Below are 144,179 nucleotides of genomic sequence, written 5' to 3'. Positions count from 1 at the left end.
GGCCTCTTTTCTCTTCTTTTTTTTATTTGGGCTTCCTTGGCCTCTTTTATTTATTTATTTTCGTCCGGAGTCTCATCCCGACTTGTGGGGGAATCATAGTATCCGTTATCCTTTCCTCACTGGGACATTGCTCTAATAATGATGATCATCACACTTTTATTTACTTACAACTCAGGAATTACAACTCGATACTTAGAACAAGATATGACTCTATATGAATGCCTTCGGCGGTGTACCAGGATGTGCAATGACTCATGAGTGACATGTATGAAAGAATTATGAACGGTGGCTTTGCCACAAATACAATGTCAACTACATGATCATGCAAAGCAATACGACAATGATGGAGCGTGTCATAATAAATGGAACAGTGGTAAGTTGCATGGCAATATATCTCGAAATGGCTATGGAAATGCCATGATAGGTAGGTAGGGTGGCTGTTTTGAGGAAGGTATATGGTGGGTTTATGGTACCGACGAAAGTTGCACGGTACTAGAGAGGCTAGCAATGGTGGAAGGGTGAGAGTGCGTATAATCCATGGACTCAACATTATTCATAAAGAACTCACATACTTATTGCAAAAATCTATTAGTTATCGAAATAAAGTACTACGCGCATGCTCCTAGGGGGATAGATTGGTAGGAAAATACCATCTCTCGTCCCCGACCGCCACTCATAAGGAAGACAATCAATAAATAAATCATGCTCCGACTTCATCACATAACGGTTCACCATACGTGCATGCTACGGGAATCACAAACTTCAACACAAGTATTTCTCAAATTCACAACTACTCAACTAGCATGACTCTAATATCACCATCTCCATATCTCAAAACAATTATCAAGTATCAAACTTCTCTTAGTATTCAATGCACTTATATGAAAGTTTTTATTATATCCCTCTTGGATGCCCATCATATTAGGACTAGTTTCATAACCAAAGCAAACTACCATGCTGTTTTAAACGACTCTCAAAATAATATAAGTGAAGCATGAGAGATCAATTATTTCTATAAAATAAAACCACGACCGTGCTCTAAAAAGATATAAGTGAAGAACTAGAGCAACAACAAACTACTCCGAAAGATATAAGTGAAGATCAATGAGTAGTTGAATAATTATGCAACTATATGAAGACTCTCTAACATTTAATAATTTCATATCTTGGTATTTTATTCAAACAACAATCAAAACAAAATGAAATGAAATGACACTCCAAGCAAAACACATATCATGCGGTGAATAAAAATATAGCTCCAAGTAAAGTTACCGATGAACGAAGACGAAAGAGGGGATGCCTTCCGGTGCATCCCCAAGCTTAGGATGTTGGTTGTCCTTGAATATTACCTTGGGGTGCCTTGGGCATTCCCAACCTTAGGCTCTTTCCACTCCTTATTCCATAGTCCATCGAATCTTTACCCAAAACATGAAAACTTCACAACACAAAACTTAAAGTAGAAAACTCGTAAGCTCCGTTAGCATAAGAAAGTAAATCACCACTTCAAGGTACTGTAATGAACTCATTATTTATTTATATTGGTGTTAAACCTACTTTATTCCAACTTCTCTATGGTTTATAAACTCTTTTACTAGCCATATATTCATCAAAATAAGTAAACAACACATGAAGAACAGAATCTGTCAAAAACAGAACAGTCTGTAGTAATCTGTAGCTAGCGCAAGATCTGGAAGCCAAACAATTATAAAATAAATTGCTGAACCTGAGTAATTTATCTATTAATCATCTTAAAAAAGAATTAACTAAATAGCACTTTCCAAATAAAAATGGCAGAAATTCTCGTGAGTGCTAAAGTTTCTGTTTTTTACAGCATGATGAACAAGACTTTCCCCAAGTCTTCCCAACGGTTCTACTTGTCACAAACACTAACTAAAACATAAAAAACTCAATCATAATAGGGTCTAGATAGATTATTTATTACTAAACAGGAGAAAAAAGCAAGGAACAAAAATAAAGTTGGGTTGCCTCCCAACAAGCGCTATCGTTTAACGCCCCTAGCTAGGCATCATGATTTCAATGATGCTCACATAAAAGATAAGAATTGAAACATAAAGAGAGCATCATGAAGAATATGACTAGAAAATTTAAGCCTAACCCACTTCCTATGAATAGGGATTTTGTGATCAAACAACTTATGGGAACAATAATCAACTAGCATAGGAAGGCAAAACAAGCATAACTTCAAAACTTTAAGCACATAGAGAAGAAACTTGATATTATTGCAATTCCTACAAGCATATATTCCTCCCTCATAATAATTTTCAGTAGCATCATGAATGAATTCAACAATATAACCATCACCTAAAGCATTCTTTTCATGATCAACAAGCATAGAATTTTTATTACTCTCCACATAAGCAAATTTCTTCTCATGAATAGTAGTGGGAGCAAACTCAACAAAATAATTACCATGTGAAGCATAATCCAATTGAAAACTCAAATCATGATGACAAGTTTCATGGATATCATTATTCTTTATAGCATACAAGTCATCACAATAATCATCATAGATAGCAGCTTTGTTCTCATAATCAATTGAAACCTCTTCCGAAATGGTGGATTCATCACAAAATAAAGTCATGACCTCTCCAAATCCACTTTCATGAATATAATCATCATAAATAGGAGGCATTATTTCATCATAATAAATTTGCTCATCAAAACTTACGGGACAAAAAATATCATTTTCATCAAACATAGCTTCCCCAAGCTTGTGGCTTTGCATATCATTAGCATCATAGATATTCAAGTAATTCATACTAACAACATTGCAATCATGCTCATCATTCAAAGATTTACTACCAAACATTCTAATGCATTCTTCCTCTAGCACTTGAGCACAATTATCGGAATCCTTATTTTCATGATAGATATTAAAAAGATGAAGCATATGGGTACCCTTAATTCCTTTTTTTGTAATTTTCTTTTATAAACTAAACTAGTGATAAAACAAGAAACTAAAAGACTCGATTGCAAGATCTAAATATATACCTTCAAGCGCTAACCTCACCGGCAACGGCACCAGAAAAGAGCTTGATGTCTACTACACAACCTTCTTCTTGTAGATGTTGTTGGGCCTCCAAGTGCAGAGGTTTGTAGGACAGTAGAAAATTTCCCTCAAGTGGATGACCTAAGGTTTATCAATCCGTAGGAGACGTAGGATGAAGATGGTCTGTCTCAAGCAACCCTGCAACCAAATAACAAAGAGTCTCTTGTGTCCCCAACACACCCAATACAATGGTAAATTGTATAGGTGCACTAGTTCGGCGAAGAGATGGTGAAATAAGTGGTATATGGATGATAGATAATGGTTTTTGTAATATGAATATATAAAAACAGCAAGGTAACTAATGATAAAAGTGAGCACAAACGGTATTGCAATGCATTGAAACAAGGCTTAGGGTTCATACTTTCGCTACTGCAAGTTCCCTCAACAATATAGCATAATTAGATCACATAACTATCCCTCAACATGCAACAAAGAGTCACTCCAAAGTCACTAATAGCGGAGAACAAACGAAGAGAATTTGGTAGGGTACGAAACCACCTCAAAGTTAATCTTTCCAATCAATCCGTTGGGCTATTCCTATAAGTGTCACAAACAACCCTAGAGTTCGTACTAGAATAACACCTTAAGACACAAATCAACCAAAACCCTAATGTCACCTAGATACTCCAATGTCACCTCAAGTATCCGTGGGCATGATTATACGATATGCATCACACAATCTCAGATTCATCTATTCAACCAACACATAGGACCTCAAAGAGTGCCCCAAAGTTCCTACCGGAGAATCATGACAAAAACATGTGCCAACTCCTATGCATAGGTTCATGGGAGGAACCCGCAAGTTGATCACCAAAACATACATCAAGTGAATCACGTGATATCCCATTGTCACCACAGATACGCACAACAAGACATACATCAAGTGTTCTAAAATCTTTAAAGACTCAATCCGATAAGGTAACTTCAAAGGGGAAACTCAATCTATTACAAGACAGTAGAGGGGGAGAAAACATCATAAGCTCCAACTATAATAGCAAAGCTTGTGATACATCAAGATCATGCCACCTCAAGAACATGAGAGAGAGAGAGATCAAACACATAGCTACTGGTACATACCCTCAGCCCCGAGGGAGAACTACTCCCTCCTCGTCATGGAGAGCACCGGGATGATGAAGATGACAATAGGAGAGGAATTCCCCCTCCGGTACGGTGCCGGAACGGGTCTAGATTGGTTTTCGGTGGCTACGGAGGCCTCTGGCGGTGGAACTCCCGATCTATTGTGCTCCCCGATCATCTTAGGGTATATGGAGATATATAGGAGGAAGAAATACGTCAGGGGAGCCACGAGGGGCCCAGAAGGGTGGAGGGCGTGCCCAGGGGGTGGGCGCGCCCCCCTGCCTCGTGGCTTCCTCGTTGCTTCCCTTACGTGGACTCCAAGTCTCCCGGGTTGCTTTCCTTACAAAAATAAGTTCCGTGAAGTTTCAGGTCATTTGGACTCAGTTTGATTTTCCTTTTCTGCGATACTCTAAAACAAGGAAAAACAGAAACTGGCACTGGGCTCTAGGTTAATAGGTTAGTCCCAAAAATGATATAAAAGTGTATAATAAAGCCCATAAATATCCAAAACACATAATATAATAGCATGGAACAATCAACAATTATAGATACATTGAAGACGTATCAGGCCACTTCTCCCATTTACTTCTCCATCGGGAACCTATTTTCCTCGGCTTCTTCACTACTGCTTCATCTTCATTTGCATCCAAACCACACTGCATTCACATTGTTTTAACCTCTTCACATCCTCCTGGAGTAATTCCGAAGCCCCTTTAAATAATCATCTTCTTTAGTTAGACTAGCCATCTAATCCTAATTCTCCAAACCATAGCCCTCCGGTCCAGAGGTTCCAAATGGCGAAAGAGATCGAGATGCAGGTTTTTAGCATCCAACATATCCTCGTCGAAGGCTCGTAGACCATAGTTTCCACAGTCACCGACCACCCAAGGGTTGTTCGGAAGTGGACCAACAATGTATCGAACTCCCTCCAGAAGGTGGAGATGAAGGTCATCGGTCTCAACACAGAGTACACGGAGCATGCCACTAGGAAGATCCAACGTGCCGCTGTCCTTCAGGTGTGCCTCGAAGATGATGTTTTGGTATACCACATCATACACGTGCCCTCCATACCAGGTGAGCTTCATGATTTCTTGTCTTGAGAGGACATATACTTCTGTGGGGCAGCCATCGCAGGGGACAAACAAAAGTTGAAGCCGTACAACCTTGATTCGAAAAGCATCGTTGACGTACAAACCAAAAGAAAGATTCCTGTAGAAGATTGTGATAAACCGACACCATCCTGATGTCTACTACGCAACCTTCTTCTTGTAGACGTTGTTGGGCCTCCAAGTGCAGAGGTTTCTAGGACAGTAGCAAATTTCCCTCAAGTGGATGACCTAAGGTTTATCAATCCATGGGAGGTGTAGGATGAATATGGTCTCTCTCAAACAACCTTGCAACCAAATAACAAAGAGACTCTTGTGTCCCCAACACACCCAATACAATGGTAATATAGGTGCACTAGTTCGGCGAAGAGATGGTGATACAAGTGCAATATGGATGATAGATATAAGTATTTATAATCTGAAAATATAAAAACAGCAAGGTAACTATTGATAAAAGTGAGCACAAACGGTATTGCAATGCGTTGAAACAAGGCCTAGGGTTCATACTTTCACTAGTGCAAGTTCTCTCAACAATAATAACATAATTGCATTGTTGAGGAAATCGTTAACTGGTAGCTGCTCGGTCGGCTGGTGATTAGGGTATCAATAGGCTAATTGGCAAGTTAATCGGCCATTTAATCAATTAATTGGCCGATTTATCGGGTAATCGACTACTCGGGGACCCTATGAGTAGGGATTAATCGGCAAGTTAACTGGTTAATCGGATGAATTCTTGAACATGGCATAATTGGATCATATAACTATCCCTCAACATGCAACAAAGAGTCACTCCAAAGTCACTAACACTAGTAGAAAAAGGGCCTTTTATCCCGGTTCTAGAGGGCCTTTAGTCCCGGTTCTGGTAGATTAGTACGTTTTGATATATTATATGTTTTTTTTCTGACATCATATGCAAAAGTTATAGCTATTTTACATTTTCCCTACACTTTTTGAAAAACATGTCCAAATTTAAGTTTTTAAATTTTCCTAACTAGTAGATTTAGTAACATAACTACATCTCAAAGGATTTTAACTTTTGAAGTTTTTATCATTTTCTTTTGTTTTTTACAAAACTGAAAAAGGCGATACATAGGGGGGGGGGGGTAGGATTTGAAAATTGCGTACCGGTTCGTGGCACGAACCGGTACTAAAGGGGTCTAACCTTTAATACCGGTTGGTGCCACGAACTGGTACTAATGCCTCAACACCATTAGTAACGGTTCATGGCACGAACCAGTACTAAAGGTTAGACCTTTAGTACCGGTTCATGCGACGAACCAGTACTAATGGGAATCACACCCTTTAGTCCCGGTTCGTGGCACTAACTGGGACTAAAGGTCCCATTTGAACCGGGAGTAATGCCTGTACGGTGCCCTAGCCGCTCGAACCGGGACTAACGCTCACACTAGTCCCGGTTCGTAATGCAACCGGGATTAATGCTCTTTTCTGGCCGAACCAAAGCCCCTGTTTTCTACTAGTGTAATAGCGGAGAACAAACAAAGAGATTATTGTAGGGTACAAAACCACCTCAAAGTTATTCTTTCTAATCGATCTATTCAAGAGTCCATAGTAAAATAACACGAAGCTATTCTTTCTGTTCGATCTATCATAGAGTTCGTACTAGAATGACACCTTAAGACACAAATCAACCAAAACCCTAATGTCACCTAGATACTCCAATGTCACCACAAGTATCCGTGGGTATGATTATACGATATGCATCAAACAATCTCAGATTCATCTATTCAACCAACACATAGAACTTCAAAGAGTGCCGCAAAGTTTCTACCGGACAGTCAAGACGAAAACGTGTGCCAACCCCTATGCATAAGTTCACAAACGGAACCCGCAAGTTGATCACCAAAACATACATCAAGTGGATCACGTGAATATCCCATTGTCACCATAGATAAGCACATGCAAGACATACATCAAGTGTTCTCAAATCCTTAAAATCCTATAAGATAACCTCAAAGGGAAAACTCAATCCATTACAAGAGAGTCGAGGGGGAGAAACATCATAAGATCCAACTATAATAGCAAAACTCGCGATACATCAAGATCGTACCATCTCAAGAACACGAGAGAGAGAGAGAGAGATCAAACACATAGCTACTGGTACATACCCTTAGCCCCGAGGGTAAATGAGGGAGTCCTGGATTAGGGGGTCTCCGGACAGCCGAACTATATCCTTTGGCCGGACTGTTGGACTATGAAGATACAAGATTGAAGACTTCGTCTCGTGTTCGGATGGGACTTTACTTGGCGTGGAAGGCAAGCTAGGCAATATGGATATGTATATCTCCTCCTTTGTAACCGACCTTGTGTAACCCTAGGCCCCTCCGGTGTCTATATAAATCGGAGGGTTTTAGTCCATAGGACAACAGATAATCATACCATATGCTAGCTTCTAGGGTTTAGCCTCTTTGATCTCGTGGTAGACCAACTCTTGTAATACTCATATCATCAAGAACAATCAAGTAGGACGTAGGGTATTACCTCCATCAAGAGGGCCCGAACCTGGGTAAACATCGTGTCCCCTGCCTCCTGTTACCATCCGCCTTAGACGCACAGTTTGGGACCCCCTACCCGAGATCTGCCGGTTTTGACACCGACATTGGTGCTTTCATTGAGAGTTCCACTGTGTCATCATCATAAGGAGGATGGATCGCCTCGTTGTCAAGGACATCATCTCTGGGGGAGCCCTGGCTATAGGCCAAACTCTCCGACTAGGCGGCTTCATCATGACCGCCTGCTCGGCCGCGGCGTGGACGATGACCTCTCGGGTCATCGAAAATAGCCTCCACATCGGCTCAAAATTTGCCGAGCAGATGGATCCAATGGAGCTCTCCTCTTTGAACGAGCTCTTGGATCGCATTGCCGCTCTGGGAGTCACTATGGACTACGATCGGATCGGGCTTAAACCCGACCAAAGGGAGATTAACTCTCCGCCGGTCACCCATCAGATAGCGGTGGTGGAGGAGCAATGCGGAGATTCTCCCTCTATCCTGAGGACGAATTATGTCCGTATTCCCGAGCTCTCTGAACAGGATACTCGCTCACGGGAGGACACTGCCCTAACCCTGAATCCAGAATCAGGCCGCATACCGAACCCACAGGACAACATCCCGGAGCCCGAACTTCCAAGATCGGAAACTCCCCTGCCCCGGGATCATAGATTGGGTCAAGGTCTGGACTTAAATCCTGCCACCCACCCAGATACAAACGATCTTTCCCACATTAGGCAAGCGCCCCAAGAGACAGTACATCAATATTTGGCCAGATTCCTCCTTGTAATGAACAAGGTCAAGGACTGTCGCGAGAAAGATGCAATTTCGTTCTTTTGCAACAATTGCACGGACAAGGGAGTCCTCAACGCCATAAGTCGCCGTGACGTAGCACACTTCGCTGACTTGGCGGCCGTAGTACGGAAATACTATGCGATGGAAAGTGCCTGGAAAACCCAAACATGATTTTGGGATAATCCGGCTCTGACAAAACCCCCAGTCCGAACTAAAAGGGCGCACTCTCATAAGTCGCCTGACTCAATTACAAAGAAGCAAAATCCCACTACAGGGCGTGGAACCGTATTGGAGGGATGGCTTAACGGGCCCTGCAAAATCCATAGTAAAGCGGATACCATATCAACACACAGCCTTAGAGCATGTTGGGTACTCCGGCAGGTGGCCAAAAGCGGTGAGGATCTTCTCACCCAAAATACCTCAGAGCACCCTCCCACAGATAACAATACAGTATTAATGGTCTTCGAGACCTTCGCCTCAAATAATAAGTGTAAGCGAGCACTCCGCAGCCTTGCCGAAGTCTACCACATGGCAACAATAAATCCATGGAGCGACACGGCTATCACCTTCAATGCTAGTGACGAACCTAAATTCCGAATAGCCCGAGCACCAGCCGCTTTTGTAGCGCCCCGAGACCGATGTGCTAGGTGTCTTCCAGTTATTCACTGTTGTTGCCTTGTCATTGCTTGCATGTCATGCATTTCATATCATGTCATCATGTGCGTCGCATTTTCATACATGTTCATCTCATGCATCCGAGCATTTTCCCCGTTGTCCGTTTTGCAATCCGGCGCTCCTATGTCCTCCGGTGCCCCTTTCTACCTCTTTTCGTGTGCGGGTGTTAAACGTTTTCCGATTGAACCTAGAATTTTCATGCGGCCTTGGTTTACTACCGGTAGACCGCTTGTCAAGTTTCGTGCAATTTGGACTTCGTTTGATACTCCAACGGTTAACCGAGGGACCGAAAAGGCCTCGTGTGTGTTGCAGCCCAACACCCCTCCAAAGTGGCCCAAAACCCACCTAAGCCTCCTCCATTATCTCGGTCGTTCGATCACGATCGCGTGGCCTAAAACCGCACCTCATTTGGACTCTCCTAGCTCCCTCTACCTATAAATATGTGCTCTCCTCCGAAATCTCGCGCAGATGAAATCCTAAAAATTTCCCCGCACGCCACAAGACATGTCCGCGCCCGCTGGATGCGTCCAGCCGCCACCTCACTTCGGCGAATCACGTCGCGACACATCATCACTGCCGCCTCCCACCTCCAATCACGCCTCGCCACCTCAGCGCCTCCTCCCTCTCTCTCCTCCCGCGCCTCGCCAGGCCGCCGTCCATCGCCGGGCACTGACGCCGCCACTCGCCCGGTGCCCGCCGCCCTCTCGCCGTTGACCTGCTGCCCGGAGGGCGCCTCCGCCGCCAGACCCTGCCGCGGCCGCACCCTAGCCGCCGCCGCGGGCTGCCTTCACCGCCGCGCCTCCGCACCTCTCGACCAGCGCCGCCCCGCGCTGCTCGCTGGAGCCCGTGCCGTCCTCGCCGGATCCAGCTCCGGCTGCCTCTCCCTCATCTTCTCCGGCGACTCCGCCGCGATTCCGGTAATCCTCAGACTCCGTTCTGCTACAGTAACCCTAGATCCAGATCCAGATTCAGTTCGGGTTGACTTTTTGACCTAATTCCAAATATTTTTTGCATACTTTAACATGCCATAACTCTGCATCCGTGGCTGCGATTCGTGTGTGTAGCATATCAAAATGTTCGTCTCAACGAGTACATCATTTCATCCCATTGGATTGTTTTCATTTGAGCTCATCTTGATGCCTAAATGTCGTTGGAAGAGGGGTATGTGATGTTTATGTCAGATCTGTTTCAGCAAATGGCCTTTTGTCATTTTTGCCATGATTAATGTGTGCATGCTATGCTCTTGAGCTCTACATGTGTTTTGTAGAATGCCATGCCATCTTTACAGGGGTGTATGCCATGTATTTTTGTGATCTTTGTGGTGACTAGCAAAAGCATGCAAAGTAGCTTACTCAATGATGCTGATTTCAGGGACTTAGAATTACACTAAATCCTTGGCCTGCTTTTGTTTTCATGCCATATGTTCATGTTGTCTCCTAGTGATCCGTGCCTCATTTGAGGATGATCAGTAAGGATGTTTTGTTAATATTGTGGTGCTCTATCCATCCATGTCTTTGTTTGCAATTATGGAGAACCCTAGCTTGAGTCAATCGAGCTCTACTTTTGCTATAAAATGATCCTGGCAGATTGTTGACATGTTTAGCAATTTTGCCGAGGATGTTTCTATTGATCCGTGCATGCTATGTTGTTGTTCTTGCCATGCCTACCTTCAATGACATGTCTATTTGCTGGGTGTATGCTTAGTTGGTCATGCAATGCCTCGTAGTGAGTGCATCAAGCTCGTAAACATGCCTACTTGTTAACTGTTTTGCATGCTCCAGTTTTTCACTAAGTCTGAATCTGTTTATGTTTTTGCTATTTTCACATGCTTGCAATTGTACTTTCTGATCCCTTTTGGCTCAAGGTCACTAAGGGACTTTTGTTATGTGCTTAGAGTAGCTTCATGCCATGCCTTTATTTGACATGTTATACTCCTGTAGCATGTAAATATCGTGCTCTAAACATTGCTTCCTGCTGATAAATTCCTGTCTTGTTGTTATTTCACTAAGTCTGAAACCTGTTATCATTTGCACTTTTGCCATGCTTGTTTGAACCTGCTATTGAGTGAATTAGCCGTAGCTCAGTGTTCATATTTTGTCAAGAATCATGAGTGAATCCCTGCCATGTATTTTGTTGCCATGTTTGAGTGTTGTAGCATGTTGTTCTTGATGCATTTAGATGGCTACTTGCTGTTAATCGCAGACCGGTGCCATATTTGTTTTGCTTGCCATTTCCAAACCGTGCATCCGATTCCAGTGATCTTTATATCGATTTCAACCGAAATGAACTCACCTTTCCAGTGGCACTCTTGGATTTACATGTTGAGGCCAGGTTCAATCATTCCTTTGCAAATTATGCATATGCATCACATGCCGCATCCCGCATATCATGCCATGTTCATGTGTTGGTTGTTTACTATGTTTTGTGCTTCTTTCCGGTGTTGCTTCTTCGGGTTGGTTCCGATAACGTCGCGTTTGTGAGGAACCATTTGACTACGTCCATTTGCCTTCTTCATGGACTCGTTCTTCTTGCTTGCGGGATCTCAGGCAAGATGACCATACCCTCGAAATCACTTCTATCTTTGCTTGCTAGTTACTCGCTCTTTTGCTATGCCTATGCTGCGATACCTACCACTTGCTTATCATGCCTCCCATATTGTTTAAGCCAAGCCTCTAACCCACCTTGTCCTAGCAAACCGTTGTTTGGCTATGTTACCGCTTTGCTCAGCCCCTCTTATAGCGTTGTTAGTTGCAGGTGAAGATTGGAGTTTGTTCCTTGTTGGACCATGGATATTTTGTTGGGATATCACAATATCTCTTATTTAATTAATGCATCTATATACTTGGTAAAGTGTGGAAGGCTCGGCCTTATGCCTGGTGTTTTGTTCCACTCTTGCCGCCCTAGTTTCCGTCATATCGGTGTTATGTTCCCGGATTTTGCGTTCCTTACACGGTTGGGTTATAATGGCAACCCCTTGACAGTTCGCCTTGAATAAAACTCCTCCAGCAAGGCCCAACATTGGGTTTACCATTCGCCACCTAGCCTTTTCCCTTGGGAGTCGCGCATCCCGAGGGTCATCTTTATTTTAAACCCCCGGGCCAGTGCTTGTCTAAGTGTTGGTCCAAACTGAGCGATGTTCGGGGCTACCAGGGGAAACTCTGGGCTGGCCTACCCGACGTCTTGCTCATCCGATGTGCCCTGAGAATGAGATATGTGCAGCTCCTATCGGGATTTGTCGGCACATCTGGGTGGCTTTGCTGGTCTTGTTTTACCATTGTCGAAATGTCTTGTAACCGGGATGCCGAGTCTGATCGGATTGTCTTGGGAGAAGGAATATCCTTCGTTGACCGTGAGAGCTTGTGATGGGCTAAGTTGGGACACCCTGCAGGGATTTGAACTTTCAAAAGCCGTGCCCGCGGTTATGGGCATATGGGAATTTGTTAATGTCCGGTTGTAGAAAACCTGAAGTTGATCTTAATTAAAATACATCAACCGCGTGTGTAGCTGTGATGGTCTCTTCTCAGCGGGGTCCAAGAAGTGAACACGGCGTTGGAGTTATGTTTGGTGTAGGATGTTCTAGGATCACATCTTGATCATAGTTTCTCGACCGTGCTTTGCCTTCTCTTCTCGCTCTCATTTGCGTATGCTAGCCACCATATATGCTAGTCGCTTGCTGCAGCTCCACCTCATACCTTTTACCCTTCCTATAAGCTTAAATAGTCTTGATCGCGAGGGTGTGAGATTGCTGAGTCCCCGTGACTCACAGATACTTCCAAAACCAGTTTGCAGGTGCCGATGTTACCAAGCAGGTGATGCAACCGAGCTCAAGGAGGAGCTCGATGAAGATCTTGTCCTTTGTGTTGTTTCATTCTAGTTGATCAGTAGTGGAGCCCAGTTGGGGTCGATCGGGGATCTGTGTAGCTTTTGGGGTAGTCTTCTTTTATTTTGGTTCCGTAGTCGGACCTTGATTGTATCTGGACGATGTAATGCTTTATTCATGTAATTATGTGAAGTGGCGATTGTAAGCCAACTATGTATCTCTTTCCCTTATGTATTACATGGGTTGTGTGAAGATTACCTCACTTGCGACATTGCTTTCAATGCGGTTATGCCTCTTAGTCGTGCCTCGACACGTGGGAGAGATAGCCGCATCGAGGGCGTTACAAGTTGGTATTCAGAGCCTTCCCCGACCTCAGGAGCCCCCTGCTTGATCGAATCGTTGGCGTTGTTGAGTCTAGAAAAAAATGTTTTGAGTCATTTAGGATTATATATATCGGAGAGTTAGGAATTCTTTTTACTCCTCAGTCCCTTCGTTGCTCTGGTGAGGCATCCTGACATAGAGTTTTGACTCTTCTCTTCTCAAATTTCACTAAAAAAATTTAGGATCACGCGGGTATCTTGGAATCGTTCCGATCGATTTGTGACGAGAACATTGTTCTTGGTGCCTCCTCACATTTAGGGGTTGTGGCAGTGTCCCGGGGAGTTGAGCTCCGAGGTGTTGTCATCACAATTTTATCGTTGCAGTTCTGGAATACCTGAGTTTCGCCGACATCGAAAATCTCTTTTATGCAGTTGTTGGTGAGATAACCTCGATGCCACCTAGTACTGGGGTGGGAGTTCAGGAGCATTGCCATAACTCGTATAACGGATGCTTTTCGAAGGTTGAGGTAAATGATTTCCGTAGGTTTCTTGGTTATGTGTTGAAGGATCAATACAGCTGGATGTAGGATTTGCTAGTTTTGGGTGAGATATTATGCTTCCCCTGTATCCCCAACACCTGATTGCATAACCGGAAAATTTCGGGAGTTTATAAGTGGGAATTCAAGTAGCTCTTAGGATATCTTTCCGACAAATGTATGATATGAAATTGGGGTTTGACGTCTAGTGGTCCGCCTATCCACGGTTGGTTTTAGAGTGGTCTCGTTGTGTCTTAAAGAGTCCTTGGCTATGCTGACTCGGGGACGCTTCGTATGTCATGTGCACTGCCTTGTACATGATGGTGATGTACGATCGAGCCTGTGTAGGCCCCACCACGAAAACTTCGGACGAAATCTCTATCATATGTTTGTTCAGGCTTATTCTGCAAACCAATCCTTTGTTTTGATTTCAGTTGTGGTATTCTGGTTGCTTCAATGTCAAGTGTTGATTCCATACCTTCACTAAGCGGTGTTCTCATATTTCTATGTGAATACTAATCCTTCTTGATAATCGAGATTGTCATGTCAATCCCTTTTCAACCCGTGTGTCTTTCTTCAAGTGGATCCGATCATTTCAACATTAGCAAGATCAATTATCAGTTCTTCTCAACGGTGTTTCCTTCATTCGTACCAAGTTGCCTTTGTTTTCCCACCCACCCACCCATTTTTTTCAAGGACTCGGATTTCTTAGTTCGTTATCCATTTTATGGATATGAAGTCTCTCCATTCTTTTCAGGCAATGTTCTTATCCGGTGATTCTCATGAAGATTCTAATAGAGCCTCAAGTTCATCATCATTCATTCTTTTTCTTCTTTGGTGGATTCAAATCAAGCTTTTGGTATTGATCATATTCCTTTTCCTCGTTTCAAATACCTTCTCATACCGGTGCACATCATAATCATTCACTTTTCGCTATTCTTTGTTCTGGAGTGCTCAAGATATCTTGAAGATTCGTGTTTGCACTCTGCATTCATTCAAGCTCTTTCGAGGATGTTATCTCATTCAAGTCATTTAATTCAACTGGTGCAACCTCTCTTTTAAATCATTTCGACGGTGTTTCTTTGAGTGGACCCTAACCCTTAGGTCTTTTCCCAGGATCTTACCTGACTCTTCTTATTTTCACGGAGCTTTTCTCAATCTTCTAAAGTTTGACGTAAGAATGATTTGTCATCAATCAATTGTTTTTCCCCAAGTTCTTTCAAATTCTTTTCATCGGAGGTTCATCATTTCTAATTTTCATTTTGGAGTGTCTCAACAATTCATGATGGTGTTTCTCGTCATCATTCTCAACATTTGAAGACCGACGAAGAGTTTCTCTTCAATCATATCCGTTCTCGTGAAGATTCCCAGTTCTAGCTTGATGCCATCCTCTCATAATTGTTTTCAATTGCGAGAATCCTTTTTCACCCATCCAGAGTAATTCAGAGTATTTTCAGTTTGATTCTGCGAAGCCCATCATCTCATAATTATTCATTCCCAGCTTTCAGTTATCGTTTTCCTAATCATACCGGTGCATCGATCAAATATCCTATAACCAGTTCTTGATCTCTTCGTTCTCATGTGTCTAAATCCCCCTTAAGCTTCTTCGTTGATTCGCTAATTCTTCCCGGCATTTCTTTATCTTTTCTTCATTCATTTTCAATTCTTACGGTGGTTCATTCAAGATTTCTCTTCCTTCGTTTATCATATCAATTTATTCGTTGCTTCAATCATACCGGTGGTTCATTGAAGACCTTCCCAAGTTTGCGATATATCTATCTTAATCCTTTCTACGAGAATAAGTAGCATGCCAAATCCAATATGGGTCATCATTTAATTGGTGAAGGATACGCATAACATAATTCTTATTATTGTTTCATCAAAGTGACCTAATTTCCTGCTTTTCGGAGTGGTTCATCATATCACATTCTCGGTTCGAGATGCTTTATCTTTTCTTCCGGAGTTCCAAGTTTTCACTTTATCTCAACGCAAAAGTTCCATCCAATCATCACAAGGTTTCACCTTGTGTTTTTAACTTCTTTTTCCTTTCGTCTTCATCATCCTTTTGTTACCGGAGTTCTTCATGGATGTTCTACATGATGGTTCATCAAGGACTTAATCCGTTCTCGAAACTTTCATCAAGATTCTTTTCTGAGGAGTTCAAGCATTCTCCATCTTGCAATCCGGAGTGCAATTCTTTCTTCCGTATCATTGGAGGTGGTATTACGTCATTCTTGATAATTTGAGTTCATGCTTCATGATTCACATATTGTTAAGAATGAGGTATTTTAAATCCATCAATCTCTTCATTGGAGTTATATTGGGTTATATTTCACCTAAAGCCTTCCCTAAGGATTGTCGCTATCATGGTGTTTATAATTGACCCAAGTTTCTTCTTTTATCCTTCCGGTGAAATAAGTTCTCGTCTCGTTGTTGATATCAATCCAATTCTTTTTCCCGTGAGTGGCACGTTGTCACCTCATAATTTGAGATGTATTCCATAAGACCATATCAAGTTTATCCTTTTGTTGTTGGATTTCCAACAACTTCGTTCGACCCTACTCTTAAAGATGCCTTTTCAAGCTTTTTTGTGGTAGAAGTTGGCTTTTCCTTCTCCATTCTCCTATTTCAATTATCTATCTTCTATTCTTTTGTTCCGGAGGTATTGTGTTGTTGCTCTCTTCACTCATCATCTCGTTTTGCCAAAGATCATGCTCTTTTCATGCCTATCCATTTAACCGGAGTGTGTGCCCGCTTCTCAAGTTCTTCATTTTATCAAGCCTTGCATATCTTCCCAACCGAAGTGTTGTTCGAATTTGTTCTTCCTTGTTCCTTTTACTAACGGGGTGCTTTCAACTTCGCTCTTTCTCGTTGCATTCTTTCTTTCAATTTGTTCAGCCTCTCAAGGCCCGTGGTTTCACTCATTTGTCAAAGAAGCAACTTAGTTTTACCTCTTCTCTTTCTCTTCCGTTTTCCCTCCGGTGCCATTCTAGATCTCGGGACGAGATCCTCTCGTAGTGGTGGAGTGTTGTAGCACCCCGAGACCGATGTGCCAGGTGTCTTCCAGTTATTCGCTATTGTTGCCTTGTCATTGCTTGCGTGTCATGCATTTCATATCATGTCATCATGTGCATCGCATTTGCATACATGTTCGTCTCATGCCTCCGAGCATTTTCCCCGTTGCCCGTTTTGCAATCCGGCGCTCCTATGTCCTCCGGTTCCCCTTTCTACCTCTTTTCGTGTGCGGGTGTTAAACGTTTTCGGATTGGACCGAGACTTGTCATGCGGCCTTGGTTTACTACCGGTAGACCGCCTCTCAAGTTTCGTGCCATTTGGACTTTGTTTGATACTCCAACGGTTAACCGAGGGACCGAAAAGGCCTCGTGTGTGTTGCAGCCCAAAACCTCTCCAAAGTGGCCCAAACCCCACCTAAGTCTCCTCCATCATCTCGGTCGTTCGATCACGATCGCGTGGCCGAAAACCGCACCTCATTTGGACTCTCCTAGCTCCCTCTACCTATAAATATGTGCTCTCCTCCGAAATCTCGCGCAGATGAAATACTAAAAATTTCCCCGCACGCCGCCGGACATGTCCGCGCCCGCCGGACGCGTCCAGCCGCCACCTCACTCCGGCGAATCACGTCGCGACACGTCATCACCGCCGCCTCCCACCTCCAATCATGCCTCGCCACCTCAGCAACTCCTCCCTCTCTCTCCTCCCGCGCCTCGCCAGGCCGCCGTCCATCGCTGGGCACCGGCGCCGCCGCTCGCCCGGTGCCCGCCACCCTGTCGCCGTTGACCCGCTGCCCAGAGGGCGCCTCCGCCGCCAGACCCCGCCGCGGCCGCGCCCTAGCTGCCGCCGCGGGCTGCCTTCACTGCCGTGCCTCCGCACCTCTCGACCGGCGCTGCCCCGCGCTGCTCGCCGGAGCCCGCGCCGTCCTCGCCGTATCCAGCTCTGGCCGCCTCTCCCTCATCTTCTCCGGTGACTCCGCCGCGATTCCGGTGATCCTAGGACTCCGTTCCGCTACAGTAACCCCAGATCCAGATCCAGATTCAGTTCGGGTTGACTTTTTGACCTAATTCCAGATATTTTTTTGCATATTTTAACATGCCATAACTCTGCATCCGTGGCTGCGGTTCGTCCGTGTAGCATATCAAAATGTTCGTCTCGACGAGTACATCATTTCATCCCATTGCATCATTTTCATTTGAGCTCATCTTGATGCCCTAAATGTTGTTGGAAGAGGGCTATGTGATGTTTATGTCAGATCTGTTTCAGCAAATGGCCTTTTGTCATTTTTGCCATTACTAATGTGTGCATGCTATGATCTTGAGCTCTACATGTGTTTTGTAGAATGCCATGCCATCTTTACAGGGGTGTATGCCATGTATTTTTGTGATCTTTGTGGTGACTAGCATGATTTCAGGGACTTAGAATTTCACTAAGTCCTTGGCCTGCTTTTGTTTTTATACCATATGTTCATGTTGTTTCCTAGTGATCCGGGCCTCTTTTGAGGATGATCAGTAATGATGTTTTGTTAATATTGTGGTGCTCTATCCATCCATGTCTTTGTTTGCAATTACGGAGCACCCTAGCTTGAGTCAATCGAGCTCTACTTTTGCTACAAAATGATCCTGGCAGATTGTTGACATTTTAGCGATTTTGCCGAGGATGTTGCTATTGATCCGTGCATGCTATGTTGTTGTTCTTGCCATGACTAGCTTCTATGCCATGTCTATTTGTGGGTGTATGCTTAGTTGGTCACGCAATGCCTCATAGTGAGTGCATCGAGCTCGTAAACATGCCTACTTGTTAACTGTTTTGCATGCTCCAGTTTTTCACAAAGTCTGAATCTGTTTATGTTTGTGCTATGTTCACATGCTTGCAATTGTACTTTCTGACCCCTTTTGGCTCAAGGTCACTAAGGGAATTTTGTTATGTGCTTAGAGTAGATTCATGCCATGCCTTGCTTTGCCATGATATATTCCTGTAGCATGTACTTATCATGCTCTAAACATTGCTTCCTGCTGATAAATTCCTGTCTTGTTATTTCACTAAGTCTGAAACCTGTTATCATTTGTACTTTTGCCATGCTTGTTTGAACCTGCTATTGACTGAGTTAGCCGTAGCTCAGTGTTCATCTTTTGTCAAGCATCATGAGTGGATCCCTGCCATATATTTTTTTGCCATGTTTGAGTGTTGTAGCATGTTGTTCTTGATGCATTTAGATGGCTTCTTGCTGTTAATCGCAGGCCGGTGCCATATTTGTTTTGCTTGCCCTTTCCAAACCGTGCATCCGATTACAGTGATCTTTCCAGTGGCACTATTGGATTTCCATGTTGAGGCCAGGTTCAATCATTCCTTTGCAAATCATGCATATGCATCACATACCGCAGCCCGCATATCATGCCATGTTCATATGTTGGTTGTTTACTATGTTGTGTGCTTCTTTCCGGTGTTGCTTCTTCGGGTTGGTTCCGATAATGTCGCGTTTGTGAGGACCCGTTCGACTATGTGCATTTGTCTTCTTCATGGACTCGTTCTTCTTCCTTGCGAGATCTCAGGCAAGATGACCATACCCTTGAAATCACTTCTATCTTTGCTTGCTAGTTGCTTGCTCTTTTGCTATGCCTATGCTGCGATACCTACCACTTGCTTATCATGCCTCCCATATTGTTTAAGCCAAGCCTCTAACCACCTTGTCCTAGCAAACCGTTGTTTGGCTATGTTACCGCTTTTCTCAGCCCCTCTTATAGCGTTGTTAGTTGCAGGTGAAGATTGGAGTTTGTTCCTTGTTGGAACATGGATATTTTGTTAGGATATCACAATATCTCTTATTTAATTAATGCATCTATATACTTGGTAAAGGGTGGAAGGCTCGGCCTTATGCCTGGTGTTTTGTTCCACTCTTGCAGCCCTAGTTTCCGTCATATCGGTGTTATGTTCCCGGATTTTGCGTTCCTTACACGTTTGGGTTATAATGGGAACCCCTTGACAGTTCGCCTTGAATAAAACTCCTCCAGCAAAGCCCAACATTGGTTTTATCATTCGCCACCTAGCCTTTTTCCCTTGGGAGTCACGCATCCCGAGGGTCATCTTTATTTTAAACCCCCGGGGCAGTGCTTGTCTAAGTGTTTTTGGTCCAAACTGAGCGATGTCTGGGGCTACCAGGGGTAACTCTGGGCTGGCCTACCCGATGTCTTGCTCATCCGGTGTGCCCTGAGAATGAGATATGTGTAGCTCCTATCGGCATTTGTCGGCACATCTGGGTGGCTTTGCTGGTCTTGTTTTACCATTGTCGAAATGTCTTGTAACCGGGATGCCGAGTCTGATCGGATTGTCTTGGGAGAAGGAATATCCTTCGTTGACCGTTGCAGCTTGTGATGGGCTAAGTTGGGACAACCCTGCAGGGATTTGAACTTTCGAAAGACGTGCCCGCGGTTATGGGCAGATGGGAATTTGTTAATGTCCGGTTGTAGAAAACCTGAAGTTGATCTTAATTAAAATACATCAACCGCGTGTGTAGCCATGATGGTCTCTTCTCGGCGGGGTCCGGGAAGTGAACACTGCGTTGGAGTTATGTTTGGCGTAGGTTGTTCTAGGATCATTTCTTGATCATAGTTTCTCGACCGTGCTTTGCCTTCTCTTCTCGCTCTCATTTGCGTACGCTAGCCACCATATATGCTAGTCGCTTGCTGCAGCTCCACCTCATACCTTTTACCCTTCCTATAAGCTTAAATAGTCTTGATCGCGAGGGTGTGAGATTGCTGAGTCCCCGTGACTCACAGATACTTCCAAAACCAGTTTGCAGGTGCCGATGTTACCAAGCAGGTGACGCAACCGAGCTCAAGGAGGAGCTCGATGAAGATCTTGTCCTTTGTGTTGTTTCGTTCTAGTTGATCAGTAGTGGAGCCCAGTTGGGGTCGATCGGGGATCTGTATAGCTTTTGGGTAGTCTTCTTTTATTTTGGTTCCGTAGTCGGACCTTGATTGTATCTGGACGATGTAATGCTTTATTCATGTAATTGTGTGAAGTGGCGATTGTAAGCCAACTATGTATCTCTTTCCCTTATGTATTACATGGGTTGTGTGAAGATTACCTCACTTGCGACATTGCTTTCAATGCGGTTATGCCTCTATGTTGTGCCTCGACACGTGGGAGATATAGCCGCTTCGAGGGCGTTACAGCTTTGGTCCTCAGTCCAATTATGGACGGCTTTCGGCTCACTAAGGTGCTCATGGACAGCGGCAGCGGATTAAACCTCATTTATGAGGAAACTCTCCAAAAAATGGAATTAGACAGCAACCATATTGAGCAAAGCAGTACGACCTTCCGAGGAATCATCCCTAGTCGGGAGGTACGTTGCGCTGGGAAAATCACACTTGATGTGGTATTCGGCACTCCGGAGAATTACAGGTCCGAAGAAATTACATTCCAAGTGGCCCCGTTCAGTAGTGGATACCATGCCTTTCTAGGGCGGGAGGCATTCACGATTTTTCAAGCCATACCCCATTACGGGTACATGAAGCTCAAAATTCCCGGACCCAAGGGAATTATCACTCTAGCTAGTGATCCGGACATAGCACTCCGCGCCGAGAACAAAACAGCCACACTAGCCCTCGAGGCATTATCCGAAGCCCTTGTGGCGGAGGAGTTAACTGCGCTGCGCTCCATGATGGACAGGGACGACGTGATACTAGACAAAAGATCCAAGTCCACATCCTTTAAACCAGCGGACGAAATAGTTAAATTCCAAGTCCATCCAATGGACCCTACAAAAACAGCATCCATTGGGGCACAATTAGACCCCGCTGTAGACGCCGCACTATGGGAGTTTCTGTGCGAGAATTGGGATATATTCGCCTGGCATCCTTCAGACATGCCAGGAATCCCACGCAGATTTACCGAGCATAGCCTTAATATTCTAAAAGGATTCAAGCCGGTTAAGCAGACTCTTCGGCGTTTCTCTGAACCTAAGCGACAAGCCATGGGAGAGGAGCTGGCCAAGCTGCTGGAAGCCGGATTCATTAAAGAAATAAAACATTCGAATTGGCTAGCAAACCTGGTGATGGTACCAAAGAAGGACAAATCCTGGCGCCTATTTGTCAACTTCAAAGACCTTAATAAGGCTTGCCCAAAGGATCCCTTCCCACTCCCACGCATCGATCAAATCATCGACGCTACCGCAGGACATGAATCATTGTGCTTCCTTGATGCATACTCCGGTTACCACCAGATTAAGATGACGGAGTCTGATCAAGACGCAACGGCATTTATCATGCCATACGGCCCCTTCTGTTTTAACACAATGCCCTTCGGGCTCAAAAATGCCGGCGCAACATATCAGCGCATGATCCAGACATGTCTGGAAAAGCAGATCGGTAAGACTATGGAGGCATATGTAGACGATGTGGTCATTAAAACCAGACACATCGACTCTTTAATAGACGACTTGAGGCTCACGTTCACCAATCTCTGAACATACGACATTAAGCTCAATCCGGAAAAATGCGTTTTCGGCATTCCCGCCGGAAAGCTCCTGGGCTTCATCGTCTCCTGTAGAGGAATCGAAGCAAATCCGGCTAAAATCCAAGCTCTGTCGCAGTTGGCTATCCCAACTGACCTCAAGCAAATCCAGAAATTGACTGGATGTGTGGCGGCTTTAAGCCGCTTTATCTCCCGATTAGGAGAAAAGGCACTTCCCCTTTATCGCCTTCTTCGGCGCACCGAACACTTCGAGTGGACGGACGCAGCCACGGCCGGACTGGAAGAAATAAAAGCCATCCTTCCACCAACCCAATCCTAGCCACGCCAACTATTAGCGAACCAATGCTATTATATATAGTGGCAACTCACCAAGTTGTAAGCGCAGTGCTCGTCGTCGAACGAGAGATGGACGGACATAAATTCCCACTTCAAAAGCCGGTATATTATGTATCCACCATCCTCACTCCATGCAAATCACAGTACCCTCATTACCAAAAGATAGCATAGGCGGTATTTATGGCATCCCGGAAATTACGACACTACTTTCAGGAGTGTTCGATTACGGTGGCCTCCGAAGTACCACTCAATGACATAATAAACAACCGCGATGCCACGGGCCGGATTGCCAAATGGGCCATCGAGCTCCTCCCGTTCGACATAACATATAAGCCACGACGAGCCATTAAGTTGCAAGTACTGGCCGATTTTGTTGCCAAATGGATAGAATCCGAACTCCCTAAAGAGTATGGCGCATACTCCAATTGGATCATGCACTTAGACGGCTCTAAAATGCTGGCTGGTCTGGGGGTTGGTGTCGTCTTGACGTCCCCCACCAGAGATACGGTGCAATACGTGCTCCAAATACTATATACAGACTCCAATAACGCAGCCGAATATGAGGCCCTATTACACGGCCTCCGGATGGCAGTCTCCATGGGCATCCAACGCCTAGAGGTGCGTGGGGACTCGAACCTCGCAATATCCCAAATAAATGGAGACTTCGATGCTAAGGATCCGAAAATGGCGGCATATCGCAACACCGTCCTCAAAATGTCAGCTCGGTTCGAGGGGCTTGAATTCCACCATGTGGCTCAGGAAAACAACCAGTCGGCGGACATCCTAGCCCGTATCGGCGCTAAACGCGACCCTGTCCCACCGAACATCTTCCTGGAAAGATATTTAAAGCAAAAATAGTCCGGACCCGACCACAACCCTAGATACCGAATACTCTGACACAATCGGAGGCTCTGCCACCGAAATAACACCTTCAGCCCATGTGATAATGGCCGTCATCGCCCCGTGGACAGAACCATTCCTGGCCTACCTAACTAGACCGGAATTACCCAAGGACCAAAATGAGGCCCGCTGCATAGTGCGTCGATCTAAAGCCTACAAGGTCCATGAGGGAAAGCTTTATAAGAAAAGCACAACCGGAGTCCTTCAAAGGTGCATCTCCGAAGTGGAAGGGTGGAAGCTTTTGGCAGAAATTCATGCCGGACTCGGCGGCCACCACGCCGCAGCCCGGGCCCTTGTAAGCAAGGCCTTCCGTACAGGTTTTTATTGGCCGACGGCCCAGGCAGATGCACAACATCTGGTACAACATTGTGTTGGTTGCCAGCTTTTCGCAAACCAAAGCCACATGCCACCTACCGCCCTCCAAACAATCCCCATTACTTGGCCCTTTGCGGTCTGGGGGCTCGATATGGTCGGACCCCTCAAAGGGGGAACCCATAAGAAAACATACTTACTGGTCATGGTCGATAAATTCACCAAATGGATAGAAGCCAAACCTGTCAAAACGGCTGAATCCAGATTGGTGATAGAGTTCATATCCGGGGTTGTACACCGTTATGGCGTCCCCCACAGCATCATCACTGAAAACGGCAAGAACTTTACAGCCGACGAGGTGAAACTTTGGTGCAGCAACATGGGCATCAAGCTCGATTATGCTTCTGTCTATCATCCACAAACTAATGGTCAAGTTGAATGATCGAATGGTCTTATCATGAGCGGCATTAAACCCAGATTAGTCCGATCTTTAAAGAATCAGACACTCATTGGGTAGAGGAGCTCGACTGCGTAGTTTGGGGGCCGTGGACCACGCCGAATCGCACTACCGGATACACACCGTTTTTTATGGTGTACGGCGCCGAGGCGGTGCTGCCTTGCGACATAATTCATGACTCACCTAGAATGCACATGTACGAAGAAAGAGAGGCCGAGCTCGATCAGCAGGACAGTTTGGATGCCCTGGAGGAGGAGCGCGATGTGGCAAAAGCCCGTTCCGCATTCTATCAGCAACATGCTCGAAGGTATCAAAGCAGAGAAGTGCGGGCCAAAACCTATAACGTTGGCGAACTAGTTCTACGCCTGCCGGAGAAGAAAAAGAACAAGCTCAAGCCCAAATGGGAAGGTCCCTTGATTATCGACCAGGTTTTGACTGGTGGAGCGTACCGTCTGCGGGATGCATCGAATAATCGACTCGAGCCAACCCATGGAACGCAGCCAGACTCCGAAGATTCTACGCCTAGCACCGGACTCTATGTTCGTCTCCTTACCTCCATGAATTTTTCGCACATCTGTTTCTTTCTCTCTTTCTTTCTCTCTTTTCTCTTCAAGGCCCTAAAGGGCTACACTTATGTCTTGGTTACACAATCTTGATGCGCTAACCGCGCTCAATATACCTGGGGGCTTCCTATACAGAAGCTTAACATAATTACCTTTCCGGGCTTTATGCCTTGCACATGTGTTATTCTTCCGCATGTACCGTTTTTCGCCATTATATGCATCGATATGACTTAAGTTTTGGCCAAGCTGGGTTGCCTGGCTCTTATATCTATGCCCTACGTTCCCGTTAATTCGGCTAGGGCATAAGGGGAGCACCTCTGCGATTGTTACTGCCGGTTCAGACGGATGTGTACCTCAGACTAGGTGAAGAAGAAAGCTAGTGTTCTTAAAGGAATATTCGGTCGGCGAATAAAATATGACTTTCATTTCAATTATTACACGCCCCCAGATGTTTTTAGCCTGCGTCTCGCAGTTCAGACATGCACATTAGGGCATGCGTACCCAGGGAAAGGAACCCTTAACGGAACTATTCTCCCTAGAAGATGTTTCTTACTATCCATGTAATATAACATAGCTAGTTGGATACTTGTCTGTTCAAGCACTTATGACCCCTTCGCCTGGTTTCCATGCATACCCCGGTTTTTATATAACCGAGTGGGTATTAGGATACACTCCGGACTATCGGGTCCAGAGGTTGAAGTGAAAAGGTCCGCCATGACAAATGATTTACAATCCGGCTAGGGACATTACATATGTCACTTGAAGTACACAGTCACTAAGACTGATTAAATTCTTCTTCTATACCATCTAATAGGCTGTCTAGCCTACAATCTTGTTGGGAATACTTTGCGGCTAATTCTACTTGATCATACACTAAACTGGCGGGGATCTCTTTCCCATCGGGCCCCATAGGTCCGACCTTGGCCATGTGGTTTGGGTCAGCCTTGGTATATCGTGTCTTCACCATAGCCCAGGCTTCCCTCGCACCTTGTCCGCAGGCTGATATCTTCCATAATTGGAAGCGCCGCCGCGCTCCCTTGAGCTTCTCTATAAGCTCCCCCATGCCTCCTGGCGGGGACGCGGATGGCCACAAGGCTTGAGCAATACTCCGCATCACCTGCCGAACTTGTTCGTGCAGTTATGAGAGCTCTGGTAGAAGATCACCCGAAGACCCGAGAATCTTGAGCAACTCCGGCAACACCACTAACATCATCTGGATCGGATTCTTCTTGAGCAACCATTGCTTTCCCATCTCTCTTTTTGAGCTTGGAGTTCAAAGGATTTGGCAGCTTCTTCTTGGGAAAGGTCTTGGGAAACCTTGGTTTATCTTCTCTCTTCTCATAAGGGCACTCGTTGGAGAAGTGGTTGGTTTCTTCATAGTTGTAGCATTTTCTTACTTTCTTCTTTTGAAACCTACCCTTGAATTTTCCCGCGCTAAACTTCTTGACAAAGAGAGCCATGTCTTCATATGAAGAGCCCTCATCGGATTCAACCTCATCACCATCTTCTTCATCATCATCATCATCTTCTTCACTTTGCTCATCTTCACATACATGCTTGGCCTTCAATGCAAGATTGATCTTCGATGATGGAGTACCATGCATGGCAAGATGCTTTGTAGCATTTGCCTTTGACTCTTCAAATAGTTGGAAAGTGGATATGATGTCATCTGTAGTCATTTCCTTGAAGGCATGGTGTTGTCTGATGTCCCATACCATCTGATGGTGATATGGAGCAAGAGCATGGAGAAACTTGTCCACAAAGAATCACTTAGTCATGTTAAATCCATCTTGTGTCTTGTCACACTCACACGACTCAATATCAGCAGTGAGAGTCATGAGACGCTCAAGGAGTTGATTTGGAGTTTCCCCTTTCTCCATACAAAAGTTTTGCAATTGTCCCTTAGCAATTTCATATTGAGCACTCCGGAGGGTGGAGGTACCGGTCTTGGATCTTATAATACTTACCCATAATTCCTTGGCACTTGTGATGTGTATGAAAGGTCTCCTTTGCTTTTCAACCATACCTCTCCTTATACACATGATTGCAGTGTCATTGAGATTCTTGTCATAAATTTCTCTTGGTGTAGGATTCTTTGGATCAACCACATGGTAACCATACTCCAAGATCTCTAGCATCTCATCGTTTCCATATCAAAGATGATCCTGCATAGCAACTCTCCACAAAGCAAAATTGGAAGTGGCATCAAGTAAAGGAGGTTTGCCCTGAGAGTTATATTTTGGTTTCTCAACTTGGGGTATTGCATAAAGCCAAGGAACACTAGAGTGTTCATTGCTAGGAGGTTGTTGACCAAGTGACGGAGTAGGCACAGTTGGCCTCGAGGCCGCACCACCCAAAAGTGGTGCAAGCACCGTGGACAATGTGGCTATCCTCATTTGGACCAAGGCCTCGACAGAAGCATCATGCTCCTCCTTTTGCTTAGCAAGGGCCCGTTCTAGATCCTCAGAAGTAAAGGTCTTGACTTCAGAAGAAGCCTCGCTTTTATCCTTCGGATCTACAACAAGGGGAGTCCCATCGGGGTTCATCTCGCTCTAGGGTGGTTAAGCCACAAGAATAGAGCACGAGGCTCTGATACCAATTGAAAGGATCGAGATGGACCTAGAGGGGGGTGAATAGGTACAACTACAAATTTTAATTGTTACTTAACAATTATTAGGCAATAATGCGGAATGTGAAAGTGAGCCTAACAATTGCAAGTGAAGTACTAAGTACTAAGCAGGTAACACAAGTAGTAACTAGGCAAATACAAAGTGATGAAGTAAGTGCCAAGAGACAGGTAACCACAAGTAGAGAGTTAGGGTTAGGGATAACCGCAACTCTAGGAGACGAGGATGTATGCCGATGTTCACTTCCTTGGAGGGAAGCTATGTCATCGTTAGAGAGGTGGATGTTACCATGAAGGCACACCAACACCACGAAGGCTCACCCTATTCTCCCTTTGAGACAACACCACGAAGGCGTTTCTCAACCACTAGTGGTAGACCTTGGGGTGGTCTCCAAACCCTCACAAACTTTTCGGGGGTAATCACAAAGATCGCTTCCTCTCCGAAAGACTCCTACCGCCTAGGAGTCTCCAACCTCCAAGAGTAACAAGATCGATGGGGAAAAGCTCAAGACTTGCTCAAATCACAAATTCCTTTGGTGCAAAGATGGAGTAGGGGTGGATCTATCACTTGATTGGACAACTTCTCTCGAATGCTCTCAAATCCCTTGGGGATCTAAGATTTGGTGTGGAGGTGTAAGAGAGAGAGTGAGATGTGTTCTATGGTTTGTTCAAGAGTGAATGGTCAACCCTCTCCCGTGGAGAAGAGGGGATATATATAGTGTGAGCTTGAATATGGCCGTTGCAGTGCAAGTGAGTGAGTAGGCCGGACATCCGGGCTAGGGGCCGGATATCTGGCATGGTATGCTGCGAGAACAGAACAAAAACAGAAGAAGAGAACAGAGGGGCCAGACATCCGGGGCCCAAGCCCGGACATCTGGCATAACAGGAAGGCCCGGACATCCGGCAGGTGGCCAGACATCCGGCGCGCAGCCCAGCATAAACACGTCCTCTGGACAGCTATGCCCGGATATCCGGCCGAGAAGCCCGAACATCCGGGGAGCACTGGGAGCCCGGACATCCGGCGTAGAGGGCCGGACATCCGGCAGCAGCATAACACAAAACTGCATACTGGAATGGCTAGGCCCGGATATCTGGCGTGAGGCCAGGACATCCGGCCTTAAGCCCGGACATCCGGCATCCCAGAAACAGAACCATGCAGATTTTATCATGAGCAAATATGGCAAGGATATTTTGTGGCAAGAGCAAGCTTTTTAACTATCCCAATTGATCCCCTCTTAATAGTGCGGGATCCTATACTCAAGAAAACAAAATATGTATTCCACTTTTATGCTTCATCCTTGAGTAAAATCACTCTGTATGCTCTTGATCCACACACTTCGATGAACCGGGGGCTAACACCTGAGATTTACTTGACAACCATTGTTAGACCCACTACATGTACATTTTCATCAACATCAAAACATAATATAAGGACATGATTGCTCTTTTAATGTCCCCCTTTTTGTTTGTTGATGACAATCACACATGTAGTATCATAGATGTAATAAATAATCTTAGCATTTGACAAACATGAGAGTAAAAAAGGTACAAAACATGTAGATGTTTCTATTTACTTTTAGCTCCCCCTCAATACAAAACATGTAGATGTTTATGTTAGGGTACTCAATATAATACTTCGTATGGTAGCATATGTAGGTTCAAGAGATATACATGTGAGAAATATGCACATATGAAACCATAATAACTCATAGACTAAAAACATTTCATAATCACAAGATAATTCATAGCCACACGATAATAACATAGTACCAGAGGTAGCACATTAACACAAATAGCTAACACATAACATAGTTTCACATGATCAAGGTAGCACATTAACACAAATAGCATGGCCATACTAAGATACTACTTCTCCCCCTTTGACATCAACAAGGAAAAAGGGGTGAAAAAACAAACGGGCTGGGTCACTCTTGGCGGATGTCATCATCAGTAGCAAAGAACTCGGGGTAGTCAGCGTGAGACGGGAATCCGAAAGTGTAAGTGGATGGAGCCGCGGGAATGGGATCATCCTCACACATGGGGCTCCCATGGTCACGGAGACGCTGCTTGAGCTGATTCTTGGAGATGATGAGGCGCTTCTGAACATCATGGTTCTGTTGACAGCTGAAGGTGATTGCCCTCATGATAGCAGACTGAGCCTTGCCGAAGAACGAGGCAAGGCATCCATGAGGGGCAGACGAAGAAGATGGAATGGACAAACCAGTGGGCTGAGTAGGAGCAGCTGTCTTCACACCAGCAGACCTCCTAGGCTGAGTAGAAGCAGCAGCCACTGCACGCATATGAGGAGGAGGTTTCCAAATGGAGTGCACAACTGCCTTAACCACCTCAAAGGGAGCAGTGTGATCAATTAAAGCCTGAATAAATGGAGCATGAGGGAACTGGCGAGTCTGGGATCTCATGCCAAATGAAATTTGCTATCTCCAGAGGCTTAGTGGGTTTGTCATGCATACGAACCATCAAGTCAATGCAATAGTTGCGAGCCCTCGACCGATCTCCCTTTTTAGGGTAGGGAGTGCGAAGCACACACTGATAGAGGATGTAGAAGGGAGCACGGAAGATGGAGACCTCATTGACTGGATATTCTTTTTCTTCGTTAGTGAGCTGAGAGGTAGGTTTGACAAGTGGCAAGCAAGCATCAATCCCTTTAGGCTTGTACTCTAGATCCATACTGTGGATGCAGTGGCCAACCCCGGAGAGACCTAAAATCTGAACAAACTTGTCATAGGTAATGCTCAGTGTAGTGTCATCGGTCATCCAAGTGAGAGTGTTGTCCGGACCAAAGAAACAGGTGGCATAGAACTGTAGAATGGCAGCTTCACTCCAATCACACTTGAAAGTCATTGCGGAAGCATGAGTCATATCCTCAATGATCTTGACCGGATTGTTAGGGAACATGGCAGGGTTATCACGCAGAAAGTTGAGATCCACATATGAGTGAGGAGCAAGACCACGCCCATGGGCAAAACTGGAATAGAGGTCCTGCTGCATACGAGTTCGGAACCGAGGATCTTCGGCATCAGCCACCATCTCATATTGATTGACATCCCGACGGAACAGAAGATATGGCCTCGCCCCCACAGTTGTGAAGTCGTGAGTGGACGACCTCTACTGTTAGGAAGCTCCATGGAGATGCGACGACCATGGACAATGGGCATTGCAGAACCACGAACTTGAGGCACCGGTGCCCTCCTAGTACCGGGCTTGGACTGTCCAATAGACTGTCTTGGTGCACGGTCATCTTCTTCCTCGCCAACATAGTCCACATCATCTGGATCCGAGGCCGGCGGACTTGTGGATGGTGCCCGCTTCTTCTTCTTGGTGGCGGTCTTCTTCTTCTTAGGTCGAGCATGCTCATCGGAGTCGGTTGAGCCTTGTCGGCGATCAATTGGAATGGATAATGAATAGGTTCCGATGAGAAGAAGCCAACAAGTAGGAACACGGATAAAACAATTTAAACAATGGGATGAGCATTTTTGATCATGATCATAGGATAAGTCCAGTGATAGAGCAAAAATTGCGACATATCCATGATTTAAAATGATTAGCTGAGTACATAGGAAGATTTCTAGGCTGAGGCAAGAGACACCACAACACTAGCAAGATATAGATGACAGGATTTGCACAAGAGAATGAAACCCTAAGATTTTTCGGTCACCAATCAAGTAGGCTAGAGTAGAGATAGCATCCATACCCCGGGAAGAATGTGCGGGGCGCTGGGGACCGCAGTTCTTGGTTCGTGCCATGAGGAACTCCGGCGGTGAATCCCATGATACACCGGTCCCTCCCGAAATATTCACTCAACAACCCAAGAAATGGATTGGATAGGATCGTATATCGGGAGGAGAGGAGTCCGTGAGCAGGAGATCGGGGCCAGAGGTCGGTGGAGATGGCCGGGGCAGCACCGGAGTGATGACCCGCCGGCGGCGACTATGAGGAGAGATGAGGGGAGGAACGAGAGAAGTGAGGAACTGCCCCCAAATCCCACACTCCTCCCCAGGGATATGCGACTGCGGGCGATGGGCCAGACATCCAGGGCGAGGCCCGGATATCCGGCGAGTGGAAAACACAAAACAGAAGAAATAGCACCAATGGGCCGGACATCCGAGAGTATCCCCGGATATCCGGCGTGAGGAAATCAGCAGCATGGGTACAGGGCCCGGATGTCCGGCTGAGGCCCGGATGTCCGGCCACTGTAAGTGGTTCATGATCGTTTTGAGTGGCAAGGGGTTTTTTCCCAGGGCCCAGATGTCTGGCTGAAGCCCGGATGTCCGTCCACTGAATAAAGAGGGGGCCAACAAGTATAAGTTGATATAGACTCCGCCAAGGAGTTTACATGAGACTAATAAGAGAGAGAACCAGAGACATCTAAGGCCATACTAAGATGCATTAACAAACCACACATTATTTAAGAAAGAAAGGTCCATACAAGCATTGTACAAGCGGTGACCGAGGTCACCATGTTTGAGCATATGGAACATAGTACCGCAAAGATGTAAACTTTGAGCACATGGTCACGACTCCATCATGTTAAAGTACCCTAGTTTGAAAACTATGATAACTTTGAGAGTGTTTGTTCTATTTATGCATTATGTAAGGTGAGAGTACTCATGAATTGAGTGTCTCCCCCTAAATATATGCCTACATCAAGACAAGACATTAAGTTTAAGTATGAATGGGCACTAGATTTCAAATAATGTTGTCAAGCTCCAAGATACCAAGTTCACGCCTAAGTTGACAAAACCTTGCTTCATCCAATGGCTTGGTGAAAATATCTGCAAGTTGCATATCTGTACCAACATGAGCAATGTCAATATCACCCTTCTCCACATGATCTCTCAAGAAGTGGTACCTAATGTCAATGTGCTTGGTGCGGGTATGATCTTTGGGGTTCTCAGCAATATTAATGGCACTTTCATTATCGCATAGAAGGGGCACATGTCTATAGGTGATACCGTAATCCTTCAAAGTTTGCCTCATCCATAATAACTGAGTTGCACAACTGGTGGTTGCAATATATTTAGCTTTGGCTGTGGAGAGGGCAACATAATTTTGCTTCTTCGAGGACCAACTTACCAAGGAGCGTCCAAGAAATTGACATGCACCGGAGGTGGACTTACGATCCACTTTGTCTACAGCCCAATCCGCATCCGTGTACCCAATGAGATCAAACTTAGCATCCTTGGGGTACCATAGACCCAACTTTGGGGTGTGAACAAGGTATCTAAGAATATGCTTAACCGCCTTATGATGGCTTTCCCTAGGGGAAGCTTGAAATCTAGCACACATGCATACACTAAACATGATGTCTGGTCTATATGCACAAAGATAAAGCAATGAACCAATCATAGAGCGGTATTTAGATGGGTCAAAGGGGATACCGTTTGAGTCTTCAGTGAGTACAATTTTGGTTGGCATGGGTGTCTTACATGGGCTAGCATCAGTCATGCCAAATTTTGCTAGGATATCCTTGAGGTATTTCGCTTGAGACAAGAAAATTCCTTCTTGAAATTCTTGAATTTGAAAGCCGAGGAAGAACTTCAAATCCGCATTGAGTGAAATTTCAAAATTCTTGGTCATTGATGCCTCAAACTTCTTGCATAAATGAATGTTAGGAGAACCAAAAATGATATCATCTACATAGATTTGGCATAAGATCAAATCACCTTTGTCCCTCTTAGTAAAAAGAGTGGGATCGATCACCCCTCTCACAAAACCATCATCGAGTAGAAACTTCTTAAGATGATCATACCAAGCATGAGGTGCTTGTCTGAGGCCATACAAAGCCTTATGAAGTTTATACACATAGTCTTTGTGTTTAGGGTCAATGAACCCAGGTGGTTGTGATACATATACTTCTTCTTGTAGAGGACCGTTAAGGAAAGCACTCTTCACATCCATTTGATGTAATGTAAATCCATTGAAAGCAGCATAAGCAAGTAAGATGTGAATGGATTCAAGACGGGCAACGGGGGCAAAGGTCTCACCAAAGTCCAAACATTCAACTTGTGAGTACCCTTGTGCCACTAACCTTGCCTTGTTGCGGATGATTACGCCATTCTCATCTTGCTTGTTCTTGAAAATCCACTTTGTTCCAATGACGTTGTGTTCCGTAGTTGGCCTCTTGACTAATGACCACACTTGATTGCGCTCAAAACTATTCAACTCTTCTTGCATAGCAATGAGCCAATCGTTGTCTATCAACGCATCTTGTACCTTGAGAGGCTCAACACTAGACACAAAAGAGAAGTGAGCACAAAAGTTTGTCAATTGTTTACGAGTGACTCTACCTTCCGATATGCCGGTGAGGATTTTATCAACATCAACATGACCATTTCGGAGCACCTTTGTGTTTCACACTTGAGGGAGAAGATTAGATGTACTAGATAGTGGTATTTCCGATACTTTCTTCATTTTGTTGAAATCATGTTGCAATCGGATAGTTATGGTCAATTGGTTTGGCTAGAATAGTTTCACGTATCTCGAATGGGGACTCGGGTAATTGGTTTCTAGTTTCTACTACATCCTGCAAAGTAAATGGAAGTTTCTAGCGTTTTGCTCGCTTTATTTTTCTATTTTTTTTGGAGAGGCAAATTGGGTTAGCCTTATTTTCTGGACGTCCTTTTGAAATGATTCAATTTTACTAGTTTGGAAAAGAAGCGGGGAAAGGCATGATGGAGGTTAAGGTTTCGCGAGGTTCAACTTCATGTCCATCATCCACGTCCTCAACATATGGATCATTAATGTGTGGTGGAAAATCTTCTTATTCTTCTTGCATTTGTTGAGGTTCATGGTCAATGATTGCACTTTCTTGTTCTTGCTCTTGAGGATGATCTTGTTCTTGATGATTATCATGAAGAGGAACTTGATCATCATCTTGTACTTGGACTATGGGCATTGATTGAGTGGTAGGGGCTTGTGGTGGTATGGGTGTGGAAGAAGTTTGATGGTGTGTGAGGCCTTCATCTTCTTCTTCATCATCATGAGGGTCTTGTTCCATTGGAAGAAGTGCACGAACACCCATCGTCAAGATATCTTGAGAAGAACCTTCTTCACCTACATCACTTAGATCAACTTGCTCCCCATGGGAGCCATTAAATTCATCAAACACCACATCACAAGTTTCTACAACACATCCATTGGATTTGTTGTAGACTCTATATGCGTGAGAGTTTGATCCATAGCCAACAAATATGCCCTCAATAGTTTTAGATTGAAATTTTCCTAACCGCTCTCTTTTGTTGAGGATGAAGCATTTACACCCAAATACACGAAAGTACTTGACATTTGGCTTGTTCCTGGTTAGGAGCTCATATGGAGTCTTTTCCAATATCGTGCGGAGGAAGAGCCGATTTGATGCATGACATGCAGTGTTGACGGCCTCGGCCCAAAAACTATGTGGCGACTTGTATTCATCCAACATGGACCTTGCCATCTCCACAAGGGTGTGGTTCTTCCTTTCTGCAACACCATTTTGTTGGGGAGTGTATGGAGCTGAATATTGATGCTCAATCCCTTCATCACTAAGAAATCCTTCCAAGGTGTAATTCTTGAACTAAGAATCATTATCACTTCTTATTGCCATGATTTCTTTGTCCAACTTGCGTTGTGCTTTCTTGGCAAAATCAATGAAGGTGATCTTCGTCTCGTCTTTGGACTTGAGGAAAAACACCCATGTGTATCTGAGTAATCATCCACAATTACAAGTCCATACTTTTTCCCACCAAGACTATCCCACGAAGGAGGCCCAAAGAGATCCAAATGAAGGAGCTCCAATGGCCTTGAAGTAGACACAATATTCTTGGGTGGGTGCTTTGATTGATGTTGCTTCCCGGCTATGCACGCACTACACACACGATCTTTCTCAAATGAGACATGTTTTAGTCCAAGGATGTGATTACCCTTTAAGAGATCTTGAAGATTTCTCATGCCGACATGGGCTAGCCGGCGATGCCATAGCCACCCCTTGTCAGCCTTGGCCATTAGACAAGTTGCATGGAATGTGCTCTCTTTCGAGAAATCAACCGTGTAAAGGTTTCCATCCAACTCTCCAACAAAGGCCACTTCAATAGTATCTCTCTTAAATACTTGCACATCCGTTAGTCCAAAAAGTGTATCATAACCAACAGAAGCCAATTGGCGAACAGAAAGAAAATGGTATTTGAGGGATTGGACAAGCATCACATTTGCAAGAGACATGTCATTTGTGATGGCCACTTTGCCCAATCCGAGTACCTGTCCTTTTGAACCTCCACCAAACATAATGCTCATAAATGGTTGAATAGCTTTTATGAAATCGTAGAGCAACTTGCTATCTCCGGTCATATGATTGGTACATCCACTGTCAATCACCCATTTTACTCCACCGGAGAAAGCGACCTACACACAATTATGGCTTGGTTAGAGGCACCCATTTTGCAATGGGACCTCTCAGGTTAGTCACAAGGGTCTTAGGGACCCAAATAGCATAAAACCGAAATGCATTTCGAGGACCAACAAACTTAGCAAACACTTCTCCATCCTTAGTCTTATGAAGTACATAGGATGGAGGCATGAACACTTTTGGCTTGTTGAGAGTAGGCATGCCCCTTGTGGCCTTCCCACTAACAACCTTACCTTTCTCCTTGTGCCCTTCACGTACAAAAATTTCTTTTAAAGGAGTGGTGCACTTTTGAGAGGACGTCTTCTTCTTGCTTGTGCTTGGGTCAAACTCGAGTCCCTCTTTGGCAAACACCTCATTGTGTTGGCTCAACACCTCATTAAGGTTCTTTTCCCCTTGAGAACATGTCATGAGTCCTTTCTCAATTTGAGCTTTGAGAAAGCGATTCTCCTCAAGAATAGACACTAGATCACTACTAGAGTTAGTAGTACAAGCATCAACATTGATAATAGGAGAAGAGTAAGCCTTGGCTAGAGTTTCAAGATAAGTAAGCTTGCGTGTCTCAAAACTCTTTGTAAGGAGGGTGAGCTCTTCTTCCTTGGTCTTGAGGGACACGGATAGGAGCTCACAATCCTTAGAGAGAGAAGCATTAGACTTTACAAGCTTACTTTTGTCATTCATCAACTCTTCGCAAGAGTTGATAGCCTTTTTCAAGGAGGCAAGATCCCTAGTATGAACATTAATGTTTGCACCAATTTTTAAGCATAGTCCATCATTGCGTGCTTCCTCATATTGGACTTTCCGCTCAAGGATTTCATATTTTTCCTTTTCCTCGGTGACGAGGGTTTCGAGTTCCTTAATGGAAATGGTGTGCTTACTCACCATCTCCATAAGCATACGAAACATAGTGAGCTTCTTTCCTTTAAGGGAGCACATGAACTTATTTAATTTAGCAAGCATAGGATCATTTATATCATCATCCTCATAACTATCCTCCACATCAATATACTCATCACTAGAAGTAGGAGGAGTGAAAAGAGGAGGGTTTGATCGTGGAGTTACCTTGACCTTGTCAGGAGAGTGTTGGTCCTCTCCATCTTCTACCACGGCCTTCACCATGAGGCACTTGTGAGTGTTGCCCTTGTGATATTTCATGTAGTTGTAGGTGACAACTTCACCACTCTTGTTGACTAGCCTCAATGTGTTTTGAGAATCTTGAGCAACTCCGACAACACCACTAACATCATCTGGATCGGATTCTTCTTGAGCAACCATTGCTTTCCCATCTCTCTTTTTGAGCTTGGAGTTCAAAGGATTTGGCAGCTTCTTCTTAGGAAAGGTCTTGGGAAACCTTGGTTTATCTTCTCTCTTCTCATAAGGGCACTCGTTGGAGAAGTGGTTGGTTTCTTCACAGTTGTAGCATTTTCTTACTTTCTTCTTTTGAAACCTACCCTTGAATTTTCCCGTGCTAAACTTCTTGACAAAGAGAGCCATGTCTTCATATGAAGGGCCCTCATCGGATTCAACCTCATCACCATCTTCTTCTTCTTCATCATCATCTTCTTCTTCACTTTGCTCATCTTCACATACATGCTTGGCCTTCAATGCAAGATAGATCTTCGACGATGGAGTACCATGCATGGCAAGATGTTTTGTAGCATTTGCCTTTGAATCTTCAAATAGTTGAAAAGTGGATATGATGTCATCTGTAGTCATTTCCTTGAAGGCATGGTGTTGTCTGATTTCCCATACCATCTGATGGTGATATGGAGCAAGAGCATGGAGCAACTTGTCCACAAGGACTCGCTTAGTCATGTTAAATCCATCTTGTGTCTTGTCACACTCACACGACTCAATATCAGCGGTGAGAGTCATGAGACGCTCAAGGAGTTGATTTGGAGTTTCCCCTTTCTCCATACAAAAGTTTTGCAATTGTCCCTTGGCAATTTCATATTGAGCACTCCGGAGGGTGGAGGTACCGGTCTTGGATCTTATAATACTTTCCCATAATTCCTTGGCACTTGTGATGTGTATGAAAGGTCTCCTTTGCTTTTCAACCATACCTCTCCTTATACACATGATTGCAGTATCATTGAAATTCTTGTCATAAATTTCTCTTGGTGTAGGATTCTTTGGATCAACCACATGGTAACCATACTCCAAGATCTCTAGCATCTCATCGTTTCCATATCGAAGATGATCCTGCATAGCAACTCTCCACAAAGCAAAATCGGAAGTGGCATCAAGTAAAGGAGGTTTGCCTTGAGATTTATCATTTGGTTTCTCAACTTGGGGTCTTGCATGAAGCCAAGGAACACTAGAGTGTTCATTGCTAGGAGGTTGTTGACCAAGTGACGGAGTAGGCACAGTTGGCCTCGAGGCCGCACCACCCGAAAGTGGTGCAAGCACCATGGACAATGTGGCTATCCTCATTTGGACCAAGGCCTCGACAGAAGCATCATGCTCCTCCTTTTGCTTAGCAAGGGCCCGTTCTAGATGCTCAGAAGTAAAGGTCTTGACTTCAGAAGAAGCCTCGCCTTTATCCTTCGGATCTACAATAAGGGGAGTCCCATCGGGGTTCATCTCGCTCTAGGGCGGTTAAGCCACAAGAATAGAGCACGAGGCTCTGATACCAATTGAAAGGATCGAGATGGACCTAGAGGGGGGGTGAAGAGGTACAAATACAAATTTTAATTGTTACTTAACAATTTTTAGGCCATAATGCGGAATGTGAAAGTGAGCCTAACAATTGCAAGTGAAGTAATAAGTACTAAGCAGGTAACACAAGTAGTAACTAGGCAAATACAAAGTGATGAAGTAAGTGCTAAGAGACAAGTAACCACAAGTAGAGAGTTAGGGTTAGGGATAACCGCAACTCCGGGAGACGAGGATGTATGTCGATGTTCACTTCCTTGGAGGGAAGCTACGTCAGCGTTAGAGAGGTGGATGTTACCACAAAGGCACACCAATGCCACGAAGGCTCACCCTATTATCCCTTTGAGACAACACCACGAAGGCGTTTCTCAACCACTAGTGGTAGACCTTGGGGTGGTCTCCAAACCGTCACAAACTTTTCGGGGGTAATCACAAAGATCGATTCCTCTCTGAAAGACTCCTACCGCCTAGGAGTCTCCAACCTCCAAGAGTAACAAGATCAATGGGGAAAAGCTCAAGACTTGCTCAAATCACAAATTCCTTTGGTGCAAAGATGGAGTAGGGGTGGATCTATCACTTGATTGGACAACTACTCTCGAATGCTCTCAAATCCCTTGGGGATCTAAGATTTGGTGTGCAGGTTTAAGAGAGAGAGTGAAATGTGTTCTAGGGTTTGTTCAAGAGTGAATGGTCAACCCTCTCCGGTGGAGAAGAGGGGATATATATAGTGTGAGCTTGAATATGGCCGTTGCAGTGTAAGTGAGTGAGCAGGCCGGACATCCGGGCTAGGGGCCGGATATCCGGCATGGTAAGCTGCGAGAACAGAACAAAAACAGAAGAAGAGAACAGAGGGGCCGGACATCCGGGGCCCAAGCCCGGACATCCGGCATAACAGGAAGGCCCGGACATCCGGCAGGTGGCCGGACATCCGGCGCGCAGCCCAGCATAAACACGTCCTCTGGACAGCTATGCCCGGATATCCGGCTGAGAAGCCCAGACATCCGGGGAGCACCGGGAGCCCGGACATCCGGCGTAGAGGGCCGGACATCCGGCAGCAGCACAACACAAAACTGCATACTGGAATGGCTAGGCCCGGATATCTGGCGTGAGGCCTGGACATCCGGCGTGATGCCCGGACATCCGTCCTTAAGCCCGGACATCCGGCAGCCCAGAAACAGAACCATGAAGATTTTATCATGAGCAACTATGGCAAGGATATTTTGTGGACAGAGCAAGCTTTTTAACTATCCCAATCAATCCCCTCTTAATAATGCGGGATCCTATACTCAAAACAAAAGATGTATACAACTTTTATGTTTCATCCTTGAGTAAAATCACTCTGTATGCTCTTGATCCACACACTTCGATGAACCGCGGGCTAACACCTGAGATTTACTTGACAACAATTGTTAGACCCCCTACATGTACATTGTCATCAACATCAAAACATAATATAAGGACAAGATTGCTCTTTCAATTGCATTTTGAGAAAGACGACAACCATGGAGCGAGGTTTTGTGTCATACCTCTGCACCGGTGCCTCCATCCTGACTGCCTTCCTTTTTGGCCTACCCGGCTTCGGTGCCTCTTGTTGGCGAGTTGCTGCGGGTTCGGCACGGCATCCTGAATGCCTTCCCTGTAAAACACCATATGTGTACGGTAGGTGAAGTGTCTAAAAGGGGATCCTATTTTTGGAATTGGGATTTTGGTTTTTCTTATGTGCGACGCAGGGAGCAGTCCGGGATAATCGACTGTTATGGCCACCATGGCGTCATCGCAGCTCAATTGATAGAAGTGCTTGTCTATCAGCTCCACGAATATGTCCGGATCCTCTTCGAGTCTGGGACCGAGGGCCCGACCAGGGTCCTCTGGTTGTGGAGATGGGCTGTTGACCTCCCTTACAACTTTTCGCAGTTCCTACCGTAAAATGGCAAGGTGAGTACCTACGACGAAGAATGCGGGAAGAATGGGAGTAAAGAGGTATAACTAACCCAGCTTGGAGGGTTGTACAAGGATAATCCATCCCATGGCTTGATATGGACGAACTCCTCTTCCTCTCCCTTAAACAACTCAGACAGAATTTTTGCTAAAGCAGCAGCAGAGTCCGGTCCCTTACGCCCGCAATGGGTGGCATCATCTTCCCCGTTAAAACACCACAGGGGGTGCCCTTGATATTGAAGTGGCTGCACTCCCCGCATTATGCATATTGACATAACCTTGATTATAGTCAATCCTGATTGAGCCAGCGCTTTAATCTGGTTCATCAGGTAAAGGACTTCTCCGTTGTCTTCCTCATGGGGGCTCCGTGGGCGCCAACTTCGGCATTTCTTCAGAGGAGCATTGTTGAACTCAGGAAGACCCCGCTGAACAGGGTCTGGAAGGGGGACGTCCTCTATATAAAACCTCTCCGAAGGCCAGTCTTCGGATGTCTTCTTCAGAGTATCGGACAGGTATCCGGTTTCGGCGATGCGCCATATTTCGGCTCCGCCCACTTGATAAAGTGACCCCTTCTGTGTGCGGGGCACAAGACAAAATAACCTTTTCCATAGCTCGAAATGAGCCTCGCAGCCCAGAAATAGCTCGCAAAGGGCAACGTAGCCGGCGATGTGTAACATGGAAGTAGGGGTGAAATTATGAAGTTGGAGGCCGTAAAACTCTAGGAGCCCGCGGAGGAACAGATGAATTGGAAATCCGAGTCCCCTTAGTAAGTAAGGAACAAGGCACACCCGCTCCCCCTTAGAGGGGCTGGGGAAGCTCTCCGCTTGCTCCCTGGCATTATAGGTGGCGAGCCCGGCTCGGACGGGGACCATATACGCTGGAGGGAGAAATCCCTGAGTCTGCAGCTCTACTAATCAACTGTGTGGGACGGAACACCTCTCCCAATCACCGGGATTAGGGCTACGACGGCGGGAGGAGGAGCTGCGGTGGTCGGCCATGTTGGAGTGGATTTTTCCGAAGCGCGCTCCGAGGGATTCTCGCCGTGGGAGGATGGTATGGATTGGATCTAAGAATCCCCATCCCTTTAATAGACAATTTATTTACCTGGCTAGGGGGGCGAATGTAAAAACACCCTGGCTCCTCATATTCGTTCGACGCGTGGAAGATAGACCTTATTGAGCACAGAAGCCAAGAAGTCCAGCATTTATGGGGCCGGACACTACTTAACAGACATTCAAGATTTGGAGAAGAACCCTCCATGCAATGCCGAAGACAATATTGCGCGCCGGACTCAACGTCATTGAAGCCTGGTTCAGGGGCTACTGAGGGAGTCCTGGATTAGGGGGTCTCCGGATAGCCGGACTATATCCTTTGGGTGGACTATTGGACTATGAAGATATAAGATTGAAGACTTTGTCTCGTGTCCGGATGGGACTTTACTTGGCGTGGACGGCAAGCTAGGCAATACGGATATGTATATCTCCTCCTTTGTAACCAACTTTGTGTAACCCTAGCCCCCTCCGGTGTCTATAACTGATAACCCACAAGTATAGGGGATCAATTGTAGCCTCTTTCGATAAGTAAGAGTGTCGAACCCAACGAGGAGCTAAAGGTAGAACAAATATTCCCTCAAGTTCTATCGTCCACCGATACAACTCTACACACACTTGACGTTTGCTTTACCGGAAACAAGTATGAAACTAGAAGTACTTTGTAGGTTTTTTTGGGTAAGCTTGCAAGAAAGTAAAGAGCACGTAAATAAAAGCTAGGGGCTGTTTAGATAAAGACACAACTAAATTAGTTTTAGTAAATAGCTTTTGTCAACAAGAAAGTTATTTGTCCCTAGGCAATCGATAACTAGACCGGTAATCATTATTGCAATTTTATTTGAGGGAGAGGCATAAGCTAACATACTTTCTCTACTTGGATCATATGCACTTATGATTGGAACTCTAGCAAGCATCCGCAACTACTAAAGATTCATTAAGGTAAAACCCAACCATAGCATTAAAGCATCAAGTGCCCTTTATCCCATATGCAAACAGCCTACTCACTCGGGTCTGTGCTTCTGTCACTCACGCCACCCACCATAAGAAAATCATAAGCATATTGCAAACCCTAGAACGGGAATCCCTCACGCTTGCGCGACATGGAGAGCACCATAGGATAGCACCAATAATAAAACATAGAACTCAAACCAATGACGATCATCAAATAGCCATTAGGACAAAACAGATCTATTGAAACATCATAAGATAGCCATACATCATTGGGAAATAATATACAGCGTTGAGCACCATGTTTAAGTAGAGATTACAGCGGGTAAGAGAGAGGTTACACCACTCCATAGAGGGGGGAAGAGTTGGTGATGATGGCGGTGAAGTTTTTGGTGAAGATGGCGGTGATGATGATGGCCCTGGCAGCGCTCTGGCGCCACCGGAAGCAAGGGGGAGAGGGCCCCCCTTTCTTCTTCTTCTTCTTCCTTGACCTCCTCCCTAGATGGGAGAAGGGTTTCCCCTCTGGTCCTTGGCTCCCATGGCGTGGGAGGGGCGAGAGCCCCTCCGAGATTGGATCTATCTCTCTTTCTCTCTCAGGTTGTGCGTTCTCTTCTCGCTCTATTTCACTGTTTCGTGTATATATGGAGATCCGTAACTCCGATTGGCCGGAAACCTTCACCGTGATATTTTTTCCGAATATTATCTTTCTTGCGGAAAAAGAAGAGCGTCAACCGCCTTACGGTGGGCTCACGAGGGTAGGGGGCGCGCCCTAAGGGGGGGCACGCCACTGCCTCGTGACCACCTCGGGCACTGGTTCGGGTTGATTTTCCTTTAAAATTTTCCATATTTTCCAATAAGCTCCGTCCGTTTTTATCCCGTTTGGACTCTATTTTATATGGATATTCTGCGAAACCAAAAACATGCAACAGATAGGAACTGGCACTGGGCACTGGACCAATATGTTAGTCCCAAAAATAATATAAAAAGTTGCCAAAAAGTATATGAAAGTTGAATAATATTGGCATGGAACAATCAAAAATTATATACACGACGGAGACGTATCAATAATAACCAGAGGGTTTTAGTCCGTAGGACAACAGACAATCATACCATAGGCTAGCTTCTAGGGTTTAGCCTCTTTGATCTCGTGGTAGATCAACTCTTGTAATACTCATATCATCAAGAACAATCAAGCAGGACGTAGGGTATTACCTCCATCAAGAGGGCCCGAACCTGGGTAAACATCGTGTCCCCTGCCTCCTGTTACCATCCGCCGTAGACGCACAGTTCGGGACCCCCTACCCGAGATCTGCCGGTTTTGACACCGATAGTAAACTACTCCCTCCTTGTCATGGAGAGCGCCGGGATGATGGAGATGGCCACCGGTGAGGGATTCCTCCTCCAGCGGGGTGTCGGAACGAGTCAAGATTGATTTTCGGTGGATACATAGGCTTGCGACGGTGGAACTCCCGATCTATTGTGTTCCCGATGTTTTTAGGGTATACGGACATATATAGGCGAAAGAAGTCGGTCAAGGGAGCCACGAGGGGCCCACGAGGGTGGGGGTGCACCTCCCTGCCTCGTGGATTTCTCGAAGCTTCGCTGGCGTCTACTCCAAGTCTCTTGGATTGCTTCCATTCCAAAAATAACTCTCTCGAAGGTTTCATTCCATTTGGACTCCGTTTGATATTCCTTTTCTCCGAAACACTGAAATAGGAAAGAAAATAGCAATTTGGGCTGGGCCTCCGGTTAATAGGTTAGTCCCAAAAATCATGTAAAATAGCATATAAATGCATATAAAACATCCTAGAAGGATAATATAATAGCATGGAACAATCAAAAATTATAGATACGTTGGAGATGTATCAAGCATCCCGAAGCTTAATTCCTGCTCGTCCTCGAGTAGGTAAATGATAAAAACAGAATTTTTGATGTGGAATGCTACCTAACATATTCGTCAATGTAATTTTCTTTATTGTGGCATGAATATTTAGATCCGAAAGATTCAAAATAAAAGTTTAATATTGACATAAGAACAATAATACTTCAAGCATACTAACAAAGCAATCATGTCTTCTCCAAATAACATGGCCAAAGAAAGTTATCCCTACAAAATCATATAATCTGGCTATGCTCTACCTTCACCACACAAAATATTTAAATCATGCACATCCTCGATAACAAGCCAAGCAATTGTTTCATACTTTTTATGTTCTCAAACTTTTTCAATCTTCACGCAATACATGAGCGTGAGCCATGGATATAGCACTATAGGTGGAATAGAATGGTGGTTGTGGAGAAGACAAAAAAGGGGAAGATAGTCTCACATCAACTAGGCGTATTAACGGGCTATGGAGATGCAACGGATGCACTAGAGCTATAAGTGTATGAAAACTCAAAAAGAAACTAAGTGGGTGTGCATCCAACTCGCTTGCTCACGAAGACCTAGGACATTTTGAGGAAGCCTATCATTGGAATATACAAGCCAAGTTATATAATGAAAGATTCCCACTAGTATATTAAAGTGACAACATAGGAGACTCTCTATCATGAAGATCATGGTGCTACTTTGAAGCACAAGTGTGGTAAAAGGATAGTAGCATTGCCCCTTCACTCTTTTTCTCTCATTTTTTGTTTTTTGGGCCTTCTCCTTTTTTATGGCCTCTTTTTTATTTTTTTATTTGGGCTTCTTTGGCCTCTTTTATTTATTTATTTTTGTCCGGAGTCTCATCCCGACTTGTGGGGGAATCATGGTCTCCATCATCCTTTCCTCACATGGGACAATGCTCTAATAATGATGATCATCACACATTTATTTACTTACAACTCAAGAATTACAACTCAATACTTAGAACAAAATATGACTCTATATGAATGCCTCCAGCGGTGTACCGGGATGTGCAATGAATCAAGAGTGACATGTATGGAAGAATTATGAACGGTGGCTTTGCCACAAATACGATGTCAACTACATTATCATGCAAAGCAATATGACAATGATGAAGCGTGTCATAATAAACGGAACGGTGGAAAGTTGCATGGCAATATATCTCGAAATGGCTATGGAAATGCCATAATAGGTAGGTATGGTGGCTGTTTTGAGGAAGGCATATGGTGGGTGTATGATACCGGTGAAAGGTGCGCGGTATTAGAGAGGCTAGCAATGGTGGAAGGGTGAGAGTGCGTATAATCCATGGACTCAACATTAGTCATAAAGAACTCACATACTTATTGCAAAAATCTATTAGTTATCGAAACAAAGTACTACGCGCATGCTCCTAGGGGGATAGATTGGTAGGAAAAGACCATCGCTCGTTCCCGACCGCCACTCATAAGGAAGACAACCAATAAATAAATCATGCTCCGACTTCATCACATAACGGTTGATACGTCCATTTTGCATCATGCTTTTATATCGATATTTATTGCATTATGGGTTGTTATTACACATTATGTCACAATACTTATGCCTATTATCTCTTATTTTACAAGGTTTACATAAAGAGGGAGAATGCCGGCAGCTGGGATTCTGGGCAGGAAAAGGAGCAAATATTAGAGACCTATTCTGCACAATTCCAAAAGTCCTGAAACTTCACGGAAGTAAATTTTAGAATATATAATAAATATTGAGCGCAAGAAGTTCCCCAGTGGGCCACACCCTGCCCACGAGGGTGGGGGGCGCACCCTACCCCCTGGGCGCGCCCCCTATCTCGTGGGCCCCCTGGTGGCCCTCTGATGACCATCTTCTGCTATATGAAGTCTTTCGATGGGAAAAAAATCAGAAGCCATTTTCTCGGACGAAACTCCGCCGCCACGAGGCGAAACCTTGGCGGAACCAATCTAGTGCTCTGGCGGAGCTGTTCTGCGGGGGAAACTTCCCTCCGGGAGGGGGAAATCATCGCCATCGTCATTACCAATGCTCCTCTCATCGGGAGAGGGCAATCTCCATCAACATCTTCACCGACACTATCTCCTCTCAAAACCCTAGTTCATCTCTTGTATCCAATTCTTGTCTTCAAGTCCGGGATTGGTACCTGTGGGTTGCTAGTAGTGTTAATTACTCCTTGTAGTTGATGCTAGTTGGTTTAATTGGTGGAAGATCATATGTTCAGATCCTATATGCATATTAATACTCCTCTGATTATGAACATGAATATGCTTTCTGAGTAATTACATTTGTTCCTGAGGACATGGGAGAAGTCTTGCTATTAGTAGTCATGTGAATTTGGTATTCGTTCGATATTTTGATGAGATGTATGTTGTCTCTCCTCTAGTGGTGTTATGTGAATGTCGACTACATAACACTTCACCATTATTTGGACCTAGAGGAAGGCATTGGGAAGTAATAAGTAGATGATGGGTTGCTAGAGTGACAGAAGCTTAAACCCTAGTTTATGCGTTGCTTCGTAAGGGGCTGATTTGGATCCATATGTTTCATGCTATGGTTAGGTTTACCTTAATACTTTTGTTATAGTTGCGTATGCTTGCAATAGAGGTTAATCATAAGTGGGATGCTTGTCCAAGTAAGGACAGTACCCAAGCACCGGTCCACCCACATATCAGATTATCAAAGTACCGAACACGAATCATATGAGCGTGATGAAAACTAGCTTGACGATATTCCCATGTGACCCCGGGAGCGCTTTTCTCTATATAAGAGTTTGTCCAGGCTTGTCCTTTGCTACAAAAAGGATTGGGCCACCTTGCTGCACTTTATTTACTTTTGTTACTTGTTGCTCATTAAAAAGTATCCTATCACAAAACTATCTGTTACCACTTATTTCAGTACTTGCAGAGAATACCTTGCTGGAAACCGCTTATCATTTCCTTCTTCTCCTTGTTGGGTTTGACACTCTTACTTATCGAAAGGACTACGATAGATCCCCTATAATTGTGGGTCATCAAGACTCTTTTCTGGCGCCGTTGCCGAGGAGTGAAGCACCTTTGGTAGGTGGAATTTGGTAAGGAAAATTTTTTAATAGTGTGCTGAAATTTACTGTTACTTGTTATTATGGAAAGTAATCCTCTGAGGGCCTTGTTCGGGGTATCTTCACTCCGACCAGTAGAGCAAAGAGTTGCTCCTCAACCTACTGAACCTACTGAAAATGAAAATGAAAATGTCTGCTTTGAATTTCCTTCGGGTATGTTAGAAAAACTGCTAGCTAATCCTTTTGCAGGAGATGGAACAATGCGTCCTGATGAGCACCTAATATATGTTGATGAAGTTTGTGGATTATTTAAGCTTGCAGGTGTGCCCGGAGTAGTTGTTAGAAGAAGGTCTTCCCTTTATCTTTGAGGGAAGATGCATTGACATGGTATAGGCTATGTGATGATACGGGGTCATGGAACTACAAACGATTGAAATTGGAATTTCATCAGAAGTTTTATCCTATGGATCTTGTTCATCGTGATCACAATTATATATATAATTTTTTGCCTCGCGAAGGAGAAAGCATTGCTCAAGCTTGGGGGAGGCTTAAATCAATGTTATATTCATGCCCCAATCATGAGCTCTCAAGAGAGATGATTATTCAAAATTTATATGCTCGACTTTCTGATAACAATCGCACCATGCTCGATACTTCTTGTGCTGGCTCTTTTATGATGAAGACTATTGAATTCAAATGGGATTTATTGGAAAGAATTAAACACAACTCTAAAGATTGGGACCTCGACGAAGGTAAGGAGTCGGGTATGACACCTAAGTTTGATTGCGTTAAATCTTTTATGGATACCGATGTTTTCTGTAAATTTAGCACTAAATATGGACTTGACTCTGAGATAGTAGCTTCTTTCTGTGAATCTTTTGCTACTTATGTTTATCTCCCCAAGGAGAAGTGGTTTAAATATTGAGGGAGTCCTGGATTAGGGGGGCTCCAGACAGCTGGACTATCTCCATTGGCCGGATTGTTAGACTATGAAGATACAAGATTGAAGACTTCGTCTCGTGCTCGGATGGGACTCTACTTGGCGTGGAAGGCAAGCTAGGCAATACGAATATGGATATCTCCTCCTTTGTAACCGACCTTGTGTAACCCTAACCCTCTTCGATGTCTATATAAACCGAAGGGTTTTAGTCCGTAGGACAACAATCACAACATACAATCATACCATAGGCTAGCTTCTAGGGTTTAGACTTTCTGATCTCGTGGTAGATCTACTCTTGTACTACCCATATCATCAATATTAATCAAGTAGGACATAGGGTTTTACCTCCATCGAGAGGGCCCGAACCTGGGTAAAACTTCGTGTCCCTTGCCTCCTGTTACCATCCGGCCTAGACGCACAGTTCAGGACCCCCTACCCGAGATCCGCCGGTTTTGACACCGACATTGGTGCTTTCATTGAGAGTTCCGTTGTGCCGTCGCCACCAGGAAGGATGTCTCATCTCGTCTTTAAAGACGGCACTATCGCCGAGGGAGCTTTGGCTATCGGCCAAACTCTCTGTCTAGGTGGTTTTCTTATGACCGCCTGTTCGGCCGCTGCGCCGACGATGACTTCTCGGGTCATCGAAAGTAATCTTCGCGTCAACTCGGAACTCGCCGAGCAGTTAGATCCAATGGAGCTCTCTTCCCTGAACGAGCTCTTGGATCGCATCGCCGCCCTGGGAGTCGCTACAGACTATGATCAGATTGGGCCTAAACCCGATCTGAGAGAGATTAACTCTCTCCAGGTCACCCATCACGTTGCAGTGGTGGAGGAATAATGCGGAAACCCTTCATCTATCTTAAGGACTAGCTATGTCCGGATTCCCGATCCCTCCAAGCCGGATACCCGCGGAGGGGAGGACATCACTCAAGGCCTGAACCTAGAATCAGGTAGCGGGCTAGATTTATCGGAAACATCCAAGAATCCAAACTTTCGAGTTCGGAAACTCCTTGGCCCCTGAGTCTCAGATCGGGTGAGGATTCGGATTCAATTCCACCCACCCACCCAAACATACGCGATCTATCCCAAATTAGGCAAGAGCCCGAAGAAACAGTACACCATTACTGGGCCAGATTCCTCCTAGTCATGAACAGGTAAAGGACTTCCGCGAGGAAGACGCAATTTCATTCTTTTGCAATAATTGCACGGACAAGGGAATCCTCAATGCCATAAGTCGCCGCGAAATTACACGCTTTGCCGACTCGGTGTCCATAGTACGAAAGTACTATGCGATGGAAAGCGCCTGGAAAACAGAAATAAAATTTTGGGATAATCCGGCCCCGAATTCAAACCCAGTCCGAAATAAAAGGGTGCATTATCACAATACACCTGGGTTAACTACCAAAAAGAAAAAGCCCTTTACGGGGCAAGGAACCATACTGGAGGGATGGCTCAACGGACCCTACAAAATTCATAGTACAGCGGATGCAATACCAACGCACAGCCTTAGAGCATGTTGGATACTCCGGCAGGTGGCCAAAAGTGGTGAGGATCTACTGCTCCCAAAAACCACAGAGAACCATCCCGCGGACAACAATACGGTGTCAACGGTCTTTGAGACCTTCGCATCAAATAATAGACGCAAGCGAACACTCCGCAGCATGGCCGACATCTGCCACATAGCAGAAATAAATCCTTGGAGTGACACGGCTATTACCTTCAATGCCAGTGACAAACCCAAATTCCGAACAGCCCGAGCACCAGCCACACTGCTCCTCAGTCCAATCGTGGACAGCTTTCGACTCACCAAGGTACTCATGGACGGCGGCATCGGATTAAACCTCATCTATGAGGGAACTCTTCAAAAGATGGAAATAGACTGGAGCCACATTGAGCACAGTAGCACAACCTTTAGAGGAATCATCCCCAGTCGGGAAGCACGCTGCGCTGGGAAAATCACACTAGATGTGGTATTCGGCACGCCGGATAATCACAGGTCCGAAGAAATTACATTCCAAGTGGCCCCGTTCAGCAGCGGATACCACGCTCTACTAGGGCGGGAGGCGTTTACAATCTTCCAAGCCATACCCCATTACGGGTACATGAAGCTCAAAATGCCCGGTCCCAACGGAATCATCACTCTTGCTAGTGATCCGGACATAGCACTCCGTGCCGAAAATAAGACAGCCGCACTGGCCCTCGAGGCACTATCCGAAGCCCTAGCGGCCGAGGAACTAACTGTGCTGCGCTCCACGGTGAACAGGGACGATGTGATACTCGAAAAAAGATCCAAGTCCACCTCCTTTAAACCGGCGGATGAAATAGTCAAATTCCAAGTCCATCCAACGGACCCTACAAAAACAGCTTCCATCGGGGCACAATTAAACCCTGATGTCGACGCTGCACTGCGAGAGTTCCTATGCGAGAACTGGGACATTTTCGCCTGGCACCCTTCAGACATGCCAGGAATCTCACGCAGGCTGGCTGAGCACAGCTTAAATATCCTAGAAGGAATCAAGCCAGTCAAGCAGGCTCTTCGACGTTTCTCCGAGCCTAAGAGACAAGCCATGGGAGAGGACTAGCCAGGCTATTGGAGGCCGGATTCATCAGAGACATAAAACATCCGGACTGGCTAGAAAACCTGGTGATGGTACCAAAGAAGGACAAATCCTGGCGCTTGTGCGTCGATTTTAAGGACCTTAACAAGGCCTGCCCAAAGGATCCCTTCCCCCTCCCCCGCATCGATCAAATCATCGATGCTACCGCAGGACACGATTCATTGTGTTTCCTCGACTCGTACTCCGGCTACCATCAAATTAAAATGGCGGAGCCAGACCAAGCCGCAACGGCATTCATCACACCATACGGCCCATTCTGCTTCAACACAATGCCCTTCGGGCTCAAAAACGCCGGCGCAACATATCAGCGCATGATTCAGACATGTATGGCAAACCAGATCGGCAAAACAGTGGAGGCATACATGGATGACGTGGTCGTTAAAACCAAGCATGTCGACACTCTAGTAGACGACTTGAGGCTCACATTCGACAACCTGCGAACATATGACATCAAGCTCAATCCGGAAAAATGCATTTTCGGTGTACCAGCCGGAAAGCTCCTGGGATTCATTCTCTCCAGTAGAGGTATTGAAGTTAATCCGGCCAAAATCCGAGCGCTGTCACAGTTGGCTACCCCAACAGACCTCAAACAGATACAAAAATTGACTGGATGCATGGTGGCTCTAAGCCGCTTTATCTCCCGCATGGGAGAAAAGGCATTACCCCTTTATCGCCTCCTCCGGCGCACCGAACACTTCGAGTGGACGGATGCCGCCTCGGCCAGACTCAACAAAATAAAAGCCATATTGGCAACAAACCCAGTCCTGGCCGCGCCAAACATTGGCGAACCAATGCTATTATACATTGCGGCAACTCATCAAGTAGTAAGCGCAGTACTCGTCGTCGAGCGAGAAGCGGACGGACACAAATTCCCCCTTCAAAAGCCGGTTTACTATGTGTCCACTGTCCTTACTCCATGCAAATCATGGTACCCGCATTATCAAAAGATAGCGTACGCGGTATTTATGGCATCCCGGAAGCTGCGACACTACTTTCAAGAGTGTTCGATAATGGTAGCCTCGGAAGTACCACTTAATGATATTATAAACAACCGCGACGCGACGGGCCGGATTGCCAAATGGGCCATTGAGATCCTCCCTAAAGAGTGGCCACTGAGTGGACGGAAGCCGAACTATCAAGTCACAAGTTTTGGCTGACTTCGTCACTGAGTGGACGGAAGCCGAACTCCCTAAAGAGTAAGTCACATATTCAAACTGGATCATGCACTTCGACGGCTCCAAAATGTTGGCTGGTCTAGGGGCTGGCGTCGTTTTAACGTCCCCAACAGGAGATACCGTCCAATACGTACTACAGATAATGTACACGGATTCCAACAACGCGGCCGAATACGAGGCCCTTCTACATGGTCTCCGGATGGCAGTATCTATGGGCATTCAATGCCTGGAGGTGCGCGGGGATTCGAACCTCGCGATATCTCAAATAAATGGAGACTTCAATGACAAGGATCCGAAAATGGCAGCTTATCGCAATGCCGTCCTAAAAATGTCAGCTCGGTTCGAGGGGCTCGGATTTCACCATGTGGCTCGGGAAAACAATCAGGCGGTGGATATCCTCGCCCGGATCGGCGCAAAACGCGTCGCGGTCCCTCCCAACATATTTCTGGAACGGCTCTTCAAGCCATCCGTAGCCTGGCAAGGGGACACTAGTAACAAAAGTCCGGACCCGGCCAAAATACCCGATACCGAACTCTCTGACACAATCGGAGGCCCCGCCACCGAAATAACACAATCAGCCCACGAAATAATGGCCATTATTGCCCCATGGACAGAACCATTCCTGGCCTACCTAACTAGACAGGAACTTCCGGAGGACCAAAATGAGGCACGCTGCATAGTGCGGTGATCCAAGGCCTACAGGGTCCATGAGGGAGAATTGTACAAAAAAGCGCTACTCGAGTCCTTCAAAGGTGCATCTCCGAAGAGGAAGGGCGGAATCTTTTGGCAGAAATTCACGCCGGACTCTGCGGACATCACGCCGCAGCCCGGGCTCTTGTAAGCAAGGCCTTCCGTATAGGATTTTATTGGCCAACGGCCCGAGCAGATGCATAGGACTTGGTCCAATGTTGCGCCGGTTGCCATCTCTTTGCAAATCAAAGCCACATGCCACCCACCGCCCTTAGACAATCCCCATTACATGGCCCTTCGCGGTATGGGGGCTTGACATGGTTGGACCCCTTAAAGGGGGAACCCACAAGAAAAAAATACTTACTAGTCATGGTGGATAAATTCACCAAATGGATAGAGGCTAAACCTGTGACAACAGCCGAATCCAGACTGGTGATAGATTTCATATCCGGGGTTGTACACCGTTATGGCGTCCCCCATAGCATCATCACTAATAACGGCACGAACTTCACGGTCGATGAGGTAAAACTCTGGTGTAGCAAAATGGGCATCAAGCTCGATTATGCTTCAGTCTATCACCCACAAACCAACGGTCAAGTCGAACGAGCAAACGGTCTTATAATGAGTGGCATTAAACCCAGATTAGTGTGCTCCTTAACGGAGTCTGACACACACTGGGTAGAGGAGCTCGACTTCGTACTCTGGGGGCTGCGGACCACGCCGAATCGTAGTACCGGATATACACTGTTTTTATGGTGTTTGGCGCAGAAGCAGTTCTGCCCTGTGACATAATTCATGACTCACCTCGAGTGCGCATGTACGAAGAAAGAGAAGTCGAGCTCGATTGGCAGGACAGTCTGGACACCTTGGAGGAAGAGCGCGACGTAGCCAAAGCCCGTTCCGCATTTTACCAGCAACAGGCTTGCAGATACCAAAGCAGAGAAGTACGGGCCAAAACTTATAATGTTGGTGAACTAGTTCTACGGCTGCCGGATAAGAAAAAGAACAAGCTCGAGCCCAAATGGGAAGGTCCCTTCATTATCGACCAAGTTCTGACCGGTGGAGCGTACCGACTGCGGGATGCATCGACTAGTCGACTCGAGCCGAACCCATGGAACGCAGCAAGGCTTCGAGGATTCTACGCCTAGCACCGGACTTTATGTTAGTCTCCTCCCTTTGTCCATTTTCCGCATATGCATCACCTGTCTTGTTTCCCTTTCCTTCTTTTATTTCTCTTGGCCTTCAAGGGTCACCTTTTGCCTCACTCATACATAACAGATGCACTAGCCGCACTCTTCATACCTGGGGGCTTCTTTCACAGAAGCTTAAATTATTTACCTGGGCCTCACGCCCAACACATGTGTTACCTTTTTTCACCATTATATGCATCGATATGACTTAAGTTTTGGCCAAGCTGGGTTGCCTGGCTCTTGTATTTATGCCCTACGTTCCCGTTAATTCAGCTAGGGCATAAGGGGAGCACCTCTGTGATTGTTACCGCTGGATCAGCCGGACGTGTACCTCAGACTAGGTGAAGCCGAAAGCTAGCGTTCTTAAGAGAATATTCAGTCGGTGAACACGAGATGGCTTTTATTTATTATCCATATCAGCCCCCAGATGTTTTATCTGCGCTTCTTGTCGCAGTCCAGACATGCACTTTAGGGCATGCCTAACCAGGGAAAGGAACCCTTAACGGAACTATTCTCTCTGGAAGATGTTTCTTACTACCCATGTAATATAACATAACTAGTTGGCACTTGTCTTATAAAGAACTAATGACCCCTACGTCTGGTCTCCACTCATGCCCCGGTTACAACAAAACCGAGAGGGTATTCAAATACACTCTGGACTGTCGGGTCCTAAGGTTGAAGCGAAAAGGTCCGCCACGACAAATGATCTACAATCCGGCTAGAAGGCATCATACATGTCACTTTAAAATTACATAGTCAATTTGACTGGTTGAATTCCTCTTCAATACCATCCAATAGGTTGTCTAGTCTACAGTCCTGTTGGGAATACTTTGCGGCCAATTCTACTTGGCCGTACACTAAACTCACAGGGATCTCCTTGCCATCAGGCCCCACAGGGCCAACTTTGGCCATGTGGTTCAGGTCAGCCTTCGTGTACCGTGTCTTCACCATTGCCCAGGCTTCCCTGGCGCCCTGACGGCAGGCCGATATCTTCCATAATCGGAAGCGCCGCCGTGCTCCCTTCAGCTTTTCTGCAAGCTCTCCAAGGCCTTCGGGTATGGAGACGGACGGCCACAAGGTCTGGGCGACGCCTTGCATCACCTGCCGAACTCGTTCGTGCAACTGTGCGAGCTCGGGAAGAAGATCACCCGTGGAACCAGGCATCTCCTCGGCAGGACGACATGTTAGCATACCTACAGACATAACTCTGTCAGCCAGCTTCCTCGCCGAACTCTTTTTCAAAGTTCGTTCAAGCACTTACTAAATATGTCGCGTCGAAGCCGCCGATTCTCCTTAACAGAGTCTGATAGTTGGGCACGAACATCTTTTAGTTCAACGCCCAGCTTGGTGTTGGCATCTTGGAGATCATTCTTCTCCTGACTCACCCTCGTAAGCATGCTCTCACCAGCCTTCAGCTGGCGTACGAGCTGTTGCTTATCCGGATTTACTCCAGCATCATCTGCAATTTTATCGTCAGATCTGCATATACGCCGCATTCTAATATGATACTTATCATTCAAAGGATATGTTACCAGAGGGGGTCTCTTTGGGCTCCCCTGCTGCGGCCAGTGTGGCCTGAAGTTGGGCTTTGCACTCTTCCAGCTCCTGGGACAGTTGTGTATTCTTTTCTGTAAGAACCTGCATAACGAATGATCCTTAAATCAGTTATCCTAACTGTTTCAAGTCTCAGGGGCTACTGATATATATAATCATCAAATTTTCTCACCCGTATGTCTTTTACATACTGCTCCGTGGCTCTGGCTAGACCATTTTGAGTGGCACGGAGGTGCGCGTCTCCCGATTTGAAGGCATCCAATGCCTCTTGGGAGAAACAAGCGTCACGAAGAACAGTCCGGCGACGCCTGTGGTTCATGGCACTTTCCACCTCGGAATGGGTGGTGGACAGTTTATCCGCATCCTTTCTCGGAGGAGCACCCGGCGCACGCCTTGTATTCGTTCCCGCCTTTGAATCCGGCCTTGGAGCCTGGCTTGTGGAGGCGCGATTGGTAGCCTCTCCGGGTATAGTCCGGCGAGCGCTCTTTTTCCTGGAAAGAAGGCATGGGCGTTAATATGCCTCTGAAAATTATATCTTGCAATAAAGACGGCGTGTCGTACTGCTGCGCCGGTGTCGGTCCGGACTGCGGATCTTTTCAGCCTGCCTGACCTCGCGGCCCCTTGTTGGCTAGTTGCCACAGGCTCGGCCTTCTACCCCGAGGACCTCCCCTGCAAAACACGACTGTTATACGGCAATCAAAAAAGCGCAAGGAGAAATCCCTTTTTAAGTGTTGGGTCTTCAGTCTCAGTCACCTGTGAGGCTGGAACTAGTCCGGGGTAATCGGCCGTAGTGGCCACCAAAGCGTTGTCATTACTCGGTTGGTTGAATACCCCGTCGATCAGCTCCACAGATATGTCCGGATCCTCCTGGGAGACCGGGTCAAGGGACCATCCACGGTCCTCGGGTTGTGGAGGAGGGCTGTTTATCTCCTTTACTGCCTGGCGCAGCTCCTACGATAAAATCGCTAGAATGAATACTTAACTACGAGAATGCGAAATGGATGGACGATAAAAAGTCTTCGCTTACCCAGCTCGGAGGATTGTACATAGAAAATCCGCCCTGTGGGTTGACACGAAGGAATTCCTCCTCTTCTCCCTTGTACAATTTGGATAAGATCTTTATTGGATCATCAGCCGATCCCGGCCCTTTGCGGCCGTGGCGGGTGGCGTCATCCTCCCCGTTGAAATCCCACATGGGGTGGCCTCTATACTGAAGCGGCTGCACCCCCCCCCCCCCCGCATAATGCATATGGCCATAACCTCGAGCATGGTCAATCAGGATCGAGCTAAAAAACTTATCCGGCTCATCAGGTAAAGAATGTCCCTATCATCTTCCTCCAGGGAGCTCTGTGGACGCCAGCTCTAGCGCTTCTCAAAGGGGCGTTGACGAACTCTAGAAGGCTGATCCGAATAGGATCCTGGAGGGGGACGTCTTCTATATAAAACCATTCTGAAGGCCAGTGTTCGAACGTCTTCTTCGGGGTCCCGGACAAGTATCCGGTCCCTGCAATACGCCACACTTCGGCTCTGCCCACTTGATATATTGACCCCTTCTGAGAACGGGGCACAAGGCAGAACAGCTTCTTCCACAGAGCGAAATGAGCCTCACAGCCCAAAAACAACTCGCAAAGGGCCACGAATCCCGCGATATGCAGTGGGGAGGCAGGCGTAAGGTTGTGCAACTGGAGGCCGTAGAACACCAGAAGCCCCCGGAGAAACAGATGAATTGGGAATCCAAGACCTCTTACCAAATAAGGGACAAGGCATACCCGTTCTCCCTTGGAGGGATTGGGATGGCTCTCCGCTTGCTCTCCGCCATTGTAGGTGGCAAGCCCGGCTCGAATCGGGACCAGGTATGCTGGGGGAAGAAACCCTTGGACTGAAGCATCACCAATTTGCTGTGCGGGATGGAACATCTCTCCCAATCTCCAGGCTTGGAGCTAGGGGTGCGAGAAGAGGAGCTGCGTCGACCGGCCATGATGGAATGGATCTTTGTCAGGTGCGCTCCGATGAAGGCTCGCCAAGGGGGGATGGTGTGATTTGGATCTGAATCCTCGTCTTTTTAAATAGGCAGCTCATTCACACAGCTAGGGGGGTAAAGGTGAAAACACCCTGGCTCTTCACATTCGCTCGACACGTGGAAAGTGTCCATTATTGGGTGTGGAAGCCGAGAAGTACAAACATTCACAAGAAACCGGACATTATTTCGATAGGTACACAGAATTTGGAGAGGAACCCGCCTTGGAATGCCGAAGATAATACTGCGCGCCGGACTCATCGTCATTGAAGCCTTGTTCGGGGGCTACTGAGGGAGTCCTGGATTAGGGGGTCTTCAGAAAGCCGTACTATCTCCATTGCCGGACTGTTAGACTATGAAGATACAAGATTGAAGACTTCGTCTCGTGTCCGGATGGGACTCTACTTGGCGTGGAAGGCAAGCTAGGCAATACGAATATGGATATCTCCTCCTTTGTAACTGACCTTGTGTAACCCTAACCCTCTCCGGTGTCTATATAAACCGAAGGGTTTTAGTCCGTAGGACAACAATCACAACATACAATCATACCATAAGCTAGCTTCTAGGGTTTAGCCTCTCTGATCTCGTGGTAGATCTACTCTTGTACTACCCATATCATCAATATTAATCAAGCAGGACATAGGGTTTTACCTCCATCGAGAGGGCCCGAACCTGGGTAAAACTTCGTGTCCCCTGCCTCCTGTTACCATCCGGCCTAGACGCATAGTTCGGGACCCCCTACCCGAGATCCGCTGATTTTGACACCGACAAATATCATCCTCCCATAGAAGTAAAAGTAGCTGCACCTATTAAAGTTGAAGAAAAGATTGTCACTTATAATGATCCTGTTGTTCCTACTTCTTATGTTGAGAAACCACCTTTCCTTGCTAGGATAAAGGATCATGCTAGAGCTTCGACTATGGTTTGGAAAAGCAATTTTAGAACATATACACCTCCTGAGCAAGTTAAAGTTGAACCTAATATTGCTATTGTTAAAGATCTCTTGTCTGATAATATTGATGGGCATGTTATTTATTTCTGTGATGAAACTGCTAGAATTGCTAAACCTTGTGCTAAAGATAAACCTAGACCTGTGGTAGGCATGCATGTTATTTTTGTTAAAATAGGAGATCATTGTTATCATGGCTTATGTGATATGGGTGCCAGTGCCAGTGCAATACCTATTGGCATGTATAGAGAAATTATGCATGATATTGCACCTGTTGAGTTAGAAGATATTGATGTCACAATTAAACTTGCCAATAGAGATACTATTTCACCAATGGGAATTGTTAGAGATGTTGAAGTCTTGTGTGGGAAAACTAAATATCCTGCTGATTTTCTTGTTCTTGGTTCCCCACAAGATAGCTTTTGTCCCATTATATTTGGTAGACCCTTCTTAAACACTGTTAATGCTAAGATAGATTGCAAAAAGGATTTTGTTACTATCGGTTTAGCTGATATGTCTCATGAATTTAATTTCTCTAAATTTAGTAGACAACACCGTGAAGAAGAATTACCAAGTAAGGATGAAATTATTGCCCTTGCTTCTATTGCCGTACCTCCTAATGATCCTTTAGAACAATATTTGCTAGACCATGAAAATGATATGTTTACGAATGAAAGAAGGGAAATAGATGAAGTATTCTTTAAACAGGAACCTATTTTGAAAAACAATTTACCTATTGAAATCCAAGGGGATCCTCCTCCACCCAAGGGTGATCCCGTGTTTGAGCTTAAACCGTTGCCTGATACTCTTAAATATGCTTATCTTGATGAGAAAAAGATATATCTTGTTATTATTAGTGCTAACCTTTCAGAGCATGAGGAAGAGAGATTATTGAAAACTCAGAATAAGCACCGTGCTGCTATTGGGTATACTCTTGATGATCTTAAGGGCATTAGTCCCACTCTATGTCAACATAAAATAAATTTGGAAGAAGATGCTAAACCAGTTCATGATCATCAACGATGGCTGAATCCTATAATGAAAGAGGTGGTAAGAAAGGAAATACTAAAGCTCCTTGAGGCAGGTATAATCTATCCCGTTGCTGATAGTCAGTGGGTAAGTCCTATCCATTGTGTCCCTAAGAAGGGAGGTATTACTGTTGTTCCTAATGATAAAGATGAATTGATTCCTCAAAGAATTATTACAGGTTATAGGATGGTAATTGATTTCCGCAAATTAAATAAGGCCACTAAAAAGGATCATTACCCCTTACCTTTTATTGATCAAATGCTAGAAAGATTATCCAAACATACACATTTTTGCTTTCTAGATGGTTATTCTGGTTTCTCTCAAATACCTGTGTCAGCCAAGGATCAATCAAAGACTACTTTTACTTGTCCTTTTGGTACTTTTGCTTATAGACGTATGCCTTTTGGTTTATGTAATGCACCTACTACCTTTCAAAGATGCATGATGGCTATATTCTCTGACTTTTGTGAAAAGATTTTTGAGGTTTTCATGGATGATTTCTCCGTCTATGGATCTTCTTTTGATGATTGCTTGAGAAACCTTGATCGAGTTTTGCAAAGATGTGAAGAAACTAATCTTGTCTTGAATTGGGAAAAGTGCCACTTTATGGTTAATGAAGGTATTGTCTTGGGGCATAAAGTTTCTGAAAGAGGTATTGAGGTTGATAAAGCCAAGGTTGATGCTATTGAAAAGATGCCATGTCCCAAGGACATCAAAGGTATAAGAAGTTTCCTTGGTCATGCCGGTTTTTATAGGAGGTTCATTAAGGACTTCTCAAAAATTTCTCGGCCTCTGACTAATTTATTACAAAAAGATATACCATTTGTCTTTGATGATGATTGTGTAGAAGCATTTGAAATACTTAAGAAAGCATTGATCTCTGCACCTATTGTTCAGCCACCTGATTGGAATTTACCCTTTGAAATTATGTGTGATGCTAGTTATTATGCTGTAGGTGCTGTTCTAGGGCAAAGAGTTGATAAGAAATTAAACGTTATTCATTATGCTAGTAAAAGCCTAGACAATGCTGAAAGAAATTATGCTACTACTGAAAAAGAATTCTTAGCAGTTGTATTTGCTTGTGATAAGTTCAGACCTTATATTGTTGATTCTAAAGTAACTATTCACACTAATCATGCTGCTATTAAATATCTTATGGAAAAGAAAGATGCTAAACCTAGACTTATTAGATGGGTTCTCTTGCTACAAGAATTTGATTTACATATTGTTGATGGAAAGGGAGGTGAGAACCCCGTTGTTGACAACTTGTCTAGGTTGGAAAATGTGTTTGATGACCCAGTACCTATTGATGATAGTTTTCCTGATGAGCAATTAAATGTCATAAATGCTTCTCATACTGCTCCATGGTATGCTGATTATATTAATTACATTGTTGCCAAATTCATACCACCTAGTTTCACATACCAACAAAAGAGAAAGTTCTTCTATGATTTGAGGCATTTCTGTTGGGATGACCCACATCTTTATAAAGAAGGAGTAGATGGTGTTATTAGACGTTGTGTACCTGAGCATGAACAGGAACAGATTCTACGCAAGTGTCACTCCGAAGCTTATGGAGGACACCATGCTGGAGATAGAACTGCACATAAGGTATTGCAATCTGGTTTTTATTGGCCTACTCTCTTCAAAGATGCCCGTAAGTTTGTCTTATCTTGTGATGAATGTCAAAGAATTGGTAATATAAGTAGGCGTCAAGAAATGCCTATGAACTATTCACTCGTTATTGAACCACTTGATGTTTGGGGCTTTGATTATATGGGACCTTTTCCTGCCTCTAATGGGTATACACATATTTTAGTTGATGTTGATTACGTTACTAAGTGGGTAGAAGCTATTCCAACTATTATTGCTGATCATAACACTTCTATTAAAATGCTTAAAGAAGTTATTTTTCCAAGATTTGGAGTCCCTAGATATTTAATGACTGATGGTGGTTCACATTTTATTCATGGTGCTTTCCGTAAAATGCTTGCTAAGTATGATGTTAATCATAGAATTGCATCTCCTTATCACACTCAGTCTAGTGGTCAAGTAGAATTGAGTAATAGAGAACTCAAATTAATTTTGCAAAAGACTGTTAATAGATCTAGAAAGAATTGGTCCAAGAAACTTGATGATGCATTATGGGCCTATAGAACTGCATATAAGAATCCTATGGGTATGTCTCCGTATAAAATGGTCTACGAAAAAGCAAGTCACTTACCTCTCGAACTAGAACATAAGGCTTATTGGGCTATTAAAGAGCTCAACTATGATTTTAAACTTGCCAGTGAGAAGAGGTTATTTGATATTAGCTCACTCGATGAATGGAGAACCCAAGCCTATGAAAATGCCAAGTTGTTTAAAGAAAAAGTTAAAAGATGGCATGACAAAAGAATACAAAATCCTGAGTTTAATGTAGGTGATTATGTATTGCTATACAACTCTCGTTCAAGATTTTTTGCAGGAAAACTTCTCTCTAAATGGGAAGGTCCTTACGTTATCGAGGAGGTCTATCGTTCCAGTGCCATAAAAATCAACAACTTCGAAGGTACAAATCCGAAGGTGGTGAACGGTCAAAGAATCAAACATTATATCTCAGGTAATCCCATAAATGTTGAAACCAATGTTACTGAAACCGTAACCCCGGAGGAATACATAAGGGACACTTTCTGGAACGTTTCAAACTCCGAAAAGGAATAGGTATGTGGTACAGTAAGTAAACCGACTCCAAAAGAGTTTTTAAGGCAATATTTCTCCGTTTTGGAATATTTAGAAAAATAGAAAAATAAGTAGCAGTCCGGGAAGGACACGAGGCCTCCACGAGGGTGGAGGGCGCGCCCTACCCCCCTGGGCGCGCCCCATACCTCGTGGGCACCTTGTGCGCTTTCCGGACTCTGTTTTCTTACATGACACGTATTTTGGTCGGTAAAAATGCATTATATAATCTCCCGGAGATTTTGACTCCCGTATCACACAAAAAACTCCTGTCTTTGTTTCGAGCTGTTTTTCTGACAGATCCAGGTCATCATGTCATCTTCAAGTCCCCCAAGGACCAGTTCTTCGAGAAGGTCATCAACCCCTACGTCGCGGAGGTGCTGCAACACCCTCAAACCATTGAGATGCGTGAGGGGTTGTTGCACATCCGCGATGTTGAGGGACCAAGGAAGACCGGAAGCACGGAGGAAAGGCTCGAGGCATTGGAGCAAGAAGTTTTCAAGTGTCAGGAGATGGTGGAGCGTGGACTCGATTCCAATCACATTATGATCACGGAGTTCACCAACAACCACAAGCTAGACGTCAAGGACATTGGGGAGGCCATCTTCAAGCTTCATGAGAAAAACGAGCACCTCCAAGCCCAGATCTATGACCTGCAAAATCAAAACTGTGAGTATGAATATAGATTCAAGAGGATGAGTTCAGCTGCAGATTTTAGGTTTTAGGAGACTCGATCATCCTTCTATGATGGTGAGCCTATGCCTTGGAAGAAGGATGACAAGCCTACGCCATCAACAAAACCATCACCTTCTCCACCAACAAATAAGAATTGAGTATATGGTATGGGCACTCCCCTTGGCAACTTCCAAGCTTGGGGGAGTGCCCCGGTATCGTATCACCATCACTTTTATCTTACCGTTTTTCTTAGTTCGATCCTTTTGGTAATATCTTGATCTAGTAGAATAAAAGTTCTTAGTATGATCTAGTTGTGAGTTTTGCTTTTATGATCGTTCTATGTAATCGAGTCTGTGAGCTATATAATAAAGATTAGTATTGAGTCAAGGGCTTGATTCTTTTGCCATGATCCTAAGTGAATAAGAGAAAAGAGAAAGAAATAGAAAGAAACAAAAGAGATCATATGGATCTTTGTAGAGAGTAATGAGCTCACCTAGAAAAAGGTATGATGAATAAAAGTTGTCGAGAGTTGACAAACATAGTTTTGGTCATCGTTGCAATTAATAGGAATGAATAAAGAAAGAGAGGTCTTCACATATAGATATACTATCTTGGACATCTTTTATGATTGTGAGCACTCATTAAAATATGACATGCTAAAGAATTGACATTGGACAAGGAAGACAACATAATGGGTTAACATCTGAGATAAATTATATTGTCATGGATCATCCAACATGGTCGAGCTTGCCTTTCCCTCTCATGCTAGCCAAATTCATCGCACCAAGTAGAGATACTACTTGTGCTTCCAAATACCCTTAAAATAGTTTTGCCATGAGAGTCCACCATACCTACCTATGGATTGAGTAAGATCCTCCAAGTAAGTTTTCATCGGTGCAAAGCAATAAAAATTGCTATTTAAATATCTATGACTTATTAGTGTGGGAGAAAATAAACTTTATACGATCGTGTGATATGGAAGAAATAAAAGCGACAGACTGCATAATAAAGGTCCATATCACAAGTGGCAATATAAAGTGACGTTCTTTCGCATTAAGATTTTGTGCATCCAACCATAAAAGCGCATGACAACCTCTGCTTCCTTCTACAAAGGGCCTATCTTTTACTTTTATCTCCTACCTTGCATAAGAGTCATGGTGATCTTCACCCTTCCTTTTTACATTTTATCTTTTGGAAGCACAACATGTTGGGAAGATCCGGGCACATATGGCTAATTGGATGTAAGTTTTCATGAACTATTATTGTTGACATTACCCTTGAGGTAAAACATTGGGAGGCAAAAGTATAAGCCCCTATCTTTCTCTGTGTCCGATTAAAATTCCATACCCATAAGTATTGCATGAGTGTTAGCAATTGTGAAAGACTATATGATAGTTGAGTATGTGGACTTGCTGAAAAGCTCTTATATATTGACTCTTTCCTATGTTATGATAAATTGCAATTGCTCCAATGACTGAGATTACAGTTTGTTAGTTGTCAATGAAGTTCACGATTCATACTTGAAATTGTGATTGAATTATTAGTCTAGCATAAGAAATCATATGACAAGAATTATATAAGTTGTTGTTCTAAGAATGATCATGATGCCCTCATGTCCGTATTTTATTTTTATCGACACCTCTATCTCTAAACATGTGGACATATTTTTCGATTTCGTCTTTCGCTTGAGGACAAGCGAGGTCTAAGCTTGCGGTAGTTGATACGTCCATTTTTCATTATGCTTTTATATCGATATTTATTGCATTATGGGCTGTTATTACACATTATGTCACAATACTTATGCCTATTCTCTCTTATTTTACAAGGTTTACATAAAGAGGGAGAATGCCGGCAGCTGGGATTCTGGGCTGGAAAAGGAGCAAATATTAGAAACCTATTCTACACAACTCCAAAAGTCCTGAAACTTCACGGAAGTCAATTTAAGAATATATAATAAATATTGAGCGCAAGAAGTTCACCAGGGGGGCACACCCTGCGCACTAGGGTGGGGGGCTCGCCCCCTACCTCGTGGGCCCCCTGGTGGCCCTCCGATGACCATCTTCTGCTATATGAAGTCTTTCGATGGGAAAAAATAAAAAGCCATCTTCTCGGATGAAACTCTGCTGCCACGAGGCGAAAGCTTGGCAGAACCAATCTAGGGCTCTAGCGGAGCTGTTCTGCTGGGGAAACTTCCCTCCGGGAGGGGGAAATCATCGCTATCGTCATTACCAACGCTCCTCTCATCGGGAGAGGGCAATCTCCATCAACATCTTCACCAGCACCATCTCCTCTCAAAACCCTAGTTCATCTCTTGTATCCAATTATTGTCTCCAAGTCCAGGATTGGTACGTGTGGGTTGCTAGTAGTGTTAATTACTCCTTGTAGTTGATGCTAGTTGGTTTAATTGATGGAAGATCATATGTTGAGATCCTATATGCATATTAATACTCCTCTGATTATGATCATGAATATGCTTTGTGAGTAGTTACGTTTGTTCCTGAGGACATGGGATAAGTCTTGCTATTAGTAGTGATGTGAATTTGGTATTCGTTCGATATTTTGATGAGATGTATGTTGTCTCTCCTCTAGTGGTGTTATGTGAACGTCGACTACATAACACTTCACCATTATTTGGGCCTAGAGGAAGGCATTGGGAAGTAATAAGTAGATGATGGGTTGCTAGAGTGACATAAGCTTAAACCCTAGTTTATGCGTTGCTTCATAAGGGTCTGATTTGGATCCATATGTTTCATGCTATGGTTAGGTTTACCTTAATAATTTTGTTGTAGTTGCGGATGCTTTCAATAGAGGTTAATCATAAGTGGGATGCTTGTCCAAGTAAGGATAGTACCCAAGCACCGGTCCACCCACATATCAGATTATCAAAGTACCGAACGCGAATCATACGAGCGTGATGAAAACTAGCTTGACGATATTCCCATGTGTCCTCGGGAGCGCTTTTCTCTATATAAGAGTTTCTCCAGGCTTGTCCTTTGCTACAAAAAGGATTGGGCCACCTTGCTGCACTTTATTTACTTTTGTTACTTGTTGCTCATTACAAATTATCCTATCACAAAACTATCTGTTACCACTTATTTCAGTACTTGCAGAGAATACCTTGCTGGAAACCGCTTATCATTTCCTTCTGTTCCTCGTTGGGTTCGACACTCTTACTTATCGAAAGGACTGCAATAGATCCCCTATACTTGTGGGTCATCAACGGTTCTCCATACGTGCATGGGGATCACAAACTTTAACACAAGTATTTATCAAATTCACAACTACTCAACTAGCATGACTCTAATATCACCATCTTCATATCTCAAAACAATCATAAGGAATCAAACTTCTCACAGTATTCAATGCACTTTATATGAAAGTTTTTATTATATCCCTCTTGGATGCCCATCATATTAGGACTAATTTCATAACCAAAGAAAATTACCATGCTGTTTAGGACTCTCAAAATAATATAAGTGAAGCATGAGAGTTCATCTATTTCTATGAAATAAAACTACCGCCGTGCTCTAAAAGGATATAAGTGAAGCACTAGAGCAAATGACAAATTACTCCGAAAGATATAAGTGAAGATCAACGAGTAGTCGAATAATTGTGCAACTATGTGAAGACTCTCTAACATTTAATAATTTCAGATCTTGGTACTTTATTCAAACATCAAGCAAAACAAAAGAAAATAAAATGACGCTCCAAGCAAAACACATATCATGTGGTGAATAAAAATATAGCTCCAAGTAAAGTTACCGATGAACGAAGACGAAAGAGGGGATGCCTTCCGGGGCATCCCCAAGCTTAGGCTCTTGCTTGTCCTTGAATATTACCTTGGGGTGCCTTGGGCATCCCCAAGCTTAGGCTCTTGCCACTCCTTATTCCATAGTCCATAGAATCTTTACCCAAAACTTGAAAACTTCACAACACAAAACTCAACAGAAAACTCGCAAGCTCCATTAGTATAAGAACATAAATCACCTCTTAGGTTCTATTGTGAACTCATTATAAATTCGTATTGGTGTAATATCTACTATATTCAAGCTTCTCTATGGTTCATACCCTTCGATACTACTCATAGGTTCACCAAAATAAGCAAACAACACAATGAAAACATAATCTATCAAAAACAGAACAGTCTATAATAATTTGTATCAAACGTATACTTCTGTAACTGCATAAATTCTGATAAAACATGAAGCCCTAGGTAATTTGTTTATTGATCTTCTGCAAAAAGAATCAGTATTTTATCACGTTCTGGTGATTTCTAACAATTCTGGGACCGAGCGCAAAGTTTCTGACTTTTTCTGCAAGATCAAATAATTAGTATCCAAGAAGATCCTATTGGTTTTACTTGGCACAAACACTAATTAAAATATAAAACCACATCTAACCAGAGGCTAGATGAATTATTTATTACTAAACAAGAGAAAAAAATCAAAGGACAAAAATAAAATTGGGTTGCCTCCCAACAAGCTCTAATGTTTAACGCCCCTAGCTAGGCATGATGATTTCAATGATGCTCACATAAAAGATAAGAATTGAAACATAAAAAAAGCATCATGAAGAATATTACTAGCACATTTAAGTTTAACCCGCTTCCTATGCATAGGGATTTTGTGAGCAAACAACTTATGGGAACAAGAATCAACCAGCATAGGAAGGCAAAACAAGCATGACTTCAAAAATTTCAACACATAGAGAGGAAACTTGATATTATTGCAGTTCCTACAGGCATATGTTCCCCCCTCATAATAATTTTCCGTAACATCATGAATGACTTGAACCATATAACCAGCACATAAAGCATTATTTTCATTATCTACTTGCATAGAAATTTTATTACTCTCCACATAAGCAAAATTCTTCTATTTTGGAATAGTGGGAGTATCATAAGAGACTCGAATACTATAAATTGTTTCCACCTTAAAAGGGTAGTGTTCAGAAAAAGGGTAATCATAATCATGACAAGTTTTATAAATATAATCATCACTACTTTTTATAGCATAAGTATCATCACATTAATCATCATAAATAGGAGGCATGCTATCATCATAATAAATTTGCTCATCAAAACTTGGGACGCTAAAAATATCATCTTCATTAAACATAGCATCCCCAAGCTTGGGAAAAACATTAATTGCAGCAAATATATTCTCAAAAATGTCATTCTCATCAAACATAGCATCCCCAAGCTTGGGCATTTTCATATCATAAGCATAATCACTCTCATCATTAATACTATGGATAGCACCAATAGTATAGCAATTATCATCATCACAATGAGTAATAGGAGCAACATCATTTGGGAGGGATACATTTCTACCTTTGCTTCTCCGTCTTTTCTTTTTCTTTTTCTTCACACCATGCGTGGGTTTAACCCTCTATTTTGAGCTCCTTATTAATGATATTGGTTGAATAGAAGGCTCCTCCTCGTTACCTGATTCATCATAAGAAATAATAGGAGGATATTGGGAAGTCTCTTCCCTTTCATTACTATTCTCTTCATACTCTACTTGTTTTTTTTCTTTATGTAATTGGCAATATAAGGATTTTCAATGCAATTCACCGCACAATACATAAAAATTTCTTCTAGATCAATATCGAGGAATTTCTCAAGGTTATATTGTGGAATATGCTTAGTTATACATTTCATTTCTTCATAACCCAAAAGCAAACTAAGTTCATTATGATGTGCAAGGGAAATGAAGTCATCACAATTTTTGGACACGATTCGATCATGAAACAATTTGCATTGGAGATTTAAATGACCATGTCCATTGCAAAGTTCACAAGTATGGCGAAGAAATTTTAAATTTTCAGCACAAACATCTAGCCTTTCTTGCAACCATTTAGTTTGCAAATACTTATGCCTCTTGCAAAATCTATCTTCCCTATTTGGTGTGTACTTGCAAAATCTATGCACTCCACAAAAGTTGACATGCTTATAAGAGACATTTTCATCATGACTAGTGCAATCATCATTAGTACTATGGATATTCAAAGAGTTCATACTAATAACATTACAATCATGCTCATCATTCAAAGATTTAGTGCCAAACATTCTAATACATTCTTACTCTAGCAATTGAGCACAATTATCGGAATCCTTATTCTCATGAAAGACATTAAAAAGATGAAGCATATGAGGTACCCTCAATTCCATTTTTTGTAGTTTTCTTTTATGAACAAAACTAGTGATAAAACAAGAAACAAAAAATATTCGATTACAAGATCTAAAGATATACCTTCAAGCACTCACCTCCCCGGCAACGGCGCCGGAAATTGCTTGATGTCTACTATGCAACCTTCTTCTTGTAGACATTGTTTGCCCTCCAAGTGCAGAGGTTTATAGGACAGTAGCAAATTTCCCTCAAGTGGATGACCTAAGGTTTATCAATCCGTGGGAGGTGTAGGATGAAGATGGTCTCTCTCAAACAACCTTGTAACCAAATAACAAAGAGTCTCTTGTGTCCCCAACACACCCAATACAATGGTAAATTGTATAGGTGCACTAGTTCAGCGAAGAGATGGTGATACAAGTGCAATATGGATGATAGATATAAGTATTTATAATATGAAAATATAAAAACAGCAAGGTAACTATTGATAAAAGTGAGCACAAACGGTATTGCAATGCGTTGAAACAAGGCCTAGGGTTCATACTTTCACTAGTGCAAGTTCTCTCAACAATAATAACATAATTGGATCATATAAATATCCCTCAACATGCAACAAAGTGTCACTCCAAAGTCACTAATAGCAGAGAACAAACGAAGAGATTATTGTAGGGTACAAAACCACCTCAAAGTTATTCTTTCTGATCGATCTATTCAAGAGTCCGTAGTAAAATAACACGAAGCTATTCTTTCCGTTCGATCTATCATAAAGTTCGTACTAGAATAACACCTTAAGACACAAATCAACCAAAACCCTAATGTCACCTAGATACTCCAAAGTCACCACAAGTATCCGTGGGTATGATTATACGATATGCATCAAACAATCTCAGATTCATCTATTCAACCAACACATAGAACTTCAAAGAGTGCCCAAAAGTTTCTACCGGAGAGTCAAGGCGAAAACGTGTGCCAACCCCTATGCATAAGTTCACAAACAGGACCTGCAAGTTGATCACCAAAACATACATCAAGTGGATCACGTGAATATCCCGTTGTCACCATAGATAAGCACATACAAGACATACATCAAGTGTTCTCAAATCCTTAAAGACTCAATCTGATAAGATAACTTCAAAGGGAAAACTCAATCCATTACAAGAGAGAAGAGGGGGGAGAAATATCATAAGATCCAACTATAATAGCAAAGCTCACGATACATCAAGATCGCACCATCTCAAGAACACGAGAGAGAGAGAGAGAGACAGAGATCAAACACATAGCTACTGGTACATACCCTCAGCCTCAAGGGTAAACTACTCCCTCCTCATCATGGAGATCGCCGGGATGATGGAGATGGCCACCGGTGAGGGATTCCCCCTCCGGCAGGGTGCCAGAACGGGTCTAGATTGGTTTTCGGTGGATGCAGAGGCTTGAGGTGGCGGAACTCCCGATCTATTGTGTTCCCCGATGTTTTTAGGGTATATGGATGATGACCCACAAGTATAGGGGATCTGTCGTAGTCCTTTTGATAAGTAAGAGTGTCAAACCCAGCGAGGAGCATAAGGAAATGATAAGCGGTTTCCAGCAAGGTATTCTCTGCAAGTACTGAAATAAGTGGTAACAGATAGTTTTGTGATAGGATAATTTGTAAAGATTAACAAGTAGCAAAAGTAAATAAAGTGCAGCAAGGTGGCCCAATCCTTTTGTAGCAAAGGACAAGCCTGGACAAACTCTTATATGATGTAAAGCGCTCCCGAGGACACATGGGAATATCATCAAGCTAGTTTTCATCACGTTCATATGATTCGCGTTCAGTACTTTGATAATTTGGTATGTGGGTGGACCGGTGCTTGGGTGCTGCCCTTACTTGGACAAGCATCCCACTTATGATTAACCTCTATTGCAAGCATCCACAAAAACAACAAAAGTATCACTACTAGGGAAAAGGCTAGCAGCAGCATGGGTTTCAGGTGTATCAGTAGCGCGGGGACCGGCGCTACTAATAAGGCGCTACAACTAACACGTAGCAGTAGCGCATGCTCACCAGTGCTACTGCTACACAAGTGTAGCAGCAGCGCGCTTAATGGAAGCTCGCTACTGCTAATAGCTATGGCACGCTTCTCTTGTGCGCGCTACTGCTGCTACCGTGCTACTGCTAACTTTTCTCCATTCGCTACTGCTAATTTTAGTAGTTTTTTTGTTTTTTTGGCATATTTGTTTTGTATTTGAATAGGCTTTATAGAAGAATCTTTAGCACAGACAAATGTCATCATGATACACATACAAATGCCTGTGAGACCACAAATGTAATCATAGCATATATATACAAATAGTCTCATCATAATCATCATCCAACACAAAGTGGTATCGTGTCATCATCTCAAAAATAGCGATACATGCAAGTCTCGAATACTTGCAACTACAATGTCATCCATCTAAACAAAGGTATACGCGAGAAGAGATATCACTATGAGTGAGAGCTGAACTATGCAGTACATGAGGTGGCGGTTACGAGTCCTCTCTCGCGCTAGCGTGAACCTCAAGTAACTAGCTTCTCCTTCTTGTCTGCTTTTGAAGCCTTTATGGCTGGTGCCCGAGAACCCATTCACTTGCGCCTGACACTCATGCCACTCGTTGTACACCCAGGAACCTTCCCTTTGTACACGACATAGCACTTCCATCTCGCCATCAAGAAACTAGATACCTGTTAGAGATGCATGTTCATGAAGACGATGTACAATCATATATATGCAACAAAATATACTAGAGTAACACCGAAAAAGAAAGGGGTAGCAACTAGATGCAACATACAGTATGCAAATTAATTAACTAGAGGTACGCAGGTCATCGTACGCAAACTATCAAAGTAGCGTTACGCAAGTTCGGCAGGGACCATGGACATCACAAAGTTTCATCGCTACAAAAAGTATACAAGTTCAACCGACACATATCATCATCATCGGCATCATAAATCACCAGAAGTTCCATCCTTCCATATCATCGAGGATGGACCCTAGCTTCTTGAACAGTGTGAGGTCTAGACGTTGCATGCCTATGCGAGTTCGGACGTCAGCTCGCGATATAGGGCCATGGTGGAACATCCCCTTCTCATCAACGACTTCTTTCATGATGATCGTCGCAATGTCGCTTTGGATGCGAAAGAAGTCATCTCTAAGTTTATAATCCGCTTCTCCATGAGATTCTAGCCACTTGTGGATATGATCATCATTTCCGCTTCTCATGCGAAGCTTTTGGTGATCCGTGTTGAACTGAATCATGAGATGGACGATGTAGAATCCATCCTTCTTGCTTGGTTTTGGGACATGGATGTAGGAGAAGTTAGTTTTATGTGCGAAACCCATCTTCTTGTTCCTTTGTTTCCTAATCTACATGTGGCCACACTAGTAGAAAACAGGGCTTTGGTCACAGGGCAATATTCACATTAGTCCCGGTTCAGTCATGAACCGGGACTAATGTGAGCATTGGTCCCGGTTCGTGCGGCTAAGGCATTAGTCCTGGTTCACCTGAGCCCTTTAGTCCCGGTTTAAGACAAGAACCAAGACTAAAGGGTGCGATGTCCTTTAGTCCCGGTTTGTGTCTCAAACCGTGACTAAAGATTAGACCTTTAGTCCCGGTTTGAGACACGAACCGGGAGTAAAGGGTGCGATGCCCTTTAGTCCCGGTTTGTGTCTCAAACCGGGACTAAAGGTCCCATTTTCAAACTCCCCCCTGTGGATCGCCTTTTTTGTTTGAAAAAATCAAAAGAAAATGATAAAAACTTCAAAAAATAAAATCCTTCGAGAGGTAGTTATATTACTACATCTACTAGTTAGGAAAATTTAAGAACTTAAATTTGGACATGTTTTACAAAATGTTCAGCACAAAAATTCGCATCCGATTTTGACAGCCTACGGCCTATTTGCAAATTTTTAGAATCCTCAAATTCTAAAAGGAAAAAAGGTTATGCTCAAATTTCAGTTTTTTTTGTATTTTCGTTAAATCTGGTCAAACTATGGTCAAACTACTTATTCAAGAAGTATTAGTATTACTAAATAATTATTCAAGAATATTAGTGTTACTAAATAATTATTTTAGTTTTTTTGAATTTTGGTCAAATCTGATCAAACTGTGGTCAAACAATGGTCAAACTACGTATTCAAGAAATATTAGTGTTACTAAATTATTATTTCAGTTTGTTTGAATTTTGGTCAAACATTGGTCAAACTATGGTCAAACTATGGTCTAACTGTGGTCAAACTATGGTCAAACTACTTATTCAAGAAATATTAGTGTTACTAAATAATTATTGTTTTTTAGAACAATAGTTTCAAACTCAAACAGTGAAATGTGTGACTTCATGCTCAAGCTAAATTCCTGAGGGTTAATAGGATTGACATCTTACTATTGTCAGGAAAACAACAAGTGCAGACTTGGAAACGAGGGAGAATAGAACCTGGAAGTTAAGCGTGCTCAGGTTGGAGTAGTGAGAGGATGGGTGACCGTCCAGGAAGTTAGATGATTTGGAATGATGAGGGGTGATTAGAGATTAGAGGTTAAATTGAGCAGTGATGAGGGGTGATTAGAGATTAGAGGTTAAAATATTTCAGAAATTTGATAATAAAAAAAAATTCAAAAAAAATCATAAAATTTCCTTTAGTACCGGTTGGTGTTACCAACCGGGACTAAAGGTGGACCTCCAGGCAGCGGCCACTTGGAGGGCCTTTAGTCCCGGTTCATATAAGAACCGTGACTAAAGGGGGAGGCTTTAGTAACGACCCTTTAGTCCCGGTTCCAGAACCGGGACTAAAGGCCCTTATGAACCAGGACTAAAGGCCCTTTATCTACTAGTGCCACCTCTAATGCTGAAGCCTTGGAGAGCATCATCTAGAATATTCATTATGGGGGTGTAGTCTTTTTTCTCGTAGTCTCTGGAAGGGTCAAAATACACGTCGTGGGAGACTTGCGGGTAAAGAACGATAAGGACGACGCACCCGTTGCTGCGGGGAAAAGACACCTCAAATTATTCCCCATATGAGAGAGAAGGAATGATTGAAATGTACGAAAGGGTTGTCCGGAACTGACTTACTTTGGATGATAAGGCACGAGGAAAATTTCCCGGTCCTTATTCTGTACCATGAAGTTTTGGAGGTACTCCCTAGCAGTTTCGTGCTCAAAGTCGCCGAGACTCAAGAAAGACTCGTGCATGTAGTACAAATCCACCACACAGATTTGCGAGACTTCTTCACTCTTCATGACGGAGCTCATATGTAGCGCAAAAAGGCGGACGATTGTAAAATCGAGCCTCCTTGTTCGAAACATCTCAAAGATATGGTCAAACCGCAGGAAGAACACCTCAGCGGGCCATGTCTTGACGTAGCACTTCCCCTCAGGCACACGAGCAACGTATGTCGGATATCCTGGATCCTTTGAGGCTAGTAGGCTTTTCTCAGTCGACAGCACATGGTCGTGCAGTCTCCTGAGATCCCCTGATAGTGCCTCCAGCGGTTTCGGCGGTAGCATCGGCTCGCTCGTGAGATGGAACATGGCCACACCTTTCACGGGTACACGCTCTTCAGAATGCATCGTCTGGCTGCTTTGTGCTCTGGCTTGTTTGGAGGTAGTTATCTTCCCCGATCTCTTCCTCTGCTTTTTCTTGGGCACACCTTCCAGACCCTTCCTTAACCCCTGCCCCAGGGTTCCCGGGCTAAGCAGTGTACGACCCCCGGCTAGTTGAGCCTGTGTTGAGGCGACATCTTTAGGCGTGTCCTGTGAGGAATTCATGAAGAGAAACTTTTTGCGATCCTTCCAATGACCTGCCTGCCCGGGCATATCATCCATATCCTCATTAGCATGTTGATAGCCCGATTCGTCATATGGTTGACTCATCATATCTGTGTCACATTCATACGTGTTTGTATTGAGGAAACCCATAGGGTCGACCTCCGTCTCATTATCCATTCTCAGTTCTACAGGACCGATTACATCAGCCAGTACTATTGCACCCCCTTCATCACGTCATCTGCCGCTCTCACTCGGCACTACAGGAGCTGTTAATTGCGTAGGCGGGGTGGTGGTCTCCGCACATGCTTGTTGATGTGTGGTTATTGGTGTGCTCTCGGCCGGCTCCAGACGAATAAGATTCTTGGGCCATAGTAGCACCCAACCCTTGCAGCTTCCAATCCGAGGGGGGGGTCTCATCGTCCTCTCCCACATGCTGTATTGGAGGAGGAAACGCATCGTGCCCCGATTTCACACTGGAAAAGCTAACCCTGAAGTGCCCAGCAGGGATCGGCTGGTTCTGAAACGTGGGTTTCAAGGGGTTCAATATCATCCCCTTTGGCACGTCGACCTTCTGGCCTTTTATCAAGTAGAGTATGGTGCACGGGGTTTCTTCGCCCTACAAACGCATATGTCTGTGGCGTTAAACATACGAAAGGCAAGGAAAATGGAATATTCTATATATATATATATATATATGTTGGTGCGGCATGTAATTACCGTGATGGTGTCAAGCTCAGCCAAAGACGAAGGCCCACCTAGCGCGCCGGAGACTGAGGACGGGCTGCTATGAGCGGGAGCTACCGCGAGAGGAGGCCCGGTTGCGTGAGTAAGTGATGGTGCGGTGTTGTTGTTGTTCATGGAGTTGCTCCCGACGAAACTGGGCATCGGGAAATCATGTACCGTCTTGTCTAGATTTTCCTTCGTCCAGCTGATGATAGTTGGAACCAAGTTAGTAGCGAAATCATTTCTGCAGGCAGTTACAGCTGCATTGACTGCCTGCTGTAGCAACTCATTTTTCTCCTCGGCTGTTTTTTCCGTGTCCTCAGCTGCTTTTTTCTCGACCGCAAGCTTCACCTTCGCGTCGATGTCCGCCTGACTAAACTTCTTTTTCTGCTTCTTGGCCTCCGGGCCCTCGCTGTAAAACACCTTCCACGTGGCGCTGTCTCCAGCGCTGTGCACATGACCATATTGCGGCCGCTGGCCCAAAGGGTGTCCCTTAAGTTCGTTCAAGGCCAGGTTGAGAGGGGTGTCCCACTTGGGCCTCGTCGGAGAAGTAGGGCTTTCGGCTGCAAGCTGGTGATGCTTCTCCAGTAGTCTAATCAATTTCCTCGTGATCTGGTCCGTGTAAAAAACCTATTTCTCCTTGTTCCACTTGTAGCGGGCCCTGATGAAGTCACGCTCCAAGGGGTTGGTGAGCTTCGCGAAGGGATCTGGGAGACCCGCGGCTTCACGTTCCGCGTCCTCCTTATCCCATATGGGCCTTTTACCGAGGTAGCCACGGCTTCCGAGGCGATGCTTCCCCGTGTTCCTTTGATGAAGGCTATTGAATTTCGTAGCCTTAGCCTTGGCTGCCTCGGTAGCGCAAGTGTCCTTGAACTTTTCGAACTCCTTTTCCGTAAGTGTCAGATTTTCCTCCAGAATCTTGGACAGGGGTTCCTCAGCCTCAATAGCTCGTTTCGCCCTCCCTTTCTAGGAGGCCAAATCATTGCTAAACATGCCCATGGCATGATTGTTAATCTTTTTCATCTTCGGGTCATCCCACGGTTGTTCTATGTTATCATCCCGGTCGGGGAACTTGAATCTCTTGTGCAACTTCGTTAGGAGCAACTGCGTCAAATGTTCTTTACTCCTTAAGTCATCGTCGTTGATTCTCGCGCATTCCCGTAGGATGCATCCTAATTGGTTCCCATAGCACTTGCGAGGTTCTTCCGGCTCTAATGGCTCAAACTTGCCAGATGCCATCTTTGTGATCACAAGTCGTCCAATCCCTAGTTTGTTAGGTTTTCGTATCCTCTGCTTCTTATGCTTCCCTTTTCGGTAGCGGCATCGGCGCCGGTACATTCCCCGCCGGTACCTTCCCCGCCGGTCTCGGCGCCGCCATCGGTGCCGGCGCCGTCGGTGTCGATGTCGGTGTCAGTACCATCATCGAGGCCGACCTGCAAACCTTGCTTAGCAGTCAAATAGTCGAGGTACTCTTGTTCACCCTCATAATCCATCTCGTCTGCATCTTGGTCAGAAGGCCCAGTTTCTTCCTTGTTCGACATGTTTCCTATGATTAAGTGTCCTCAGTTATTTCTAAAAGTACGAATAAATGAGAAATGACATAAAAAAGAAATCTATGTGCTAGCACTCGATATGCCAACTATGTAGCACAAATCATGCCTTTATTCACGGCAAATTTCGGCATGACCTTTGCTAAAAAATGGACATATCGAGCGCCTGAAATTCACCGGAAAGGAAATGAATCAACATTCTGTTGTAACATAGGCCACTCAGATCATTTACCAAAATTGAACCAAAACATCACATGTCCAAATGACATGTTCAAATTCCAAACATGACATGTCCAAAACATGACATATCCACATATCACATGTCCAGTTCAAATTTGCATATAAATTTAGCCTACCTAAATTTGCTTTAACAAGGGATGTTGATTTGGATAATTGCTTAACCCTAAATTTCTGTCCTATTTTAAAACCTAGCTAAATTCATAACTAAATAGATAACCTAATTAACCTACTACCCTAACTAAAACCTAAGTAAATTAACCGAAGAACCCTAGCTAGCAGAGAGGGGGGGTTTACAGAGGGTGCAGGGACGAGGACCGAGGTTGGGAGGGGAGGAAGTACAGGAGGGAGGCGAGGGCCGATGGGTCGGGGGCGAGCGCGCCGGGGTCGGGGGCGAGCACTGGTGTCGGGGGCGAGCGCTAGGTCGGGGGCGAGCGCCGGGGCACGGCGGTGCGACGAGGGAAGAGAGAGTGGGGATTTGGGGGAAAAAGAGGCGGGATGAAGCAGGGAGAGTGAGAATTTTGGGTTAAGTGGACGTAGCAGTAGCGCGTTTAGACAAAACGCGCTGCTACTACCTTCACTAGTTGTAGCGGTTTAGATAAAACGCGCTGCTACTACCTTCACTAGGTGTAGCGGTTTAGATAAAACGCGCTGCTACTACCTTCACTAGCTGTAGCGGTTTAGATAAAACGCGCTACTACTACCTTCACGAGCGGTAGCGGTTTTATAAGGAAATCGCTACTGCTAGCTTGACTGCAGCTGTTTTATAAAGAAATGGCTACTGCCAGTTTTCCTTTTTCTTTTCCTTTATTTTCTCCCACTTTTATTTCCCGAGAGCAGTGAACGAAGGGAAGGCGATATATATTGCATCATTTGACGGTTAAATATGTATACAAAATAGGAACATATATATTACATCATTGGACCCATGCATAATAATGGCTAAGTGTGTATACAAAATAGGAACATATATATATATTACATCATTTGACCGATAACATACGGTTCCTCAGCGCTGACATTTTCAATTTTGAGTCAGCTTCTTTACCTTCTTGTTCGTCGAAGAATAATTGAGCCCCTCATTGTGACTTTGCCTTTTCCATGGAGTACGATTTTTCTTAGGTAATGTAGTATTGATTCTTCTTTTGACGTATACTTCATCATCATCGTCATCTTCCCTCATTGGGTTGCCGTAGTGATCATAGTCTTCCTCGTTGGCGACTCCATCCATTCCAATGATGTTCCTTTTGCCTCTCCTCACGACAACACGACTGGGATTGCATGGGTCGGTTATGAAGAAGCATTGTGTCACGTGCTTAGCGTGTACCCATGGCTCGTTTTTGGCGATAGCGTTCACGGTAGCGCTCTTGACATCGGGTATAGTCATGGTAGTGAAAATCCGGTTTTCTCTTTCGACATTCTTAGCCCATCTGACATGGAACATTGTCGTGTTGTGCAGTCCAGAGTAGTCAACCTCCCAGATCTCCTCGACCCTTCCATAAAATCGTTCAGTTGCGCCGTTCTCGCTGCCGGCCATGCATTCCATCGTCACCCCTGAGTTCTGATCATCACTGTCCATATCTTTGTCCTCCGTGTAGAACGTGTATCCGTTGATATCATATGCCTGATAGGTTACGAGGTTGGGCGAGGGGCCATGTGCTAAGGAGTATATGAGCAATCCGTCCTTAGAGCCCTCCTCCGGGGGATTAGCAATAATATGCTCTTTGAACCAATGCAGGAAAGTGGAGTTGTGCTCTCTAGTAACTTCGGCGTCCGTCTTGCATAACCCCCAGTCACGATACTTCTTTGCGATAATTTCTTTGTGCAGTGCCACGAAAGGATCTACCTCGTCTAGGTGTTGTAGCACTGCTAAGTTTGCTCTGTCAAAGTCGCTGCGTCGATCTGAGTATGCCACGTGCAGTTCCCTACGACCATTGCAGTGACCTTCTCCTTCGAGCCTCCCATCGTGCTTGTTAATGGGCAAACCAACACTAACACCAGGCGGCTGGTCTGCGCCATATAGAAAATTCTCACAGAAAGAGATGCACTCTTGTGTCACATAGCCCTGGACGATGCTTCCATCCAGACGGGACATGTTACGAACGAATCCTTTGATGATCCCATTCATCATCTCAAACGGCATCATGTTGTGCATGAATGACAGCCCCAGGTCTATTATGTCATCCACAATATGGACACACAGATGCACCATCACGTAAAAGAACGCGGGCGGGAAGTACATCTCAAGCTCATTCAGTATCACAACGATCTCTTCATGTAGCCTTCGGAGCTGCTTCACACTGATCGACTTTCGAGAGATGACGTCGAAAAAGTTGCAGAGACCAATAAGTGTGTCATGGACGTGCTTGTCCATTATCCCTCTAAGGGAAACAGGTAGTATCTGCGTCATCATCACATGACAGTCATGGGACTTCATCCCGCTGAACCTTTTCTTGTCCGTGTTTAGATATCTGTTTATCTTGCCACAGTAACTGGAACTAACTTTGACTCCGGTAAGGCACTTAAAGAATTGATCGATCTCACATTGACTTAAGGTGAAGCAAGAAGGGGGGCAATAATCATCTTTCTTTATTTTCTTGCCCTTCTTCTCCCGTGCCTCTGTCTCCGTCTCTGTCTTGTCTGACATTTTATGGGGCGGCATGTGCAGATCTTCCCTGATTTTCAAATCTTGCAAGTCTTTTCTTGCCTTCGGCCCATCCTTGGTCTTATTCGGCATGTTCATCAGTGTTGCGAGCAAGCTCTCAAGGACATTCTTACAGATATGCATTTGATCAAGGCAATGAGGTGTATCGAGTTTGTGCCAGTACTCCAAGTCCCAGAACACAGACCTCGTCTTCCATACCTTCAGCAGCAGCTCCGGCGCCATTCTCATCGTCTTTCCCGGCGCGGGGCACTCCTTCCAGTTTTTCAACAGCTCATCGATTTTGGCACCGCTCCACTTACATGGAGGTCCTCGATGCTCAGCGTGACCATTGAATAGATCTCCACGGTTTCTCCACGGGTCGTCCTGTTCGAGCCATGTTCGATGCCCCATGTACACGATTTTCCCAGACCCGCCATCTTTCCTTGACATTAGCTGCTGAGACATTGTATCATCCATGTACCGCGTGCATCCGCAATATCCATGGCACACCTGGCCTGCCACATATCCGTAACCGAGATAGTCCTACACTGTCGTGATCAGCGCGGCTCTCATGTTGAAATACTCGCCTTTGTTGGCGTCCCATGTCTTGGCCGGTGTTTTCCATAACGTGTCTAACTCCTCTTGAGGTAGCCCCATATACAAATTAATATTATTTCCTGGTTGTTTCGACCCTTGAATAAGCATGCTCATGTGAATGTACTTCGATTTCATGCACAACCAGGGGGGAGGTTGTACATCCATACAAACACGGGCCATGTGCTATGGTTGGTGTTCTGCTTGCCAAACGGATTCATGCCATCGGTACACGCGCTGAGCACGATGTTCCTTGCATCACATTCAAAATACCGATAGAAGCTGTTCAACGCTCTCCACTGGCTTCCATCCTTAATGTGTCTCAACTTCGGATCATCTCCATCGTTGGGCTTCCTCCTCTCCGCATGCCAGCGCATTAGCTTTGCTTCCTTGGGATCTACAAAATACCTCTGGAGACGGGGAGTGATCGGTAAGTACCATACCACTTTCTGGGGACATTTCTTCTCGGCCTTCTTGTATCGAGAAGCATTGCACACCGGACAGCTTGTTTTTTCCGCGTGCTCCTTCCGATAAATTATGCAATCATTGATGCATGCATGGTATCTAACGTGTGGCAGATCAAGAGGGCACACGATCTTCTTGGCCTCATCAACACTACTAGGACATAGATTACCCGTGGGAAGAACATCCTTTAGGTACTTGAGATGCTCATCGAGGCTAGTGTCAGTCCATTTGTTTTTATCCTTCGTCTTCAAGAGTTGGAGCGTGAAACTCAAGTGGGTCACCTCAGGATTTCAACCATCATACAATGGAGTGTTCGAGTCTACCACCAGTTGCTCCAGCTTAGCCTCCTCTCTAGAAACAGCTCTCTCAGTACTCGTCTCCTTGCGAAGCAATGCTTGAACATGAGGGTCCCGCACGATTGAACTTAGTACCGATGAACTCTGTTGCGTGGAGTCCATGTCGTTCTCTCCGCCACCATGTTCGGCCCCTTCTCCGCCGCCATGTCTGGCCTCTTCCCCGCCGCCATTATCGATCATCTCTTCATCTTGCCCCGTGTCATCATTGCCTGCCCCGTCGGCATCCTCAACATCGTCATCCTCATCTTCAATTATCCACCGAGTATAGCCATCCATGAAACCAGTCATGACCAGGTGCGCTTCGGCATGACCATCATCATGGGGGTCGAGCCAAACTATTCCTTTGCATTTTCGACACGGACATAAAACCTTTGTCCGGTTATTTTCTTTCATGTCCTGCACCGCCGACCGCAACCACCTGTCCACCATCGTTCCACTGACCATCATCAACTCTGCACGGTAATAATAAACAAATTGATTATAAAAATGCGTGCATGCATCAAAGTCATACAAAAATTCGGCATGACCTTTCTTAAAAATAGGACATATATAGATCTAGAGTTTGCCCGGAATTCACCAAAACGGAAATAAATTGACATTTTGGCAAAACATAGGCAACTCAAAAGCACAATTTGGCATCAACTCATGCCACACACACTATTTCCATAAACATATCACACACACATAAACATATTTCCATTTTGCAAAAGCATGAAATTTTAATCACCTATATCTCGAGATCGAGCACACAGTGGAGATGATAATGTAGGGAGATCAAAAGTGCACAAAGCTCTTCTTGACAAAGATAGATCTAGTTAGGGGGCAAATAGGTCACTTAACTAAATGCTACATCTACCTAGCTACCTAATTTGGGAGGAGACAACTTCAACTAGTGGAGGGGGAAGGAAAAAGAGAAAGGAGATGCATTAATGGAGGTGGTGTAGTTAGGTAGGAGTAATGAAGAGAGAGAAAGGTAGGTAGAAGAGGGAGAGTAATGGGGGAGAAGTATTGAGGAAGAAGAAGAGTGAGAGTGGGAGAGGTAGGGAAAAGGGAGAGGAGGGGGAGGGGGAGGGCGGGTTGGGAAAAGGTGGTGGGTGTGGATTAGCAGTAGCGCGAGACGTAAAACGCGCTGCTTCTAAGAAAGTAGCAGCAGCGCGCTTTCGGTACAAGCACTACTGCTAACCGGGACCAAAAGTGTGCCCGATTTGAAAATTAGCAGCAGCGACCTCAGAAAAACCGCGCTACTGCTACAGCTATAGTAGTAGCACGGCTCGCGGCACGGCGCTGCTGCTAAATGGAGTAGGGTGGGCACTGTCGGTCCATATTTGTACCAGCGCGGGTTATGCCGAGCGCGCTACTGCTAAGCACTTGTCAGTAGCGGGTTTTCCACACAAGCGCTACTGCTAATTAGCAGCAGCGCTCCTTTTTGAGTCGCGCTGCTGCTAAGATTCTGTGTATAGGGTTTTCCCTAGTAGTGTATTAAGGTAAACCTAACCATAGCATGAAACATATGGATCCAAATCAGCCCCTTACGAAGCAACACATAAACTATGGTTTAAGCTTCTGTCACTCTAGCAACCCATCATCTACCTATTACTTCCCAATGCCTTCCTCTAGGCCCAAATAATGGTGAAGTGTCATGTATTCGACGTTCACATAACACCACAAGAGGAGACACAACATACATCTCATCAAAATATCGAACGAATACCAAATTCACATGACTACTAATAGCAATACTTCTCCCATGTCCTCAGGAACAAAAGTAACTACTCACAAAGAATAAACATGTTCATAATCAGAGGGGTATTACTATGCATATAGGATCTGAACATATGATCTTCCACCAATTAAACCAACTAGCATCAACTACAAGGAGTAATTAACACTACTAGGGCCCTTCGCAGAGGGAAGCCGAGGTTGTCATGCGCTTTTATGGTTGGATGCACAAAATCCTAATGCGAAGGAACATCACTTTATATTGCCACTTGTGATATGGACCTTTATTATGCAGTCTGTCGCTTTTATTACTTCCATATCACACGATCGTATAAAGCTTATTTCCTCCACACCAATCAATCATACATATTTAGAGAGCAATTTTTATTGCTTGCACCGACGACAACTTACTTGATGGATCTTACTCAATCAATAGGTAGGTATGGTGTACTCTCATGGCAAAATTGGTTTAAGGGTATTTAGAAGCACAAGTAGTATCTCTACTTGGTGCAATAAATTTGGCTAGCATGAGGGGGAAAGGCAAGCTCATCATGTTGGAAGATCCAAGATAATATAATTCATCTCAGATGTAAGAAAACATAACCCATCATGTTGTCTTCCCTGTCCGATGTCAACTCTTTAGCATGTCATATTTTAATGAGTGCTCACAATCATAAAATATGTCCAAGATAGTATATTTATATGTGAAGACCTCTCTTTCTTTATTACTTCCTATTAATTGCAACGATGACCAAAACTGTGTTTGTCAACCCTCAACAATTTTTATTCATCATACTCTTTCTATGTGAGCTCATTACTCTCCATAAGACTCACATGATCTCTTTGTTTCTTTTTATTTCTTTCTCTTTTTCTTTTATTCAATTAGGATCATGGCAAAATAATCAAGCCCTTGACTCAACACTAATCTTTATTATATAGCTCATGGACTCGATTACATAGAAGGATAATAAAGCAAAGCTCACAACTAGATCATACTAAGAACTTTTATTCTACTAGATCAAGATATTACCAAAAGGATCGAACTAAGAAAAACGGTAAAGATAAAAGTGATGGTGATATGATACCGGGGAACTCCCCCAAGCTTAGCAGTTGCCAAGTGGAGTGCCCATACCCATGTGATTATATCTCCTTTGTTGGTGAAGAAGGTGGGGATGTTGATGATGGATAGTCGCACATTGAGAGTAGGAGGTCTTCTAACTTGCGGATAATGCCCTTGAGTGTGATGATGTGCTCCTTCAACAAAATATTTTCATGTGTGAGATACTTATTTTGTATACGAGCTAACTCAATCATCTTGAAAGCTTCGATTTCTATTGGGGTAAGAAGATCCTGATTCAGTTGAAGGGTGTCTTCTGTTGCCGGAACTTGGTCCTCCATGTCCTTCTTGATCCCTTCATCCTTGTTGATCTCCATGGGTTCTTCTCTCTTCAGCTCTATCTTCATTAGCCAAGCATCGTTGCCCTCATGGTTGGAGGAGGAGGGAGATGACATAGTGCCTGGCCTTGACAACCCTGACAGAAAAAAGCTTGAAACAAAGATAGGACATTTTTGCGTGATACAGGAGTCAAAACCCCCGGGAGGTTATATAATGAATTTTTACCGACCAAAATACGTGTCATGTACGAAAACGGAGTCCGGAGCGCACACGAGGTGCCCACGAGGTAGGGGGCGCGCCCAGTAGGGTAGTGCGTGCCCTCCACCCTCGTGGAGCCCTCGTGTCCTTCCCGGTCTGCTGCTTATTTTTTTATTTTTCTAAATATTCCAAAACGGAGAAATATTGCCTTAAAACTGTTTTGGACTCGGTTGACTTACCGTACCACATACCTATTCCTTTTCGGAGTCTGAAACGTTCCGGAAATTGTCCCTTATGTTTTCCTCCGGGGTTACGATTTCAATAAAATTGGTTTCAACATTTATGGGATTACCTGAGATATAATGTTTGATTCTTTGACCGTTCACCACCTTCGAATTTGTGCCTTCGAAGTTGTTGATTTTTATAGCTCCGGAATGGTAGACCTCCTCGATAACGTAAGGACCTTCCCATTTAGAGAGAAGTTTTCCTGCAAAAAATCTTAAACGAGAGTTGTATAGCAATACATAATCACCTACATTAAACTCAAGCTTTTGTATCCTTTTGTCATGCCATCTTTTAACTTTTTCTTTAAACAACTTGGCATTTTCGTAGGCTTGGGTTCTCCATTCATCAAGTGAGCTATTATCAAATAACCTCTTCTCACCGGAAAGTTTAAAATCATAATTAAGTTCTTTAATAGCCCAATAAGCCTTGTGTTCTAGTTCGAGAGGTAAGTGACATGCTTTTCCATAGACCATTTTATACGGAGACATACCCATAGGATTTTTGTATGCAGTTCTATAGGCCCATAATGCATCATCTAGTTTCTTGGACCAATTCTTTCTAGACCTATTAACAGTCTTTTGCAAAATTAATTTTAGTTCTCTATTACTCAATTCTACTTGACCACTAGACTGAGGGTGATAAGGATATGCAATTCTATGATTAACATCATACTTAGCAAGCATTTTACGACAAGCACCATGAATAAAATGTGAACCACCATCATTCATTAAATATCTAGGGACTCCAAATCTTGGAAAATAACTTCTTTAAGCATTTTAATAGAAGTGTTATGATCAACACTACTAGTTGGAATAGCTTCTACCCACTTAGTAACGTAATCAACAACAACTAAAATATGTGTATATCCATTAGCACTAGTAGAAAAGGGGGCTTTGGTCCAGGCCGGGTAAGCCCATTAGTCCCGGTTCAGTCCAGAACCGGGACCAATGGGTGCATTTATCCCGGTTCGTGCGGCTAAGGCATTAGTCCCGGTTCACCTGGGCCCTTTAGTCCCAGTTCGTGCCACGAACCGGGACTAAAGGGTGTGATGCCCATTGGTCCTGGTTGGTGGCACCAACCGGTACTAAAGGTTAGACCTTTAGTCCCGGTTGGTGCCACCAACCGGGACTAATGGGCTTTGAGGCATTAGTACCGGTTCATGGCACGAACCGGTACTAAAGGTCCCATTTTCAAACTCCCCCCACCCCCCCTCCCGTTGACCGCCTTTTCAGTTTTAGAAAAAACAAAAGAAAATGATGGAAATGTCAATAAAAATAAAATAAAATAAGTTTCCCATGTGATATGTGGTCTAGTTGTTGGGAAAATTTACGAATATGAATTTTGACTTTATTTACAAAATCTCTCTGGAATTTGTAAAATGGGCATAACTTTTGCATACGAACTCGGATTAAAAAGCTTTTTATATGAAAAATCATCTACTCGAAAAGTTACATCCGATGGAGATGGCCTACGGCCTGTTTGCAAATTTGTAGAATCCTCAAATTCCAAAAGGAAAAAAAGTTATGCTCAAATTTCAATTTTTTTAAATTTTCAGTAAATCTGGTCAAACTACTTATTCAAGAAGTATTAGTGTTACTAAATAATTATTCAAGAATATTAGTGTTATTAAATAATTATTTCACCTTTTTTAAATTTTGGTCAAATCTGGTCAAACTATGGTCAAACTGTGGTCAAACAATGGTCAAACTACTTATTCAAGATATATTAGTGTTACTAAAAAAATATTGTTTTTTAAAACAATAATTTCAAACTCAATCAGTGAAATATGTGACTTCATGCTCAAGCTAAATTCCTGAGGGTTAATAGGATTGACATCTTACTATTGTTAGGAAAACAACAAGTGCAAACTTGGAAACGAGGGAGAATAGAACCCGGAAGTTAAGCGTGCTCAGGCTGGAGTAGTGAGAGGATGGGTGACCGTTCGGGAAGTTAGATGATTTGGAATGATGAGGGGTGATTAGAGATTAAATTGAGCAGTGATGGGGGGTGATTAGATATTAGAGGTTAAAATAATTCAGAAATTTGAAAATAAAAAAATTTAAAAAAAAATTCAAAAAAAAATTTCAAAAAAAAATCAAAAAATTTCCTTTAGTACCGGTTGGTGTTACCAACCGAGACTAATGGTGGACCGGCCACGTGGAGGGCCTTTAGTCCCGGTTCTGGATTGAACCGGGACTAAAGGGTCAGGGCATTAGTACCGACCCTTTAGTCCCGGTTCCAGAACCGGGACTAAAGGCCCTTACAAACCGGGACTAACGGCCCTTTTTCTACCAGTGTAGAGGAAGGGAAGGGTCCCATATAGTCAAAGCCCCAAACATCAAATGGTTCAATAACAAGTGAATAGTTCATAGGTATTTGTTGACGTCTACTAAAATTACCAATTCTTTGACATTCATCACAAGATAGGACAAACTTACGGGCATCCTTGAAGAGAGTAGGCCAATAAAAACTAGATTGCAGTACCTTATGTGCAATTCTATCTCCAGCATGGTGTCCTCCATAAGCTTCGGAGTGACACTTGCGTAGGATCTGTTCCTGTTCATGCTCAGGTACAAAACGTCTAATAACACCATCTACTCCTTCTTTATAAAGATGTGGGTCATCCCAAAAGTAATGCCTCAAATCATAGAAGAACTTTTTCTTTTGCTGGTATGTGAAACTAGGTGGTATAAACTTAGCAACAATGTAATTAGCATAATCAGCATACCATGGAGCAGTATGAGAAGCATTTATGAAATTTAATTTCTCATCAGGAAAGCTATCATCAATAGGTAGTGGGTCATCAAGCACATTTTCTAACCTAGACAAGTTGTCTGCAATGGGGTTCTCAGCTCCTTTTCTATCAACAATATGCAAATCAAATTCTTGTAGGAAGAGAATCCATCTAATAAGTCTAGGTTTAGCATCTTTCTTTTCCATAAGATATTTAATAGCAGCATGATCAGTGTGGATAGTTACTTTAGAATCAACAATATAAGATCTAAACTTATCACAAGAAAATACAACTGCTAAGAATTCTTTTTCAGTAGTAGCATAGTTTCTTTAAACATTGTCTAGAGTTTTACTAGCATATTGAATAACATTTAGTTTCTTATCAACTTTTTGTCCTAGAACAGCACCTACAGCATAATCACTAGCATCACACATAATTTCAAAGGGTAAATTCCAATCAGGTGGATGGACAATAGGTGCAGAGATCAATGCTTTCTTAAGTATTTCAAATGCTTATACACAATTATCATCAAAGACAAATGGTATATCTTTTTGTAATAAAGTAGTCAGAGGCCAAGAGATTTTTGAGAAGTCCTTAACGAACCTCCTATAAAAACCGGCATGACCAAGGAAACTTCTTATACCTTTGATGTCCTTGGGACATGGCATCTTTTGAGTGGCATCAACCTTGGCCTTATCAACTTCGATACCTCTTTCAGAAACTTTATGCCCCAAGACAATACCTTCATTAACCATAAAGTGGCACTTTTCCCAATTCAAGAAAAGATTAGTTTCTTCACATCTCTACAAAACTCGATCAAGGTTGCTCAAGCAATCATCCAAAGAAGACCCATAGACGGAAAAGTCGTCCATGAAAACCTAACAAATATTTTCACAAAAGACAGAGAATATAGCCATCATGCATCTTTGAAAGGTAGCAGGTGCATTACATAAACCAAAAGGCATACGTCTATAAGCAAAAGTACCAAAAGGGCATGTAAATGTAGTCTTTGATTGATCTTTGGCTGACACAGGTATTTGAGAGAAACAATAATAACCATCTAGAAAGAAAAAATGTGTATGTTTAGATAATATTTCTAGCATTTGATCGATAAAAGGTAAGGGGTAATGATCCTTTTTAGTAGCCTTATTTAATTTGTGGAAATCTATTACCATCCTATAACCTGTAATAATTCTTTGAGGAATCAATTCATCTTTATCATTAGGAACAACAGTAATACGCACTGACTATCAGCAACGGGATAAATTATACCTGCCTCAAGGAGCTTTAGTATCTCCTTTTTTACCACTTCTTTCATTTTAGGATTCAGCCGGCGTTGATGATCACAGACTGGTTTAGCATCTTCTTCCAAATTAATTTTATGTTGACATAGAGTGGGACTAATTCCCTTAAGATCATCAAGAGTATACCCAATAGCAGCACAGTGCTTCTTCAGAGTTTTCAATAATCTCTCTTCCTCATGCTCTGAAAGGTTAGCACTAATAATAACAGGATATATCTTTTTCTCATCAAGATAAGCATATTTAAGAGTATCAGGTAACGGTTTAAGCTCAAACACGGGATCACCCTTGGGTGGAGGAGGATCCCCTAGGATTTCAATAGGTAAACTGTTTTACAGAATAGGTTCCTGTTTAAAGAATACTTCATCTAATTCCCTTCTTTCATTCATAAACATATCATTTTCATGGTCTAGCAAATAATGTTCTAAAGGATCACTAGGAGGTACCGCAATAGAAGCAAGACCAATAATTTCATCCTTACTAGGTAATTCTTATTCACGGTGTTGTCTACCAAATTTAGAGAAATTAATTTCATGAGTCATATCATCTAAACTGACAGTAACAACATCTCTTTTGCAGTCTATGGTAGCATTAACAGTGTTTAAGAAGGGTCTACCAAATACAATGGGGCAAAAGCTATCCCGTGGGGAACCAAGAACAAGAAAATCAGCAAGATATTTAGTTTTCCCACACAAGACTTCAACATCTCAAACAATTCCCATTGGTGAAATAGTATCTCTATTAGCAAGTTTAATTGTGACATCAATATCTTCCATCTCAGCAGGTGCAATATCATGCATAACATCTTTGTATAAGGAATAAGGTATTGCACTAACACTAGCACCCATATCACATAAGCCATGATAACAATGATCTCCTATTTTAACAGAAATAACAGCCCATGCCTACCACAGGTCTAGGTTTATCTTTATCACGGGTTTTAGTAATTCTAGCAGTTTCATTACAGAAATAAATAACATGCCCATCAATATTATCAAACAAGAGATCTTTAACAATAGCAATATTAGGTTCAACTTTAACTTGCTTAGGAGGTGTATATGTTTTGATATTGCTTTTACGAACCACAGTTGAAGCTTTAGCATGATCCTTTATCCTAACAGGGAAATGTGGTTTCTCAACATAACATTTAATAGGTGCAACTACTTTTACTTCTATTGGAGGATGATATTTAAACCACTTCTCCTTGGGGAGATCAACATAAGCATCAAAAGATTCACACAAAGAAGCTACTATCTCAGAGTCAAGTCCATATTTAGTGCTAAATTTACGAAAAATATCGGTATCCATAAAAGATTTAACACAATCAAAACTAGGTGTCATACCTGACTCCTTACCATTGTCGAGGTCCCAATCTTCAAAGTTGCGTTTAATTCTTTCCAATAAATTCCATTTGAATTCAATAGTCTTCATCATAAAAGAGCAAGCACAAGAGGTATCAAGCATGGTGCGATTGTTACCAGAAAGCCGAGCATAAAATTTTTGAATATTCATTTCCCTTGAGAGCTCATGATTGGGGCATGAATATAACATTGATTTAAGCCTCCCCTAAGCTTGAGCGATGATTTCTCCTTCGCGAGGCCAAAATGTATATATATATATATAATTGCGATCACGATGAACAAGATGCATAGGATAAAATTTCTGATGAAATTCCTATTTCAATCATTTTTAATTCCAAGACCTCATATCATCACATAGCCTATACCATGTCGATGCATCTCCCCTTAAAGATAAGGGGAAAACCTTCTTCTTAACAACATCTCCGGGCACACCTGCAAGCTTACATAATCCACAAACTTCATCCACATATATCATATGTTCATCAGGATGTTTTGTTCCATCTCCTAGAAAAGGATTAGCTAGCAGTTTTTCTATCATACCCGCAGGAACTTCAAAGCAAGCATTTTCATTTTCATATTCATTTTCAGTAGGTTCAATAGGTTGAGGAGCAACTCTTTGCTCTACTGGTCGGGGTGAAGATAGCCCGAACAAGCCCCTCAGAGGATTACTTTCCATAGTAATAAGTGACAGTAAATTTCAGCACACTATATAAAATTTTCATTTCCAAATTCCACCTACCAAAGGCGCTTCACACCCCGGCAACGGCGCCAGAAAAGAGGATTGATGACCCACAAGTATAGGGGATCTATCGTAGTCCTTTCAATAAGTAAGAGTGTCGAACCCAACGAGGAGCAGAAGGAAATGATAAAGCGGTTTCCAACAAGGTATTCTCTGCAAGTACTGAAATAAGTGGTAACAGATAGTTTTGTGATAGGATAATTTGTAACGAGCAATAAGTACCAAAAGTAAATAAAGTGCAGCAAGATGGCCCAATCCTTTTGTAGCAAAGGACAAGCCTGGAAAAACTCTTATATGATGTAAAGTGCTCCCGAGGACACATGGGAATATCATCAAGCTAGTTTTCATCATGTTCAGATGATTCACATTCGGTACTTTGATAATTTGGTATGTGGGTGGACCGGTGCATGGGTTCTGCCATTACTTGGACAAGCATCCCACTTATGATTAACCTCTATTGCAACCATCCGCAAATACAACAAAAGTATTAAGGTAAATCGAACCACAACATGAAACATATGGATCTAAATCAGCCCCTTACGGAGCAACGCATAAACTAGGGTTTAAGCTTCTGTCACTCTAGCAACCCATCATCTACTTATTACTTCCCAATGACTTCCTCTAGGCCCAAATAATGGTGAAGTGTCATGTAGTCGACGTTCATATAACACCACTAGAGGAGAGACAACATACATGTCATCAAAATATCGAACGAATACCAAATTCACATGACTACTAATAGCAAGACTTCTCCCATGTCCTCAGGAACAAAAGTAACTACTCACAAAGCATAAACATGTTCATAATCAAAGGGGTATTAATATGCATATAGGATCTGAACATATGATCTTCCACCAATTAAACCAACTAGCATCACCAATCCCGGACTTGGAGACAAGAATTGGATACAAGAGATGAACTAGGGTTTTGAGATGAGATGGTGCTGATGAAGATGTTGATGGAGAACGCCCTCTCCCGATGAGAGGAGCGTTGGTTCTGATGATGGCGAGGATTTCCCCCTCCGGGAGGGAAGTTTCCCCGGCAGAACAGCTCCGCCAGAGACCTAGATTGGTTCCGCCAAGGTTCTGCCTCGTGGCAGCGGAGTTTTGTCCGAGGAGATGGCTTATTATTTTTTTTCCGTCGAGAGACTCCATATAGCAGAAGATGGCCACTTGAGGGCCACTAGGGGGCCCACGAGGTAGGGGGTGCGCCCTAGGGGGTAGGGCGCGCCCCCCACCCTCGTGCGAAGGGTGTGGCCCCCCTGGTGAGGTTCTTGCGCTCAGTATTTTTTATATATTTGGGAAACATCATCCGTGAAGTTTCAGGACTTTGGGAGCTGTGCAGAATAGGTCTCTAATATTTGCTACTTTTCGAGCCCAGAATCCCAGCTGCCGGCATTCTGCCTCTTTATGTAAACCTTGCAAAATAAGAGAGAATAGGCATAAGTATTGTCACATAATGTGTAATAACAACCCATAATGCAATAAATATTGATATAAAAGCATGATGCAAAATGGACATATCAATGGACATATATAGGCGAAAGAAGTCGGCCACGGGAGCCATGAGGGGCCCACGAGGGTGGGGGCGCGCCTCCCTGCCTTGTGGCTTCCTTGAAGCTTCCCCGATGTCTACTCCAAGTCTCCTGGATTGCTTCCGTTCCAAAAATAACTCTCCCGAAGGTTTCATTCCGTTTGGACTCCGTTTGATATTCCTTTTCTTCGAAACACTGAAATAGGCAAGAAAACAACAATTTGGGCTGGGCCTCTGGTTAATAGGTTAGTACCAAAAATCATATAAAATAGCATATAAATGCATATAAAACATCCTAGAAGGATAATATAATAGCATGGAACAATCAAAATTTATAGATACGTTGGAGACGTATCACATCCCTATTCGACGTAGAAAATTTTGTGCTCAGAACAAATCTTCAGAAGGGTGACGAGACGCTGGCATTAAGGTCGACTGGATGGGAGAATTATCCCTTGACGTACGAGCGGATAAAATATGTTGCCCTCGATGCCCGTGTGAGTTTCGAGATAGCTGCAAGGTCCAGAGAGCTTGTTGTGAAGCGGTCTCCCACAGACAATGAGAATAAGAAGCAGAAGAAGAAGTTGCACCAGCAGTAGGGTATTATGGATGGATGAACTATTTCCTCTCTTGTAAAAAAATATTCCCTCTTTGTGTATATTGATATAGATGGACAATTTCGATGGTGTGCATGTCTTTGAAAGAAGTAGTAGCGTGGGTCTGCTTGACTATACAGAACTATTTACCCCCCTAGCTTTTTCTACTACTACTCCTTCCAGTGATCGGTACGCAATGCATGTATCTGTAGACATGACAGCTTGTCCATGGAAGTTCAACTACGGTGACTGAGGGAGTCCTGGATTAGGGGGTGTTCGGATAGCCGGACTATACCTTCAGCCAGACTCCTGGACTATGAAGATACAAGATTAAAGACTCCGTCCCGTGTCCGGAAGGGACTTTCCTTGGCATGGAAGGCAAGCTTGGCGATACGGATATGAAGATCTCCTACCATTGTAACCGACTTTGTGTAACCCTAACCCTCTCCGGTGTCTATATAAATCGGAGGGTTTTAGTCCGTAGGACAACAGACACATCAACAATCATACCATAGGCTAGCTTCTAGGGTTTAGCCTCCTCGATCTCGTGGTAGATCTACTCTTTTACTACCCATATCATCAATATTAATCAAGCAAGACATAGGGTTTTACCTCCATCGAGAGGGCCCGAACCTAGGTAAAACTTCGTGTCCCTTGCCACCTGTTACCATCCGGCCTAGACGCACAGTTCGGGACCCCCTACCCGAGATCCGCCGATTTTGACACCGACATTGGTGCTTTCATTGAGAGTTCCTCTGTGTCATTGCCGTCAGGCTCGATGGCTCCTACGATCATCAATAGCGATGCAGTCCAGGGTGAGACCTTCCTCCCCGGACAGATCTTTGTCTTCGGCGGCTTCGCACTACGGGCCAATTCGCTTGGCCGTCTCGAGCGGATCGAAAGCTACGCCCCTGGCCGTCAGGTCAGATTTGGAAGTTTAAACTACACGGCTAACATCCGCGGAGACTTGATCTTCGACGGATTCGAGCCACTGCCGAGCGCGCCGCTCTGTCATGACGAGCATGATTTAGCTCTGCCACCGAACAGTGCCCTGGAGGCCGCACACGCGTCAGCTCTGACCCCTAATTCGGAGCCAACTGCGCCGATCGAGGATGGGCGGTTGGACGCCACCTCGGGGGCTGCGACCCTAACGGCGATTGAGCCGAACACCAGCCCCGTACTCTGCGAGACTCGTGACTCCAGGGAGCCGGTCTCCTCTCCAGACTCCGAACCCTCCGCGCCCCTGCCGATCGAATCCGATTGGGCGCCGATCATGGAGTTCACTGCCGCGGACATCTTTCAGCACTCGCCTCTCGGCGATATCCTGAAGTCACTGAAGTCTCTCTCTTTATCAGGAGAGCCCTGGCCGGACTATGGTCAGCAAGGTTGGGGTACGGACGATGAAGAAATTCAAAGCCCACCCACCACCCACTTTGTAGCCACTATCGATGACTTAACCGACATGCTCGTCTTCGACTCTGAAGACATCGATGGTATGGACGCCGATGAAGGAGATGATGAAGGACTAGCGCCTACTAGGCCCTGGAAAGCCACCTCGTCGTATGACATATACATGGTGGACACCCCAAAAGAGGGAGATGGCGATGGAACAGCGGAGGATGACCCCTCCAAGAAACAGCCTAAGCGCCGGCGTCAGCAGCGCCGCTCAAAATCCCGCCAAAACAAACACGGTGATTCCAGCACGGGAGATATAATACTCCGGAAAGCGCCAAAGAAAACCCTCTCCAGCAAGATTTAGCACAGGAGGATGGAGAAACCAGCCCTCATGAGAGAGCGGCAGACAGAGAGGTCGAGGACGATAATTATATGCCTCCCTCCGAAGACGAGGCAAGCCTCGACGACAACAAATTCATCGTGCCAGAGGATCCTGTCGAGCAAGAGCGTTTTCAACGCAGGCTTATGGCCACGGCAAGAAGCTTCAAGAAAAAACAGCAACAGCTTAGAGCTGATCAAGATTTGCTAGTCGACAGATGGACTGAAGTCCTTGCGGCCGAAGAGCATAAACTCGAACGCCCCTCTAAGAGCTACCCAAAGCGCGGGTTGCTATCCCGATTAGAGGAGGAAGCACTTGATGCGGCCAACCGACCACCTCGTGGCCGCGACAGAGAGGCCTCTCGGCCCTCCACTCAAGCCACACCCCATACCAAGGCACGGGAATATGCGTCGGACTTACGAGACATGTTGGAGGACAAGGCAAGGCAAACAAGATCGATCTACGGATCGCGTGGGCGCCCCACGGCTCGAGACAGTAACCGTCACGCCAGCCACAAATTCGGCAAGGCCGAACACAGTAGACAAGGCTCATTGGAGCTACGTCATGATATAGCCCAGTACAGAGGCGCCGCACACCCACTCTGCTTTACAGACGAAATAATGGATCATCAAATCCCTGAGGGTTTCAAACCCGTAAACATCGAATCATATGATGGCACAACAGATCCTGCGGTATGGATCGAGGATTATCTCCTTCATATCCACATGGCCCGTGGCTATGATTTCCACGCCATCAAATACCTCCCACTCAAGCTTAAAGGACCAGCTCGGCATTGGCTTAACAGCTTGCCAACAGGATCAATCAGTTGTTGGGAGGACCTGGAAGCCGCATTCCTCGACAATTTCCAGGGCACTTATGTGCGACCCCCAGACGCCGATGACCTAAGTCACGTAATTCAGCAGCCAGAGGAATCGGCCAGGCAATTCTGGACACGGTTCCTAACAAAAAATCAAATAGTCGACTGTCCAGACGCTGAGGCCCTAGTAGCCTTCAAGCACAATATCCCTGACGAGTGGCTGGCCCGGCACCTTGGACAAGAAGAGCCGAAATCTATGGCAGCACTCACGACCCTCATGACCCGCTTTTGCGCGGGAGAAGACAGCTGGCTTGCTCGTAGCAACAATATGACCAAGAACCCTAGTAATTCAGACACCAGGGACAGTAGTGGCAGGTCGCGTCGCAACAAGCAGAAGCGCCGCATTAACAGCGACAATGCTGAGGATACGGCAGTTAATGCCAGATTCAGAGGCTCTAAATCCGGTCAGCGGAAGAAGCCATTCAAAAGGAATCCTAGGGGCCCGTCCAGTTTGGACCGAATACTCGACCACTTGTGCCAGATACATGGCACCCCCGAAAAGCCGGCCAATCACACCAACAGGGATTGTTGGGTGTTCAAGCAGGCAGGCAAGTTAAACGCCGACAACGAAGACAAGGGGCTGCATAGCAATGACAACGAGGAGCCCCGGCCGCCGAACAACAGTGGACAGAAGGGTTTTCCCCCACCAGTGCGGACAGTAAACATGATATACGCAACCCACGTCCCCAAAAGGGAGCGGAAGCGCGCGTTAAGGGACGTATATGCGGTAGAGCCAGTCGCCCCAAAGTTCAACCCATGGTCCTCCTGCCCGATCACCTTTGATCGAAGGGACCATCCCACTAGCATCCGTCACGGCGGATTTGCCGCATTGGTTCTAGACCCAATTATTAACGGATTTCATCTCACTAGAGTCCTTATGGATGGCGGCAGCAGCCTGAACCTGCTTTACCAGGATACAGTGCGGAAAATGGGCATAGATCCCTCACGGATTAAGCCCACCAAAACGACCTTTAAAGGCGTAATACCAGGTGTAGAGGCCAACTGTACAGGCTCAGTCACACTTGAAGTGGTCTTCGGATCTCCGGATAATTTCCGAAGCGAGGAGTTAATCTTTGACATAGTACCGTTTCGCAGTGGTTATCACGCACTGCTCGGGTGAACCGCATTCTCTAAGTTCAATGCGGTACCGCACTACTCATACCTTAAGCTCAAGATGCCAGGCCCTCGAGGAGTAATTATGGTCAATGGAAACACCGAACGCTCCCTCCGAACGGAGGAGCACACGGTGGCCCTTGCAGCGGAAGTACAAAGCAGCCTCTCCAGGCAGTTCTCCAGTCCGGCCACTAAACGACCGGACACCGTCAAGCGCGCCCGGAGTAACCTACAACAAGACCGCCTGGCATGATCCGAGTAGGCGTAGCAACGCGGCGCCAACCCCAACCCTTGCAAAAAGGCGACGCCAGTACTTCACGTACATAACTATGCTCTAGAGATACCATGGGCACAGGGGGAGGGGCACCATCACGGCATGCCCAAAACACGGCTTAAACCATACCAGGGGCTGCCGATTTTTTAAATTTTCTCTTACTTTCGGGACTCCATCGTTCGGAAGGCCTGTTCGGCAGTTCAATTGCCGCACAAATGATGCAAGAACCAGGGAAGCGGACAAGCCACGCCGCATTACGGAACTCCCAGGTGGTCTCTATCATGAGCAGTATACCCGTTCCGCATACTATTCCACAGCTTGCCCCTGGAACGGACGTGTAAACTAGTCCAACCTTCCACTTATCGCATTACTTGTATTGTTCTGCCTTGATCGCACCCCTTTTTAATAAACAATGCATAGCTTTCGTCTATTTTTGCATTATCTTTTTTCTTTATATATGTTCCTTAACGACATGTTGCACCCGTACACGTTGGTACGGCCAAAATACGGGGCTTTAGTACCCCTCAATATGGTGTGAGAAGTCCGAACACTTTAACAAGTGCGGCACCCCGAACTTATAGCATTATATGCATCGGCTCCGAATCATGTCTTGGGTCAATAGTTGGGTTTGCCCGGCTCCTATGTTTTGGTGCCTTACGTTCCGCTATAACGGCTAAGGTAGCACTAGGAGAACCATTGCGATTGTGCCCCAGTTGAGCTGGGTCAAGCACCTCAGTGGAGAAAGCTAAAACTAACTGTCATGATGAAGAGAGAGTTGGTCGCTGTTCGAGAGGTTTTTTCGAGTCCCTAAAGACTTATGCCGCTTAGGGCGAGGAGCCGGCTCTGTCCGGCGAAGGCATGGATAGCACCCCGAACTCGGTCTTCCGAATACCAAGGGCTTCGCCAAAATTTAAAATTATAGAATTCTATGGCAAAGTGAGAGTGTTCACGCATTATAGTTCGATTACCTTGTTCGTTGGGCTGAGCGCCTGCCTCGAAGGACCCAAACATGGGAAAAAGAGTGCTCAGGTTTATCACCGAACACCCCAGCACTAGCGGCATGGGGGCAGAAGCCGACGACTCGCCATCTCTCAAAATTGATAAACAGCCGCACAGAAGGTAATATTTTAAATTCCAACAGCATTGCTTAGCGCATATAAACAAGTTTTCAGCGCACGTGACAAAACGAGCAAGTTTCACTAAAATATTACATCCCTAGAACATTCATCCGCCATAAGGCAGGCACCCTTCAGAACATCCTTATAGTAATTCTCGGGCTTGCGATGCTCTTTGCCCGACGGTGGCCCGTCCTTCACAAGCTTCTCAGCATCCAGCTTGCCCCAATGCACCTTAGCACAGGCAAGGGCCCTACGGGCACCCTCAATGAAGACGGAGCACTTGACGACTTCGAGCCTTGGACAGGCGTCCACCAGCCGCCGCACCAGCCCGAAATAGCTCCCAGGCAGAGCCCCTCCAGGCCACAGCCGAACAATGAGGCCCTTCATGGCCTGTTCGGCCGCCTTGTGGAGCTCGACCAGTTGCTTCAGCTGGTCGCTCAGGGGCATGGGGTGTCCGGCCTCAGCGTACTGAGACCAGAACACCTTCTCCGTCGAGCTGCCCTCCTCGGCTCGGTAGAATGCGGCGGCATCGGACACACTCTGGGGAAGATCTGCGAACGCTCCTGGAGAGCTCCGGATTTGGGTAAGGAACAAGTAACTCACGTTTATGTGTTTGCTTTGCATAAAGAATGCCTTACCCGCCGCTATCTTCTTCACCTCATCCAACTCCTGGAGGGTCTTCTAGGATTCGGCCTTGGCAGACTTGGCATTTTCAATAGCCACCGCGAGCTCGGACGCTCGCGTCTTTGAGTCAAGCTCCAAACTCTCATGTTTTTCCATGAGAGCCTGGAGCTCTTGCCGCACCTTGCCAACCTCGGCCTCATACTTCTCCCGCTCGGTGCGCTCCGAGGCTGCCCTCTTCTCGGCCTCGACCAGCGCTTGCTTAAGGGTCGCCACTTCAGACGTGGCCCCTACAATAGCCACGATAATCCTGTCATTCTTTGCAATTGCACCTTTTTATATGTATTTAAAAACAAGGTATTTCTCAACTTCATTGTCCTCGAGCTGCTTCTTGGCACGCCCGAGCTCTTGCTCGGACCGCTCGAGGTTCTGCTTTAGCGTGTCCACTTCTGCAGTCAGTGCGGCGGACGCAAGCAGAGAAGCCTGCACATGCATATTGACTCATTTTTGTTAGACTCATGCGAATTTTATTTGATCCTCTATTCGGCTTTTCCTCCCGAACGCCAAACAGAGCATCAGGGGCTACTGTCTATGCGGTAATATTATTTACACATTCTTTACTTACCTCAAAGCCTGTTAAAAGGCTAGTACAAGCTTCAGTCAGTCCACTCTTGGCGGACTGAACCTTCTGGACCACCGCACTCATAATAGTGCGGTGCTCCTCGTCGATGGAGGCGCCTTGGAGCGCCTCCAACATATTGTCCGGCGCCTCCGGTTGGACGGGGGCCACCGGCACGGCGGACTTGCTCCTCTTGGAAGGAGTTCCCCCGCCGGACTCTGGAACCTCTGAAGTTTCCAAAGCGGTGTCCGTCCTAGAGCCGGACTTGGAGCCCTGAGGGGTTTCATCCCCTTTACTCCTGGAGTCCGGGAGGTCGCCTTGCGGCACCCCCAGGACCACCTCCTCCCGTCTTGGAACCTGTTGGGACAACACTTCGGTGCCGTCCGTAGGGCAGGGGGAGGAAGCCGTCGGAAGCGATTTCACATCCGACGAGTCCAGTGAGCCGCTCGACGATGCGTCGAGCCGGTCTTTGGGTGGGCTGCATAAACATATTCGACGTAAGGGAAAGCTGTGCAATAAACGAATACTATGAATTACTCTGGCATCTGGATACTCACGATTTTGCCAGGGCTTGGCCCTGGGCTGCCACTCCTCTCCGCCGCCGTCGGCGTCGGTGGAGTAGTCCGAAGGAAGGGTTTTCCCCTTCTTGGACCCTCCGGCCTCCCCAGAGAGGGCGGCCTTCCTTTTCTTCTCTCCCCCCGCTAGAGGGGGAGAGGTCTCTTCTTCTTCCTCCTCGTCTTCACGGGAGGAATGCGCCTCGGAACTGTCGCATGAGGGATCCGACACCTCCGGGCGCCGGGCACTCTTACGAGTCCCCGCGGCCTTTTTTGTGGCCTTCTTCTCCGGCACCACATAGGGTGCTGGAACCAGCAGCTTCGCCAAGCAAGCTTCCGCTGGGCCTTCGGGCAAAGGAGCCGGACAGTTGATATGTACGGATGTCACCTGCCAATCCTGTCTAAGGTAAGGGAGTTTATATCCCGCATGGAGTCAAACTATGAAAAACTGATACCCTGTAAAAGGAAAAAATAGCTTACCGCGAGAGCATGACGCTGCGCACTGAATCCGTGATCCTCGGTAGCGGATGCGGGAGCCTCGGCGCCCTTGAAAAGCACCTTCCAGGCATCTTCGTACGTCGTGTCGAAGAGCCTGCTCAGAGTTTGGTGTCGCGCCGGGTCAAACTCCAACAGGTTGAAAGCCCGTTGTTGACACAGGAGGATCAAGCGGATGAGCATAACCTGGACTACGTTGACAAGTTTTAGCGTCTTGTCCACCAGGGTCTGGATGCATGTTTGGAGTCCGGTCAGCTCTCCCTTCTTACACCACGACAGGCCCGTCTCCTTCCAGGAGGTGAGCCGCATAGGGGGTCCGCATCGAAACTCAGGGGGTGCAACCCATTCGGCGTCGCGCAGCTCGGTGATGTAAAACCACCCCGATTGCCACCGCTTCAGGGTCTCCACAAAGGAGCCCTCGAGCCAGAGGACGTTGGCCATCTTGCCCACCATGGCGCCTCCGCACTCCGCCTGGTTGCCATGCACCACCTTCGGCTTGACGTTGAAAGTCTTGAGCCATAGGCCGAAATGGGGGCGGATGCGGAGGAAGGCCTTGCACATGACGAGAAACGCCGAGATGTTGAGGACGAAGTTCGGGGCCGTAGTAGAACATGAGCCCCCGGACAAATGGGTGGAGAGGGAAGCCTAGTCCACGGAGGAAACGGGGGAGAAACACCACCCTCCCATGGGGCCTAGGGGTGGGGATGAGCTGCCCCTTTTCGGGAAGCCGGTACGCGATGTCGTTAGACAGGTATCCAGCTTTCCTTAGCTTTTTGATGTGTCCCTCCGTGACGGAGGAGACCATCCACTTGCCTCCCGCTCCGGACATGGCTGGAGAAGGTTGAGGTGGGGAGTGCGGACTTGGGCGCTGGAGCTCGAGTGCGCAAGAATGGATAGGCAAAGGAGGAAGAAGGCGTAGGTGAAAAGGTGGATCGCTATCCCCTTATATGGGTGGACGCGACTACATGTCCCCACCAGCCTGGTAAAACTCGCTTATCTCCAAGCGATGTAATCAATGGCGCGGTTGGGTTACCCACGCCCGTATTGATGAGAATCCCGGGATAAGGGGACACGATCTCTGCATTAACAAGACGTGCCAAGGAAACCGCCTCGCATGACGCGCTGAGGTGGGATAATGAAACGACTCGGATAAAGGCTTGGCCGTGGTGTGACACGCTACGGAATACGTCAGCAGATTAGATTGGTGTAAATATTATTCTCTCTATGGAAATATGTGGACACTTATTTTGCAGAGCCGGACACTATCTTCGTGTTCAAAATCTTCTATGAAGTATTTGGAGGAGGAACCCGCCTTGCAATGCCGAAGACAATGTGCGCGCCAGACTCGTCGTCATTGAAGCCTAGTTCAGGGGCTACTGAGGGAGTCCTGGATTAGGGGGTGTTCGGATAGCCGGACTATACCTTCAGTCGGACTCCTGGACTATGAAGATACAAGATTAAAGACTCCGTCCCGTGTCCGGAAGGGACTTTCCTTGGCGTGGAAGGCAAGCTTGGCGATATGGATATGAAGATCTCCTACCATTGTAACTGACTTTGTGTAACCCTAACCCTCTCTGGTGTCTATATAAACCAGAGGGTTTTAGTCCGTAGGACAACAGACACATCAACAATCATACCATAGGCTAGCTTCTAGGGTTTAGCCTCCTCGATCTCGTGGTAGATCTACTCTTGTACTACCCATATCATCAATACTAATCAAGCAGGACGTAGGGTTTTACCTCCATCGAGAGGGCCCGAACCTGGGTAAAACTTCGTGTCCCTTGCCTCCTGTTACCATCCGGCCTAGACGCACAGTTCGGGACCCCCTACCCGAGATCCGCCGGTTTTGACACCGACAGCGACCATGACGTTTGATCCACCGCCACTCGCGATTTCCATGACGCTGCTCCAACCCACGGCACCACGTCCCCCAACGTGCGCCTCACTAATACGTCAATTTTGCATCATGCTTTTATATCAATATTTATTGCATTATGGGCTGTTATTACACATTATGTCACAATACTTATGCCTATTCTCTCTTATTTTACAAGGTTTACATAAAGAGGGAGAATGCCGGCAGCTGGGATTCTGGGCTGGAAAAGGACCAAATATTAGAGACCTATTCTGCTCAACTCCAAAAGTCCTGAAACTTCGTGGAAGATGTTTTCCAAATATATAAAAAATACTAAGAGCAAGAACTTCACCAGGGGGGCCACACCCTGCCCACGAGGGTGGGGGGCGTGCCGTACCCCCTGGGTGCGCCCCCTACCTCGTGGGCCCCCTGGTGGCCCTTCGGTGGCCATCTTCTGCTATATGGAGTCTTTCGATGGACAAAAAATCATAATCCATCTTCTCGGACGAAACTCCGCCACCACGAGGCGGAACCTTGGTGGAACCAATCTAGGGCTCTGGCAGAGCTGTTGTGCCGGGGAAACTTCCCTCACGGAGGGGGAAATCATCGCCATCGTCATCACCAATGCTCCTCTCATCGGGAGATGGCAATATCCATTAACATCTTCATCAGCACCATCTCCACTCAAAACCCTAGTTCATCTCTTGTATCCATTTCTTGTCTCCAAGTCCGGGATTGGTGCTAGTAGGTTGCTAGTAGTGTTAATTACTCCTTGTAGTTGATGCTAATTGGTTTAATTGGTGGAAGATCATATGTTTAGATCCTATGTGCATATTAATACCCCTCTGATTATGAACATGTTTATGCTTTCTGAGTAGTTACTTTTGTTCCTGAGGACATGGGAGAAGTCTTGCTATTAGTAGTCATGTTAATTTGGTATTCGTTCGATATTTTGATGAGATGTATGTTGTCTCTCCTCTAGTGGTATTATGTGAACATCGACTACATGACACTTCACCATTATTTGGGCCTAGAGGAAGGCATTGGGAAGTAATAATTAGATGATGGGTTGCTAGAGTGACAGAAGCTTAAACCCTAGTTTATGCGTTGCTTCGTAAGGGGCTGATTTGGATCCATATGTTTCATGCTATGGCTAGGTTTACCTTAATACTTTTGTTGTAGTTGCGGATGCTTGCAATAGAGGTTAATCATAAGTGGGATGCTTGTCCAAGTAAGGACAGTACCCAAGTACTGGTCCACCCACATACCAAACTATCAAAGTACCGAACGCGAATCATATGAATGTGATGAAAACTAGCTTGACGATATTCCCATGTGTCCTCGGGAGCGCTTTACATCATATAAGAATTTGTCCAGGCTTGTCCTTTGCTACAAAATTATTGGGCCACCTTGCTGCACTTTATTTACTTTTGCTACTTGTTGCTCGTTACAAATTATCCTATCACAAAACTATCTGTTACCACTTATTTCAGTACTTGTAGAGAATACCTTGCTGGAAACCGCTTATCATTTCCTTCTGGTCCTCGTTGGGTTCGACACTCTTACTTATCGGAAGGACTACGATAGATCCCCTATACTTGTGGGTCATCACTCACCCCTCTCGACCGCACTGCCCGCCCCCTGCCTTTGTGTGCTTGACATGTGGGCCACCTGAAATGCGGCGAGCATCAAGTTTCTACCACAGCCACATGTGATTCCGACGACGCCGCTCAAACCTATGACACCACACGTCCCCCGACCTGCGGCTCACCCGTCTCAGCCCCACTGCCCCTCTGCCTTCGGGAGCATTACATGTGGACCAGCCACCTATCGGGTCCACATGTTATTGACTCAAAGGCAGGTGTAGTAAGGCGCTGAAGCTCAGTCCCGAGGGCCTCGAGAGGGAAATGTAACTCCTGTGCCAGGCCTTGTGGTGCTACCGCTGCACGAACTCATGCCAAACTCGAGATTTGTTTCTTTACTATACATTCACGCAACGATTTAATGGACATTGTAATCTCAACATGTGATGGGGAGCTCTAAATTTGAATTTGAAACTTATAAAACGAAAAATTTGAAACAAATAAACTGGGAGAGAGGGAGTATACTGTTGGATGTGTCCCATACGAAACAAGTCCCCTGGTTTTTCACCGCGAAGATGTAGTTAGAAAGGAGCACAACATCTTCATACTCATACGGCAACAAAACGGCCACAGACAGCATGGTCCACCTTTGACCGCCATGTGCAAGGTTCGTGCTTGCTTCTTCAATCTCACCGTGGTTCCATCGTACCAATTCAGGCGGTGGCCCGTTGCATGGTTGGTCCCAATGTTTGACAAAGGTTCTACGGGAACGGTGTCACCGTTGTAAATCTTGTGCAAATTGATGTTGGAAACCTCCTGTACATATGCAAGCCAATCTCCACTCGCATCGTGCCTAACCTGTGAAACAGTGGGCAGGGGGAGAATTAGGAAATGGACACGGAAGTAGTCTTTAGAATGCATTTACTACGTGATCAAACTCATCTTACCTGATCATCGGACAAAATCCGGGTGCCCCTCAACGTCGGCGTCTCAAGGGGCGTCAACATGCAACTACGTCCACGCCGTGCTAGAGAGACCCCCAAGGAAACATCCTCATGCGTTGCAAGGAACATCAAGATACATGATGACCCACAAGTGTAGGGGATCTATTGTAGTCCTTTCAATAAGTAAGAGTGTCGAACCCATGAGTAGAAGGAAATGACAAGCGGTTTTCTGTAAGGTATTCTCTGCAAGCACTGAAATTATCGGCAACATATAGTTTTGTGGTAAGGTAATTTGTAAAGGGTAACAAGTAACAAGTGTAAATAAATTGCAACAAGATGGCCCAATCCTTTTTGTAGCAAAGGACAAGCCTGGACAATTTCTTATATGAAGGAAAACGCTCCCGAGGATACATCGGAATTATCGTCAAGCTAGTTTTCATCACGCTCATATGATTCACGTTCGGTACTTTGACAATTTGATATGTGGGTGGACCGGTGCTTGGGTACTGTCCTTCCTTGGACAAGCATCCCACTTATGATTAACCCCTATTGCAAGCATCCGCAAGTACAAAAGAAGTATTAAGGTAAACAGAACGATAGCGTGAAACATATGGATCCAAATTGGCCCCTTACGAATCAACGCATAACCTAGGGTTTAAGCTTATGTCACTCTAGCAACCCATTATCTACTTATTACTTCCCAATGCCTTCCTCTAGGCCCAAACAATGGTGAAGTGTCATGTAGTCGACGTTCACATGACACCACTAGAGGAGAGACAACATACATCTCATCAAAATATCAAACGAATACCAAATTCACATGACTACTTATAGCAAGACTTCTCCCATGTCCCCAGGAACAAACGTAACTATTCACAAATCATATTCAAGTTCATAACCAGAGGGGTATTAATATGCATAATGGATCTGAATGTATAATCTTCCACCAAATAAACCAACCAGCATCAACTACAAGCAGTAATCAACACTACTAGCAACCTACAGGTACCAATATGAGGTTTGGATACAAAGATTGGATACAAGAGATGAACTAGGGTTTGAGAGGAGATGGTGCTGGTGAAGATGTTGATGAAGATTGACCCCCTCCTGATGAGAGGATCGTTGGTGATGATGATGGTGATGATTTCCCCCTCCCGGAGGGAAGTTTCCCTAGCAGAACAGCTCAGCCGGAGCCCTAGATTGGTTCCGCCAAGGTTCCGCCTCGTGGCGGCAGTATTTCATCCCGAGAGCTTGCTTATTATTTTTTCCAGGGTAAAAGACTTCATACAGCAGAAGATGGACACCAAAGGCCTGCCAAGGGGCCCACAAGGCAGGGGGCGCGCCCCCACCCTCGTGGATGGTGGGTGGCCCCCTCCGGTAGTTTCTTCGCTCAGTATTTTTTATTAATTCCAAAACTGACTTCCGTGGAGTTTCAGGACTTTTGGAGTTGTGCAGAATAGGTCTCTAATATTTGCTCCTTTTCCAGCCTAGAATTCCAGCTGCCGGCATTCTCCCTCTTCATGTAGACCTTGTAAAATAAGAGAGAATAGGCATAAGTATTGTGACAAAATGTGTAATAATAGCCCATAATGCAATAAATATCGATATCAAAGCATGATGCAAAATGGACGTATCAACTCCCCCAAGCTTAGACCTCGCTTGTCCTCAAGCGGAAGCCGATCACGATAAATATGTCCCCATGTTTAGAGATAGAGGTGTCGATAAAATAAAATACGAACATGAGGGCATCATGATCTATTTTATAACAGCAACATATATGAATATTGTCATATGATTTCTTATGATAAAGTAACAATCTATTCACAATGTCAAGTATGAATCAGAAAGTTCATTGAAAACTAGCAAATACAATCTCAGTCATTGAAGCAATTGCAATTTATCATAACATCGGAAAGAGTCTATGTAAGAGCTTTTCAGCAAGTCCACATACTCAACTATCATTTAGTCTTTCACAATTGCTAACACTCATGCAATACTTATGGGTATGGAGTTTTAATTGGACGTAGAGAAGGATAGGGGCTTATAATGTTGCCTCCCAACCTTTTACCTCAAGGGTAATGTCAACAATAATAGTTCATGCTAACTTATATATCAGGATCTTTCCAACACAATGTGCTTGCCAAAGGATAAAATGTAAAAAGTAAAGGTGAAGATCACCATGACTCTTGCATAAGGGTAGAAGATAAAAATAAAAGATAGGCCCTTCGCAGAGGGAAGCAGAGGTTGTCATGTGCTTTTATGGTTGGATGCACAAAATCTTAATGCGAAAGAACGTCACTTTATATTGCCACTTGTGATATGGACCTTTATTATGTAGTCCATCCCTTTTATTTCTTCCACATCACAAGATCATATAAAGCTTATTTTCTCGACACTAATAAGTCATACATATTTAGAAAGCAATTTTTATTGCATGCAACGATGACAACTTACTTGAAGGATCTTACTCAATCCATAGGTAGGTATGGTGGACTCTCATTGCAAAACTGGGTTTAAGGGTATTTGGAAGCACAATTAGTATCTCTACTTGGTGCAAAGAATTGGCCAGCATGAGGGAGAAAGGCAAGCTCAACATGTTGGATGATCCATGACAATATACTTTATTTTAGATATAAGAAAACATAACCCATTACGTTCTCTTCCTTTTCCAACATCAACTCTTTAGCATGTCATATTTTAATAAGTGCTCACAATCATAAAAGATGTCCAAGATAGTATATTTATATGTGAAAACCTCTCTTTCTTTATTACTTCCTATTAATTGCAATGATGACCAAAACTATGTTTGTCAACTCTCAACAACTTGAATCATCATACTCTTTATATGTGAAGTCATTACTCTCCAAAAGACCAATATGATCTCTTTATTTATTTTTATTTTTTCTATTTCTTTAATTCCCTCAATATCATAGTAAGATGATCAAGCCCTTGACTCAACACTAGTCTTTATTATATAGCTCACGGACTTGATTACATAGAGGGATCATAAAGCAAAACTCACAACTAGATCATACTAAAACTTTATTGTACTAGATCAAGATATTACCAAAAGGATCGAACTAAGAAAACGGTAAAGATAAGAGTGTGATGGTGATACGATACCGGGGCACCTCTCCCAAGCTTGGCAGTGGCCAAGGGGAGTGCCCATACCCATGTGATAATATCTCTTTCCTTAGAGGTGGTGATGATGGAGTTGCTGATGATGTAAATTGTGCTTTAAGCTTCTTCATGTTGTAATTGAGAAGAGCAATTTCCTCCTTTAAATCATCGACCTCCGACTCCAACTTCAAGATCTTGTCACATAAACCTCCTTTGCTTTTTTGCCAAAAATGAGGAGGAATAGATCAGTTGTTAGGCAGTTTAGCCCTCTTAGGGAGACTAGACTTCTTAAACTTCACGTGCATATCCCCAGATTGAGGTAGAGGGACATCCTCCTCCTCCGAACTTGAACCATTGATCCTCATCAAATGAGCATCCTCCTCCTCATACGTAGTTCGACCACAAGTAGATAGATCCCCATAAGTCTTTGGGTCAGCAATGAGGTGTGAGACATAGCTCTCTTTGTCGGAATCTTGAGATGACATCTTGCTCCAAATCTGCTACAGAAACAGCTCGAAACAAAAATAGAGGAAATTTGCATGATACGAGAGTCAAAACCTTCGGGATATTATATATTGAAGTTTTACCATCCAAAAGAAGTATTGTGCAAGAAAACGGAGTCCGGAGAGCACACGAGGTGCCCACGAGGCAGGGGGCGCGCCCAGGGGGCAGGGTGCGCCTTCCACCCTCGTGGAAGCCTTGTGTCCTTCCCGGACTGCTTCTTATTTTCCTATTTTCTTAAATATTCCAAAATGGAGAAAAATTGCCATTAGAACTGATTTGGAGTCGGTTTACTTACCGTACCACGTACCTATTCCTTTTCGGAGTGTGAAACGTTTTGGAAAGTGTCCCTTATGTATTCCTCCAGGGTTACGGTTTCGGTAACATTAGTGTCAACATTTATGGGATTAACTGAGATATAATGTTTGATTCTTTGACCATTCACCACCTTCTGATTTGTGCCTTCGTAGTTGTTGATTTTTATGGCACCGGAACGATAGACCTCCTCGATAACGTAAGGACCTTCCCATTTAGAGAGAAGTTTTCGTGCAAAAAATCTTAAACGAGAGTTGAATAACAACACATGATCACCCACATTAAACTCACACTTTTGTATCCTTTTGTCATGCCATCTTTTAACTTTTTCTTTAAACAATTTGGCATTCTCATAGGCTTGGGTTCTCCATTCATCAAGTGAGCTAATGTCAAATAGCCACTTCTCACCAGCAAGTTTGAAATCATAGTTGAGCTCTTTAATGGCCCAATATGCCTTATGTTCTAGTTCGAGAGGTAAGTGACATGCTTTTTCATACACCATTTTATACAGAGACATACCCATAGGATTTTTATATGCAGTTCTATAGGCCCATAATGCATCATCAAGTTTCTTGGACCAATTCTTTCTAGATCTATTAACAGTATTTTGCAAAATTAATTTAAGCTCTCTATTGCTCAATTCTACTTGGCCACTAGACTGTGGGTGGTATGGAGATGCAATTCTATGATTAACATCATACTTAGCAAGAATTTTATGAAAAGCACCATGAATAAAATGTGAACCACAGTCATTAGGTATCTAGGGACTCCAAACCTTGGAAAATAACTTCTTTAAGCATCTTAATAGAGGTGTTATGATCAGCACTACTAGTTGGAATAGCTTCCACCCACTTAGTAACATAACCAACAACAACTAAAATATGTGTATACCCATTAGAGGAAGGAAACAGTCCCATATAAGCAAAGCCCCAAACATCAAATGGTTCAATAACAGGTGAGTAATTCATGGGCATTTCCTGATGTCTACTAATAATACCAATTCTTTGACATTCATCACAAGATAAGACAAACTTACGGTCATCCTTGAAGAGAGTAGGCCAATAAAAACCGGATTGCAATACCTTATGTGCAGTTCTATCTCCAGCGTGGTGTCCTCCATAACCCTCAGAGTGACACTTGCGTAAGATCTGTTCCTGTTCATGCTCATGAATACAACGTCTAATAACACCATCTATTCCTTCTTTATAAAGATGTGGGTCATCCCAGAAGTAATGTCTTAAATCATAGAAAAACTTTTTCTTTTGCTAGTATGTGAAACTAGGTGGTATAAATTTAGCAACAATGTAATTAGCATAATCAGCATACCAAGGAGCAGTACGAGAAGCATTTATGACAACTAATTGTTCATCAAGAAAGCTATCATCAATACGTAGTGGGTCAGCAAGAACATTCTCTAACCTAGACAAGTTGTTTGCAACGGGGTTCTCAGCTACCTTTCTATCAATAATATGCAAATCGAATTCTTGTAGCAAGAGAACCCATCTAATAAGTCTAGGTTTAGCATCCTTCTTTTCCATAAGATATTTAATAGAAGCACAATCAGTGTGAACAGTTACTTTAGAATCAAAAATATAATGTCTGAACTTATTAGAAGCAAAAACAACTGCTAAAATCCTTTTTCGGTAGTAGCATAATTTCTCTGGGCACTGTCTAGAGTTTTACTAGCATACTGAATAACATTTAATTTCTTATCAACTCTTTGCCCTAGAACAACACCTACACCATAATCACTAGCCACACATAATTTCAAAGGGTAAATTCCAATGAGGTAGCTGAACAATAGGTGCAGAAGTCAAAGCTTTCTTAAGTATTTCAAATGCTTCTACACAATCATCATCAAAGACAAAAAGGATATCTTTTTGGAAGAGATTAGTCAGAGGCCTAGAAATTTTTGAGAAGTCCTTAATGAACCTCCTATAAAAACCGGCATGACCAAGGAAACTTCTTATACCTTTGATGTCCTTGGGGCACGGCATCTTTTCAATAGCATCAACTTTAGATTTATCAACTTCAATACCTCTTTCAGAAATTTTATGCCCCAAGACAATACCTTCATTAACCATAAGGTGGCACTTCTCCCAATTCAAGACAAGATTAGTTTCTTCACATCTCTACAAAATGCGATCAAGGTTGCTCAAGCAATCATCAAAAGAAATTCCATATATGGAAAAATCATCCATGAAAACATCAACAATCTTTTCACAAAAATCAGAGAATATAGCCATCATGCATCTTTGAAAGGTAGCAGGTGCATTTCATAAACCAAAAGGCATACGTCTATAAGCAAAGGTACTGAAAGGACAAGTAAAAGTGGTCTTTTCTTGATCCTCTTTTGATACAGGTATTTGAGAGAAACTAGAATAACCATCTAGAAAGCAAAAGTGTGTATGTTTGGATAATGTTTCTAGCATTTGATCAATAAAAGGTAAGGGGTAATGATCCTTTTCAATGGCTTTATTTAATTTGTGGAAATCAATTACCATCCTATAACATGTAACAATTCTTTGTGGGATCAATTCATCTTTATCATTAGGAACAACGGTAATACCTCCCTTCTTAGGGACACAATGGACAGGACTTACCCACTGACTATCAGTAACGGGATAAATTATACCTGCCTCTAGAAGCTTTAGTATTTCTTTTCTTACCACTTCTTTCATCTTAGGATTCAACCATCATTGGTGATCAACAACCGATTTAGCGTCTTTCTCCAATTTAATGTTGTGCTGGCATAAAGTGGGACTAATGCCCTTAAGATCATCAAGAGTATATACAATAGGAGCATGGTGCTTCTTCAGAGTTTTCAATAATTTCTCTTCTTCCTTCTCTGAAAGGTTAGCACTAATAATAACAGGATATATCTTCTTTTCATCAAGATAAGCATATTTAAGAGTATCAGGTAATGGTTTAAGCTCAAACACGGGATCACCCTTGGGTGGAGGGGGATCCCCTTGGATTTCAATAGGCAAGTTGTGTTTCAGAATAGGTCCCTGTTTAAACAATACTTCATCTATTTCCCTTCTTTCATTCATAAACATATCATATTCATGGTTAAGCAAATATTGTTCTAAAGGATCACTAGGAGGCATGGCAATAGAAACAAGACCAATAATTTCATCTTTACTAGGCAATTCCTCATCACGGTGTTATCTACGAAATTTAGCAATGTTAAAGTCATGAGTCATATCTCCCAGACCAATAGTGACAACATCCTTTTCATAGTCTATCCTAGCATTAACAGTATTCAAGAAGGGTCTACCAAATATAATAGGAAAAAACTTATCTTGTGGGGAAGCAAGAACAAGAAAATCAGTAGGATATTTAACTTTCCCACACAAGACTTCAACATATCTAACAATCCCAACTGGTGAAATAGTATCTCTATTGGCAAGCTTAATTGTAACATCGATATCTTCTAACTTAGCGGGTGCAATATCATGCATAATTTCTTGGTATAAAGAATGAGGTATTGCACTTGCACTAGCACCCATATCACACAAGCCATGATAACAATGGTCTCCTACTTTAACAGAAATAATTGGCATGCCTACAACAAGTCTATTTTTATTTTTAGTATCGGTTCTAGCAATTCTAGCAGTTTCATCCCAGAAGTAAATAACATGCCCATCGATATTATCAGCTAAGAGATCTTTAACCAAAGCAATATTAGGTTCAACTTTAATTTGCTCAGGGGGTTTGGGTGTATTAATATTACTTTTGTTGACCATAGTTGAAGCTTTAGCATGATCCTTTATTCTAACAGGGAAAGGTGGTTTCTCAACATAATCAGTAGGAACAATAGGATCATTATAAGTAATAGTCTTTTATTCAACTTTAATAGGTGCAACTACTTTTACTTCATTGGGAGGATTATATTTAAACCACTTCTCCTTAGGGAGATCAACATGAGTAGCAAATGATTCACAGAAAGAAGCTACTATCTCAGAGTCAAGTCCATATTTAGTGCTAAATTCACGGAAAGCATCGGTATCCATAAAATATTTAACACAATCAAACTTATGTGTTATACCTGACTCTTTACCTTCGTCGAGGTCCCAATCTTCAGAGTTGAGTTTAATTATTTCCAATAAATCCCATTTGAATTCAATAGTCTTCATCATAAACGAGCCAGTACAAGAAGTATCGAGCATGGAGCGATTATTGAGAGAAAGCCAAGCATAAAAATTTTGAATAATCATTTCTCATGAGAACTCATGATTGGGGCATGAATATAACATAGACTTAAGCCTCCCCCAAGCTTGAGCGATGCTTTATCCGTCGCGAGGCCAAAAATTATATATATAATTACGATCACGATGAACAAGATGCATAGGATAAAACTTCTGATGAAATTCCAATTTCAATCGGTTGTAGTTCCATGATCCCATATCATCACATAGCCTATACCATGTCAATGCCTCTCCCTTCAAAGATAAAGGGAAGACCTTCTTCTTGATAACATCATCGGGCATACTGCAAGATTAAATAATCCACAAACTCCATCCACATAGATTAGGTGTAAATCGGGATGCAATGTTCCATCTCCTGTAAATGGATTAGCTAGCAGTTTCTCTATCATACCCGAAGGAATTTCAAAGTAAACATTTTCAGTAGGTTCAGCAGGTTGAGGAGAAACTCTTTGCTCTACTGGTCGGGGTGAAGATAGCCCGAACAAGCCCCTCAGAGGATTACTTTCCATAGTAATAAGTGACAGTAAATTTCAGCACACTATATAAAATTTTCATTTCCAAATTCCACCTACCAAAGGCGCTTCACTCCCCGGCAATGGCGCCAGAAAAGAGTCTTGATGACCCACAAGTGTAGGGGATCTATCGTAGTCCTTTAGATAAGTAAGAGTGTCGAACAAAACGAGGAGCAGAAGGAAATGACAAGTGGTTTTCTGTAAGGTATTCTCTGCAAGCACTAAAATTATTGGTAACAGATAGTTTTGTGATAAGGTAATTTGTAAAGGGTAACAAGTAACAAGTGTAAATAAAGTGCAGCAAGATGGCCCAATCCTTTTTGTAGCAAAAGACAAGCCTCGACAACTTATTACATGAAGGAAAATGCTCCCGAGGACACATGGGAATTATCGTCAAGCTAGTTTTCCTCATGCTCATATGATTCGCGTTCGGTACTTTGATAATTTGATATGTGGGTGGACTGGTGCTTGGGTACTGTCCTTCCTTGGACAAGCATACCGCTTATGATTAACCCCTATTGCAAGCATCCGCAACTACAAAAGAAGTATTAAGGTAAACCTAACCATAGCATGAAACATATGGATCCAAATCAGCCCCTTACGAAGCAACGCATAAACTAGGGTTTAAGCTTCTGTCACTCTAGCAACCCATCATCTAATTATTAATTCCCAATGCCTTCCTCTAGGCCCAAACAATGGTGAAGTGTCATGTAGTCGACGTTCACATGACACCACTAGAGGAGAGACAACATACATCTCATCAAAATATCGAACGAATACCAAATTCACATGACTACTTATAGCAAGACTTCTCCCATGTGCTCGGGAACAAACGTAACTACTCACAAATCATATTCATGTTCATAATCAGAGGGGTATTAATATGCATAATGGATCTGAACATATAATCTTCCACTAAATAAACCAACTAGCATCAACTACAAGGAGTAATCAACACTTCTAGCAACCTACGGGTACCAATCTGAGGTTTGGATACAAATATTGGATACAAGAGATGAACTAGGGTTTGAGAGAAGATGGATGTGGTGAAGATGTTGATGAAGATTGACCCCCTGCCGATGAGAGGATCGTTGGTGATGACGATGGTGATGATTTCCCCCTCCCGGAGGGAAGTTTCCCCGGCAGAATAGCTCGGCCGGAGCCCTAGATTGGTTCCGCCAAGGTTCCTCCTCGTGGTGGCGGTGTTTCATCCCGAGAGCTTGCTTATGATTTTTTCCAGGGTAAAAGACTTCATATAGCAGAAGATGGACACCAGAGGCCTGGCAGGGGGCCCATGAGACAGGGGGCGCGCTAAGGGGGGTAGGGCGCGCCCCTACCCTCATGGATGGTGGCTGGCCCCTCTCCGGTAGTTTCTTCGCTCAGTATTTTTTATTAATTCCAAAAAAGACTTCTGTGGAGTTTCAGGACTTTTGGAGTTGTGCAGAATAGGTCTCTAATATTTGCTCCTTTTCCAGCTAAGAGTTACAGCTGCCGGCATTGTCCCTCTTCATGTAAACCTTGTAAAATAAGAGAGAATAGGCATAAGTATTGTGACATAATGTGTAATAACAGCCCATAATGCAATAAATATCGATATAAAAGCATGATGCAAAATGGACGTATCAATGCATTTGTATTAGTAGTTTATCTTGTGAGAGAGAAGGATGAACGAGGGAAGGCCTTATTTGCAAATGTGGAGTGGGGTGTGCCAAACTACGGCCACACCGCGCTGAAAAAAATTGAGTTTGGCTCGGTGTCGGTGTCAAAACCGGCGGATCTCGGGGATGGGGTCCCGAACTGTGCGTCAAGGATCGTTGGTAACAGGAGACGGGGGACACGATGTTTACCCAGGTTCAGGCCCTCTCCATGGAGGTAATACGCTACTTCCTGCTTGATTGATCTTGATGAATATGAGTGTTACTTGAATTGATCTACCATGAGATCATAATGGCTAAACCCTAGAAGTCTAGCCTATGTGAATATGGTAATGAGTCTCGCCCTATCTGGACTATGCTCTCCAGTTTATATAGACACCGGGAGCTCTAGGGTTACATGGGGTCGGTTACATGAGAGGGAATCTTCATAGTCGGTCGCCAAGCTTGCCTTCCGCGCCAAGTAGAGTCCAATCCGGACACGGGTGCAATCTTCGATCTTCATGTCTCCACAGCCCATTAGTCTAGCCCAACGAATAACAGGCCGGATGCCCGGGGACCCCTTAGTCCAGGACTCCCTTAGTAGCCCCTGAACCTGGCTTCAATGACGAGGAGTCCAGCATGCTGATTTGTCTTTGGCATTGCAAGGCGGGTTCCTTCCTTCCGAACTCTGGAATAGTCTTCGGATGTAGTAAGTATGTCCGGACCCATGTATGTAATTGCAGAGAACACAATATTTCACAAGTCCGACCTACTGACAACTGTTTATGACATTGTATTATGCCTGCCCGGCTATTATTTCCAATTGTCGGCTAGCCCCTCACCCCACGTCTCAGGACGCCATTTTATCGGCACGTCTTGTCAAAGCAGGGATCGTGTCCCTTATTCACGGGATATCTAATAATGTAGGCACGGGTAACCCAACCGTCCCCTAGGTACAACTCTTTGAGGAGAGGTATGTTTCGAGACCCAGGATGGGACGCTCAATATTCTGGACCCTTATATAGGGAGCCAGTCTTGTCTTTCTCTTGTGTGCTCGCTTCTTCCTCAACCCCAGCCACCTCGAGTTCTCGCCCTCGGGTTCCAATCACCACCAGCCCGACCATGTCTGGGACCAGCCGTTCAGGCCGGTGGGTGGCCTCTTCTGTCGCGGAGGAGGATATTGCGAAGCTCCGCGTGGCGAGGTATCTGACCCCAGAAATCCTTCATCGGCTTCCCGCCGAGGGGCAGGTTATTCCCACCCCCAAATCTGGCGAGAGGGTAGTATTTGTGTCCCACTTCCTCCATGGGTTAGGGTTCGCGCTTAACCCCTTCGTTCGGGGGCTCATGTTCTACTACGGGCTAGATTTCCACGATCAAGCCTTGGACTCTATTCTTCTCATCTCGACCTTCATCGTCACGTGTGAGGCCTTCCTTCGGACTCCTCCGCACTTTGGTTTGTGGTTCAAGACTTTTGACGTGAGGCCATGGGTGACAGAGGAGGAGCAGGCAGAGTGCAGCAGCGCTTTAATAAGCAAGCTTGCCAGCGCGGTTTGGTTCAAAGGATCTTTCGCCAAGTCTTCCGACCTATGGCAGCAGGGATGGTTTTATGTCAACGAGCCGCGGGGCTCCAAGTGGGCAGCTATGCCTGCGTTCCGTCCCGGCCCTCCAATTCAGCTTGCTTCATGGATCAATAAGGGATTAGACTGGGGACCCGCTAATGAAGTGCACACTCTGCAAAGTCGCATCCGGAGCCTTACCGAAAAGGGCATCGATCTTGTGAACGTCGTTCAAGTTATGCTAGTCCGCCGGACCTTGCCATGTTAGCGGCGGCCTCTCCGTATGTGGGAGTTTAATCCAGAAGGGCGGCGGACTCTTCAGCACTTCTTCGGCACCACGCACGAAAGAATGTGGAAATTATATTTCGGGGGACAAGAGCAATGGCCGGACACCACCGAAGATATTGGCCTTGACTACAATCACTCGGACACTCCAGTAACTACTCAATCTCCGGACAACTTTTATTCAAGCATCTTTTGAAAAGATACTGAACAACCCGTCCTTTATGCAGGACTGGATAAAGAAAGTGGTATTAATCTGGTGTCCGACGCCCCTTCCCGAAGATCATGCGACCACCCTACTGACGAGAATGCTGATTCCGACATCGTACCAGGTGTCGGCAGCGGGGGGCAAGAACAGGGGGACGAGAGGTGATCCCTTCCCTGAGGATAAATCGGACGCTGTATTCGGGGAAACCGAAACCCTTTTGCCCGAGGGAAAAGGCACAGAGGAAGCTCTTCATGTCAAGAAGAGGGCCGCTCCTGAAGATCAGGAGGGGAAGCCTTCCAAGAGAGGAAAAATGTCGTCGTCGGGTGACTTGGGTCGGGCAAGCGATATTGCCGTAGAGCGTCATGATGAGGACAAACCTCTGGCCAAACCATAAGTGAAGCTGGGGCACTTTAAACGTACCTCGTTCTTTTCCAATCAGTGAAGTAATCTTTCGACATATGTACATCCTCGCGGGTTAACGTCTGGTGTTTCTCAATCGTCCTCCTCCTAGGGAGACCTTCTTCTAGAGATGATGGAGAGTGACACGCCTTCTCCAGCCTCCTCGCCCAACAGGACGGATGATTCTGAGGTGTCGTCCCGGAGAGCTCCTCCCGATCGACAAGTAGTACAGGAAACGAGGAAGGAGTTACCCGAAGGTGATGCCTCCATTGCTCAGGGTTGGGGAACCAAGAATGACGGCCCCAAACTATCTGGTTTACAGCCGGAGATGATTCTGGAGGCGGGTAAGCGGATTCCTTCAAAGGAATGTCGTGCTCCGGCGGCGGTTTCCGAAGACCCAGGAGCACCGGAGACGCTGGCGGACATGCTGCGAAAAGCGTCCATTTTGGAGGAGCACCGTGCCTTAATGGTTACGGTGGTCAAAAAGGTTCTATCCGCGAGGAGCAGGTTGAACGAGGCCTTTACGAGCCTTCTAAGAGGTTTTGAGGTTTGTGATGTAATTTTGTCAATTGAATAATATTGACAAAATGTACCTGTTGTATATGCAGTATCCCCTAAGACTCGGATTGCCTTCCGAAGGAAGCGATCGGAGGATCACAAAGATATGCTCAGGTATTAACCTTGATTTAATTTGGAATACAGGCTGTCGCCCCTCCCGCAACTACCCGAAATACGGAAGTGGCCGAACTGCAGCGAAAGCTGGATATGGTGGAGGATGACATTGCATTGATTAACAGGCGTCTTAACGACTCGCAAGGTATATATTTCGAGCATTCCTTACACCAATGTGCTTGTAATTTAAGCCTGACTCTGAAAAGAGTTTTATATAAAATGTGCATGAATGCAGATGGTGCTGCCGCCGTGGAGGCCCTTCGGGCTGAGCTAGCTCGGGCCAAGGAGCAGGTCTGGCTTAGTAATGCGGCTGCCGAAAAGGCATCAGCTGAGTTGAGAGCTGAACAAGATGCATGGCGCCAAGACCAGGAGAAGATGTCCACCATGGCGCAGGAGTTAGAGAATGCGACTAGCTGCTGTAAACTTCTTGAGAAGGAAAATGAAGCCAAAATGGCTGAACTTGACAAGGCCTTACGAGAGGTGAGAGAAGCGCGGTCTGAATCCAGAGTGGCTCGTGAGGAGATCCAGCAAGCTGGGGAAATTGCGGCTGGCAAGCCCTTTTTGCTACAGGCTAAGTTCGGCGATCCGAACTATGCTCAGCTTAACCACATATGGAGTTCTCCCGACAAAATTTTGGATTTGCTGAAGAGTTCTTTCGATGCGGCACGGTTTTACCATGCACAAGAGGGGTGTGCAATGGAGAAGCTTTTCTAGTCACAATTCGGTGCGTCAAAGCGCCCTCTGCTGCTGAATGAACAGATGTCCCAATGGTCCGAGCTGCAAAAGATATCCGGCGCTGCCATGAAAGAACGTCATAGTCCGGTTGTGGCCGACTGAGCCTGTTCCGAGTAGTTATTTCGGCCTGGTGCAGCGGCTTGTTGACACAGTGCCACATATCGACGCTGTTAAGCGGTCGGCGTGCATTGACGGTGCACAGATGGCCTTTTCCCGAGTCAAAATGTTCTGGGGAAAGATGAAGTCCATCGATGTTGCAGCGGGGAGTCCACCCAAGGGCTAGGACCGTTATGAGCCGGAGCATTATTTTGAAGACGTCCTAGAGGCCGCCCGCTTGATAGAGGGTCAGTGCTCGAAAGACATAATGTTCGAGTGATGTGTATAAGGATTGTAACACACAACTCTATAGTTAATCTATTTATATTTTTCTCAAAAAGTCTTGAATTCCTCCTATGCGGCCGTTTTAGCATAATCTGAAAGTTCTCCAGTCGTCGGCTTCAGCCCCCTCGTAGGAAGTACGGGGTTGTTCGGAAAAGCATTTAATCACTCTTTATCCAACGTCTTGGTCCATAAAGGAGGTGATGATGCGGCGAACCAGGCAATCAGACTATAGGGCGTTTACACTTTCACTTAGCCAGAGGAGTTTTATGGTGGGGCTACGACATAGCCCCTAGTATGTATACGGCGCATAGTGACTTACATATGTTGATCTAAAAAAGATCCCTCGTGTAACACGGAGAATCAATAAAGATCCCTCGATTAAGTCGTCAAGTGGTTGACCAGCTCTTGCCGCATCATGACAGTCAGTTTTTGGCTTTCTCTACTGAGGTGCTCATCCGGTCTAGGCCAGGGCACAATCATAGTAGTTCTCCCTTTACTACACAACGTAGGGTAGCAAGAACAGGAGCCGGGCAACCCAACTATTGACCAAAGACAATGATTCGGAGCTGATGCATATAAGGCCAAACTTGCGATGCCGAAGTGCGCTATAGAGCTGTTCGGAGTTTTACTGGCGACTCGTTTGTTCCCATACCGGGCCCCTGGCAAGTTATGCCGAGGCACGTCTTGTAAGGCAGCCGTTATGGCCGGAATCATTGTAGAAAGAGCATGGAAGATTAGTTCAGATAAAGTTTACTGGGAGCAGAGCAATATGCCATTGATAAATATATATAAAGAGTAAAAACCATAACCCAGCTATTTGACATGCTGGGGATTGGGAACAGAGGAAAAGGGCATAGTGCAGGCTTAAAATAAAGAGTGCGGTCTACAAAAAGCTTATTTTGGACCTCCTGTCGCACGTCTGCGCCGCCCGTCCTCAGGGAGGGTAATCCTTAACGGAAGTGGCCCCTTAGGTGAGTGTACGAATATGAACTCCGATAGAGTCCGATGTGGATGCTGTCCTGATGGTCACCTGTTTTTAAGAGATAATAAAGAAAAGTAAGGAAAATAGATGAAAACGTCATGGGAATGCTGGCAGGGTTGTCCGTACTGTGCTTCCGCCGATGCCCATGGTATCTTGAGCGTGTAGTGATGTATGCGTGGTGTAAACCTTGCCAGTATAGTGGGTTTGTGGCGGAAGCCGAACTGCTATTTCCGTTCCGGGAGTGGTCGTACTTCGGAGGGGAACTATTTCTGGCCCCTAGTGTTTGGCTGGTGAGCCGCTCCATCATCCTTGTCGCCTGGTGGCCTCCTTCCCTTGTGCTCGGCGTTAAGCTTGCCTACCTGCTTAAAGACCCAATAGTTTCTATTGGTGTGATTAGCTGGCTTATCAGGGTGACCGTGAATCTGACAATGTCGGTCCAATATCCTGTCGAGGGTGGATGGTCCATCCTGGTTTGCCTTAAATGGCTTCTTCCATTGACCGGGTTTCAGATTATGAAATCCGGCGTTGACCGCCGTGTCGCATAATATTTCATTATTATTGCGACTGTTGTGTTCGGTTCGTCGTAGCTTGCCGTTGCCGTCTCGGATTTCAGAGGTGCCCGGGTAACTGGCGTTGTTGCTTTTACGAGCGAGCCAGTTCTCTTCTCCCGCGAAAAAGCGGGTCATTAGAGTGGTAAGGGCTGTCATGGATTTGGGTCCTTCCTGCCCGAGGTGACGCGCTAGCCATTCATCCCGGACGCTATGTTTGAAGGCCGCCAGGGCTTCTGCGTCCGGACAGTCGACAATTTGGTTCTTTTTCACTAAGAACCCAGTCCAGAGCTGCCTGGCTGACTCGTCGGGCTTCTGGACAATGTGACTCAAGTCATCGGCATCTGATGGCCGGACATATGTTCCTTGGATGTTGTCCTGAAAGGCGTCTTCCAAATCTTCCCAGTTGTCAATAGAATTTTCTGGCAAACTGTTTAACCAGTACCGAGCTGGCCCTTTGAGCTTGAGAGGTAGGTATTTAATGGCATGAAGGTCGTCTCCGCGAGCCATGTGAATGTGGAGGAGGTAATCCTCAATCCATACCGCGGGATCTGTTGTTCCATCGTATGATTCGATGTTAGTGGGTTTAAACCTGTCTGGGAATTGATGCTCCATTACCTCATTAGTGAAGCAGAGAGGGTGTGCGGCCCCTCTATGTTGGGCCACGCTATGAAGCACCTCCGGCGGACTCCGCATACGGTTTTCGGACTGAGCGTGGTCGGGTCTGCTGTGTCCGAATAGATAACCGTCATTACTGGTCAGGGCATGTCTCCGCGATCTAGGTGTCGATTTTGCGTGTCTTGTTCTACCCTCCAGGTCTGATTGGATGTCGAGAGTGTTCCCCCGAGCTTCTTTATTCTTGCTTGAACGACCGGATGGGTTGGTGTGGTGATCTGCTCGGGCTGCTGCTTTGTCCGGACCAAACTGTGGTCGGCTCACCACGTTGTTCGATGGTGGTGTGGGCTCCAACGCCCTGCCATCGTATTGGGGGAGCCACCTACTCTTGGGGTGGCTTTTGTATGGGCTGCTAAGGTCGTATTATTCGGCGGCCAGGACCTCGGTCCACCTATCATTGAGCAAATCCTGGCTTGCTTGAAGCTGCGGCTGCTTCTTCCTTAGTCTCCATGCAGTGGCTATAAGCCGGCGTTTAAAGCGCTCCTACTCGAGAGGTTCCCTGGGCACGATAAAACCCTCGTTGCCGAGGATCTCCTCCTCCTCGGAGAGTGGGAGATAATTGTTGTCCTTTGAGTCTCCATATGTGGCCTGTTCATCAGGGCTGTCTTGCCCGTTTTCCTGTTCCTCCTGTTCGGATTCTACCTCAACAGGGTCTTCATTGTTCGGAGTGTTGTCAGGTGTGTCTATCATACACACGTCATACTAGGAAGTGGCCATCCTGTGTCTAGCGGGTAAAAAGCTCTGGCCTTGCCCCTCATCATCGTCCATACCGTCGATGTCTTCGGAGCGGGGGTCAGGCGTATTGGTTGGGTCTTCAACGGTGGTTATGAAGTGGGTGGCGGGTGGGAAGCAAAATTCTCCATCATCCCCCATAAGTTCCAACCGAACATAGTTCGGCAATGAGTCATCTGCCAGGGATAGGTTTTTAATGAGTTTAGTAGGTCGCCCATGGGCGAGTGCTGGAAGACATCCGTGGCGCTGAACTTGAAGTTCGATAACCGATCAAGTTCGGTATCCGCGGGCTCGTAGGGTTCGGAACTCGACACTAGAGAAGAGTCCGGGGTTCCGTTGATGCAGATACCATATGGAGCGGAGTCTGCGGGCGGCTCCAACGCCGTAGAATCGGTAGCCTCCGTGGTGGGGTTGAGCTTCCCATATTCGGACGACTTTATCTGCTCTGGATCTAAAGCCAGAGTTGCTACAGGAGCTATCTCCTGGATGCGACCCGATGACAGGTTTAAGCCATGTTCGACGGGGCGACGGGGAGCGATTTCCGCAGTCTCGAATCCGTTAAAGATCAAGTCTCCATGGATGTCCGCAACATAGTTCAAGCTTCCGAATCTGACCTGATGGCCAGGGGCGTAGCTGTCGATCTGTTCCAGATGGCCAAGCGAGTTGGCCCGTAGTACGAAGCCGCCGAACACGAAGATCTGTCCGGGGAGAAAGGTTTCTCCCTGGACAACGTCATTACTGACGATGGAAGGAGCCATCGAGTCCTTTGCCAACGACACAGTGGAACTCTCAATGAAAGCACCAATGTCGGTGGCAAAACCGGTGGATCTCGGGTAGGGGGTCCCGAACTGTGCGTCTAGGATCGATGGTAACAGGAGCTGGGGGACACGATGTTTACCCAGGTTCGGGCCCTCTCTATGGAGGTAATACTCTACTTCCTGCTTGATTGATTTTGATGGATATGAGTGTCACAAGAGTTGATCTACCACGAGATCATAATGGCTAAACCCTAGAAGTCTAGCCAATGTGAATATGGTAATGAGTCTCACCCTATCCAGACTATGCTCTCCGGTTTATATAGACACCAGAAAGATCTAGGGTTACATGGGGTCGGTTACATGAGAGGGAATCTTCATAGTCAGTCGCCAAGCTTGCCTTCCACGCCAAGTAGAGTCCAATCCGGACATGGGTGCAATCTTCGATCTTCATGTCTCCACAACCCACCAGTCCGGCCCAACGAATAACAGGCCGGACGCCCGGGGACCCCTTAGTCCAGGACTCCCTTAGTCGGTGGCACACCCTGCGGCAAGATGCCCGTGTCGGGTTCTGTAAGTGCATCTAGTGCCCCTTAGTGATTTTGGTGTATTGAGGACTTATAGGTTAAGGGACTGATGCGTTTGTGAGTGTACACAGGTCTATAAGTCTATGAGGAGTTTAATATTTATAGAGAAAGTCGACACCCTAAAAATGAATGTCTTCAACTAAAGACTTTGTATTTCCTAGGACTTTCTGAAGACTATGAAAGTGAAGAAATTGGTGTGACCATGAAGACTTGATATTCATGCGAGGAACATGAAGCGTGAAGACTTTCGTTTTTGTAGTTTCATTTTCTCTTTCTTGAGTCATAGGAAACACCGTACTATTAAAGGGGGTCGAGGAAAAACTAAGGAAAAGTTTCCAAGTGATGCTCATCTCAAAATCCTACACCTACCAATCCTTTCGAGTGAAGCCATTGGAAATCTCATGCAGTTCAGTCAATTTCTTCAGTGACAAAGACGAAGTTCTTCTGGTCTGTGAGGAATTTGTTCTGACTGAGGAGTTAGGAATACGCCAGTGTGGATTGCTTGCAAGTGAGGAACATGATAGCCCTGAGGAATTTGAGCCTCAAATTTCCGACCGTTGCTGTGCTACGTGCCAGCTGTCCCAAAATATCTACCCACCTAACGGTCATATCATTGAAGGCATTTATGTCTTATCATGTCAGGCTGCTCCCTAGGCTATAAATAGCCGCCCCCCTACAACCACTAGCAGGTTGGCTGCTCCGAGAGTAACTGAAGCTTGTCATTGAGAGCATCCCATCCTCTGAGGACTTTGAGTGAAAATCATCAAGTAAAGAAAACCCAAACCCAAACACCTACAAACCCAAAGTGATTGAGTATCACTGAAGAAATTGTTCCTATGTGGATACGACGCTTGTTACCTTTGAAGACTGTGCATCTTCCTGACGGTTAGGCATCATGGTCTAGAGCATCCAAGAGGAAATTGTGGATCTCCAAGTGACCGAGTTTGTGAAGGTTTGGAAGTCACCTGAAGACTTACCACGAGTGATTGGGCGAGGTCTGTGTGACCTTAGCTCAAGCAGAATGTGAGGATTGTGTGTCCTCGGGTTTAAATACCTAGCCTCTCCAACTAGACATACAATTGTCACATCACTTGGAACTGGTCTACCAAATCACTGCCTTCACCAAGCCTACTGGTTCTATTTCCTCAACCCTTCCATTTGCTCATTACTGTGTTGTGTGCTTATTCATATCTGTTTGAAGACTTTGACTGAAGACTTTCTCAATTTCCTCAGTTCAATTTCTTTAGTCTGTTTGTCTTCATCTTGTTTATCCCGTGCTTACGCTTTTGGTACTCCGTGTTTGTTTTTATTTCATCATGATGTCTATGCTTATGTTATGTTATGTCTGCATCTAAGTACTTATTCTGCTGCAAGTAGTTCTTCACTATGGAATTTCCTCACCCTGAGATTCCTCAGTGAAGAATTCATAAAAATCGCCTATTCACCCCCCTCTAGTCGACTTAACGCACTTTCAATTGGTATCAGAGCAAGGTACTCCCTTGTTCTGTGTGATTTTGGTTTAATTGCCTGGAGTTTTAGTTATGTCGACCACAGGTATGAAGAAAGTGGATTGTCCCATCTTTGACGGTCGTGATTATCCCAAGTGGAAGGCCATGATGAAGAAGTGACTCATGGCAATGGATAGTGAGTTGTGGACCATCATCGAGATTGGTGTTACTGATCTATGCAAGATGGCGGAAGCTGATGATATTCGCAAGTACACTCGTCTTGACATCATAGCGAAGGATCTCATCTGCTCATGCTTATCCCGAAACTAGTTTAGGAACATCAAGCATCTATGTCATGTGAAGCTTATCTAGGACCGCCTGTCTAATGTCTATGATGGTCATCGAACTTGTCATCAACTTTGGTTTGAGGAATTCAAGGAATCGCTCAAAACAATGAATTTTGAACCTGAATCATCATCCTCTGCACCATGCTTTATGGCAAAAGGTGCCAAGGTAACTGAATGCTACCTATCTGAATCCAATGATGATGAATCTAGTGACGAATTTGGGCCCAGCTATACCATACTTGCTTCCCTAGCCACTAAACAACAAAGAGCTTTGGAAAAGGTTCAAATTATGCTTAATGAGAGCGATGATATGTTGGGTGAAGAAATGGATCGCTCCAAAACTTTGACTAAAAATCTTCAGAGACTTCAGTCCAAGTTTGATAATCTTCAAAGTCATCATAACACTCTCTAATCTGATCACGAGAAGCTTTCTTATGAATTTCTTCAAAGAAAGCAAGATCTTGAGAAACTAAGGGAGAGTTATGAAGATCTTCAGAAGGAGCGTGATTCATTACTAGCTCAACAAATCAGCACTGCTCAGGAAGAATTTATTCCTCCATGTTTGAAGTGCATTGAATGTGAACCTGCTAATTCTTCACCTGAATGTTCAAATGCTTCTACTGCAACAAATTCTTCACCTGTCTCTGCTATCACTAATTCCTCATCTGAGGATATTGCTAGTATCATTGACAATGCAGGGATGAAGGAATTGTATATGACATGCATGTACAAAAGCCTCAAAGGGCATCAGGCTCTTTGTGATGTGCTTAAAAAGTAGATCCTCAATAGGAACCCTAGGAAAGAGAGTATTGCCTTTGAGAGGAAACTCAATGCTGATGGAACATACTGGAAGCCTGAGCAGTATCCCAAAACCTCATGGGTTGCTGTGAAGGGACCTCTAGTAGATCCATCTACTTTATCTGGCTTTACATTTGAATCTCCTCATTCTTCTGGTGAGTCATTTGACTCCAACTATAAGCTCTTCAAAAATCAGAATGGTGAAGTATTTGCTAGATATGTTGGCACTAACTGTAGGAACAGTTATCCTATCAAGAAAATCTGGGTTCCCAAAAGGTGCCTTAAAAGTCTTTAGGTGAAAGTCCTCATGACACCACCCGTGAAGAATAGGAACCCCAAATCAAATTCTTCATATGGACCAAATTCTTCATATTGATCCAAGTCCTCATACGGACCGAATTCCTCACGTGGATCAAATTCCTCAAAAGGATCAAAATCCTCATATGAACATCATCATGCTAACACTTCTGTTTCGCAGGGAAGATCTAAGGGGTATGAATATGAGCATTATTCTTCTAACCATTATGTTCATAAGTCCTCGAAGAATTTCTCTACTTACTCATATGCTTACCCTAACTCCTCTTATGTGAAACAAAGTGGAACGGCTTCTATGCCACCTATCGCTTATGGAGCTCGCAAAATGATGAACTCTTTGCCACCCCTTCAAATGTGGGTGCTGAAGAAAAAGAACAAATCTCTTATGCAGGGTCAGCTCTCCAGACATACTTAAACATCTGAAGAATTTGCTGGAGACCTGAATATGCTTGAAAGGACGCAAGCTAATCATGAAGAAATGAATTTTTATTTCTCACATCCTCATACTGCTATATCTGTTCTATTTCCTCGATGAAATTGATCTGATGAATTTGATGTCATATTCTTCACTGATGAAGTATATGAGTTCATATTCTGCACTAATTCATCTACAGGATGATCAACCGAAAGCCACTGAGTGGGTCCTCGATAGTGGATGTACAAATCACATGACTGGTGACAAGAATCTATTGATGGACGCTCCTTTATCACCATCGCATCTAAAGCATATCACCTATGTTGACAAAGGAAAAAAGCAAGGTATTGGGTCTAGGTAAGGTTGCGATCTCAAAGGATCGACACATGGACAAAGTCATGCTTGTCGATTCCTTATGATTCAACCTCATGTCAGTCTCAATGCTTTGTGATCTTGACATGGTTGTTATCTTTGGCAAGTATCGTTGTGTTGTGATCATGGAAGCTAACCATTCCAAAGTCTTCGAAGGCTTTAGGAGAGGATATCTGTATGTTGTTGATTTCTCTACAGGACCATAACCAGCTATATGTCTAGTTTCAAAACCTTCAGAAGGCAAGCTATGGCATCGACGACTCGGTCATGCTGGCATGAGGAACTTGCGCACGCTCGCGAAGAAGAAGCATGTTATTGGCATTGAGAATGTCAAATTCCTCAAGGATCACTTGTGCGGAGCTTGTGAAGCTGTAAAGATGACCAAGGCCAAGCATCCAGCAAAGACAATCATGACTACCACTCGACCATTTGAATTGCTTCACATGGATCTCTTTGGTCCTGGCCATTATTCTGCATTCACCAATGAAGCATCTCTATATGGCTTTGTTATTGTTTCTGATTACTCTCGTTACACATGGGTGCATATTGTCTTACAAATGTGAAGTGCAGAAAGTCTTCAAACGATTTTCCTCGAGGGCTTCAACCAACTTTGGTGTGAAGATCAAACACATCATAAGTGACAATGGAACCGAGTTCAAGAATACTGGTCTTGATAACTATCTTGATGAACTTGGTATTACTCATGAGTTATCTTCTCCTTATACTCCTCAGTAGAATGGCGTCGTGGAGCGCAAGAACATGACTCTTGTTGAGATGGCTTGCACTATGCTTGATGAATACAAGATGCCTCGTCATTTATGGATTGAGGCAATTGATACTATGTGCCACATCATCAACAAGGTATATCTTCACAAATTCTTCAAGAAGACTGCATATGAACTCCTCACTGATAAGAAACCCAATATGAGTTATTTCAAAGTCTTCGGTGCAAAATGTTGGATTAGAGATCCTCATCACAATTCTAAATTTGCACCGAAATCACATGAAGGTTTTATGCTTGGTTACGGAAAGGACTCGCACACCTATAGAGTCTTCAACAATGTTCACCACAAGGTTGTTGAAACTGTAGATGTGCGGTTCGATGAAACTAATGGCTCACAAAGAGAGCACCTACCTCCTGTGCCAGATGAACAATCACCTAAGTAAACCATCAAGTTCAAGGATACTAAGGATGTCATTCCTACCGAAGAATCTGCTGAAGAAATCATTCCAGATCATGAAGAACATCATGCTGGTGCACCTGAGGAAAATGGCTCTGAAGAAAATGCTAATGCAAATGAAGTGCAGATTGAGAAAATCATCAGCGACATCAACGCACCAGGTCCTCTCACATGCTCAAAAGCTTCACGTTTATCTAACTTTTGTGGGCACTTTGCTTTCGTCTCTATCACAGAGCCCACTACGGTAGATGAAGCATTTATGGAGCCTGAGTGGATTCAAGCTATGCAAGAGGAATTACATCAGTTCGAGCTCAACAACATCTGGGAACTAGTCAAGTGTCCATACCCTTGCAAGCACAATATCATCAGCACAAAGTGGATCTACCGCAACAAGAAAGATGAAAATGGCCTTGTGGTGCGGAATAAGGCACGGCTTGTAGCTCAAGGCTACACACATGTTGAAGGAATTGATTTCGTTGAAACTTTTGCACCTGTTGCTAGACTTGAGGCTATTCGCATATTACTTGCTTATGCTAACCATCATGACATCATATTATATCAAATGGATGTGAAAAGTGCATTCCTCAATGGTAAGCTTGAGGAAGAAGTATATGTTGCTCAACCCCCAGGTTTTGAAGATCCAAAGCATCCTGACCAATTCTACAGACTCAACAAGGCCCTCTATGGCCTCAAACAGGCCCCTCGGGCGTGGTATGATACTTTGAAGGAATTCCTCATGAAGAAAGGCTTCAAACCCGGTTCACTTGACCCAACTCTTTTCACTAAATCTTATGTTGGTGAATTGTTTGTGTGCCAAATATATGTTGATATTATTTTTGGTTGTACTGACCAACGTTACACTAACGAATTTGGTTATATGATGAGGGAGGAATATGAAATGTCTATGATGGGAGAATTGAAATTCTTCTTAGGTCTTCAGATTCGTCAATGGTGCAATGGCATATTCATATCTCAAGAGAAATACCTCAAGGATGTGTTGAGGAAATTCGGCATGCAAGATTGCAAAGGCGTCAAAATTCCTATGCCCACAAATGGCCATCTTTGCACTGATGAAAATGGTATTGACTTCGATCGAAAGTTATAATGCTCCATGAATGGCTCTTTATTGTATTTATGTGCATCTAGGCCAGATATTATGCTTAGTGTTTGCATGTGTGATCGCTTTAAAGCTACACCAAAGGAATCACACCATAAGGCTGTGAAGCATATTCTTCGATATCTAGCTCACACTCCAACACTTGGATTATGGTATCCCAAAGGCTCGGCTTTTGACCTCATTGGATATTCAGACTCTGACTATGTTGGTGATCGTGTGGACCGCAAGTCAACATCAGGCACATGCCATTTCCTCAGATTATCCTTGGTATGTTGGTCCTCAAAGAAACATAAATGCGTATCATTGTCTACTGCTGAAGCTGAGTACATTGATGCTGGTTCGTGTTGTGCTCAATTGCTATGGATGAAGCAAAGCCTCAAGGACTACGGAATCAACATGAAGAATGTGCCTCTCTACTGTGACAATGAGAGTGCCATCAAGATTGTGCATAACCTAGTTCAGCACTCGAAGACAAAGCACATTCAGATTCGTCATCATTTTCTTCGTGATCATGTGTTGAAGGGCGAAATCTCCATCAAGCACTTGAAGACTGAAGAACAGCCGATATCTTCACAAAGCCCTTGGATGAGAAGAGATTTAGCAAGTTGCAGTGTGAGTGAAATATCTTAGAATCTTCGAATGTCCTATGAAAAGGACACACATCCTAACACTTATGCTAAATTGATGACTTAGATGTGCAACACATGAAGTAACTGTTTTTATTCAATCAATGAAGACTAACGCTCTAAGTGTGAAGAAATTAACAAAGAATTTGATTCTCAGAGCCCTACGACAATTGTACGTGGCGTCTGAAATCATCATTCTTATACGGTGGGTCAGCCACCAACAAAAGTTGAAAATCTTCAATTTGAGTTTTTCTTCATTTTGAATTTCCTCAGTTGTTCAATGTCTTCAACTTTGCATTATCTTCACTGTTTCCATCATTATTCTTCATGAAGGGTATTAGAAGTCATTTTTACTACCCTTGTTGATTCTTATGATTTCTACAAATCTTTAAAAAGGTGTTTATTCTTCAATCTTCACACTCTAAACACCTCACACACACATCTGTTCTTGATCTGTTTCTCTAAACAACATTTTTCATCAAGATTCCTCAATTGTGTGGATTTTCAATCTATACAACTCTGGAACCTAAGTCAAAGAACACTTAGTGAAATTCCTCAAGACACATCTGGTCAAATTCCTCAAACTTGTTCTTTAAAAAAAACTTCTGAGAACGCATATGACCTCTCCAAATTCTTCACACCTATACTTTGTTCACAGGTACACATGTCCGCTGCTGAATCACTAGGTTCTCATCAACTTAACTCATTTGCATCATTCCTCGAAGAAAAGTTGCATACCTCGTCAGAAAACTTGATTGTTCAAAATCCCCAGTTGAAGAAAATGTCTGACGGCAAGAAACCTCAAAAGGGTGGGAAGAAGTTGGAAGTCAACAATGCGTTTGAGATACCTAAAGACATCTATGCAGGGTACTGCGCTCCTCCTCATGAAACGAATAATGAGCGCAAAGTGCCCATTCAGAGGATAGAGAGGAGATGGGCCAGAGAATGGAGGGAGTACATATATGTGACTCCCAAGTATATGAAGAAATTCGAAGTACACCGTGCTACCTCTTGAGCATGCGTTGGTTTTCCCTTGAAGAGGAAAGGGTGATGCAGCAAAGTAGCGTAAGTATTTCCCTTAGTTTTTGAGAACCAAGGTATCAATCCAGTAGGAGACTACACGCAAATCGCCTAGTACCTGCACAAACAATCAAGAACCTTGCAACTAACGCGATAAAGGGGTTGTCAATCCCTTCACGACCACTTGCAAAAGTGAGATCTCATAAAGATAATAAGATAAATATTTTTGGTATTTTTGTTGTATAGATTTAAGAGTAAAGATTGCAAAATAAACAGCAACAGAAATACCTAGTTGGTGGGAGATTAATATAATGGAACATAGACCCGGGGGCCATAGTTTGCACTAGTGGCTTCTCTCCTGATAGCATATATTACGGTGGGTGAACAAATTACTGTCGAGCAATTGATAGAAAAGCGCATAGTTATGAGAATATTTAGGCATGATCATGTATATAGGCATCACGTCCGTGTCAAGTAGACCGGAACGATTCTGCATATACTACTATTACTCCACACATCGACTGCTATCCAGCATGCATCTAGAGTATTAAGTTCGTAAGAACAGAGTAACGCATTAGGGAAGATGACATGATGTAGAGGGATAAACTCAGGCAATATGATATAAACCCCATCTTTTTATCCTTGATGGCAACAATACAATACGTGCCTTGCTGCCCCTACTATCACTTGGAAAGGACACCGCAAGATTGAACCCAAAGCTAAGCACTTCTCGCATTGCAAGAAAGATCAATCTAGTAGGCCAAACCAAACTGATAATTCAAAGAGACTTGCAAAGATATCAAATCATGCATATAAGAATTCAGAGAAGATTCAAATATTATTCATAGATAAACTTGATCATAAACCCACAATTCATCGGATCTCGGCAAACACACCGCAAAAAGTATTACATCGAATAGATCTCCAAGAAGATCGAGGAGAATTTTGTATTGAGATCCAAAGAGAGAGAAAAATCCATCTAGCTAATAACTATGGACCCGAAGGTCTGTGGTAAACTACTCACACATCATCAGAGAGGCTATGGTGTTGATGTAGAAGCCCTCCATGATCGATTCCCCCTCCGGCGGAGCGTCGAAAAAGGCCCCAAGATGGGATCTGACGGGTACAGAAGGTTGCGGCGGTGGAAAAGTAGTTTCGTTGCTCTCCTGGATGTTTTCGGGGTATAAGAGTATATATAGGTGAAAGAAGTAGGTAGGTGGAGCTAGAGGGGCCCACGAGGGTGGGGGGCGCGCCTCCCTGCCTCGTGGCCACCTCGTTGCTTCCTTGATGTCCACTCCAAGTCTCCTGGATTGCGTTGTTCCAAAAACGATCCTCCCGAAGGTTTCATTTCGTTTGATATTCCTTTTCTACGGAACACTGAAATAGGCAAAAAATCACAGCAATTTGCACTGGGCCTTTGGTTAGTAGGTTAGTCCCAAAAATAATACAAAAGAGTATAATAAATCCCATTAAACATCCAAAACAGATAATATAATAGCATGGAACAATAAAAAATTATAGATACATTGGAGACGTATCACACCCTCCATGCCCAAGACCTCCACTGGCACCTGGCCAAGATGCTGATCCCTCTAGCATCAGAAGAGGTGAGGATTTCCCCAAGGAGTGGGCCAAGCGACAAGCTAAGCAGGCCAAAATGGCAAAAGAGGTAGTGAAGAAATTCAATGAAGATTCTGCTACTGCCACTGCTGAGGCATCTGCAAGAAAGCCTAAGAAGGCTATGCCCAAGAAGCCTGTACACAAGCCCAGTGCTTCTGCTTCAATGCCCTCACGTCCAAGCACCTCAGCAATGCCCTCACGGCCCAGCTCCGCAAAACCCTCACATCAAATTCCTCGTGCTGCCCCAGCTCCTCCAATTCCCTCAGCTCCACCAGCAAAGTCCTCAGCACCTGTGCATCTCGCCTTGTGTCAAAGGACCACAGGCAAGTCTATTGCCTCAGGAGCCTCTGCAAGTTCTTCAGCACCTCTGCAATCCTCAACCGGCCCCACTCTGCTAAAGACCAAGGCCACTTCTGGACGAGGCACAAGACCAAGTCCCCACAAGAAGCAGGTTGCCTTCCAAGTACCGTCCAGTGATGACGAAGCCGATGATGAGGAACTCGCCGAAATCATCCGAGATAGACAACAAAGGGCCGCTAGAGCCAAAGGTAATAATGTGCCATTGATGCTAGATCGAAAATTGATCCTCGACTTCATCGACTTATGGCATAAGGACCCCAACACACCTCTGCCTGAAAGGAACCACACTCCTGGTCAAAGTCATATGTTGACTGCCATCATTGGTGAGGAGAAATGGAAATATGAACAGGGGAGGCGGGTGAAGAAAGCACAGTACAAGAAAGAGCGTTTTCTAAAGCAAAATGTGTTGAAGCTTTCACCTGAAGAACTTGTAGCTCTGCAATCAGAGATCAAGAAACTCAGCGATGAATTTGATCGATACTATGCTGACTGGCTTGGAGCCAAAGTCAGATTCATCAACCTGACCAAGGGATTCACCTCAAATGTTGCTGCCCCAACGCAACATGAATCTCCTCAGGCTGAGTCTTCTGCTCAGCCGACTGAAGAACATGCCAGCATCGCTGATGATAATCACGCTCTTGATGAAAATGAGAGCACCAGGGCTGATGAAGATACTCCAGCCACTGATGAAATTGCCAGGGCAACCACTAGTGTTGCACCCGAGGAACCTACCAGCCAGCTGAAGCATCAACCGCTGAGCCTGAAGAAACTGAACCAGTCAAGCCAACTGCACCAGTTGTGTCGGAGGAAAATGAACCAATTTCCTCTGCTCCTCCTGCACCAACAGCAAGTCCAGTTCTTCCTTCTGCATCGGAAGCAAAGATAAATAAGGCTGCGGAGCGAGCAGTTGTAAAGAAGAGGAAAGCATCTACTTCATCACATTCTTCAACACCGAAGAAGATGAAGATATTGACAAGCTCTTTTGAGAATCCCATTGATGTTGTTCCCATCTCAAGCATGCCATCAAAGGAACTCATTCCTTTTGGTGAATATTATGAGATCCCAAGCGGATCTGATGAAGACGTTCCCTCTGCTGCTTCTTCAGAGTAGTTGGACGGAGAAATTGAAGTGGACAATATCCCTTCAACCCCAGTTGTCTCATCGCCAATGCCTCAGTTTATAGCTGAAGAGGCAGGCGTTGAAGAATCGAGTGAAGAAGATGAAGACGTCGACATTGGGAGCACCACTCCAGTAGTGAATGATGACTTTTGGGAAAGTCAGCACCCCAACTCTCCCATGTTCATGCCACTGCAACAAATTCCTTAGTCCCCAGTGCACACTGAAGTTCAAATGGCTCTGACAAACCTCAAACCACTTCTTCCATTCCTGAAGAAATTCCAGCCACTAGTGCTAATGTAAATGTTGATGAAGAATTGAACACCCAGGCTGCAACTGAAGCAGAAACTGAAATTCCTCAGCCCGTGGTTCCTGAGGCTGTGATGACTTTGACTGATACTCCTCAGCCCAAGCCGAAGAATCCCTCGACGGCATGCCCGATCAGCTCAATAAGCACCTCAATAAGCAGAAGGAGTTCATCCAAGGCTTGATGGAGTTGCTAAAGGAGAGCCTCGAGGACATGCCCGCTGAGCTCAATCAGCAGGGGGGTTGACCGCCGGCTTGGTGATGCTGCTGAAGAAGAGCATTGCCTCGGAGAAGAAGGCGACCGGCGAAATCCTGCGACTTCAGGAGGACAAGGCGAAGCTCTGCCACAAGATCGACCTGTTGAAGGAGAAGAACGCCGGCTGGAAGAAGCTGCATGAGAATAGTAGTTTCTCGATGAAGATGCTGTAGGCCCTCATCATGGAATAGAAGGAGGAGTTGGCGAAGCTCCGCACCAAGCACCCAGCTACTGTCAAGGTACATAATGCGGCTGTGGAACATATGATGAAGGCTCGTGTGGAGAAATCCCGCGTCATGGACAGAATGAAGAAGATGGCGGAGGAGACGTGCAAGGATATGGAGGTCGTGGAGGCGATGAAGAAGCAGTTACGACTCCGCGGCGAATTAGATCATTTGGGGTGATAATCTTCCTTCTTCTTTTGCTCCTGTGTTTCATCTTTTGCTTCGGGTGTTTCGTCGCACGTGTCACGTTCTCTGCGAGGCATGAATAGAAAAATGGTTTTTTAGGGAATGAATAGAACAATGCTAACAATGAGATGACTAGAAAATTAGATCATTTTTATCGTCATATGGCACTAGGCTGCCGTGTTTCATGCTCCTCCGTCGCAGTACTACTCTAGTGGAAAACTTGAGTATACTGCACAGTTCTTTGCTCCTCCTCGATCAGGTCATCGACACATTTATACGAGCAGTCAAATCACAAGGCCCCGCCTTCCAGCAGTAACGAGCCATCAAAAAATGTATACTTTTGTACAACAGTAGTATCGATGGATTGCGCCATGGAGCAAAACTTGAAATTAAAAAAAAGGTGGTACATATAGAGAGCGCTCGTCGCCAAATTATGCATATAGTACTATTAAAAAGGCTAGTCACAATAATGGTGTCCAGCACAACCCACCCCTCAAATAAAACTAAGAGGGTGCTTGGATACATTTTAGTCCCAAGTAGTGGGACTAAAACATGCTAGCCTCACCCATGCTTGGATCCAAATACTAAAAAGGCTAAAATCAAGTTAATGAGCATTTATTATCCTCCAAACCCTCCAATCCAGAACTCGCCTGTGTTAAAGGAGAGGAGTTAAATGAGTAGAGAGAGGACTAATCCACATTTTAGTAGGGGTACCCCTGATTAAAAAAATTTAGTCTCAAGACTAGTTTTAGACCCTCTTTAGTCAGGGGTGCTTGGAACTTTAGCCTCTTAAAGAGACTATTTTTAGTCAGACTAAAATAAGTCCCTTGGATCCAAGCACCCTCTAAGAATCCTGGAATTCTTTGACAAAACTAAGCACCCTGAAATTCTTTGACAACTAAACTGCTGGCTATATGATGTTGGCCATATATATTGTACGTATATAATGTGAAGAAACGATTGGTAGTACTATACTAACTAAAAGATGAAATGTAAGAAATACTAGTATGTACGTACTGAAGAGTTAAAGTAACGAGAAGAAACATAACATAGTTCTGCTGGGGGCTCAGCACAACACACGCCTCAAATTAAATTAAGCACACCTGAAATTAAACTTTGCAACTATTTCGGTAGAAATTGCATTAGAACCACCATGAGCAATGACACTACCACCTTACTCGGAGTCCTCGTCCACGTCCTCAACTTCGTCCTTGTCCCTCTTCCTCTTGGCCGATACTTCTTTGCTTGAACCGCACACTTGGCTGTTGCTCTTCATCCAACCCTTGTAGATATTGAAGCAAAGGTAGCCATCCATTGCAGCGTAGTGGATGTGGTATATATCTAGTACATTCCGCTGCCATGCATGACGATGAAACGTGTATGGAGCTTTCTCCAGTTTACCGTACGAAGGATGAACCATGGCTCCTGCCAGGGTCAGCATTGAAGGCTGACGAGAGGACACCAGCCGATTCTTATGGAGGTCGAAGGTGTTGCCTACAATGAGGCCTATCCGACGCAGGACTTCTTTGTCGTTACCAAAGTCTACAGTAATGAATTTGACTAGGTTGCTCTCGAGGAAGTCCTTAAAATCCTGGTACTCAACGACGGCATGGCATATGTGGTAGACCAAGCATAAGTCATGCACGCAAACCTGGATCACGGCGGGCTTCTTCCTCTCTTCGTCCTTTAGATCCTTCTCTCGTCCCAGGACTGTGGTGTACTCAACATCTAGCCCAGCGACCCACTCATCATCTGAGTCTTCGAACATGCATCTGAAGCGAGAAAGGCATCATTTCACTGTCGCGGAAGAACGGGTGTAGATGACGTCGAACTCATCCCCGGTGATGGTTCTAACCTTGTACTCACCGTCGATCATGGAGATTTGGGACGCCATTGATTTGGGAGGTGGGTTAGGATTAGTGGAACTGCCGTAATGTGAATGGACGGGAGGACTAGGAGCGAACCGCCGTAGTATTAAAGGACGTGCGGGGACGAGTAGGAGTGGCATTAATTAATTGAATTGTCTCGCCTCCCTCCACATGCAGCCGCATGCAAGCCTCACGCGCACATCCCTAGTGCATGCTATGGCTGTGTATTTATTTCTCCCAATCAGCGTACGCAATGAGTAGCGGAATCAGTGTAATATGTGGTGATTTAATTACAGCGGGACTAATAAAAATGGGACTAATATGTGGTGATTTAATTACAGCGGGACTAATAAAAATGGGACTAATATGTGGTGATTTAATTATCTTCTCCTCTTAAAACACCGCCGCTCCTCTCCTGTTCCAATCAAAATGCAGCGCCGCTCCTCTCCTCTTCCATTTCAAAACCACCACCCCTCCTCTCCTATTCCAGTCCAAAACCAGCATCGCTCCTCTCCCGTTCTAATCCAAAACCAGCGCTGCTCCTCTCCTCTTCCATTCAAAAACCACCGCCGACGAGTGAAGGTGCTGTGGAGAAGTCGATCGATGGAGAAGTACAACCGATACGTGAGGATCACAGACGGCGACCCTGTGAAGCTAGCTAGGATGTTGGAGATACAGTCTTGGTGTGACAACAAGGACCAACTAGCGGCGACGGTGACATCCATGGCCAAATATCTAAAACAGAGCGAAAAGGCGGCGATACTCCCGGAGGGAGTCGCGCCGGAGTACATAGAGCTGCTCCTCTAGGCCATGGAGCAAACAGATTCACCGAATCCGACCGTGAGGGAGCGGTGGTGGGAGTATCGATCCCAGATGGAGCATCCACCAGAGATTGAAGGATCGAGCATCTACAGGGTGCCATTTGTGAGGGTGTCCTGCCAGAGCAAGCCGGTGGAGTCTTCGTCGATCGAACCCAACTGCAAGAGGAGAAAAGCAGTTGGCCCGATGACGCTTCCCCGCCATCATCTCCCTCGCTGTTCACATAGTCTCATGGGGCGGCTGTCTGCCGCCGAGGAATAGGAGGGGGCTGCCCCCCAGCCCAATAGTCGGGCAGGCTGTGAATTGTCAGGAGGAGCTTAGGGTTGTCAGTATTTGTAGGTTGTGAATTGTGTTTTGTGTTGTGTATTTTGAGAGTCCTTTCAGATATGAATATCTTTTGAATTTCATATTTGCAGTATTGAGCATATGAAGTATTTTATGAATTCTAGAGATTTATTTTTAGCACTTAAAAATTTAGTTTCATAGGAGTATAAAAGTGCAGACAATGTGATTCTCAGAGAAGAAACTGCAAGTTTCAGTTTCAGATAAGAAACTGCAAGTTCAGTTTCAGATAAGAAACTGCAACTTTCGGAGGCAGAGCATTTATATTAACACGACCTTTTCAAACAGGGTTAACATCATGTTGGATGTTTTATTCATGGTCGAAAATGAAACTACCAGCTAGTTAACATCATGCTGATCAACATTCATGCATAGCACATCTCCATATGATGCACAGTCAAAATGCCCACACAATGTCGAGTGTGCGAAACACAGAGAAAATGAGGGACAAAGTTTTGGAAAGTGTTGGACGTGGTTTTGGGCTGCCCCGTCTAGGCTTTCATTTTTAACATGCGCAGCCCACGACCTCGGATGGGAGGTCCATAGGCCTGTTTGTATTTTCTTAGGGCCATCATGTATCGACCGGCCTATGGACCTCCCATCCGAGGTTTTATTTTTGGCAGCCCAATTTATGTATTTTTTGAAGAAAACGCGGAGGTCTGTTCTATTTTTTTATATAAGAATAGGAACACCAGGTCCAACTTATGTTTCCCTTCTAACTATATTATATATATTTAAATTATTTTATATGTTAGTATATATTATTTTTATTTTCATCATATATTTAACAGATACTTACATATGTAAGAAAACAATATCCCACATCTTATTAACTTATAAACATAATTTCTTAACAAATAAAATCCTGGATTGTTTTGGCACGAAAATCCTAGTGATTGTGTACAAAAGCTTGGTAAGATTTAAGGATGAATGTAATACTATCACTTATTATTTAAATATATTTATAACAAAATGCTCAGCCCCTTTTTATTTTTTGATAACATTGCTGGCCCAACCCAACATTATAATTAGGATCAGCCCAGCAAAATCATGTATTACGAGAAAGTGCAAATGGCTTGTAATTTTTTAGGAAATAAAAAAAATGGGCCACATGGACGCTACATTATTTGTTCACCCAGCCCAGCTAATGGCTGTAATTCAAAAAAAAGATCAAATTGACTGTAAATTCTACCACGCAAAAAAAAGACTGTAAATTCTGAAAAAATGGGTTGAATACGTGCCACATTTTTGGAGGCTGAAATGTGGGCCAATAGGTCGAAGCCAACGCAAGTCGTTGTCAATTTAGTCAACAAATGATTCTGACATGTTAGCCGTTGGATTTACATCCAACGACCGACATCCATCTTCAATCTCTCGTCTTCTTCCTCCAGCGCCGCCGGGACTACCTCCCGCCTCCTGCTGCTAGCAGCTTTGCTTAGCACGCTTCGCTATGAAGCGCTACTCCACCGTTGGCCAGGCCATCCCTCCACCCCTCCACACCTCCTGTTCTTCTCCACCGACTGCCGAACCACACCACACTAGAACTAGTTAACACACGTACACCTCTCCATCTGCGACTCTACTCCTGCGTCTTCCCATCTCCGGCTCGTTGCTGTCTGGGGCCTCGCCGTCGTCCACCACCTTGGATGCGCTCGGCGCGGCATGGTCAACAAGGTCAACGAACGACACCATCGGAAGTAGACTGTGCGTGGAGAGGCTAACAACTGGGTCCACGGCCGTACACAAGGAAATGCCTCCTTATTACGCGCAAAATAATGATTCCTCCACCTGACATCTGGGACCCACCGGATGGGCCTCTGTATTTCGCGAAAATAACGTGCCCCCGCTGACATGTCGGACCCACCAGCTATCTTCGCACGCAAGGAAGTGCCTCCTTATTACGCACAAAAAAAATGAATATTCCCCCTACAAGCTGGAACCCAACATAGTGGGAGGCTGACTTGTGGGCCAACCAAGTTGACTGGGACGCAGGGCTTTGTCAACTTAGTCAATATGAACGATTCTAGCTCCTGTTACCATACGATGTTCATCCAACAACCGTAGTGCTTCTTCAACCTCTCGTCTTCTTGCTCTAGCCACCCAAACCAACACCGGTCGTGCCGCATGCTCCTGCCTCCCGTGGCCGGCTGCGATGCCGCGGAGGCCTCACCGTTCCCTACTACTCGCACCGCTGGCCAGGCCATCCCTCTACTCACCCACACCCCCTGTTATTCTGCGGCGACAGCAGCCTCACACCGCAGCCGAACCAGTGAACCCTCGTACTCCTCTTCGCGTGGGCATCCACTGTTGCGTCTTCCCCAGCTCCGGGTCGTCCCCTTCCTAGTCCTCGCCGTCGTCCACCGCCATGGTGCTCTCGGCGCGGCGTGGTCAGCATGGTCAAGGAACGACTTCCATCGGATGTGGACTGTACATGGAGAGGCTGACAGCTAGGTCCACGGCCACAGCAAGGAAGTGCCTCCTTATTACGCGCAAAATAATGATTCCTCCACCTGACAGTAGGGACCCACCGGACGGGCCACCGTATTTCGCGAAAAAAATGTATCCCCCTGACTGCTGGGACCCACCAGCTACATCTTCGCAGGCAAGGAAGTGCGTCCGGGCAAAAAAACGATTCGCCCCCCTAACTTCTGGGACCCACCAGCTACATCTTCGCACGCAAGGAAGTGCGTGCGGGAAAAAAAACAATTCGCCCACCTGACTGCTAGGACCCACCAGCTACATCTTCACATGCAAGGAAGTGCCTGACAGTCGGGACCCACCTGGTCGAAGCGTACGTAGCGTTGTCATTCTGGTCGCGAACGTGTATGTACATATATACTGGTGGATGTAGAGGCGCACACGTGTCATAGTAGAGGCGCGTACGTGTCGTAGTAGAGGCGCGCACGTAGCATGTACACGTACGTACAGCGGCCAGGGTGCAAGAAAGAAAATACGGCCGCGTATGTGTACATACGGGCAGGGTCTCGAACGCCTACTCGTGCATACGTACGGCCAGGGCTCGTGTACATGGCTAGGTCGGAACGGAGAAACAGTGTCGTCATCGTGTTCATGGGGAGGCATTGGAATGCGTCGTGTTCATGGGGAGGCAACGGAATGCGTCGTGTTCATGGGGAGGCAACGGAATGCGTCGTGTTCATCGGGAGGCAATGGAACGCGTGGGAGCCAACTGGCTGGGTCAAAACGAAATGCGTGGTCGTGTTCATCGGGAGGGCTTGGACAGAACAGGCGATGGAAATGAGGCCTGGCGTACCGTAAAACGGAGGAAACTGACCTCCTACTTTCGGAACGGGGTCCTGTTGATCGGGAGGGGTGTGGCATACCGCAAAACGGAGGAAACGGACCTCCTACGGTCAAAACGGGGGTCCTGTTGATCGGGAGGGGTGTGGCGTACCGCAAAACGGACGAAACAGACCTCCTACGGTCGAAACGGGGGTCCTGTTGATCGGGAGGGGTGTGGCGTACCGCAAAACGGATGAAACGGACCTCGTACGGTCGAAACGGGGGTCCTGTTCATCGGGAGGGGTGTGGCATACCACAAAACGGGACTCCACGGGATACTGCTCATCTCCACCGTCGACCTCCTCCAGCCTCCACGGGCTCCTGTTCATCCAGCCTCCACCGCGTGCTACTCCATCGGCTACTGTTCAACCACCCCTCCACCGTCTACTGTTCATCGAGCCCTCCACACCACAGGGTCCTGTTCAACCACCCCTCCATGGGCACCCCTCCACCGTCTACTGTTCATCTAGCCCTCCACACCATGGGGTCCGGTTCATCCAGAGGCAACGCCACCGCTCACTGTTCATCCAACCCCCCTGCAACGCTCACTATTCATCCAATCGACCGGCTTCAGTTAGCAGCAGTAGCGAAGGAATCGCTCGATCGGGTTCAGTTTACAGCCATCGATCGATCACTCGGGTTCAGTAACGCGTAGCCTGCAGTACAATCGCTCGGGTTCAGTTAGAGCCCAACGCCTCGCTCGGGTTCAGTTAGAACCAACGCCTCGCACACACGCGCGTAAGTGTACGAGAGAAACGCGCATCGCTCGGGCCCTGACCTCCCACTGTAACCGGGAACTCCCCGAAATTTTCCTCCCCCTCGCTTCTACCACGGTTTTTTCGTCATGGACGGCCCAAAGAATGTCATGCAGCTGCGTCTCCGGCCCGCCCAGGACCAAAAGCCCATTTTCTTTCATGATTTTTTGTCATAGAAGTAGGAGCCCACCACATCTATGATGATACCGGGTTTTGTCACAATTATCGTCATAGAAGTGTCATATGTATGACAGAATTTTTTTTGTTCGGCCCAAAATGTCACGGATGTGTCTTTTTTTGTAGTGATTGGCTTTTCCTATGGACTCAATGTGATCTTGGATCACTAAATGAAAATGTAGAGTCTTGAACTTCTAAGCTTGAGCCAATCCTTTATCCTTAGCATCTTGAAGGGGTTCCACATCCCCTTGTCCATGCCACTTCATCTATTGAACTTGTCTGAAATATACTAGATGAAAACATTCGTTGAACAAGAGATATGTTGACATTAATTACCAAAACCACCCAGGGAGCATTTGTGCTTTCAATCTCCCCCTTTTTGGTAATTGATGACAACATACATCAAAGCTTTAGATAAAGATATAGAGAAAAGGAAATAAAGCTTTGGAAAGACATGCAACATGCATAGGCTCCCCCTACATGTATGCAATCATGTAAATAGGAACGTAGGAGCATGTGAATGCATAATCATGACAGAGCAAGCAATGTGTTGCATGTATCTTGGCTATATACATCAGAGCAAATGATGTGAATATATGAAGTTGTAACTTCATGTTCATGATTCCTTATTGCAAACAATATGCACATTTAGCAAGAGATCTTCATGCACATGAATGTGATGCATATACTTACCTTGTGGTCTTGAGCTGGCTTAGGAAGAGATGAACCTGAGTAAATAGGGTTAGATGAGACACATCTACTAGATAGAGCAAACAAGAGAGCCACAAGAGTACCAAGATTGGGATGACATGTAGAGAGTGAGTACTAGGTACTCTATTGGATATAGACATGTCCCCAGAGGTAAAAGATATGCAATGAATTCAAAGATTCCCTTCCCTAGCAGTCTTTTCCCCCTGAATCTTATATTGGATAATGGGAGAAAATAGGGAAACAAAATCAGAGCAAAACATATCAGATCATAGGACATAACACAAACTAACATGTCTTTCCCCTCTTAAAGATATATGTCTTCTCTCCTCTTGAATACCAAGCATCTAGGGCCTTTGATGTGATTACCTCTCTCCCCCTTCCAATGTGATCGAGCTTTGATATGAGCTCTCTCCCCCCCTTTGACATCAATTTCCAAGAAGGGACCTTCTGGAGTGTGATTCAAAATAGAT

Source organism: Triticum urartu, chromosome 2A (assembly GCF_056163025.1).
Source record: "Triticum urartu cultivar PI428250 chromosome 2A, HENAU_Tu73, whole genome shotgun sequence".
Lineage (NCBI taxonomy): Eukaryota > Viridiplantae > Streptophyta > Magnoliopsida > Poales > Poaceae > Triticum > Triticum urartu.
This window is presented reverse-complemented; position numbering follows the sequence as displayed.